This window comes from Chlorocebus sabaeus, chromosome 25 (genome assembly GCF_047675955.1).
Source record: "Chlorocebus sabaeus isolate Y175 chromosome 25, mChlSab1.0.hap1, whole genome shotgun sequence".
NCBI lineage: Eukaryota > Metazoa > Chordata > Mammalia > Primates > Cercopithecidae > Chlorocebus > Chlorocebus sabaeus.
The window spans coordinates 1641244-1783691 of NC_132928.1; the positions used below are offsets into that span (position 1 = coordinate 1641244).

The 142448-nt window shown below is 47.6% G+C and overlaps 3 protein-coding genes across 20 annotated transcripts; 2 read left to right on the forward strand and 1 right to left on the reverse strand.

The window, feature by feature from the left end:
- Window positions 1-35486: 35486 nt before the first annotated feature.
- On the reverse strand, window positions 35487-80253 carry SNAP47 (synaptosome associated protein 47). 3 transcript variants are annotated; one of them, XM_037985480.2, is made up of 6 exons: window positions 80146-80170; window positions 77687-77752; window positions 68126-68667; window positions 57087-57577; window positions 49547-49671; window positions 35487-36194 (listed from the first exon to the last, which is right to left on the reverse strand). In XM_037985480.2, the coding sequence occupies exons 2-6, from the start codon at window positions 77741-77743 to the stop codon at window positions 36048-36050; spliced, it is 1362 nt and encodes a 453-aa protein (XP_037841408.1). In that variant the 5' UTR covers window positions 77744-77752; window positions 80146-80170; the 3' UTR covers window positions 35487-36047. The 3 variants fall into 3 exon arrangements, with proteins under 3 accessions (XP_037841408.1, XP_007986412.2, XP_037841409.1); XM_007988221.3 differs by lacking the exon at window positions 77687-77752 and having other exon boundaries at window positions 80146-80253; XM_037985481.2 differs by lacking the exon at window positions 77687-77752 and having other exon boundaries at window positions 68126-68425; window positions 80146-80242.
- Window positions 80213-84510, forward strand: JMJD4 (jumonji domain containing 4). Of its 5 annotated transcripts, none has more exons than XM_037985475.2 (6): window positions 80213-80633; window positions 80833-80998; window positions 81621-81746; window positions 82001-82232; window positions 82614-82850; window positions 83066-84510. In XM_037985475.2, exons 1-6 carry the CDS (start codon window positions 80234-80236, stop codon window positions 83348-83350), a joined length of 1446 nt encoding a protein of 481 aa, XP_037841403.1. In that variant the 5' UTR covers window positions 80213-80233; the 3' UTR covers window positions 83351-84510. The 5 variants fall into 5 exon arrangements, with proteins under 5 accessions (XP_037841403.1, XP_037841401.1, XP_037841407.1 ...); XM_037985473.2 differs by having other exon boundaries at window positions 80219-80633; window positions 81965-82232; XM_037985479.2 differs by having other exon boundaries at window positions 80223-80633; window positions 81965-82232; window positions 82614-82795; window positions 83066-83178.
- Window positions 84511-97226: 12716 nt separating this feature from the next.
- On the forward strand, window positions 97227-128157 carry LOC103229976 (zinc finger protein 717-like). Of its 12 annotated transcripts, XM_073011459.1 has the most exons (6): window positions 97416-104842; window positions 112034-112147; window positions 116604-116683; window positions 118759-118919; window positions 119370-119452; window positions 125382-128157. In XM_073011459.1, the coding sequence occupies exons 3-6, from the start codon at window positions 116631-116633 to the stop codon at window positions 125391-125393; spliced, it is 309 nt and encodes a 102-aa protein (XP_072867560.1). In that variant the 5' UTR covers window positions 97416-104842; window positions 112034-112147; window positions 116604-116630; the 3' UTR covers window positions 125394-128157. The 12 variants fall into 12 exon arrangements, 2 of the variants coding, with proteins under 2 accessions (XP_072867561.1, XP_072867560.1); XR_012091164.1 differs by lacking the exons at window positions 112034-112147; window positions 116604-116683 and adding an exon at window positions 97227-97370 and having other exon boundaries at window positions 98833-104842; XR_005236049.2 differs by lacking the exons at window positions 112034-112147; window positions 116604-116683 and adding an exon at window positions 97275-97370 and having other exon boundaries at window positions 104459-104842.
- The last annotated feature ends 14291 nt before the right edge of the window (window positions 128158-142448 follow it).

Here is a 142448-nt window from a genome sequence, read left to right on the forward strand (position 1 = left end):
CTTTGGAACTGAGTAACAGGCAGAGGTTGCAACAGTTTGGAGGGCTCAGAAGAAGACAGGAAAATGTGGGAAAGTTTGGAACTTCCTAGAGACTTGTTGAATGGCTTTGACCAAAATGCTGATAATGATTTAGACAATGAAATCCAGGCTGAGGTGGTCTCAGGTGGAGATGAGGACTGGAGTAAAGGTAATGCTTGCCATGTTTTATCAAAGAGGCTGGCAGCATTTTGCCCTTGCCCTAGAGATTTGTGGAACTTTGAACTTGAGGGAGATGATTTAGGGTATCTGGTGGAAACAATTTTTAAGCAGCAAAGCATTCAAGAGGTAACTTGGGTGCTGTTGAAAGCATTCAGGTTTAAAAGGGAAACAGAGCATAAAAGTTTGGAAAATTTGTAGCCTGATGATGTGATAGAAAAAGAAAACCCCATTTTCTGAGGAGAAATTCAAGCTGGCTGCAGAAATTTGCATAAGTAATGAACAACCAAAATTTAATGGCCAAGACAACAGGGAAAATGTCTCTCCAGGGCATGTCAAAGAGATTTCTCACAGCCCCTCTTACCACAGGCCTGGAGGCCTAGGAGGAAAAAATGGTTTCATGGGCCAGTCCTAGGGTCCCCATGTTGTGTGCAGCCTAGAGACTTGGTGCCCTGCATTCCAGCTGCTCTAGTCATGGCTAAAAGGGACCAAGGTACAGCTCAGGCCATGGCTTCAGAGGGTGCAAGCCCCAAGCCTTGGCAGCTTGTACATGATGTTGAGCCTGTGGGTGCACACAAGTCAAGAATTGAGGTTTGGGGACTTCTGCCTAGATTTCACAGTATGTATGGAAATGCTTGGATGTTCAGGCAAAGTTTGCTGCAGGGGTGCGGCCCTCATTGAGAGCCTCTGCTAGGGCAGTGCAGAAGGGAAATGTGGGGTTGAAGCCCCCACACAGAGTCCCCACTAGGGCACTGCCTAGTGGAGCTGTGAGAAGAGGGCCACTGTCCTCCAGACCCCAGAATGGCACTGACACCTTGCACTGTTCACCTGGAAAAGCTGCAGACACTCAAGTTCAGCCTGTGAAAGCAGCCAGGAGGGAGGCTGTACCCTGCAAATCCACAGGGCAACGCTGCCCAAGACCATGGGAACCCACCTCTTGCATCAGCATGACCTAAATATGAGACATGAAGTCAAAGGAGATTATTTTGGAGCTTTAAGATTTGACTGCCCCACTGAATTTCTGACTTGCATGGGGCCTTTAGTCCCTTCATTTTGGCCCATTTCTCCCATTTGGAATGGGTGTATTTATTCAGTGCCTCTACCCCCATTGTATCTAGGAAGTAACTAACTTGCTTTTGATTTTACAGGTTCATAGGCAGAAGGGACTTGCCTTGTCTTGGATGAGATTTTGGGCTGTGGACTTTTTAGTTAATGCTGAAACGAGTTAAGACTTTAGGGGACTGTTGGGAAGGCATGATTGGCTTTGAAATGTGAGAACATGAGATTTGGGAGGGGCCAGGGGTGGAATGATATGGCTTGGCTGTGTCCCCACTCAAATTTCATCTTGAATTGTAGCTCCTATAATTCCCACATGTTGTGGGAGGGACCCCAGCGAGAGATAATTGAGTCATGGGGGCAGTTTCCCCCATACTGTTCTCATCGTAGTGAATACGTCTCATGAAATCTGATGGTTTTATAAAGGGAAACGCCTTTCACTTGGTTCTCATTCTCTCTTGCTTGACACCATGTAAGACTTGCTCCCCCTTTCCTTTCTCCATGATTGTGAGGCTCCCCAGCCACGTGAACTGTGAGACCATTAAACCTCTTTTTCTTTATAAATTATCCAGTCTCAGGTATGTCTTTATCAGCAGCGTAAAAATGGACTAATACAATGCAATTCCATTTGTCTATTTTTATTTTGTTGCCTGAGCCTTTGGGATCATATCCAAAGTTTCCTTGCCTAAGCCAATGTTGTGAAGTTTTTCCCTGTATTTTCTTCTGGTAGTTTTATAGTTTCAGGTCTAAGTCTTTAACCCATTTTTAGTTGAGTTTTGTGCAGGGTGTAAGATGAGGGTCTAATTTTATTCTTCTGCATGAGGATAACCAGTGTTCCCAGCATCATTTATTGAATAGTCTGTTCTTTCTCCAATGTATGTTCTAAGCGTTTTTGTCAAAAATCAATTGACTATAAATACATAGGTTTATTTCTTGGCTTTCTATGAGATTCCATTGGTCAGTGAGTCTGTTTTTGTTTGGTTGGTTGATTTTGTTTTGTTTTGGCCAGGATAATTCTATTTTGATTGCTTCATAATATATTTTGAAGTTAGGTAGTGTGATGCCTCTAGCTTTATTCTTTTTGCTCAAGATTGTTTTGACAATTTGAGGTCTTCTGTGGTTCCATATGAATTTAAGGATTATTTTTTCTTGACATTTTCTAGGAAAAATGACATTGGAATGTTGATATGAATTGCATTGAATCTGTAGATTGCTTTGGGTAGTACAGACATTTTAACAATGTTAATTCTTTTACTCCATTAACATGGGATATCTTTACATTTATTTGTATTTTTTTCTATTTCTTTCACAAGGGTTTTATAGTTTTTAGTATACAAGTCTTATAAAGAAGTATTTGATAATAAAATATGAATATAAATAGACAATAAAATAAGTATTTTGTTATTGTTGTTGCTATTGTCAATGGAATTGTGTTCTTAATTTCTTTTTCAGATAGCTTGTTATTAGTGTATAAAAATGTCACTAATTTTTATTATTGATTTTGTTTCCTACAACTTTACTGAATTTATCAGTTCTAACAGCTTTTTGGTGTATTCTTTAGGATTTTCTTTGTATAATATCATGTCATCAACAGAGACAATTTCACTTTTTCCTTTCCAGTTAGGATATCTTTTATTTTCTCGTCTTGCCTAATTGCTCTGGCTAGGATTTCCAGAACTATGTTGAAAAAAAGTAATTAGAGTGGGCATCCTTGTCTTGTCCCTGATTTTACAGGAAAAGCTTTCAACTTTCACTGTTGAGTATAATGTTAGCTATGCATTTGTCGTATATGACTTTTATTATGTTCAGGTATATTGCATGTATACCTATTATGTTAACAATGTTTATCATAAAAGGTATTGAATTTTAGGCTGGGCATGGTGGCTTACACCTGTAATCCCAGCACTTTGAGAGGCTGAGGTGGGTGGATCACCTGAAGTCAGGAGTTCAAGACCAGCCTGGCCAACATGGTGAAACCCCATCTCTACTAAAACTACAAAAATCAGCCAGGTGTGGTGGAACATTCCTGTAATCCCAGCTACTTGGGAGGCTGAGGCAGGAGAACCTCTTGAGTCCAGGAGGCAGAGGATACAGTGAGCCAATGTCACACCACTGCACTCCAGCCTGGGAAACTCCATCTCAAAAATAAAAATTTTGAGATGGAACAAGACTCCATCTCAAAAATAAAAAAGGTATTGAATTTTTTGAAATGCTTTTTCTGCATCTATTGAGATAATCATATGGTTTTATCCTTCATTTTGTTACTGTGATGAATCATATTTATTGATTTGCATATGTTAAACCATCCTTGCATTCCAGAGATAAATCCTACTTGATCATAGTGAATGATCTTTTTAATGTGCTGTTGAATTTGGTTTGCTAGAATTTTAAGGACTTTTGTATCTATGTTCACCAGGGATATTTAAATTTGTATCTGTTCAACTGTAATTTCCTTTTCTTGTAATACCTTTGTCTGGCTTTAGTAATATAGTAATACTGGCCTTATAAAATGAGTTTGGAAGTGTTGCCTCTTCTTCAATTTTTTGGAAGAGTTTCAGGGATTGATGTTGGCTTTTCTTTAAATTTTTGATAAAACTTAGCCGTGAAGTCATTAAATCCTGGGCTGTTCTTTGATGGAAGAACTTTTGTTATTGATTCAATCACTTTAGTTGTTATTGGCTTGTTCAGGTTTTCTATTTCTTCATGATTCAGTCTTGAAAGGTTTTATGTGTCTAAGAATGTATTCATTTCTTCTAGATATCCAATTTTTGGTGTACAATTGTTTATAGTAGTTTCTTGCAATCCCTTTTACTTCTGTGATACCAGTTGTTATGCCACCACTTTCATTGCTGATATTTGAGTCTTTTCTTTTTTTTCTAGTCTAGTAAGAGTTTGTCAATTTTGTTCATCTTTTCAAAAAACTAGCTATTAGTTTTATTTATTTTTTCTATTGTTTTTCTAGTCACAATTTTATTTATTCTGCTCTAATATTTGTTATATCCTTCCTTCTGCCAGCTTTGGGCTTAGTTTGTTCTTTTTCTAGTTCCTTGATGTGTAGCATTAGTGTGTTAGGCCATTTTTGCATCACTATAAAGAAATACTGGAGGCTGGGTAATTTATAAGGAAAAGAAGTTTTTTTGAATTGGCTTACTATTATTCAGGCTGTATAGGAACCATAGCACCAGCATCTGCTTTTAGTGCGGGCCTCAGGAAGTTTCCAGTCACGGTGGAAGGTGAAGGGGAGCAAGCATGTCACATGGTGAGAGCAGGGGAGAGAAGAAGGAATCCTAGGCTTTTGAAAAAACAGATTTCATGTGAACTAACTGAGCACAAACTCACTTATTATCAAGGGAATGTTGCCAAACCATTCATGAGGGATCTGCCCACGTGATCCAATCACCTCCCACTAATCCCCACCTCCAACACTGAGGATCACATTTCAACATGAGATTTGGAAGGGACAGATATGCAAACCATTTCAATTAGAATATTTATTTAAGGTCTTTTCTCTTTTTTGCCATAAGCATTTCTTGCTATAAGTTTCCCTTTTAGGACTTCTTTTGGTGCATCCCATAAGTTTTGGTATGCTGTGTTTTCATTTTTTGTCTCAATGTCTCTTTTATTTCCTTTGTAATTTCTTCTGTGATTTATTGGTTGTTTAGGAACATGTTTTTTAATTTCCACATATGTGTGAATTTTCCAAGATTTCTCATGATTTCTAGTTTCATGCCTTTGTGATCCAAAAAGATACTTGATATAATTTCAGTTCTTAAGTTTGTTAAGACTTGTTGTGTGGCCTAGACCTAACATAGGATCTATCCAGAAGAATGTTTTATGTGCACTTGAGAAGAAAGTGTATTCTGTTGCTGTTGAGTGAAATGTTCTGCATAAGTCTGCTAGGTCCAAGTGGTCTAAAGTGTAATTCAAGTCCAGTGTTTCCTTATTAATGTTCCATCTATATGATCTGTTCATTGTTGAAAGTGGGGTAGTGTATTATTGTAAAATGCTATTATTATATCAAGTCTATCTTTCCCTTCAGATCACTTAATAATCACGTTGTGTATTTAGATGCCCCAATGTTGGATGTGTGTATATTTACAATTATTATTTCCTCTTAATGAATTGAGCCCTTTACCGTTATATAATGACCTTCTTTGTCTCTTTTTATAGCTTTTGACTTAAAGTTGATCTTATCTTATATTAGTATAACTACCCCTGCTCTCTTTTAGTTTCCATCTGTGTTGAATAATTTTTTCCATCCCTTCACTTTCACTCTATGTGTCCTTACTAGTAAAGTGAGTCTCTTGTAGGCAGTATATAGTTGTTTCTTGTTTTTTAAAAAAATCCATTCACCCACACAATGTCTTTTGATTGAATAACTTGATTCATTTACATTCCAGTCAAATATTATAGGTAAGGACTTACTGCTGCCATTTTGTAATTTGTTTTCTGGTTGTTTCATAGATTATTTGTTTCTTCTTCTCTTGGTGTCTTCTTTTGTGATTTGGTGGTTTCCTGTGTTGGTCTGCTTTTAATCCCTTCTTTTTATATTTCTTGCATCTACTGTAGGTTCATGCTTTGTGGTTACCATGAGACCTATTGGCTTAGTCCCTTTTCTGTTTTTATACCAGAATACCACAAACTGGGTAATTTATAAACAATAAAAGTTTATTTATCTCACAGTTCTGGTGGCTAGGAAGTCCAAGAGCATGGTATTAGCATCTGATGAGAGCCTTCTTGCTGAGTTATGACATAATGGAGGGCATCACATAGCAAGACACCAAAATCAAGAAAGCCAGAGAGAGCTGCTTTTGTAGTAAAGCCAGTCTCATGACAGTGACATTACTCCGTTCATGAGGGCAGAGGGATTGCATTTCCAACACATGAACTTTTGGGTGGCACATTCAAATCCTAGCATTTACATAAAAATCTTATAATTAAAACAGGCTATTTTATGCTGATAACAACTTTGATTGCAAATGAAAACTCTACACTCTCACTCCCCCCAACACCTTTTTGTGATTTTTTTATGTTAAAATTTACCTTTTTTTCTAATTTGTGTCCCTTAGCAATTTATTATAGCTACAGTTGTTTTCAATCGTTCTGTCTTTTAATCTTCATAATAGAGGTACAATTGCTTTTTACACCACACTTACGGTATTTTGAGTATAACTATGTATTATTTATACCATTGAGCTTTTACTTTCATATGTTTTATGTTATTAGGTAGTAGCCTTTCATTTTAGGTTAAATAACTTCCTTTAGCAATTCCAAGCCTAGTGCAAGGTTAGTAGTGATCAAATCCCTTAGTTTTGTTTGTCTGGGAAAGTTATTTCTGTCTTACTTCTGAAGGAAAATATTCTTGGATAGCAGGGTCTTTTTCCCTTTAGCACTTTGAATGTATCATTCTACCCTCTCCTGGCCTGCAGGGTTTCTGCCAAGAAATCCACTGACAGCTGTACTGGGACTCTCTTGACTGTGATGTGTTTTTTAGGTCTTATTGCTTTCAGTATTCTTTGTCTGTTTTTGATTTTTGATAATTTGATTATGATGTATTTTGGTGAACTGTTGGATTGGATTTAGTTGACAGCCTCTTAGCTTTCAGTACCTGGATGTTGTCATCTTTCCTTAGATTTGAAAACTTTTCAGCCATTAGTTCATTAAATATACTTTCTGAGCCTTTTTGTCTCTCCTTCAAGGACTCCTATTTTGCATAGATTAGTCTCTTGATGTTGTCCCCTAATTCCCATAGACCTTTATTTTTCTTTTCCTTTTGCTCGTCTGACTGGATAATTTCAAAATTCCTATCTTTGAGTTCACTGATTCTTTCTTCTACTTGATCAAGTCTACTATTGTAGCTTTCTGTCAAACATTTTGATTCAGTTATTATATTCTTTATCTCTAGGGTTTCTATTTGATTTTTATTGTTACTATTTCTTTGCCCAACATAGCTTTTAAATGCACACTAAAAATTTATTTTAAAAGTTATAATTAATGTGGAAGAGTAATAGTTCAAGAAGAATAAGGCAGACAAAATTTCCCTATAAGATACTAAATCCTATTATGATGCTACAGTAATTAAAACCTCAGTGGTGCATATGCAGTGACGAAAAAATATTGATTGAGAATGCAGTTGTCTTAGTCAGTCAGGCTGCTATAACAAAATACCATAAACCGCATGGTTTATAGACAACAGACATTTATTTCTCACAGTTCTGGAGGCTGGAAGCTTGGGATCAGGGTGCCAGTATGGTTAGGTTCTGATGAGAGCTCTCTTCTGAGGTGAAGACTGCCATTTTCTCACCGTGACTTCACATAGTAGAAGGAGGATAAAAGAGTACTCAGGGGCCGGGTGCGGTAGCTCATGCCTGTAATCCCAGCACTTTGGGAGGCCAAGGCAGGCGGATCACCTGAGTTCGGGAGTTCAAGACCAGCCTGACCAGTATGGAGAAACCCTGTCTCTACTAAAGATACAAAATATTAGCTGGGCATGGTGGCTCATGCCTGTAATCTCAGCTACTCAGGAGGCTGAGGCAGGAGAATCGCTTGAACCTGGGAGGCGGAGGTTGTGGTGAGCCGAGATCGTACCATTACACACTCCAACCTGGGCAACAAGAGTGAAACTCTAAAAAAAAAAAATGTACTCAGGGGCCCCTTTTATAAGGGAACTAATGCCATTAATGAAGATGTCACTCTCAACCTAACTCCCAAAGGCCCCACCTCCTAATACCATTACACTGGGGGTTAGGATTTCAACATCTAAATTTGGGAGGAGCACAAACATTCAGTCCATTACAGGAACCAAGCTCAGAATTAAATCCTTATAGACATGGAATTTCAATACATGACTGAGGTGGCATGGGAGATCAGTGGGGAAAAGAGAAACTATTCAATGAATGGTTCTTGGAAAAGTGGTTATCCACATGGGGAAAAATGAAATAAGAACACTACCTAAATTTTTTTTTTAAAAAAGCAAACCCTTAAATGACAAAGAGAACAGTTTACGACTTTAGATTGAAATATAGACATGTTTTCAATAATGGTGAACAATGTAATAAGGGCCAGCCCTCCCAATGAACACGACTTTTTTTTTTTTTTGAGACAGAGTCTCGCTCTGTTACCCAGGCTGGAGTGCAGTGGCACAATCTTGTCTCAATGCAACCTCTGCCTCTGGGTTCAAGCAATTCTTGTGCCTCAGCCTCCCAAGTAGCTGAGATTACAGGCGTGTGCCACCATGCTGGGCTAGTTTTTTTGTGTTTTAGTAGAGACAGGGTTTCACCATGTTGGCCAGGCTAGGTCTTGAATTCCTGGCCTCAAGCGATCCACCCGCCTCAGCCTCCCAAAGTGCTAGGATTACAGAAATGAGCCACCATGCTCGGCCACAACTAACAATTTATGACAAAACGTAAAAGCCATCTCCGTAGAAGCAGAAATATCAAAAACATGGCAATGAATCACCAGAATAATATCTAGAGGAGTGAGGAGATCTAAGCATTCAAGGCTGTTTCTGCCCTTTAAGAAAGGGCAGACAAGTGACTTTGTGTCATTTTTTGGCAGTCTTTTTAGGCTAAGGAAACACATGTGAGAGTCTAGGATTCACCAACGGTGTGAACCATGCTAAAACACACCTGCTTTGGGTTGAAAACAAGAATGGATGCACCTTAGGAGTAAGGGTGAATCAGAAGTAAACCAACCCTCTGATGGACTGAAGCCCAGCTTTGAGTCATCTTGGTGGCTTGGAAAATCTCAAACCCTGAACTTGGTATAAGGTAAATCCAGATTGCTAGTGCCCCCATGTGCTTAGCAGAAGCAAATAATAATCCTCTTAAGGTGATGATAATATCACCCCTAGCTTTAAATTATTTCTAAAAGTAAAATTTAAATAGCTTTCAGCACACAAAGATGACCAGAAATGTGAGATATCATACCATGACCAAGAAACAATAAAACATCAGATCTGAAGAAATGCATATACTTGAATTATCAGCCAAAACTGTAAAATGAATGTGCTTATTATGCTCTAGGGGATAAAACGAAGCTTGTGAATTTTTTGCAACAACTGGAAACTATAAATTTGATGGAGATTATTTTTAAGAACCAAAAAGAAACTTCAATAAATGAAAGGCACAAACTCTAAATTCAGAACTCCCTGAATGGCTTTAACAAGAGTTTAGACCCAGATAAAGAGAGAATTCATGATTGAGAAGATAAGTCAGAAGAAAGTACCCAGAATGGGAAGGAAAAAAAAGGATGCTCAAAAAGAAAAAGTATGAATGTACTTCAGTGCTGTATTCATGTACTGTTTTTAAAGCACTATTTTTGTTTTAATTTTGTTTGAATCAAATAATAAAAATAATTTATATTTCTGGCCGCCAAGATACAGTAACAAGAGCCAAATTTACCTTTCATCTGAAACAACAACAACAAAGAATAAATATAGAAAAATGAGTTTTCAGGACCTGAACATCAAGCAATGAATGACTGCCACCCCTGAGAGACAGGAAAGAAAAGGAGTTAGCCCTGTGATTGTCTCAGCTTCCAGGCCATAGCACAAGAAGAAGAAACCCATATTGAGCCTAGCAGAGTACCTGAATTGATGAGACAGGTGAGAGTCCAGGAGACCAAGATGACTAGACTTCTCAGTACAGAGTACAAGAGATGTAAGATATGGAGACAGAGAGAACCTTAGAGAACTGAAGAAAGTTTACTTTACATACTTAGCTGAGTGCTGATCAGCACGAGCATATGAGAAACATACCCTAGGCTGGATAAAGAATTTCCCAAAAGAAAGAAAATACTACTCAGTGCTTATATCCAGGGCTGGGAATAGTGCCTGTTTCTACTAGCCAGATATGAAAAGTTCATAATTCTTTGTTTGTATGATGTTCCTGCCTGAGCAATAAGGAATAATTCACACTAGACTGAGCAGTACTCAAATGTCTACTCAAAGAATACCAGGCATACAAAGAATCAAGAAAACACAACCCATAATGAGTAGAATAATTGGTCAACTGAAACTGACCAGTGGCTGACTCAAATGTCAGAATGAGTAACAAGGACATTAAAACGGATATTATAACTGCATTCCATGAAATAAAAAATTTACATGGAAACCTGAAAGGTGTAAAAAAGACAAACAATTTATAGAAATGAAAGAATAATGTCTGAAATTAAAAGTACACTGGATAGCATTAATGGTAGATTACATATTATAGATAAAAAGATTAGTAAACTTAAAGCCAGCATTAGAAACTATACAAAAAGAAACACAAAGAAAAAAAAGTGACAAAGCATGAGACATATAGAACACAGAAAGCAAAATGGCAGATATACATCCAACATCATCAATAATAACATTAAATATAAATGAATTAAAATATCCAATCAAAATGTTGAGATTGTCAGACAGACAAAAACAAGCAAAACAAAACAAGATCCTACCACGTGTCCACAGGTGACACATTGTAGATTCAAAGATACACAGATTGAAAATAAAAGGATGGAAAAACATATATTATGAAAACAGAAAGCATAAAAGAACTAGGGTAGTTATAATACTACCAGACAATATTGTCTTTAAAACAAAAATTATTGCTAGAGAATAAAAGTAGACACTTATACAAAGGGTTGATTCATTACAAAGATATAATAACTCTAAACATATATGCATCTAACAACAGAACCCCAAAATCCAGGCAGCAAAAAATTGGCAATTGAAGAGAGAATAGACAGTTAAACAATAACAAGCTAACTACTCTAATAGCCCACTTTTAAGAATGAATAAGACAACTAGAATACAGATCAAACAGGGTGTGTAAGAATGGAACAACACCACTAACCAGCTAGCACTAACAGAGATCTATAGAATACTTCATGCAACAACAGCAGAATATACATTTTTCTCTAAACACATGAAATATTCCTCAGAATAGACCATATGCTAGACGAAAAAAAAAAAAACTCAATGAATTTAAAGGATTGAAATCATACAAATAAAATCCTCTAGCCAAATGGAAATAAATCTGAAATAACAACAACAACAACAAAAAAAAAACTGGGAAATTCACAAATACATAGAAATCAACACATTCAAATGACCAGTGGGTCAAATATATCACAAGATAAGTTAGAAAATATTTTGAGATAAATGAAAATGAAAGCACAACATAAGAGATGTAGCTAAAGCAAGTCGTGGACGTAAACTCATAGCTTTAAATGCCCACATGAAAAAAAAGAGAAAGTTTTAAAATCAAGAACCTGATCTTCCACTTTATGCAACAGAGAGAAGAGCAAACCAAACCCAAAGCAAACAGCAGAAAGGCATAATAAAGATCAGAGTAGAAATCAATGAAATAGAAAATAGAAAAACATATAGAAAAATCAACAAAACCAAAAGTTTGTTATTTGAAAAGATCAATTAATAAACTCTTAGCTAGAGTGACAGTAAAAACAGAAAGGCTCAAATTACTAAAATTAGGGATGATTTACAGAAAAAAAGGCTTATAAGGGAATATTATGAAGCACTTTATGCCAACAAATGAGATAGATGAAATGAACACCTTCCAAAAAAGACACAAACTACCCAAACTGACTCAAGTAGAAATAAAGCAGCTGAATAGGCTATTACAAGAATAATTTTAAGACTTCCCACAAAGAAAAGTCCAGGTCTAGATGGCTCCAATGATTAATTCTACCACATAAAGAATTATTAATATAATTCCTTCATATACTCTTCCAAAAATAGAAGAAGAAGGAACATTTTATTTATTTATTTTAGAAATAGGGTATCACTATGTTGCCCATGCTGATCTCAAAGTCCTGGGCTCAAGTGATCTTCCTGCCTCAGCCTCCTGAGCAGCTGGGACTACAGGTGCATGCCACTGAGTCAGGCTTTCAACTCTTTTTTTGAGGCATTTCCCTGATGCCAGAACTAGATACAGTCATCACAAGAAAATAAAACTACAGACCAATATCTCTTATGATAGGTACACAAATTTCTCAACAAAATACTAAGGAACTGAATCCAACAATATATTAAAAGTATTATACACCATGGCCAAGTGAGATTTATCCCAGGAATGCAAAGTTGGACTAACATTCAAAAATCAATTAAGATCATCTGTCATGGTTGCAGTGTAAAAAAATAAAAATAAAACAAGCAAAAAACCACAAAAGTCAATTAAGAACACAATCCACATGATCATCTCAATAGGTGCAGAAAAAGCATTTGAAAGAAGTCAGGCCAAGTGTGGTGGCTCATGCCTGTAATCCCAGCACTTTGGGAGGCCAAGGCGGGTGGATAACCTGAGGTCAGGAGTTCAAGACCAGCCTGGCCAACATGGTGAAACCCCATCTCTACTAAAAGTACCAAAAAAAGTTAGCTGGGCGTGGCAGTGGGTGCCTATAATACCAGCTACTTAGGTGGCTGAGATAGGAGAATTGCTTGAACCTGAGAGATAGAGGTTGCAGTGAGCCGAGATCATACCACCGCACTGCAGCCTGGGTGACAGAGCGAGACCCTGTCTGAAAAAAGAAAAAGAAAGAAAGAAAGAAGTCAATACCCTTTCATGATAAAGTACCCAACAATCTAGATACAGAAGGGAACTTCCTCAACCTAATAAGAGACAGCTACAAAAACCCCACAGTTAATATCATACTTAATGGTAAAAGATTAAATGCTTTCTCCATAAGATGTGGAACAAGACAAAAGTATCTCCTCTCACCACCTGTATTAAACATTGTACTGGAGGCTCCAGCCAGGAAAAGTTGGCAGGAAAAGAAATAAAAGATATCTAGATTGGAAAGGAAGAATTAAAATGATCTCTATTTGCAAACATAATCCTGCATATAGAAAACTCTCAGGAATCCACTTAAAAAAACTGTTAGAACTAACAATAGTTGCTGGATACAGGATCAATATATGGGGATTGATTTATTAATTTATTAATTGATGGAAAAACCCTGTCTCTGCTAAATATACACTAGCAATGAACAATTCAAACATGAAATAAAACAATTTCATGTACAATATCATCAAAAGGAATAAAATACATAAAAATAAATTAAACAAAAGAAGTATGAGATTTACACAATACAAAACATTGAAAGAAATTAAAGGGTATCTAAATAAATTCAAGGACATTTAATGTTCATAAATCAGAAGATTTAATATTAAGATGGCAATACTCTCCCAAATTATCTACAGCTAATGAAATTCCTATCAAAATCCTAGTTGCCTTTTAATTTCTTTCAGAAATCAATAAACTGATCCTAAAATTCATATGAAAATTCAAGAGATCCAGAATTGCCATAACAGTCTTTTTTGTTTGTTTGTTTGTTTGTTTGTTTGTTTTTTGAGACGGAGTCTCGCTCTGCCACCCAGGCTGGAGTGCAGTGGCCGGATCTCAGCTCACTGCAAGCTCCGCCTCCCGGGTTCACGCCATTCTCCTGCCTCAGCCTCCCGAGTAGCTGGGACTACAGGCGCCCGCCACCTCGCCCGGCTAGTTTTTTCGTATTTTTTAGTAGAGACGGGGTTTCACCGTGTCAGCCAGGATGGTCTCGATCTCCTGACCTCGTGATCCGCCCGTCTCGGCCTCCTAAAGTGCTGGGATTACAGGCTTGAGCCACCGCGCCCGGCCCATAACAGTCTTTATAAAGAACAAAGTCGGAAGACTCACACTTCCTGATTTCAAGTTATGCAAAGACGGCATTGGCTGTCTGTTGGTGTTGGCATAAGGATACATATAGAGGTCAATGGAATACAATTAAGGATCCAGAAATAAACCTTCAAATTTACAGTCAAGACAATTCAATGAGGAAAGAATAGCCATTTAAATAAATGTTGTTAGGGATGACCGGATGCTTAGCTGCAAACTAATGAAGTTGAACACCACCTCACACCACACAGAAAAATCAACTCAAAGGGGATCATAGGCCAGGCACAGTGGCTCACACCTGCAATCCCAGCACTTTGGGAGGCTGAAGTGGGAGGATTATTTGATCCCAGGAGTTCAAGGTCAATCTGGACAACATAGCGAGACCCCATCTCAAAATTTTATATATATATATATCTATCTCCAGGTGTGGGGGCATGTGACTGTGGTCCCAGTTACTCAGGAAGCTGAGGTGGGAGTGTTGTGTAAGCCTGGGAGTTCAAGGCTCTAGTGAGCCATGATCATACCACTGCACTCCAGCCTGGGTGACAGAGGAAGAAGAAGAAAGAAGAAAGAAGAGAGAAGAAGGAGAGGGAGAGGAAGGGGGAGGGGGAAGGGAAGAGGAAGCAGGGAGTGGGGAGGAAAATGAAAGATAGAAAGAGCTGGGCATGGTGGCTCATGCCTGTAATCCCAGCACTTTAGGAGGCCAAGGTGAGCAGATCGCCTCAGGTCAGGAGTTTGAAACCAGCCTGGCCAACATGGTGAAACTCTGTCTCTACTAAATATACAAAAATTAGCTGGTCATGGTGGCACACACCTGTAATCCCAGCTACTCAGGAGGCTGAGGCATGAGAATTACTTGAACCTGAGAGGTGGAAGCTTCAGTGAGATGAGATTGTGCCATTACACTCCAGATTGGGCAACACAGTGAGACTCTGTGTCAAAAACAAACAGAGAAAGAAAGAAAGAAAGAAGGAAGGAAGGAAGGAAGGAAGGAAGGAAGGAAGGAAGGAAGGAAGGAAGGAAGGAAGGAAGGAAAGAAGGAAGGAAGGAAGGGAAGAAAAAGAAAGAAGGAAGGAAGGAAAGAGAAAGAAAGAAAGAAGAGAGAGAGAGGGAGGGAGGGAGGGAAGGAAGGAAGGAAGGAAGGAAAGAAGGAAGGAAGAAAGGAAAGAAGGAAGGAAGGAAGGAAGGAAGGAAGGAAGGAGAAAAAGTCATAAATCTACATGTAAGAGCTAAAACTGTAGAACTCTTAGAAGAAAACATGAATAAATCTTCATGATTTTGGAGTAGGCAATATTTTTTAATATGCTGTAAATTCTACTTCATTATGGTACATAATCCTTTTTATGTTTTTCTTTACTAAATACTCCTTGGGTTTTGGCAAACTTTTGATTAATTTCCAGAGTTCTGAAAAAGTTGGTTTTGACAGTATTTGTTATTATTTTATGGAGAAGTGGATTTTTGGGACAGCATGACTCTACACAGTGGTGTTAAGAGCTCCTTGGAGGTGACAGAGCTGTTCTGTATCCTGGTGGCAGTGGTGGTTCCAAGAATCTCCACACAGGATCTGGTGGCATAGAACTAGAAAGTTTTAAAAAAAGGCTGAAAACCGAATAAGGTCTGCAGTAAAGTTGTCTGCATTGTACTCTACAGTTAGATAAGATGTCATGATTAGGGAGGTTGAAGAGCAATGGGTACTCTGAGTACTACAGCCGCAGCTCCCTGCAGGTACCGAATCATTTCAAAACAAAGACACTGAATAGTTGGACAAGCATACATCTTGGACAGGTTACAGGAGGAGCTATGAAGATTCACAAATTCTTGCGGTGGGGGGGGGACACACACATGCATACTGATCAAACATGCATGTAACATACAGTGCATGTTCACTTTGGGGTCGAGACTTAACATTTAAATGTACTACAGTTAGGCTCTAGACATCAAAAGGTGAAGCAGAGACATGATGGCGTGGAAGTGCACAGCCTCTGTAAACCAGCCAGAACCAGTTCGTAGTCGTCATCTCTTATCAGGAGAAAGCTCCCGAAGTCAGTGTCGCATCCAGTGAACGCTGCAGTCATGGCTGGTGGTGCAGGGAGTCAGAGAGTCAGCCTCTGTGAGCTGGATGAGCTGCAGTTGTCTTAACGTTGCTTAGCTGGAGGCCAGTGCTTGTTTAGCTGCTGGAGAAAAAGAAAATCCTTATAGCAAGGTTAGAACACAGTTTATTCTTTAAGTGTAGGGCTGTGTGACTTAACTCCTTGCCTGGCATGGTCTTAGGTTCTGTTTACAATTTGGCACCTTCTGCCACAAAAGGTTTGTTCTGTCAGTCTATGGCCTCTGTTTTAATAGCACCACAGAGACAAATCCGTCTCCAAGGTCCTTATCTTGACAATGGCCACGTCATTTCCAGAGTCTTCCAGAGAGTTTGGTGCAAGCCACCTGCTTTTGTCTGTAATCTTTGAAGACCTGGTGCAATCTCCCATGGTGTGGTGTCTACCTAGATTCAGTAAAATTCGCCCAGCTGGACCTGCAGCAGACGCCATGTGTTGTGCATCTTCTACATGACCAGCAGGCACACGGCAAGAGAGCTGCCTACACGGACCCCACACGGTGTTAGTACAGATGCCTTGTGATCTCTATGTCTCCTGTGACCCTCTATCACACAAACTGGATCTAATCTCAGAATCTGGGGTCTGGGAGAGTCGCACAGCCTTCCCATTAGAAGTGAATGGGATCCACAGAGCCTGCTGCAAGAAACGGAAGACGCCTTGCTGCCCAGGTGCACAGCTGCCCAGCAAGGCCCCACTCAGAGACATGAAGCTCCTGTGGCATCTTAGATGCCTCCCAAGCTTCAAAGCCGGACAGGCCTAGAGCATCATGCATGGCTCCACTGAAGCCAGAGCTCCCAGGACCCAGTTCCCTCTGAGGGATGACCCAGGGAGAAAGCAATGCAGCCAGATGGCCGTGGTCCCACCACAGCAAACACAGAGGTCCAAAAGGGGCATTTCTCTTCTCTTCGTGCCTTCATGTTCCATTCCTTTGGATTTTGTTAGTGATTACAAGAATCCAGTTGTGTTGGGTCACAGAAGTTGCTAAGGAATCTGGATCATGGTCACTTTCTGGATCTGCTGGGTGCTGTAGTCTGGCTCTTCCCCTCATGTCACTGGCCAGGTAACTAGACTCAAATATGTCGGTGAATTTATGGCCTCCCTCCTGCCTCCCGCTTTTTTTTTTTTTTTTTTTTTTTTTTTTGAGACAGGGTCTTGTTCTGTCACCCAGGCTGGAGTGCAGTGGTGTGATCACATCTCACTGCATCCTCCCACTCCCAGGTTCAAGCCATCCTCCCACCTCACTTCCCAAAGCGACTATAGGAATGACTGCAGGAATGGGCCACCATACCCGGCCCAGATTTACCCTTTTAATTGATTTGTTTTCTACTGCCTTTTTGCATGGACATACTTTGAAATGCATACATTCTTTGGGTACAGTTTAATGATATACTACAAATTTACTCATGCCTGTGTTTATCTCCCCAACAGACACAGAATGTTTGCATCTCCTTGGAAATTTCCAACAGTCATCTGTCATTTTCAGCCCACCCCTACCCTCACAGGGACATGTGCTTCTTTCTTGTGGGTGGGTGAGGAGGCTCCTGTGTAAACTTACCTGGGCAGGTGAGCATTCAGGAGCAAAGCAGCCCCAGTCCTATAGCAGGGCCACTGCCCCACAGACCCCGCCATTATCCAGGCCAACTGGAGCTGCAGATGGTCCCTGAGCCATCACTGCACCCACTTTCCTCCTGTGCCCTCTCAAGAGGCTCTCACAGCCCCCACCTGTGTGGAAGAGTGGAGTGGGGTCAGTGGTCCTGGGGCCCCCAGGCCACAGCAGCAACTCGGGCTGCCCAGGTCTTCCTGTCTGTGGACGGAGGATGCTGGAGAAGTGAGGCTGTGGTCCTGGCACCACCCCTGCTGTGTCTGGAGTCACCTGACCCGTCCTGGGTGTCTGTTGGCCACTCACCACGTGTCACCCCATTTTCAGCTGGGCAGAAAGAAGCTTGTAAGGCCATCATAGACAGAGAAACTGAGGCAGAGGAGAGGCTGGTCTAAGCTGGGACAGCCTGAAGCCTGATGCTCGACAGAGCCAAGGGGGAATGGGGACTGCAGCAGGCAAGGCCTCGAGGTGGGGTGAGAAGGTACATTCCCAACCCCAGGACAGTGGGGGCAGCTGCATGCTGCAGGGTTTCATGGTCCCTTTGTAGGAAGGATTATGGGAGTCGCTCTTGGGTCTCTCTTGGGATGATGGGGTTTGCTACAGAGACATCCTGGGCTAGGCCCCCTGGTCACTGAGCAAAACTCCAGACTTTTTGAGTTAGGTGCACCTGACCTCTCCACCCAGCCCCTTACACAGAACATGCTTCATCAGGTCTCCTACCACCAGCCCCTACCCCCAGCCACCCCTAGGGTTGTCCAAGCACTCCTTAGGGACCCACCTCCTGCTCTGCAGCCCATCAGGGCTTCCCCTTGACAGATGAGGCTGGAGAGGGCTGTGTCCAGGAGGGGATGGGACTGTGGGTGGGGCTGGCAGTAGCCCTAAGGGGAGTTTGGGCAGCTGCTGTGAGTAACCAGCCCACCACGCTCCATGCAGGGCACGTCACAGGTACAGAGAGGGCCTGGTGGGACAGGGAGTTCTTGAGCAGGCCTGGGGGTATGGGGAGTTCTAGAGAGGGCCCTGGGGGGCGCAGGGAGTTCCAGAGAGGGCCTGGAGGTGCAGGGAGTTCCAGAGCGGGCCTAGGGGGCGCAGGGAGTTCCAGAGCGGGCCTGGGGGGCGCAGGGAGTTCCAGAGCGGGCCTGGAGGTGCAGGGAGTTCCAGAGCGGGCCTCGGGGTGCAGGGAGTTCCAGAGCAGGCCTCGGGGTGCAGGGAGTTCCAGAGCGGGCCTGGGGGTTAGCAGGGAGTTCTAGATCAGGCCCTGTGGGTGACAGTGGCTTCTGTTTGGAAGGACTTTGAGAGAGGAATGGGGATACTGAGGGGTTTGGCCACCCACCACTGCAGCCCTGTGGCACCTGTGCCCTGTATGTGAGACCATTGATAAACCCCTGCGTTGGGTGGGTAGATGGTGCGTGGATAGGATGTGAAGGTCTTTGGTATTTGACCTCTAGGCCAGAATATCTGTCCCTGAGCCGTGCAGGCTCTGAGAGCCCAGAATGTCTTAGCAGTCACTGGCCTCCCTCAGAATGGGTTAGAAGCTCTGAGGGCCACACACAGTACCCACGGTCCAAGTCCCAGCAGAGCTGAGTCCCTGTGTCCAGCTGAGCTACAGTCCCTGGGAAGCAGCTCTACTACACCAGGGGCCCTGCTGAGGCACTGGAGCACATGTTCCTGTGTGCAAGGAACTCCCAGAGTGTCCCCAGGTCCCAGGCCACCACTGCCCTCCCCGTCAGACCAGAGCCCCAGGTCTGCTCTGCACCAGAGGCCAGGAGGTGGTAGGGGAGCTCCTGAGGAAGGAGGGAGTGGGGGGAGCTCCCGAGGGAAGGAGGGGGTGGGGGGAGCTCCCGAGGGAAGAAGGGGGTGGGGGGAGCTCCCGAGGGAAGGAGGGGGTTGGGGGAGCTCCCGAGGGAAGGAGGGCGTTAGGGGAGCTCCTGAGGGAAGCAGCAAGTGGTGAGGGAAGCTCCTGTGGGAAGGAGGGACTAGTGTGGGGAGCTCCTGAGGGAAGGAGGGGTGGGGGCAGCTCCTGAGGGAAGGAAGGAGTGGTGGAGGGTTCTCCTGTGGGAAGGAGGGATTAGTGCGGGGAGTTCCTGAGGGAAGGAGGGGGTGGGGGACACCTCCTGAGGGAAGCAGGGGGTGGTGGGGGGAGCTCCTGAGGGAAGGAGGGGCTGTGGGGGGCTTCTGTGGGAAGGAGGGGCTGGGGGCACCTCCTAAGGGAATGGGGAGTTCAGGAGGTCGTGGGAGGACACCTGCTGTGGCCCTGGCGAGGCTGGGGTGACTGCTGCCCACTGGGCTTGCAAGGCAGCCTGGTCTATCGAGAGGCCCCGCCCCGCCTATGTGTTGCTGCCCCTCCCCACAGCTGGGCCTGTCCCAAGGTGTCTTCCTCCAACCCTCTTTGCCCCTCATCGGACAACAGCAGTGTGAGGCCTGGTGCGGGGCAGATGGGTGGCCTGGAGGCTCACCACCTAGAGAAGCCCCTGGGGTCTGGAGCGCAGGTGTCTGAGCACACTGCTTCCTTTTGAGCTGGGCCCTTCAGCCCCTGCCCCAATGCCTGACCTTCCCAGCTGCCCTCTGTGTCCTGCCAGGGACCCTCCTGTCAGGCCCACACCACCCCTCAGCCGCTAGCCAGCTACAGTGCCCTTCTTACCTTCTATGATCCCCCAGTCCAGGGCCCAGCCTCTCTGTAAGTCTCAGCCAAAGTGGAACTGATCTCTGTCTCCTCCCCAGCACCCAGTGGGCCCACCCACCTCGGCTCCCCGACTGGAGGCCAGCCTGACTTCCAGCTCCTGCAGAGCCATGGCCGCCCACGGCATTGGTCCTGTGCCCAAGCTGGTGTGGTGGAATTTGGCCCAGCAGCCCAGACATGGCTAGATCCTCCCTCTGCAATGGCTGGGATGCCAGGGGGCTCCCAGTATGAAATTCCCTTCGCCACAACTGTGGTGTTCCTGGGACAGCCCTCTGCAGCTGGCCTGAGGAGCATCTCAGTGGGAAATGTCCCTGCCCCCCGCTGCCAAGAGGCGCAGAGCCAGCTCTGATGGCACTGAGTGCTGCAGAAGCTGGGAGCCTATGTGGGCAGCCAGTGTCTCTCAGGGCAGTGCCCTGTGTGGCTGGACAGGGGTGTGCTGCAGCTCCGTACCCTAGGCCTCAGTTTCTCCCACCATAAGAGCTTCCTGGGGATTTCCTGGGAGCCAGGAGGGAGTGCATGGTCCTGCTCTCCCCGCAGGCACATCCCCCACTGCCCCAGCCAGCACAGCTGGTCCTGATTAGAGAGGACCCAGCTCCCCTCCTAAAGTGAGCAAGTCAGGCAGGGGAGGAAACGTGATCCCAGTCCCTCATCCCACATTCCAGCCCAGCAGCCGCAGGCAGCATGGCTCCTAACTCCTCCTGGCCCCAGAGGGCTAGGGGAGCTCCTGGGAAGTGCAGCTGAGATGTGGCTTCCAGCAGGAGACGTATTTGGAGAGAGGTCTCCTCCCATGGCCTGGCTTCCCAGGGATGCTGGCTTTTGGCTCAGGCCTCCTCAGAGGGCATGAGGCCTGTTCTCCTCCCAGGGCCAAGCACTGGCTGATCGCAGCACAGCAGGCTCCGCGCTCTGGGGCATGCAAGAAGATAGCCCCGCAGGCCACCTCCCATCCCCTAGCACCACAGGGCCTGCCCAGCAAAATGGAAGGGCAGAAGCCCCCAGGACCCTGGGGCAGCCCAGCCCTGACTTAAGCAGCCCCAGCTTTCCTCTCCCAATCCCTCTTCCATGCAGCTGGCTGGAGGCTGGGCTGCCCTGGCTCAGCATCGGGAGAGCAGTGGGTGGCACACTCGGTCACTTGTGCAGGAGGTCGTGCTGGAGTGACCAGGACTTCCCAGGACACTTTGAGGGGCCCAGACCCTGATTCCCAACCTCTTTGGAAGAGGCTCCTGCTGGTATGGGATCTACCCCTGGGAGGTTTATGGGACCCTGCACCGCCTTGAGCACAGACCCCTGGGGCAGGGAGACAGCCCTTGCAGGGGTATCACCCACATCAGGCTGTGCCTCTGTCTCTAGCATAGCGTTTGCCATGGGTTGGGCTGAGCTGTGCCTGCCAGAGATGCCACAGAGGCCCTTGATCCCCGAGAGGCCTGGCACAGCCCTGAGGTGGAGGGCTTCGGCCCCCAGACCCATGCTCTAGAGCAGAGGCCCCTGGAGCACCCATGATTGGCCAAGGCCCTGGCTGAGGAGCCTGTGGTCAACCTCTGGGGCCTGTGTGTCCCTGAGTTGCCCCTAGCTGGGGCAGCAACCCAGGAGCCCGTCCCCAGGCTAGGTTTCTGTGGGCTGAGGTTGGCTGGGCAGCTTGAAGGCTCCAGGCTGCCCCGAACACAGCCAGCAGACACCCAGCCTCAGCTGCGGGGTCCATGTGGCTCTCAGCATTCACAGTGGGAGAGGTGGACGACACAGCCCTGGGAGCCTCCGGAGCCCTGCTCAGACCCTCGGCCCTGCCACTCCACCGGATCTCATGAACACTCACGCACAAGGGCCTTGGCAGCAGCAGCTCCCTCTGCTGGGCTGCTGAGATCCCCACTGTACAGATGGGGAAATGGAGGCCTGTGGAGGGAGAGACATGCCAAAGAGCACATGGTGACCCAGGCGGGACAGGCCTCTGGGCCATGAAGGCTTCCTCTGTCCTGACAGAGGGAGGAGATTGGACACGGTGTGTTGCGGGGGGTTTCCAAATGGGAACACTGCCCTTCTTCAAAGTACCTTCTGTGATCCCCACATCACATTTGGCCCCGAGAGGACAGTGCCTGACGGCCCAGACACTGAGGATTACAAAGCATGGAGATCTGGGCCACTGGAGCCTGGATGCAGGGTAGGCACCACAGGACTTCCGAGACCTCTGAAGGGAGCCTGCTGGGGCCAGGGCCCATCCTGGACTACTCACAACTGAGATCCCAGAGCCCCTGCAGGGGAGTTCTGTGCTTCACCTGAGGAAGCAGCCTGACCTTCTGGTAACTCCATATTTACTTTCTGAGATGTTCTGTGCATCACGATGCTCTGTGCACATGCTGTGTGTGTGTGTTTCCCCATGTGTCTGTGTGTGCATCCCAGGTGCCTGAGACTGTCTCTCAGCGTCTGCCTGCTGTTGTGTGTCTGTGTCTATGTGTTTCTGGATTTCAAACTTACTTTTGGCAATGAATCAAATGAAATCAGTATTTTGAATTATGCATTTTTATGTACGTCAAGCAGAATACTTCTAAAGGCAGTAAAGATAACAAGACTGTTTTGATATACACAAAAATGCAAAATCTGAGACTCTGAATGGCCATGTGGTCTCAGCTACAACATATTGTGTTTTGTCCAATAAATTCAATGGCTTTTTAAAAATCTTGACTTGCAACAGCAAAGCACATTTTAATTAAACTCACCCAGAAGTCAAGAGAAGGAAAACATTTGCTGCAAAGCTCAATCATAGCTGCTTGTGTTTGTAATTATAAGTAATGCAAGTCAGCAAGATGCATCCAAAACTTTCAAGAACCTTAAAACATCCCTAATACGTGAAGACATGTAGTTCAAACATAGGGTTAGGGTCCTGGTCATGGCTGGGGTCGGGTGGGCAGGGTCAAGGTTAGGGTTAGCATTAGGATCAGAATTATGGTCAGGACTAGAGTCAGTGTCATAGTTAGGGTCAGGATTAGAGTTAGGATCAAGGTCATAAGGTCAGGGTTAGGGTTGGGGCCATGGTTAGGCTTATGGTCAGGGTCAGCATTAGGGTATCAGTATCATAGGGTCAGGTTCTGGGTTAGGGTTAGAGCCTGGGTTAGAGTTAGGGTCAAGCTCATGGTCACTGTTAGTGTAAGGATCAGGTTTAGGGCTAGACTTAGGGTCAGGGTCAGGGTCTTGGTCACAGTGCCACAGTGAGAGTCAGTGATACAGTGAGGGTTAGGGTCAGGGTTCATGTCAGGATCACTGGTGGGGTCAGTATTAAAGTCAGTGTTAGGGTCAGGGTTAGTGTCAGAGTTATTGGTAGGGTCAGTATTAGGTAGAGGATCAGGGTTAGTGTTAGGGTCATAGGATGAGTGTTGTGGAGTGTTATGGAGCTCCTAGACACTGGGGCAGGTTACAAAGAGCACTGGGTTGAGGTGATCTGCATCTCCTGCAAATCTCATTGCAGCTGTGGGTATCTGGAACCCCACCCACCCAGCATGCTTTGGCAGGAGACCCTGCCTTGACCTCAGAGAAGCCCTCTGAGAACAGCTCTTTGTAGAAATCAGTGCCTGGATTAAGCCTGCTTCTCCCAGGAAGCATCACCTATCTAGGTTCATGCTGTGAGGCACAGAAACACAGATCTATCCCCCTTGGCTTCGGCCCCAGGTATCTCAGAGGCCAGAGCCGTGTTCCACGGCCACCTGTCTACCCAGTTTCATTGTCTGCCTTCTCTTCCAAACAGTGAGCACTCCCTGATTTCTATTCAATGTTGCTAGAGATGTTCTATCTCAAGCATAAGAATACATGCCTCGGCCAGACATGGTGGCTCATGCCTGTAATCCCAACACTCTGGGAGGCTGAGGTAGGTAGATCACCTGAGGTCCGGAGATCAAGACCAGCCTGGCCAACATGGTGAAACCCAGTCTCTACTAAAAATACAAAAATTAGTCGTGTGCAGGTGTCTGTAATCCCAGCTACTTGGGAGGCTGAGGCAGGAGAATCACTTGAACCTGGGAGGTGGAGGTTGCAATGAGCCAAGATAGTGTCATTGCACTGCAGCCTGGGCGACAGAGTGAGATTCCATCTCAAAATAAAAAAGCAAAAACAAACAAACAAACAAACAAAAAACAAAACAAAAAAAAAAAACAGGCCTTGGATAAAGGGATTGGCCCAACAATTATGGTGGACCCTCATTATTCCATGATTCCGTATTTGTGGCTTTATTTTTCTCCTCCTCTGTTTGATTTTCTTAAACTTTCTAAATCTTGTTTGGCCTCTTTCAGGGAAGGCCTGGAAAGGCAAAAATTGAGTTAAGGAAGCCTTCCTTGGGCAGGGATGGTTTTGCCCAGTGGGGCCACTCAGGGGTTGACCACTCGAGGTCCTGAGTGGAGTCAAGCTGTCTGTTTTGGCTTATAAGAGGGCACCTTGCTGCAGTGCTCCTAGAGCGGAAGAACTTTGTGGGGCCTGCTGGGCAGGTGGCGCTGGGCAGGTGGCCTCGGGCAGCCTGAGCTCCCTTAGTGGGTCTCCACTTCCTGTCTGTCACAAGATCAGGCTTAAACCAAGGGCCTCTGCTTCTCATCAACTGGGTTCCCAATCCACCTGGCTCTGTGCTCTGTGCAGGCATTGGCGGCTCAGGAAGGAGGTGAGCTGGGTTTTGAAAAAAATGAGAGCCACAGTGGGGTGCAACCCTGGCCAGAGCCTCCTGTGGCAGCCACAGAAAACACCACGAACTTCACAGGGATGCTCTGACCCATGAGGCACAGCAGACCCGAGTGGTGCCTCCACACAGGGCCTGTCCAGCAGTCCACAGTGAGGCTGCTGAGGGCCTTCTGCCCCTAAGAGCGGAGCCAGGGGAAGCAGGGGCATAGCCTGTGAGAGCTATGGCCACCAGGTTGGTGCTCAAGGCTGCTCAAGGAGACACCCAGACCTGGTCAGTGCCATGCCCAGAGCCCAACCCAAAGTCCCGGCATGGGGTCTGAAGGGCAGCGGCCAGGAACTGACCAGCTCATGCCCACCCGGACAAGCAAGAGACAGCCTGGAGGGGACGAGGCTCAGGTCTGTGGCTGTAGGAGCCAGCACCTGAGGTCAGGCAGGTGTGGGTGTGAAGTCCACTTCTCTGTGTGTGCTGGGGCCTGAAGATGGGCAGTGGGTGTCAGAGTCTTTGTGATGAATTAGGGAGAGTGCCCAGACCCCCGATCAAGAGGAGCAGGAGGACAGAAGACCGGGCCTCAGACACATAGCACCCCCAGAAGGCCGCAGGAGGGCACAGGGCAGCTGGGGCGGGTGGGCCTGCAGAGTCTGGGACGCAGGAAGGGAGACTGAGCAGGGGCCACTCCCTGGCTCGTTTGAGGAGCGCCAGGGGAAGGTGGGCTGCCCTGAAGTCACTGGGGTGGTGAGCTGTGAGCTGATTCTCTGTGGACCATGTGGATCCCATATCCACCAGGGCTCCTTCTCCCTGAGGTTTGGGAAGCTCAGTCCTGGTCTGCTCAGGGCTGCCTGGTTCAGCACGGAAACCCCACAAGCAGGGAAATCCCTCCTGCCATGGGAAGACGCCGGTGTTCAGGCAGGAATATGTCAGACTGGAAGAAATGTGAAAAATCCAGAATGGTCCCCAAATGGGGGCTTGAAAGCAACAGAGTTCTTAGTGTTCAGTGGATACGGCCCCGCCCCCACTCACACACACAAGCAAACCCGAGCACACACACACCACACAGTGCACACACACACACACCTGAGTGTACACACACCACGCAGTGCACGCACACTCGAGCACACACGACTCACCTTCCCTAGGCAGGGTCCCTCCATCCCTGGGGGACGCCCCACCTGCCCCAAGCCACCTTTGGAGCGGCGGGGAGGACGCCCGCTCTGGTGGCGCTCCCGGGCGGACTCCTGCAAAGCCCTAGGTGCCGGGCGCTGGGCAGGCTGCGGAAGACTCCCAGGCCCGGGACTCAGCAGCGGGGGCGAAGGACGGGGATCCCTTGGTCTTTCCTGCCCCACCCTGACACTCCAAGGCAACGCAGCATCCCTTCCGCTCCTCCGCCGCCCCGGCTCCCATCCTCCACTCGCGCCCTCGCTGGGCTCGGGCAGCCAGACGCGCTCCTGCGCTACCTGGAGGAGCCCGCATCTCCCCTCCTCTGCCTTCTCCGCTGGACGCCCTGCTCCCACCCCCGGGCCAGGGCCAGACACCCTTTCCGCGCCAAACGCCCAGCCCAGATCCCAACGTGGGTGTCTACAGACCCCAGTCCCAGGCCGACCACTTCGTCTGGCCACGCCCTCCGTCCCCACTCCACGCCTTCTGCGCCCACCCACGGCCCGCCCACTTCGTCCCAGCCCCGCTACCACGCCCACACCTAGGACCCAACCATCGCTTCCCACGCCCTTCGCCCGCCCCTACCCACCCAGGACCTCGCCCACCCTGCCACCCATACCATGGTCCCGCCCTCCTTCCCACCCACTCCCTCCCCTCCCACCCACGCCTTCTGCGCCCACTCAGGGCCAGCCCCTGTGTCTTGCTCACCCTTAGGCCATGCCTATCTCCCCACGCATACCCCAGCTCACGCTCACCGTCACGGCCCACCCAGGTCGCGCCCTAACCCCCGTCCCCGCCCTGCCACACCCACAGCCCCCCCCTCGCCCACTGCGGCCTGCAAGCTCTGCCCTGGCTAGTCCCGGCGCCTGCACGTGCGGTGCACACTCCTCCCTAACGCACTTCGGAACTAGCCGGAAGGCGCCTCCCCAGCGCGCATCTGGAACCTTGTCCACGCAGCGTAGCCTGCGGGGCTGTTGTCCCAACAGCCCTGGTCTCCACCCGTCTCCAAATGTAAGCTCTGGAGAGATCGCTTCCAAATCTAGGCCAAGCCCTTGGTTTTGGAAGCGTCTCCTTTGAAATCACTGAAGTCTATGCCTACAGGCTTTCTTCTGAAAATGCTGAGCCATTGGTTCACTGGGGCTGCGGTTGGCCGGGACGGCCGCTGGGCGTGTGCTTTCGATGAAGCCCGGCTCTGCCGTGCACACTCTGGGCCTTGGATGGGAACCCGGGGACCTCAGGACCGCGCTTCTGCTGGGCTTGCCCTGCCTGTCCCGGCCCCGCCCTGCGGGACCCCGCTCCTCCCTCCTGCACTCGGATTCCTTCCCACTCATGGTGCAAAATGGAAAGAAAGCAAAGAAGACCGGTATCGTGGGTGCTGGACAGTGAATCGCTCCGGCCACACGGAGACCCCTACCTTCTCCACCTCCCAGAGACCCTGTGGAGGTCAGGCACCCTGACTTTCTGGGGACACGCCGGTGTCAGCGTCGCTCTGTGCCTGTTAACAGCGCCCACCTCTCCGCAGCTGCAAAGCTGCAGTGTCTTGCTCTGTCTAATGCATCTCAGTCAGAGGCACTGCGGCCCGCCAGGCTAGCCCTGCTCCACACCCTGGTTCCCGCCGACTAGCTGTGCCCTGCGCCCTCCTGAGACACACACCACACACACCCACCTCTGACCCTGGGCCCCTGCTCGGAGTCAGTGGAGGCTGACTCCCGGTCCTCCCCACCAGCGACCTTGCCTCTCCCTGATACCACCGCGGACCACGACCGCTCCCTCCTCCGCAGGGAGGCCCGTGTGCCAGTTCCTTCCTCCAGGGACTCCGAGTCACCTCGGTCCAGGGCGGCCTTGCCTCCTTCCCAGGGGGTGAGTGTAGCACGATCTCAGGGCCGCGCTCTGGAGCCTCCCAGAGTGGGGTGCGGGAGGGTGGCCTTGGCCCCGAGCCTCAGGCCATGCGGCATGCACAACCGACCCAACTCCCCCAGCGCCAGAGGGCCGCGAAACCCCGAGTGTGCGGAGCAAGCCGCTGAAGGCCAGGCCCCTGGTCCCGCCGCCTCTCCTACTGTCTCCTCCCTGGGACTGAGGTGCCCATCAAGCGTTCCGTATTCGAGACCAGTGGGCAAACTGTGACATCCCCTCTCGGCCTGACCGGTAGCAGTGCCCCCTGTACTGGACAGGACTCCTGACTTCACTGCTGTAAATACTCCACCGACAGAGACCACCGAATTGAAACATGTGGAGCAAATTCTAGCATCTCCGTGGCGGAGGCTTGTATCCAGTTGACCTTTTTCACAGCAAGTCAACAGAACAGAAGAAGCCCTCCTTTTCCTGGGGCTTGCAGTTGCTGTGGGCCGCTACACCTCCCTGGCCCATCCTGGCTTTCCGGGCTGGCTGCCACCCTGTAGCTGCCATGCCCAGGAACTTGTAGCAGCCAGAGGTGCCTATGACAGGTGCCACACCCTTCTCAGCAGCAGGGTCTCTCCACAGTGCACTGTGTGCCTTCCATCTACCTCAAAGACACCAAGGGAGAAGAAGGGGATGTCTCCCAGGCTAACCACCTCTGTGGGACTTCTGAACACCAGTGACCTTCAGGAGGGGCATCAGCACATCTCCATCAGCCCCTGAGCTGAGGGAGGAAGCAGCAGTGGCAGGTGGTGACATGTGCTGTGAGTGGGACAAGAAATTGCAGAGAGGTGGCAATGCCCACTCACTGGGACCTGTATGCTGGGTTGGGGTGAGGTTCCCAGTGGGTGGGACACTGTGTCTTCAGAGCTGTGCATGGGATGTGTGGACATCCCCTCGTTACTGATTCAGAGACAGACATTCAGAGACGGCAGGTACCTTCCTGAGGCCTGGCACACAGTACATGGAGGGATGAAGCGTCCACCCCGACCAGGTAAGTGAGAGGCGAGGGCTGGCCCATGGCCTCCTGGATGGAGGAAACGCTGGGTGGTGGATCCCAAGATACCTATGACTCCTGGCCCTAGTGCACTGGCAGCTTCTCTCAACCCCTCAGCCAAACACTAAGGGCTGGAAAGGATTCTGCAGGTGTCATTAAGGCCCAGTGATATGGGTTGGCTGTGTCCCCACCCAAATCTCATCTTGAATTGTAATCTCTGTAATCCCCATGTCATTGGGAGGGACCCGGTGGGAAGTGATTGGATCATGGGGACCATTTCTGCCATGCTGTTCTTGTGACAGTGAGTTCTTACGAGATCTGGTGGTTTTATAAGCATCTGGAAATTCCCCTGCTTGCACTCACTTACTTCTTCCTGCTGCCCTGTGAAGGTGCCTGCTTCTGCTTCACCTTCCGCCATGATTGTAAGTTACTTAAGGCCTCCACAGCCATGCGGAACTGTGAGTCAATTAAACCTTTTTTCTTTATAAATCACCTAGTCTCAGGTGTTTCTTAGACTGGGCGCAGTGGCTTTTGCCGTAATCCCAGCACTTTGGGAGGCCTGAGCCAAGTGTTGGAAGTGTGGGCCTGTTTTCTCCTTGAGGCTTGTAGTAAAATGCAAAAGGAAAGAAGCACTGAGGATGGAACTGCAGAAATAAAAAACAACAACCAGCACTTGATGATTTGAGAAATTCTCAGCCTGTCCAGATAGCAAAAGATGATATAGAATGAGGAGCGCCATTGTTGGGAAAGTGTGATCTGCAGAGAAGTCTGGGCAGTAACTGGACAGTGACTCGCTGTGGGACTCATGGTGCATTCTGCCCTCTCAGCAGAGGCCAGCAGTCAACATGGGGCTGGGCAGCAAAGCTCTGTGGAGGACCCACTTATCTAAAGGCATTGATCCCTGTGACATGCACAGGAGACTCACAAGGATTTTGAGATTGTTAGATCAACAGAAACATTTCCAGCTTGGATGAAAGGTGCAGAGCTGGGGCAATGTGAAAAAGGGCTGTTGGAATCCCAAAATCTTACAGGCAGGAAACAGGCTGATGGAGCTACTGGACTGCAGACCAGGTTCTACCCTTAAAGAAAAAGGATGACCCCACAGGTGGAGCTTTGGCTTAAGAGGCCAAAACCTTGAATCCCAGAAAATTATTTTCAGGTCCTGAAACCTAATGAAATTTGTTCTGCTGGATTTCAATATTGCTTGGGAATGGTGACTCCGTTCTTTTTCTTTTTTAATAATAGTTTTAGGCTGGGTCCGGTGGCTTACGCCTGTAATCCCAGCACTTTGGGAGGCTGGGGTGGGAGGACTACATAAGGGCAGGAGATTGAGACTAGCCTAGCCAACATGGTGAGACCCCGTCTCTACAAAAAACACGAAAATTAGCCAGGTGTGGTAGCACATGCCTGTGATCCCAGCTACTCAAGAGGCTGAGGTGGGAGGATCACTTGAGCCCAGGAGGTCAAGGCTGTGGTGAGCTGTGATTGCACCACTGCACTCCAGCCTGGGCAACAGAGTGAGACATTGTCTCAAAAATGGTAATAATAATTAAAAATAATAATATAAAGAGGCCAGGTGCGGTGGCTCACACCTGTAATCGTAGCACTTTGGGAGCCTGAGGCAGTCAGATCACCTGAGGTAAGGAGTTCAAGACCAGCCTGGCCAACACGGTGAAATCCCACCTCTATTAAAAATACAAAAATTAGCTGTGCATGGTGATGCATGCCTGTAATCCCAGCTATTTGGGAGGCTGAACCAGGAGAATTGCTTGAACCCGGGAGGCGGATGTTGCAGTGAGCCAAGATCACGCCACTGCACTCCAGCTTGGGCGACAGAGTGAGAATCCATCTCAAAAAACAAAAAGAGGAATAGTTTTAGGTTTACGGAATAGTTGAGTGGAAGATAGTTCCCATATACCCCAGCTTACACCTTCAGCCTCCCTTAATATAAAAATCCCCCACCACAGTGGTACATTTATTACAATCAGTGAGCCTAGCTTGACACAGTATCACCCAAAGTTTACATGAAGATTCACTCCTGATGTTGTACATTCTAGGGGTTTTGACAAACGTATGACAGCATGCATCCATCATTAGAGCATCAAACAGAGCAGTGTCACTGCCCTAAAACTCCTCTGCACTCTGCCTGTTTATCCCTCTCCCACTCCAATGCCTGACAACCACTGATCTTTTCACTGTCTCCATAGTTCAGCCTTTTCCGGTGTGTCCCCTAGTTCTCACATTGGCTTCTTTCACTTAGCAATATGCATTCATGTTTCTTCCATTTCCTTTCATGACCTGATGGCTCATTTATTTTGAGCACTGAATAATACCATTGTCTGGATGGGCCACAGCTGATTCATTCACCTGCTGAAGCCCATCTTGGCTGCTTCCATGTTTGGACAATTATGAATAAAACTGCTATAAACATTCATGTGCAGGTTTCTGTGTGAACATGTTTTTAATTTATGTGGGTAAATACCAGGGAGCATGATTGCTGAATCATATGGTAAACTGCCAAACTGTCTTCCAAAGTGGCTGCACCATTTTGCATTTCCACCAGCAATGGATGAGAGTTCCTGTTGCTCCACGTCCTCCCCAGCAACTGCTGGTGTTAGTGTTTTGGATTCTGGCCATTCTAGCAGGTGTGTAGTTGCACCTCCTTGTTTTAATTTGCAGTTCCCTAATGGCATGCAATGTGAAACATCTCTTCAGATGCTTATTTGCTTATATCTTTTTGGTGAGGTGTTTGTTCTGGTCTTTGGTACCATTTTTACTTGGGTTTTTTTTGCTAAGTTTTAAGAGTTCAAAAAAGTTTTTTTTTTAGATTTTAGCATTGTTATTAGAGATGGGGTCTGGCTTGGTTGCCCAGGTTGGTCTCAAACTTACGGTCTCAAAGGATCCCCCCCTGTCTCAGCCCCCTGAGTTATTGGGAGTCATGCCTGGCTTCAAGAGTTCTTTTTCTATTTTGGATGAAGTCCTGTGTGAGACGTCTTTTGCAAATATTTCTCCCAGTCTGTGGTTTGTCATTTCATTCTCTTGACAGTGTCATTTGCAGAGCATTAAGTTTTACATTTTAATAAAGTCTAGCTTGTCAATTTATTGTTTCATGGATCATGGCTTTGGTATTATGCTATATCTGAAAAGCTATCACCACGGAAATGTAAATTAGCCATCAATTAACCACTAGGGAAAACAGTTTAACAATAAATGAGTGAAAAAAAATTTATAAGCCATCATCGTACCCAAGATAACCTACATTTTCTCCTATGATATATTCCAGGACATTTCTAGTTTGCATTTTACTTTTAGGTCTATGATCCCTTTTAGTATTTTTTTTTTTTTTTTTTTTTTTTTGGAGACGGAATCTCACTCTGTCACCGACTGGAGTGCAGTGATGCGATCTTGGCTCACTGCAACCTCCGCCTCCCAGGTTCAAGCAATTCTCCTGCCTCAGCCTCCTGAGTAGCTGGGATCACAGGTGCTTGCCAGCAAATTTTGTATCTTTAGTACAGACAGAGTTTCACCCTGTTGGCCAGGCTGGTCTTGAACTCCTGACCTCAACTGATCCACCTGCCTTGGCTTCCCAAAATTCTGGGATTACAGGCATGAGCCACAGCGCCCAGCTCCTTTTCATTAATTTCTGTTTAGGGTGTAGGGTCTGTGTTTGATTTCTTTTGCACATGTGTATGTCTAGTTGTCCCAGCACCATTGTTGAAAAGACTGTCTTTTCTGCATTGTGCATCTTAGAAAATGAGTTGACTATATTTATATGGGTCTATTTCTGGGTCCTCTAATCTGTTCTATTATTTGTCTCTCTTTTTACCAGTAACACACTGGTTTGGTAACTGCAGTTTTCTAAGTCTTCTAGTCAGGTAGTGTCAGTCCTCCAACTCTGCTCCTCTCCTTCAGTATTGAATTGATTATTCTGGGTCTTTTGCCTCTCCACATATACTTTAGAATCATTTGTTAATATCCACAAAATAACTTGCAGGGATTTTGATTGCAATTGCATTGAATCTATAGATCAAGCTGGAAAGAACATGTTGAAAATACTGAGTCTTCTTATCCATAAATGTGGAATTTTTCTCTATTTGGTTCTTTTCTCATCAGGGTTTTGTAGTTTTTCTCATATATATAGAAAGAGTACACATTTTTTTAGACTTGTATGTAAGTATTTTATTGTTTGGGGATGCTAATGTAGAAGTACTTTGTTTTTAACTTCAAATCCACTCATCCATTGTCGGTATACAGGGAAGTGATTAACTTTTGTATATTTTGAAATCTTGAATAGTTGTTCATTATTCTAGGGGGTTTTCTTGATCCCTTTTTACACTTTCTACCTGAAAAATGTCATTTGTGAACAAAGAGAGTTTGTTTCTTCTTTCAGTATCATTAAACTTTAACTTCCTTTTCTTGCCTTGTTCCATCTGTTAGAGCTTAAAGTGCTGAAAGGAGGTGGTGAGAGCGGACGTACGGACCTTGGTCGTGATTTTAGTGGGAAAGTTTCTACATTTTTACTACAGTATATCATGTTAGTTTTGAGGTTCAGTGGACAAGGAATGGCCAAGTGACACAAAAGGCCTCAACTGATATTGCAAGGACTTGCTGACAGTGAGAGGTTAGAAACACAGAAGACCCCACCCACATTGTGAGGTCCTGAGAACAGCGAGGGGTCAGGGACAGGGGAGAACCCACCCACACTGTGAGGTCCTGATGAGTGTGAGGGATCAGGGACAGGGGAGACCCCACCCACACTGTGAGGTCCTGAGAACAGCGAGGGGTCAGGGACAGGGGAGACCCCACCCACACTGTGAGGTCCTGAGAACAGCGAGGGGTCAGGGACAGGGGAGAACCTACCCACACTGTGAGGTCCTGATGAGAGTGAGGGGTCAGGGACAGGGGAGACCCCACCCACACTGTGAGGTCCTGAGAACAGCGAGGGGTCAGGGACAGGGGAGACCCCACCCACACTGTGAGGTCCTGAGAACAGCGAGGGGTCAGGGACAGGGGAGAACCCACCCACACTGTGAGGTCCTGATGAGAGCGAGGGGTCAGGGACAGGGGAGACCCCACCTATATTGTGAGGTCCTGATGAGAGCGAGGGGTCAGGGACAGGGGAGACCCCACGTACACTGTGAGGTCCTGAGGACAGGGCACAGCCTCCTCCAGGCTTGATGGGGGTGCACACGGTGGCTGCAGGCATGGTGAGCTCTTGCTGCCGGCTCTCAGCACTGAGAGGAGGGAAGGGCCATGGTGTCCGCATGCCTTGGGCTGGGCTTGGGGGCCAACACTGGCCTCCTTGGGGTGCCCAGGCTGGGAGCACTCACTCACCTGTGGCCTTAGTGTAAAAACCCCAGAGGGCAAGGTCTCCTTTTGCAGGCTGCTAAGTATAAATCAAATAAGAAAAAGAGAGCAGAAAACAATTTCCCAAATCAAAAAAGAATATCAGAGTGCTGGGCACAGTGGCTCACGCCTGTAATCCCAACACTTTGGGAGGCCGAGGTGGGCGGATCACCTGAGGTCGAGAGGTTGAGACCAGCCTGACCAACATGGAGAAACCCCATCTCTACTAAAAATACAAAATTAGCCGGGTGTGGTGGCGCATGCCTGTAATCCCAGCTACTCGGGAGACTGAGACAGGAGAATCACTTGAACCTGGGAGGTGGAGGTTGTGGTGAGCCAAGATCGAGCCATTGCATGCCAGCCTGGACAACAAGAGGGAAACTCCGTCTCAAAAAAACAGAAACAAACAAAAAAGATCAGAGCTCCCTGGGCTGTGGCTTTCTAGAGAGGCTGCTTCCCAGTTTTCCTGCCAGGTACCTGCACTGGCTCTGGCAGCTGGCACTGCAGCCCCTAGTCCAGCCAGAGCCTCAGAGAAAGACCTCCTGTGGAACTGGGGTCTTGGCAGACATCCTCAGTGAGTGACATCAAGACCAGGCCATCCTGGATTAGGGTGGGCCCTGGCCCTGTGGCAGGTGGCCCTCTAAGAGAAAGGGGAGGGGGACTTGAGGTGCACACATCGGGAACTGGCCGTAAGAGGATGGGCAGAGACTGGAGTGTGCAGCCACGCGCCCAAGGCGCCTGAGCCACCAGGAGCTGAAGGAGGCCGTGCGGGGTGCAGGGTCCTCCCCAGAACCTTTGGAGGGAGCACACCTGGGATACTTCAATGTGGGGCTTCTGGCTGCAGAGCTGCGAGGGTGTGTGAGGCTCACTCAGCAGCCTGGGAAGGCAGCACCACTGGGCACTGGGTGCACCAGCAGGGAGGCCCCACAGGCTGGGCCGTGGCACCATCCTGGGCCTCACCTCCCATGTGCCCACACCCTTCCTTGCAGCCCTGCATGAGGCATCTGGAAGCAGCATGGCGAAGGGGCACCACCCGTAATGTGACGCGCAGTCCCGCCAGAGGCCATACTCACCTCCCCCAGGGCCTCTGAGGGAGTGGCCGCTGACCCAGACACAAGGCATCAGGTAGAAAACACTGGCACCCACTTTCAAAAACCACTCTAAAGCCAGCATTTCCCTTTATTTCTGGATGGAAATGGGGCCATAAAAGCAGAAATCAATATTTCTGTTTGAAAGGTGCAGTCATGCTAATTTCACTTTTGGCTAAAACCGAGACAATAAAAGAACAGTTGGGTGTTTATAGGATGCCCTCAAAGTGAGCTGGCTCAGTGAGCTGGGTTCTAACTTCACTCACAAATTCATAGTACAGCTAAGAAGGCCAGTCTGTCCATGAAAGGGAGCCAAGACAAGACGAGGGTGGCGCATTGGCTTCTTCCAGGCCTGTGCCAAGTGTCCTTGGGGTCCCGCCATGGTCCACACTTCTGCGGCATCTGCAGAACATGTGGCTGGGTCCTGTCCGGCAACAGGGAGAGCCGAGTGGGGGGCAGGCATAGCGCACACCTGTGGAGGCCCCTAGTGTGGAGGTGGCCCCATAGTAGCAGCCCCATCCAGAGGAAGACCACGCCGGAGGGCCACAGGCCTCTGCAGCCCTGGCACCGACTCTCAGTCCTCCATCTCAGGGGGATGTGCAGGCAGAGACAGGAATGCAGGGGCACTCTGCCCCTAGGTCAGCCTCTTCATCCGCCTGTTGTGCTTGTCGATGGTCAAGGTTGCCCTGTCCACAGCTGCTGCGACGCCATCCAGGGCTTCGTCTTGTCTCTCTAGCTCACTCTCGGCCTCCAGGGCCAGCCCCTTCATCCTCCTCAGGATCTGGGGAGAAGCACAAAATCACAGCAGAGGCTGCCATCTCTGCAAACCCTAGCAGAGACAACATCCCCGTCTCACACATCCAAGAGCCTTTGCGTGACCACCTGGGTGATGCCATCTGAGAGCCAGCGGGAGGGAGCCAGCAGCCCAGCACCAGGGTCAGGTCATGGCTCTGCCTCTGCCAGTACAGGCCTGGTGAGATGAGATGCCCGCCCCACCTCCTGCCTGGTGCAGCAGCCACACTCTGGCCTGCCATCTCCAGGCTGCAGAGTGCTCTGTTTGGCTGACCCTGTGGGAGCGTTGCATGTGGGTGTGGAATTCCTGCCCACAGCAGGGCAGCTGGGGACCTGGGTAGGCAGCTCAGATTTGAGTCCCAGCTCTCGCCTGGCCACTGTGCTCACGACCTGTCTGCACGTGGGTCCCTAACTGCAGATGGAGTGGGAAAGCAGGATTAAAAAGAAACACAAACCCTTTCTCTTGTCTCTAAGTGTGAGATGTTTCATGCACACTGCAAATGATAGAATGAAACTCTCCACACGGTGGAGGGCAGCCAGCACCGGGGGGGTGTGGAAGACACTCCCCAGCCCAGCAGGTGCAGACGCTGGAGGCACGCAGGGCCAGGCAGGTGTCGATGGGGAAGGCTGGATGGGTGGGCCACCCCAGGAACGACAGCACAGAGATGTGTCCCCTGGGTGCAGCGGGGGCGATAAGCTGAGGGCTGAGCTGGTCCTGTGTCTGTGGCTTAACCGACTATGTTCTATGAGGAATCTAGGAAGGTGAACCACACTGTAAAGCACTGCTTTACGCACTCAGCCTAGCTCTAGAAGCCTCATACCACCACCTGACAACGGAGAAGAATACACTGGAAAGGAAACTTGAGTGACCCACCACTTGCAATAAATGTCCATGTCCTCTTTCAGGGAAAGTTCTGGATCACTGTTTAAGACAGGAGAAGGAACCTTCAGTGTTCTGTGTCCCCACCAGTTGGACGGCAGTGACCGTCCAGGGTCCAGGGGGTGGTGATTTTGAGGGGAGTCCCTACAGCTCCTCTGGTTGCCTCTAGGAACAGCACACCTGAGCCCTTGGGGAGCGCCTTTCCCATGCCCTGCCCAGTGACATGGCGGAAGGCTCAGTGTCCTGCAGGGTTGGGTGACCAGGGCAGGGGATTCAGTGCTCCCCAGCAGCAGGGCGGCCAGCGGTGGAACACATGCAGCTCGGGATTCAGGGTCACAAGCAATGCCCCCGCCCATGGTCCGGCCTTCATCTGACCCATGAGAAACAGTATGGAGGCGGCCAGGACAGAGGGCCAGTCAGTCAGATCCAGCTCCTTCCACTGAACAGTGTGGCTCACATGAGATCACAAATGCGAACAAGCTGTGAAAACCGGAAAGGGCCCAGCCAGGGTCGCTGCTGCGCTGCAGAAGGAGCCCTTTCCCGGCCGGGTGCCCAGCCCCTCTCTGCGGACGGCACAGGGAGTTGGGGGCTGAGGTCACTCACAGGCACACAGCAGAGGTGAAATGAGCCACATGTCCCTTTCCAAACGCAGCCTTCCTGCTGAGATCTTTGTCATAAGACAGATGAATAAATGCCTGACTAGAGCCCCAGCTCCAGACAGCAGGGCTTCTGCACCCTCAGGAGCTGGCAGAAACTCCATCTGTTGAGTCATGACTTAGATCGCTGGATGGGGCTCTGGAAAGTATATGGTGGGGTCAGTGGCTCCAGGAGGACGGGCAGATGACCTCACACAGGAGGTCTTTTCCACCGCCTGGCCCATGATCTCACATGGCCCACGCCCAAATTGTGCCATGAGAGGGAAGAAAGCTTCAGCCCACCCCTCGCTGGCTCTGCTAACCCGCTCCCTTCTCACCTGCCACTGCTCTCAGTGTGATCCTGAGGACATTGCTGGAACTAGCAGGCACAGTCCTTGGAAAGGATGGCCGGGCTACACACTCACACCATCCCTGTGCCTACATCCCGTGAGGAGGCCTCCCGGAAGCCAGGGATATGGATCCGCTCGGGCTCTGGTCTCAGTCCCTATGTCCCTCGTCAACCATGCTAAAATGTGATTTAAGCGTATTTAGAATTTAAATGTCCTTCAGGGCCACAGGGCTCCTGTAAGCTGACAGCTGGGGAGACGGCCCAAGCCCCTGCCAGGACCCGCAGCTCTAAGGCCTCCCACCAGCCCCTGCGTCAGCCCTGCCCTCTCCACAACCACGGCGTGGAGTGCTATCAGGAGACACCACTATTTGTCTTTTCTGTTAATAACTGCATGTAGAAAACCAGGAAACAAGAGAGAAGTTAAGGAAGAAAACAAAATCTGTCCATAATCCAGACCACTGTTAGGCTGGCATCATCAGTGACATGAGCACACTCCCATCTGGCTTTTTCCCCCATTGCTATGTCCATACACGCTTGCGAATAACTCAAATTTGAGATTAAAGTACACACACAACTTTGTCTTCTGTTTTTACCATCCCATAGCTATCCTGAATGAAAGCTGAGTTATTGGATATGCAATGAAAGCTGACATTGTTCTAAAAACGTGGCACATTTTACCTCTGTTTCACAGACAGGGTGACCTGCCCCTGGTCCTGAGGATACACTCATTGTACACAGAGATGCTGTGCGGCATGACCCAGGTCACTGCCAGAAGTCCCATAGCCCTTACAGGTGGTGGCAGGGCCCTGGGACATCCAAGGGAGGCTGGGCCAGGACCTGCTGTGGCTCTCAGACTGGAGCGTCTTCGGCAGGATGACACTAAGGGTAGCGGAATAAGCCATATTAATCTGTCTAACCCTGACCCAGATGTTCGAAGGTAAAAATGATAGGGAAAACAAACAAAATCCTGTACTGAACCCAACAGACACAGAGTACCATTTGACATACATCAATGCCAATAATTATTAAACATACATCATATTCTTCTTTTAAACATAATCCTAGTAAGCCGCCATGAAGGTTATACTACCCACGGCAAGGCCCAGCAGAGACCCGCAACAACTCAGGGATCAGGAGCCACATGGAGACCAGGACCACAGGGAGGCGTGAAGCCCATCCACCTGGGGCCACCTCCACACAGACCCCGAGAGCCCCACACTCCCGTTCACTATCTTCCCCACATGACGCCTGTCCCCCCGGGTCATCTCCAACAGACCCAGGCAGGCCAGCACTCATGTCTGCCACCTTCCCTGCAAGGCTGAGTGGTGTATGCCCAAGATGCTGGCTGTGCTAGTGACCCTGGTGTGATGTGATCACTTTGTGTTCCATGTATGGAAAATCACTACATAACCCATGAGTAGGTACAATTATTCTCAACCTAAAAATATTGTCTATGGCATCTCCCCAGAATATAAAGAAGAAAATAACCTTTTTTAAAAAAAGACACCAAATTCATGCCTTTTTCTAGTACATAAGAAAGCAGTGGAAATAGCAAAAATTTCTATTGTTTAGGTTTTTGCCTAATAAGCACAGTAATAATATGCACATTTAATTTGTGACCAAGACCAGCTGATCTGCCTACAGAAGTGGAATATTTTATTGTGTACACAGACAAAATAAAGGCTGGCTCCTACTGTACTATTTGATTTGAAAATGTCTCACCACGTTAAAGGCCTTAAAAGAGAACTCATTCCAAATAGCCTGTTGAGACCCTTGGCCTGCCTGCCAAAACTGCACTTGAAGTTAATTAATAATGCAAAAACACAAGAGCGATCTGTACAGTTGCTAGGTCTGCAGACAAAGAACATTCCTGAGCGAACCTTCAAACTGCCAGTGTCCTGGAGTGCGGGTCCAGATTCTTTTTCCTTTAAGAAGGGACTGAAGTAATTACATGGCATCGTGTGCATTCCACATAACAGGGATGGAAAGAATGGAGAATGTGAAGTCTGGCCAAACCCTAGAAACAGTTGTTCCTCTGCGGCCTGGGGTGACAAGCCATCTAGCCATTGTGTAGGATGCTGTCAGCTCCAGGGCAGCCAGTGGCCTCACGGAGGAACCCTCATGGGCTCTGAGTCAGAGGCCAGGTGCAAATCAGACTTCCTTGAGTCCCTGCTACATAAGTAAAGAAACTCAGGAACCGGCCTTCCTTCCAGCCAGTTCGACCTCCATAAAAACCACCTGATTAAAAGTGCTTTGGGTTTTGGGGGAAACAAACTTTTATAAACTTCAAAGAAATAGAGCAGAGAGTGCTTGAAGGACAGTATAATCCAGGCAGGCCCTGGGGCATGCCTGCGAGCCGGACCTGAGAGAAGTGTTTCTAAGAGAAGCTGCGGCTTAGAGCGTCAGTGGATGCCTGGCCAGACCTAGGCCCAGACTCTGTGGTCCTGAGCGGCTTGTGGGACCCGCTGAGGGCATCAGAGCCAGGAAGGGGAGCAGCCCTAGGTGACTTAGGCAGGCAGCAGGAGGCACAACCTGAACAAAGAAACACAACTGAGTGTGGCCGACACTGCCAGCTTATGGCCTAGGATAGCACCAAAGCCACTTTCCTCCAACACGTCTGTGAGGAGGATGCCCTGGGTGCTGCGGGCCTGGCCGGCTCCCTCGTGCCCTTAAGCAAAGGCTGTTCTGGAAGAAAAGCTTCTGCTCGCTGCCCTGCTAGGAAAGCCTCTGTCTCCATGAAGCTCCTGCAGACTCAGAGCAAAGCATCACCAACACTGTCTGGGTTGACAGTGACATAGGCCAGAAGCCCTGCACAACAAAGACAAGAGCGTTTAGCATTCTCACCATTTCCATTTTGTTTATAAAGACAAAAAATAAATATGGAAAAATAGCCTAATGAAGTAGGGTGGGCCCACCTACCAAGCAGCTGTGTGTCCATGCGCGCACCATTAGGGCAAGGCTGAGTGCCGGGGGCCTGAAGACATCCCGGGCTTGTGCTTTCACTGCCACCAGCAGTCCGGGAAGACGCTGCTCCAGAGGCATGCAGGGCCTTGAGCCTCCAAACTCTGTGGGACATCAGCTCTTGTGTCTCACGCGACATGTCTGCTCTGGCTCGCCTTGCAATGCCAGAGTGGTGGCACATCACCGCACAAAGCCAAGCATCGAGAGCAGTCTGCTGTTAGCTGTGCTGCCCTGGCCGTGTCATTAAGCTGACTCACTGAGGAACTGTGAATTTTCTTGCAGTGAGAAATTAGCAACCATTTAAGAACAGAGCTGGGATAAATCAAGCTGTCTACAACTCAAAATAGTTCTACCAGTTGGGGCCATTAATATGCTGCAGAGAATGTAAAGGGGGAAAATTGGCTCTCACCACAGCCAAGCTCTGGAGGCTGTAAAGAACACTCTCTGCTGCGATCTGTCACACTCGGCACTCGCAGACCACCCTGAGGCCTGCCCGAGTCCCCTCTGCTGCATTCCTGGAGGCAAGGTGGTCTGTGCACTAGCAGGGGGGCAGGCGCAGGGCCCCCCTCCTCAGGATGCCCCCGTGGCGGTGGGTTGAGGCAATGAGCACGGAGGCCTTGCTGCTCAGAGGGGACTTTGAGTCAGCCGGGCCAGCTGAGCTCATTCCAGGCGCGCACAGGAAACGCTGTGCAGAGCAAGGAGCCGGGCCTGGACTAAATTGTCCTGCCCAAGAGCGCTCCCTGCTCCTAGACCACAGATGGAGATTCCCATTAAGAGAGCCAAGTGCTTGAGGGACGATGAATCCTCACTAAAGTGTTCAGTGAATGTGAACTGAGTGCCACTGAAGGTGCACCTCACACGTGGAAGAACCTCAGTGGTACCTTCAAAATAGGAAACAAACTGAAAACGCACTAAAATGTGGCTCTTCCAAGGGGTCGGCCACAGCCCCACAAATCCCACTTCCCAGCCTGAACCAAAACGGCCAGAGCTGTGGCCAATGAATCTGCTCCCAACTTGCCAGGCACCTCATGCTCTGCCCTGTGCGCTGCGGCCCTGTCCCCCTTGCCTCTCATCTACACCTTGAGGTGGGATGCTGCTGTGCAGAGGGGACAGGAACAGGGCCCAACACTCAGGGCTGTGACACACAGCTCAGAAGCAGCCACAGTGCTGACCCCTGCCATCCAGGGCCACTCTGCAGCCTCACTCTCCCAGTGGGTGATGCCTGGCCCAGTGAACTGCCTCTGGCATTGCTCTCTCATCCTTCAACACATGGTGTCAACAGCTGCACAAACCTACTTCCCAGCCTGAACCAAGACTGCGTAATACCTGCTGACCACATTTAAAGGCTAGCAAATGTATCAAAATGAACAGAACAGATAGGCAGAGGATCCACACAGAAACAGGCAGCCTGCACAGCACTATAAACCCATGGCCCAGGAGACCTGTGCAGAGCGCTCCACCCACAACCGCAGGAGCCTATTCTCCTCTGCACCAGATGCCTCCATGGGCCACAGGCTGGGAGGTGGGCCACGGACTGGGAGGCAGCCCTCAACAAGCCTAGAGAGACGGATCCACAGGAGGTGTCTCCTCCAACCACAGCAGAGGGAAGCTAGCAACACGGCAAACTGAAGTGTTCACAAATTAAACAACCAACAGGTGATGGAAGGGAAATCAGTAAATTCTTTGAGATGAATGAAAACAAAAGCATGATATACTAAAATAGTCATGTGCTGCGTAATGATGTGGATGCATCCTGAGGAACCATGGCTCAGGGTCTCATCGTGGGACAATGCTAGAGCACACATACACACACCAAGGGAGCAGGGCCTGTGGTCCCCGGCTGCATAGTGGGGCACATCCCCGCAGGCTGCAGGCCTGCACGGCACACCACAGCACCAAGCAGCACAAGTAGCTGGAGCACCACGGTAACCATGTGCACATCTAAATGTGAAGAAGGTACAGTAAACGTGCAGCATAAAGATACGAAATGGCACGCAGTATAGGGTGCTTCCCGTGAGCAGGGCTGGCAGGACTGGACGCAGCCCTGGGTGTGTGGTGAGTGACCGTGAAGGCTTAGGTTTAACTGAACACTACTGTGGACTTTATCAACACTGTGCACTAAGGCTCCACTAAATTTATTTTAAAAAGTCTTTCTTTAGTAATAAGTGAGCCTTAGCTTCCTATAACTTTTGTGTATTACAAACTACGATTTTTTTTAACTCTGACTCTTCTGTAATAAAACTTCATACACCAACACTATATAGCCATGCCAGAATAATTTTTCTTTATATTGTTATCCTATATGCTGTTTTCTCTTTTTAATTTATTTTATTTTTTACTTTTAAAACTTTTTTTTGGCCAGCGCAGTGGCTCATGCCCATAATCTCAGCACTTTGGGAGGCTGAGGATGGAAGGTTGTTTGAGCCCAAGAGTTCAAGACCAGCCTGGGCAACATAGGGAGACTCCATGTCTACAAAAAAACAAAAAAACAACTTAGGTGGACATGGTGGTACACACCTATAGTCCCAACTACTTGGGAGGCGGAGGTGGGAGAATCATCTGAGCCCGGGAGGCGGAGGTTGCAGTGAACAGAGATCATGCCACTGCACTCCAGCCTGGGAGATAGAGTGAGACCCTGTCTCAAAATAAAAAGTACAAAAAACCTTACTACAAACCTACAGTAATCAAAACAGCGACACTAGACCACAGAATGGAATTAAGTGAGAAACCAGAGATAAACTCATATTATCTATGGCTAACGGATTTTCAACAAGGGTGTCAAGACCATTCAATGGGGAAAGAATGGCTGGCTTACCAAATGGTATCGGGAAAACTTGATCTGGACACACAGAATAAATCTGGGTCCTCACCTCACTCTGCACACAAACATTAACTCAGAATGGGTTCACAACCTAAAGAGGAAACCAAAACCACATAACTCCTAAGAAAACATGGGGGTAAAGCTTTATGACCTGGGGGTCTTAGAGCATTTTCCTTAATAAGGGGGATCACTGTGTACCCTAAAGACTTGAGAGCAGGACCTCAAACAGACGCTCACATGTGAACACTTACAGCAGCATTCTCCATAGCAGCCTAAAGGAGGAAAGAGCTCGCACATCCACCAACAGAGGGGTTTTCAGGGCATAGGTCCTGAAAACCACATGCCAAGTGAAATAAACCAGGCACAAAAGGACAAGGGCTGCGTTACTCCCCTGCTGTAAGGAACCCAGAGTGGCAGGCTAGCAGACATGGAAGGCAGAGTGGTGGGTGGGGAGCTGGGGCAGAAACGTGGGTTTGTGTCTCAAGAGAAAGTTTCTGTGCAGGACGATGGTGGTGAATTTCATTAACCCCACTGAATCGTACACTTAAAAATGGTTAAAATGGCAAAATTTGTGTTTATGTATTTCACCAATTTTTAAAAAGTGAATAATGAGAAACTCCCCACTGCTATAACACATATTACCTTCCACAGCCAGGGCCTCCACGACACCCAGCACTTGCCCCACACACCTGGCCTTCATTAACGCGACAACTGGGAGGACAGGAAAGGCTCCGGGTGGGGCGAGTCCTCCAAGACTGAAGTCCCACTCAGCACTCAGTCTCTGCTTGACCTGTTCAGCTGGTACAGCCTGGGAGTGGCCTTGGGAGGGCTTGTCAGGTGCTGGCCTCCAGCCTTCAGCACGGGTCCTGCACTCTATCCTGCCAGGCCCCTTGCACCGGCAGTTTCCCAGGTTGGTGTGAGTATCTGGGACCCCAAGGGCTGTGCCTGGTATGGCCTCTTGCCCCCATCGCTCTGAAGCCATGGGCCCTGCTCAGCCCAGGGTCCTGGGTCCTCCACAGTCATGCCCAGTGCAATGGGAGTTTGGGGGACATAGGCACAGGAGTGGCTCACCTGCAAAAGCAGAGGGTGTGGGTGGGGGTGGACAGGGTGTACAGAGGTGGGTGAGCAGGCGCTCACTGTCATGAACCCACTAGCCAAAGAGCATACAGGTTAAAAGGGAAGGCGTGGTGTTTCCCTGTGATGCCGCCTCCACCTAGCTGCCATAGGTCTGAGTTACAGGGCGCCCTCAAGCCACATGCAGGCAGGGCCTCCACACCTGGTCCAGGGTGCCCGTGGGACATGGCCTCCTGCTGTGTGGATGTCGGGCTGTAGGGCACACTGTCCCCATTCCCAGCCTCTTCTTACGGATCAGCATTTAGAAAGTGCATGCAATGTGGTATCAGGAGCATGATTAATAGGAACTCACAGTGAACGCACAGATCCCCAAACATGCGGCTCAGCTCAGCTCTCCTATCTGACTGGTATCAAGGCCATAAATAAAAACAGCATCACAAAACCTCACAGCCCTGCAAAATCAACCTCCTACCTACGTTGTGGTTAACACATGACATGAACAGCCTGGAAAAGCAGGAAGGCATGGGACGCTGAGAGCCTGAGTGGAGGAGGAGCCTGGCCTCCCCACCCCTCCTCACTCACAAGCAAGGCCCACTTCTGCCTGGCTAGTCTTGGAGGGTGGGTGATGCATCCAGTGCCCCTGCAGAGCCCAGTCACCTTGGGGGTGGCCAGTCTCATCATCCCCTCTGCCCATAACCTGCTCTCCAACTCGCCTGCTTCACACACTCCCACTGGGGCCAGGCAGGAGAGCGACACTTGTGTTAGGTGCGCTCAGGGCAGAGCACGGTGTCCATGCAGCTTCTCCTGCCACCAGGTACTGCGGAGCCCCAAAGTCACATGGGGCTTTTGGCCCCCGACGTGGTCGATGAGCTCAAAGAAGCCACGGCGGTCATGCACTGATCAATAGCCTTACTCCAAGTAGTAGGGAGACACTCTGTGAAGATCATTATCTTACGTTCATTAGGTATGCAGGAAACCATTGATTTTTTTCCCCCGACTAGGAGAGGACACAGATTAATTGAGGGAAGTTTAGATTAGAGACATCAGGGACAGGGAAGTGAGGGAAGCCAGACCAGGAACGGGGGTCCTGAGGAAGATGCAATGCGTTCTCCAGTTCCTAAAAAAGAGAAACATAAAAGGAAAGAAAGGGATGTTACCTTCTGAAGATAGTTTCATAGAAGGCAAGGAGCCCCAGAATGACTTCGGAATGTTCCAGCAAATCACCAGAACTGGTCCACATGGGACATGACGCTGTGGAGTGGGCAGAGGGTTTCTGCCAGACAAAGATGCGAGGACAGAAACACCTGGGTCCCCATATGCCCAGATGCTGCCATCCCACACCCCCACGTGAGCCCTACCTGAGCCCCATGTGAGCCTGGCCACACCCTCAGACTCACCCCCATCCCAGCACTAGGCTTGGCTTCCTGGGAACCCTTTGACTTTGAACGGAATGAGTTGCATGGCTTTCCTGTTACCACGTGTGTTTGCATTTGCTGTTTACGGAGACGTCACAGGCAGTGGCACGCTGGTCGCCCCATGCCATTAGGCAGGAGGCTGAGGTGTCACCCAAGCATCCCCTGGGACCTGTGCCCATTGGGACCAGCCATGGCACATCTGTTCCTATCAGGAACCACGGCAGCAGTGCAGCAGGCTTCTTTCCCACTATCAGGCGCCAGCGAGGCTCCCACCCACTCTCCCGCCAGACCCAGTGTCTGTCTACACTGAGTGTACACCTGGTCTTCCCTGGGGACAGAGGGAAGTGGACACAGCAACCGCAAAGCAGGACAAGACAGATGCATGAAATGGAGTGTCCCAGGGAACTGCCCGACACCACCTCCAATTCTACTGTGTCCAGGCCCCATGTCCATGGCATGGGCTGCAGTGGGTTCCACAGCCACAAAGAGGAGTAGACAACAGAAGCAAGTCGGGGGCTCTGCCAAATCCACCTCCTACAGCCCCCGGCCCTCCACCCTCCACAGCCACAGTGACACAGTGGCCAGGGCTCCACAGACAGCAGGGCTCGTTGTGCCACCCGTGCCTGTCCTGTGTGATCCCAGTCACCCTCTCCTGAGCAACCCCATTTGCAACCCACACTACTGGAACACGTTTCAGCGTGATGGCTTTAATAGCATCTGCAACAAAAACCACAGCTAAATGAAGGCGGGTTTCGTGCATTTTTATTTTCCCCAGAAATGTAACTCACTCTGGCTTCTGCTTGAGCTTCAACTGTGCACTAGGAATTCTCTAAATAGGAAACACATGTATTGCCTCAAAAAGACAGTCTCCTGTGAAACTAGGCTCCTCCTGCAAGGAAGGGAGCCCACATCTGACCAACGTGCTGCCCGTGCCCCCCAGGCACGCCAGGCCTTCCTAGGCCCTCCCAACCCCATACCTCAGGTGACTGCTTCCTCCCACTCTGCCACTGGCCTTGATGCCAGAGTCCTGAATGTGGAGACTGTTCCTCCCGGTGTTGAGCCACTGGGCTTGCTGGATCTCTAATGATGGCAGCACCCACGCAGCCCCAGGGCAGATGCAGCCTGGAAGGCTGGTGGGGAGTGCCACTCACCCTCAGCTCTCTGCAGTCACCTGACCACCTCCCCATCGCTCCCAGGCTTTGAGGCAAAGAACACGCCACACATGGCAGGAGAGTCTAATGTGTGGACACTTGAGGGCCTCTCCAACTACATGACCACCATTGCAATTAACAGGTAAAATTCCTACTTTTTCATCTTAAAGCTTTGTTCCTACTTCAGTTTAAACACAACGGTGGGTTACAGCGAGCGTCTCGGACGTGGACACCTTTGCAGGGTGTGGGAGTGGGGTGTGCTCAGATCCTGCCAGTCTCAGCCACGTGCCCTGAGGCACTCAGGAGGATGGCTAGGGAAGCATCAGGTAAGTCTGTCTTTATAGTATTGGGCTTTCTCAAAAACCCTGAGCAAACGAGACCCAGGCCAAGAATGTTCTGGAGGCAGTGAGTATATCTGAAGATGACTAGGAACCTGCAGAGTGAGCTGGTTACACCTACCAGGCAGTGCTGTGTGTGCCATTACCAGACATGACTAAGTGAGGCCGAGAGGAAAAAGTGACAAGTCGTGTCCACTTGAATTACCCCAGAGCAAAGATGAACACCTTTTTCCCCAAACAAGCTGGCCTCAAAAGAGTTTATGCCTACACAGACACATAAAGTAAGAATTGGTTTTTAAAAACAGGCTTAAGAGACAGAGCATCTTTATCCACCTCCTTTTTTTTGTGGGAGCCACCCACAAAACACTCCCTACAAAAACAGGGCCAGGCCTGACAGAGCCCTAGACCCACCTGCCAACTCAGAGGCTTAGGGACGGGGAGCCCACGCCCTGCGTGGACACAGAACTGCAAGATCCAAAGTGCACAGTCTCAGCCCAACAGACAGCTTCGCTTTTTCAAGGAATCAACTGCAAGGGAAGATGAGACGGAAGCTGCACCTGGAGATGAGCTGTGTGTGCACCACACACCCTGTGGCACACGCTCTTCAGTAAGGGCTCAACAGGCTGGAGCACTGCCTGGATACTGGATGGTGCTGAGGAATGACTTCCTGTTTCCTAAGGCAATAGTGGCAGTATGGTTCTTTCTGAATGGCTCTTATCCTTTAATGATACATATGGAGATATTTACAAACGAAGGGATATGATGACTGGGTACAGCTTCAAAAATTGCTTGGAAAGCCAGCATATTAGCCAGCAACCTCGGGACAAGACAGGAGTATTTACACTGAACATTAAAATTCCAGCCTCCCAGGCACAAAGTGCTGAGCCTTCTTAAGAACCAGTGCTCAGCACAGGAGGGTTGAGTGAGCCATGCACCTGACTGTGCATGCACTCATACAGTGCACACACATAACACGTAACACACAGCAGGCATGTACCTGCATGCACACACAGTATACAGAGTACACATGCATGCACATGCACAGCACACACAGACACAGAGTACACATGCATATACAGGTATAGTGCCTGCACGCTCCACACACAAGACATACACATACGCACATGCCCACGCACAGTACACACAAGGTACACATACAGCACATATACATGCACAGTACACGCAACGCATACACCACATGCACAGCACACACACGTGCATACACATACAACAAACAAGGCACACAGGTACTCACAGTGCAAGTATACACACATGCACGTGGACATATACACAGTACAAGTACATGCATAACATATGTACACATAGCACACATAGTACACATAAATGCACAATATGTGTACAGTACATGCAGACTACATGCAGCATGCACATGTACATGCCCAGTAAACATACACACCTGTGCACACACACACACACATACAATGGGTGCAGGTGGTAGCCAAGGCAGCTATGTGTGCATACAAATACAAATGTGTCTGAATGTGGTGCATGTTGTGTTCCAGGAAGTGTGTGGACCTGGGACAGACACTGCTCTTCCTCCCTCCCTGCAGCTGCCGAGTGGAGGCCAGCAGCTCCTCCCGGGTGCAAGGCCACTATGGATGACCCAGAGCTTGTTTGTGGTCAGGAGGGTGAGGGGAGCAGCCTGTGGGAAGACTGGGACACAGCGCTGGCTGGCATGGCATTGGGGACATCTTACCTGGGTTAGTTCCTGGGTATCCGCCTCGGAAAGGGCTGGCAGGCTTGTCTGCAGGTGCAGTGCTGTGCCCTCCTGGTCTACTATGGGTGGCTCACGGTGCAGGGTACGGCCCATCAGCCCAGATGCTGCAAGGAGAGCAGATGGTCAGCGGTGACATCTCTTGGAGGTGCCACAACCCTTGTGTGCTCTGGATGGCGGAGCGTGGTCTTTGAGGCGGTGTTCCTCCCGCCACCACACGCAGGACTGCTTCCTCTCTCGACCTCTGCAAGCCTTGCCTTGCCACCCGGCCCCAAAGGATCAGGATCTGCAACACTGCAAACACATGGTGGCCACTCTGTACCTCTCAGAGTAAAAGCCCTACATCCCAAGTGGGTTTGTTTTGTTTTGGTTTTGTTTTGATAAAGGCTTAAGATTTGTAGTATAAAACACAAGAATCATTGAACTCTGGTGAAATGCACGTCACACACGACTGGGGAACTGCAGTGATATCTGAGCTACTCTGCAGAAGGCTGTGGTTCCAGAGAGCACAGGAAGTGGCCCACAGCCCTGGCCAAGCACAGCCACACGTCTGTGCCACCGAGGTGGGAGGTGAGTCAGAGCTGCCCGTGGTCAGGCTCAGAGAGGACCTGGGTGTTTCCGCCCTGCAGTGAGCCTCAGGGCTCCAGGCTACCTGCCAGAGGCAGTCTCGCTCCACAGAAGGTGACCCAGTGTGCCTCCTGCAGAGGCCACCTGCCCTTTATTTACAGAGCAGCTTCAACGGCAGCCTTGACACCCTGGGGCCCAGATAAGGGCGCAATGTTGTTTGCTCTTCTGCAGCACAGGCAGCTCCCCCACATCTGGTGTAGCCGTCATTTAGGAGGATGCCAGGAAACAGGCAGGGAGAGTGCAGTTGCAGTACCAGCTCCCGATGGGGCAGGAAGGCAGGTGGGTGGCCTCAGCATCCCTCCCAGGGTCCTACCTCAGCCAGCAGAGCCTATGCCCTCCTCACTCCTGATGAATGTGGCAGCCCGGGAGCAGTGGCCGAGCACGCCCTCAGAAAAGGAGAGGAAAGGGGGAATATCTGGGAGTGCACTCTTGCTGGGGCTGAGGGCACATCCCCTCTAGTCTATCACCCCCTAAATGATCCTTAAAAGCTCACCTTCCAACTCCACCCTCCACAGGAGAGATGCCACTTCCAACACGCCACCCCCGCCAGCCTATCACCCCCCAAATGATCCTGACAAGCTCACCACCCCTGATAGCACCCCGCTGAGCAGAGAAGGAACAGCCTTGCCCAGGGCCACAAGGGACTGAGCACAGAAATGGCCCTAAAGAGGGAGCGGTTCCAGGCCCAGCAGACGGGTGCAGGAGCGAGTGGGGAAGTTGGGTAAGACTCAGGTGGGAAGTGAGGGGCTCCCTTCACAGACAGTACCAGCGGGACAGATCGCCCAGAAGGCTGTTTTCCTGTCCCACTCTTCAGAAACAGAATCTGGTTGCAACCAACCACAACAATTTTACAATGTAGGTTTGCAACACCCAAGCTGTATATGGGTGCTCTCTGGGGAGCTGTGGCCCACTACTGTGCTTCTCTAAATTTGTACATTACCCGTGGGAGCCCGCAGGCCCTCACATGAAGCTGCTCACTGAGGAGCCCTTCTCTGAAATGCTGAGCCATAGTGCACAGGCCAAGCTAGGCTGGAAGACACAGCCACAAACTCAGAGGATGCGTGCCCCTGGTGACCTGAGATCACAAGGTGGCCCCCATCCACCTCGCAGCACCAGCACAGCCTAGGCCACAGGAATGGAGGAGCATAAACTGCCCAGCCTGTGCTGCACCAGTGCCCCCTTCCTCCAAGAGTCCCACACCCCACCCCACCCTGCCCAAGGCTCTCGTAGTCTGGTCTGCAGTGTGCTGCCTGCAGTGTGCTGTGTGATGGTCTACAAGACTGCTACGTGCTGGTGCCCCAGATCTGACTTGCTGGGTATTGGGAGCTGAAGGACCATGTGCTTTCCTCAGCATCTTCTTGAGCTGCAATTCCCCGGCTACGACGTCGACTTTAAAAAAACAAAACAAAACAAAACAAAAACTATTTATTTTGTAGAGATAGCATGTCCCTAGGTTGGTATCAAACTCCTGGCTCAAGTGATCCTCTTGCCTCCGCCTCCCAAGTAGCTGAGACCACAGGCATGCAGCACTACAACCTGCTAACTTTTGTGTTTCTGTTTGTTTTGAGATGGAGTCTTGCTCTGTCGCCCAGGCTGGAGTGCAGTGGCTCGATCTCAGCTCACCACAACCTCCGCCTCCCAGGTTCAAGGGATTCTCCTGCCTCAGCCTCCCGAGTAGCTGGGACTACAGGCGCACACCACCACACCCGGCTAATTTTTTTATTTTTAGTAGACACGGGGTTTCACCATATTGGTCAGGCCGGTCTTGAATTCCTGACCTCGTGATTCCGCCTCTGTCTCCCCAACTGCTGGGATTACAGGTATGAGCCACGGCGCCTGGTCTAATTTTTGTATTTTTTTTATAGAGACGGGGGCTTGCTATGTTACCCAGGTGATCCTCTGTCTTCTGCACCCAAGTGATCCTCCCACACTGGCTTCCCAAAATGCTGGGCTGCAGGCATGAACCACCGTGCCCAGCCCACACAGGCTCTTAAGGGCAGAGCCCCTAGGCCTCCCTACGTAGGACATGGCTTTCATTTCAGCACCTGAGGCTGCGTGACAGGGACACTCAGGCCGTTCTGGAATTTTAACAAAAAGGGCTTTGCCTAAACACTCAGAAGGCTGGACAAAGCGCTTAAGCCTCAAGCCACAATGTTTCTGTTGGGTGTGGCGGCTGGGGTCCTGGTGAGGCTGCATCCCGCCATCTCCAGAGCCACAGTGCTCATGGAGCTGCTGAGTCACACTTTTAACATTTCTTCCAGGAAAGCTTAATGTGGTTCTGTAAGGATGGTATCTGTCTTGGGGTCATGAGTGACTGCAATTAAACAAAAGCATCACAGGTGGTTCACAGCAAGAGGGGTGGGGTGACTCGACCCTCTGGGAGTCACCTTGCTGGCCTGGGGGTGCAGGAAGCCAGCCCAGGAAGAGCCCAGGGCACACTGCGGGCTGCAGAATGCCTGAGTCAGCTGGAAAGAGGGTGCCCTGAGGCCAGAGGCCCCTGTGCAAAACACAGCTCCGTCTTCACTGCCAGTGCTGATGAGGGGCTGCCTGCACCTGCCTGGGAGCAGGGATCTGGGCTGCCAGCCTGTCTTTCCCCAGCAAGCCCCTTCCCTCAGTCCTGGCCTCCAACACTCACCTGTCACCCAGGAAAGGCCTCTGCTAGGCCTGGTGGGCCTGTGAAGCTAGCACACAGGTAAGGACAGCATAGGGAGCTGAATGAAGGAGACAGCAGCTTGTGTGCTCCATCGCCCACTCGACCGATACGTGCACACAGGTGGGGGCCGAGCAGCTTCCTCTGATAGGCTCTAGGCCAGCTGACGCAGTAACCCCAGGCTCCCCAGTCAGCCCATCCTGGGCCCGCGGTGCCACAGCAGGCTCCTGGGTGCTTCAGCTCCAGTGGGAACTTCCCTGCCTCAAAAGACACCTGGCACTAACGAGCTGCAGTCAACCTCAGCCACCCCGATGCTCTGGTCCTTTACTAACTGCCCACTCCACATGCCGGCCTCCTGCCCTGTCCTGCTGCTGGTGCTGCTGTGCAGACAGACACATGGACCAGGGAAGCAGAGGTACAGGAAAGGCGGTCATCAGAGAGCTGCAAGCCCAGGCAGGCCTTAGCCCCAAGACAGGCAGTGAGTGACAAAGAAAAAACTCAGTGAACAAACAGCCTTCAAATATGCTGTGCACAGCAGGGTGGAGGCTCCCGCCTGAAATTCCAGCACTCTGGGAGGCTGAGGTGAGAGAATCACTCGAGCCCAGGAGTTCAAGACCAGCCTAGGCAACACAGCAAGACCCCCATCTCAAAAAAAAAAAAAAAAAATTAGCTGGGCATGGTGGTATGTGCCTATAGTCCCAGCTACTTGAGAGGCCGAAGTTACAGTGAGCTATGACTGCACCACTGCACTCCAGCCTGGGTGACAGAGTTAAGGCCCTGTCTCTAAAAGAAAAAAATAAATAAAAATAAAAAGAAAATACTGTGCATGTCCCTTGGTAGGATGTGTGGGAAGGAAACCTCACCCTGTGGCCTTCCTCCCAAACCACAGCCCAGGCTGACTGCAAGAAAATTTGAGACGGAGGCTGCTGTGCAAGCCCTGGCCCGGCCTCCAGAAGGCCCAGAGACACGTGAGGAGGGTGATCGTGCGGCCCTGGGTGCTCCTCGAGGCAAGGACGAGTGTCTAGAATAAAATAAAATTTGCGTTCGGCACACAGCCCTGCAGAGGTCTCTGGAAAGGCTCCCTGCCCTGGGCGTCCCTCCCTGACAAGCGCCCATCCAGCGTCGTGAGGCTGCCACCCTGTGGCCACACGTGCACCGGCGCTCATCCCAGAGGCAGATTTCTAAGACATCCGTCATGGTTTCCACCTCCAGGGAGCCCACAGTTTCCAGCTGAAAGCAGTAAACACAAGGAAGCTGGCACAGAGTCCCTGTGCCGACACATGGACAACAGCAGCAGGCAGCAGGCAGAGGCAAGACCTCAGAGCTGTGAGTGCCCCACACACTACTGAGCTCCCACCAAACGGGGCGCCGCCTTCTTGCTACCACAGCACCAGGCAGGGCACTGCACGCTCCAACGCCTGCACGGAGCCTCTCCAAGAACACCCTCTGGAGGCACAGCTGCCCCATGAGACCAGCACCTACCTGGACAGGCCAGGTTGCCCATGAGGGTGAAAGTGAGCATGGAGAGGGGGCACAACAGTCCCCCACAGGAGGCATAGTCCATCTCACACATGCGGCAGGTCCCTGTGGGACGATGTGCTGCGTGTGCCACATGGCAAGATGGCTGCCCCAGGTACTCGAAACACCACGGGCCAGGTGCAGCCGTGCAAGTGAAAAGATGGTGCTCGCTGTGGCTACAACCCACGCTCAGGTGACCTAAACTAAGGGGGCCCTCCTAGCCGAGCAGGAAGGGTGATGCCATCAGTCCTGAATCCTGAATGCACACTGAGGCCCCCAGAAAAGGTCATGATTCCCCTCTGACCTCAAACAGCACAGGTTGCAGGAACCCACTTACAAACACCAGCCCGCAGAACACAGGAGTGCAGCCAGGTTGGTGACATGGCAGGGCCACTAAACACACTGAGTGCTTCTCTACTGGGACCCTGGAGAGTAGTCCTGAACTCCACAGAATGTCACAAACTTCCCGCCTGAAGCCATACCCAGGGATCCCTCTTCAGTCCCCACACCACCAGGACAGTCCTCAACTCCACAGCACGTCACACACCTCCTCCCTGAAGCCATGTGCAGCAGTGCACCTGTGCCATTCACCTTGAATGTGGGTGAAGACCTCTACTTCCTATGCTTCTGTAGCCTGTCTCCCACTAGGACACTCGGGTTCGGGCCTGCACTTCAGTGACAGCAGCTCATGGTGACCTTTGATCTCCCCATGTTGATCAATGGATTTCGTTACATGTCACACCATGTGCTCCATTCCATAGGGGTCATTGCCTGTCTTTGCAACCCCTGACTTTAAGGCATACACAGGAAGGTGATAGGTTCTCTGTGATTCAACCACATGCTGCATATCTAAGGTGTGCACCTTTCGTTTTTAGGGTGTGTGTTCAGCCCTGAGGCTCATGGGACTCAATCTATAATTATGTGTATTTCTTTCTGAAACTTGAAGCCATTTGGAATAGAAAGCAAAACATTTTCGTATTAGAGAAACAGGTGATGGGAACTGAAATCTTTCTCTCAAGAGAAAAATTAGAGAAATCGAAAGGGTAGCAAATATCTCTTCCTTTTAACAGACATCTGGCAATCAAAATCCCTAAGAGCACAGCTTTACATGCTTTACATATAGACACATATTAGAGTGTGGATGTCCATGTCACATATATGCACAATACATATGCACTGGTACACGTGTACATCATATGCATACATGCATCCGTATTAGCTATAATGCTAATATTAGAAAATAGAGTCTTTTATGACATTGAGATTTCTTAATCAGAGCTTGAAGACAAACTGCAGGGGAAAATTGGTGGATTTTACCATAGCAAGATAAAAGATTCCTGTAAGGGAGGAAGAGAGTCTAGAGGAAGTGGCTGCAGCTTCTAAGCCAGCCAAGGCTGACGGTCCAGGATAGTAGGAAAGTCTTGCACATCTGTTGGGGAAGAAAGCATATGAGGAAAGAAGAAAACACAACAGGCCATTCATAGAGCAAAACCTGCAGGGCCAAAACAAATACAATGCATCAGAGGCCCCACCTCCTAACCAAAGAAAGGGTAAAGGCAAGAATAACACCAAGGGGCCACCAGCCTCCCATCAGACAGGCAGAACCATGGTGGCTCCTAGCACATAAGCCTCGGTCCTGTGCCAGGGAGGAGGTGGGCCAAACGTGGGGGACATGCCAAGACGCAGGGTGTCTGCTCCTCAGTCCGGCCCCGAGGACAGGCCAGCTGAGCGTTCACAATCTACAACGGAGTCTGCAAGAAGGCACCGTGGCCACTCCACACACATCTGAGAATGCCACAAACACACAGAACCACGCTGCACAGTTCTCAAACACACATATCCCTAATAGCATGTCTGGGCGCCAGGCTGGGAAAACCTAGATTAAACGTCCAGGGAAGCAGGAGAAGGCAAAGTAGGGGTGATGGGAATGGCCCCACCAGGGGAAGTGAGATGGTACCAGTCACAATCCTGAGGTGCTGGTTCCCACATCAAAACGAGGGGAGATGAGAGAGACAACAGCAGGAGCTTCCTTTTGCTCTGATGCACTAATTCTGAAAGCCCTTACTGTGTCGTAGAAGGTTCTGCATCACCATAACTGAGCACCTGAGACTGGGTAATTTACAAAGAACACAGCTTTAGTCAGCTGACAGTTCTGTGGGCTGGGAAGTCCAAGGGCATGCCCTGGCTTCCACCAAGGACTCTCGTGTTGTGGCAGAGACACTCAAGAGTGGAAGCGGACATAGGCAAAGAGAATCAGAGGGGCACCCTGCCTCCTAACAACTCACTCTTGGGAACTAATGCATTCTCAGAACTCATCCAGGTTTCCCAGAGGAAGCACTCACTACCACGAGAACATCACTGAGCCACCCAGAGGGCAGAGCCCTTGTGACCAAACACCTCCTAGCCCTGCCACACTAGGGACCAAATTTCCACATGAGCTTCGGTGAGGACAAACTGTATCCAAAGCATGGTACCGACCTGCTTTGGAATCCATGCACCTATCAAGTGTATAGTTAACTCTCAGTGATTTCAGATTCACAGATGTCAAGTACAAGGAAAATGGTCTGGAATTGTTTTCATGTATAAACAAACGAGCTGTCTCTAGCAAGCTGGAGGCCAGCAGCTGCTCTAGGTGACGCATCTGTTAGGCATTTCCCACAGGCGTGCTGAGTCTGGCTGTAATTTTAGAAGTCTGTGCACGCGCTCACTGCCTTGTCGGTCACTAACCTGCATGCCAGACTGAGGAGCTCTTCTCTGCGGGGGAAGAGGTTCTTGTGCTTCTGAGCACCAACGCATCTTCTGACAGCTCCATCTTCTTGCTGAATTGCACTTCTAAAATGGGGATAACCTCTGGCATCTTGGCAGATATCAAACGATAGGCCATGTCTGGCTTTCCAATAAACCGCTGGCGGATGCTAATTTCATAAGGTGAGTAGACCTTGATGTCATCCACGTCCTCTCTTTCAAACCTGTGCATGAGCAAAGAACTGGAGTCATGTATTTCCAACCCAGACACAAGGACAGTGAGCCTCCCTGGCTTAACGTGAGACTCTGTTCTGTGAGAAATAATGGCAGGAATTTTTATCAGTATACTTTCTTTCCCAAAGGGTTCACAACTGGTCACAGAGACACCTTCCCTAGGCTTTGTTTCCGGTGGCGTCTTCCAAAGCTTGGAGCTAAAGGGCCACCAAGCAGGAGATTCCAGTTCTGTCAGCAATCTGAAAAAGCAAACAAAACATGGAAAACTGGATCAATTCATGTTTAAGGAGTAATACCCCCCTTTTTTTTTTTTTTTAACTGTTTTAACCTTTGTAAAGCATGTTGCCATTTTACTGTACTTCATTTCCACATGCACTTCATGAAGCAGGAGGCACAAGGACTTTTATCTCCAGTGTGAGAAGAGAAAGCTGGGGGCCAGGGCAGTGAGAACATTCATCCACAGATGCAAAGCCAACCAGCAAAAAAAAACAGCAAAAATGCACACCTTCTGCCTAGAATATCGCTCTGCCCACACCATGCTGCCTTGACGGGTCATCTTGATTCAAAATAAAACCTGTACTTACTGTCTAGGGAGCTATCTAACAGACCTTTCTGCTGTGATGGAATGTACTACATCTGCGCTGTCCATACCGTAGGAGGCACATGTGACAACTGAAGCTCTGCCTAACAGGCTCCTTCCCCCAGGCTCGGCCAGACCCAGCATTAGAGTGCTTCCCCACCACCCACACTCTCAACACCCACTCTCATCCGCATGCTCCAGATTCCTGTTGGTGCCGACTGCACCTTCTTCTCAGAGTACACTTTGTACCCTGTCTTTCAGCCTCTGCTGGAATTGGAGTCTAGTTGAACATCTACAGGTGTGGGGACAGGAGCTGAGGAGAACCCAGCACGTCTTGCAGGATGAATCTACTTAGACTGGGAGGAAGGGCTGCCTCTACTGGCCAGGAAGTTTCTGCAGCCTTCAGGGACTCAGCGTCCCCAGCTTCTGCAGGCTGCAGTCACATGTCTGCATTGGGGTTCTCAGGGTCCCGTTCCATCTCGGTCACGCCCTCAATGTCACAACAGATGCCATGCACAGTTAGAATTCAGCCACCTGCAGCAGGAGACTCCAGATTCTGTTTTCAGAAAGCTCTGTCCTGCAACTACAGGAGCTAAGGGCTTCCCTTGGGGCAGATCCAGAAATGTCCAGGCTGTTCCTGAAGCACTCTGAGCTCATTTGTTTCTTTCCCCATGCTGCCCAGAGGGGTGACTGCGTCAGTCAGGGTTCTCCAGATAACAGAATCAGTGGGTATGTTGGGGGGAGGGAAGGATGGGCTTATTTGAAGGAATGGCTCCCATGGTTGTGACACTGCACCTAAGCTAACTGCCATGGGCCAGCCTATTAGAATTATTAGCAAGATTACAGGGGGAGAATCACGGCTACTTTCACTAACTTCCGGTTGAACGTGGCATTTCCTTCCATCCTGAATGTAGACAGCTTGAGTATTAGTCGAACCTTTGTCTGTCACCAACAGAAATCTCATCACATTAGTTATTGCAGATCTCAATATATCACATCAACCCCGGCTTTAAAATAACTGCAGTTACTAGACCTGCCGTTGGCTTCAGTATCTCATACATCAATAGGAAGGCATCATATGACCTCAGCCTGCATTTATTATAGGCCGTTCTTAGTCAAGATTATGTATTATTATCCAAATTAAAACAAAAGGTGCACAGTCAGTTTGCTCACTGGCATTTGGGATTTTGATGAAGGTAGATGAGTGAGCACTCCGTGGCTTTCTTGCCCTGACTTACCTCTAAGTGACTGTAATATTTGTGGTGCAGTAGATGGGTGTGAAATGTCAAAGTGGTAGTTGCACCCAAGATGGTCTGTTTTAGTTGCCAAGAGCAACACTCACACGTTTTCTTTTACAGGGATGACTCCTAGCACTATAGTGAAGGTCTAGGGATGAACACGGAGATTTCTGGTTTCAAAATCATACCACAGACACCAGCTGGCTCCACTCCTCCCACTGAAAACCAGAAACAAAGGCACAGCACCAGCAATATCCCAGAACTCAAATGTGAGAATGGGATGGCCTCTGGGGCCACAGAGAAAGGAACAATTCCGAACAGAGGACTAAGGGAACTGACCTTCCACATCCGAGACACTCCTCACCTGGATAAAGTTCCCCTGACTGACAGTCTCTAATCTGGAAAAAAAGAGATCGAGGTGAACAACCTGCTTCCCTGCCTTCTTGAGCTCCCTGGCAGGAGGCATGCTCCTACCTCAACCCACAGGAAGCACTGCCAAGGAAGAAACGGCCCTAAGCACAGCCAGAAAGAGTGGGGCACGGCAGGACCAGGACGCTCAGCCCTGGGTGCTGTGCACAGTAACTGGGCGTAGGGAGACACCTAGAGCAGCTGTTGGGCAGTACTACACCATGGGAGGTGTAATCCCCAGGACCCCAGGCAAAGCCCCTCGCCAGCCTCTCCACACGATTGGGACATCCCCTCCTAAACCTATCCCATTTCAGACAGGCAGCGCCCTGTTTGCTGGAAATACATGTGGGCAGAGGCACCACCATCAGGGCACTGCCAAGGATGGTCGGAGGCTTCTGAGCAGACAGAAGGACAGGCAGGAGCCTGATCTAAATGGCTGGGGCCGGGTCCAGAAATATTCTGTGTATCAAAGTGGCACCTGGTCACACACAGGGGATTTTCTTTTCTTTTTTTTTTTTTTTTTGAGATGGAGTCTTGCTCTGTCACCCAGGCTCCAGTGCAGTGGCACGCTCTCAGCTCACTGCAAGCTCCGCCTCCCGAGTTCACGTCATTCTCCTGCATCAGCCTCCCGAGTAGCTGGGACTACGGGCACCCACCACCATGCCTGGCTAATTTTTTTGTATTTTTAGTAGAGATGGGGTTTCACCATGTTAGCCAGGATGGTCTCGATCTCCTGACTTCGTGATCTGCCCACCTCGGCCTCCCAAAGTGCTGGGATTACAGGCGTGAGCCACTGCGCCCAGCTGGGATTTTCTTAAAGGTGACTAATTTGCAAATTACATCTTAAAGGAAACTGATATTGAAAAAGAAGAAGAAAAATCATACTCATACCTAGGAATCTCAAAACTGAAAGGGGACTGAAGGTCCTCTGGGCCAGTGTCCAATGTGAGTCACGTTACACAATCCAACAGAGATGAGAGACGCACTACTCATGTGATAATTTACTAGGCTTTCAACAACTGTATATAGTCAGAAATGTTGCTTTTATTAAGCCAAATTTTCTTTCCTATTATTTTGCCACTGTTGATAAAAAAAAAAAAACAAACCCACACTCCGTAATATATTTCAAGAGATTTATTCTGAGCCAAATGTGAGGACCATGACCAGTGACACAGCCTCAGGAGGTCCTGTGAACATGTGCCCAAGGTAGTTGGGTTACATCTTGGGTTTATATGTTTTAGTGGGACATAAGACATCAATCAATGCATTGGTTCAGTCTGGAAAGACGGGACAACTCAAAACAGAGGCTTACAAGTCACAGGTAGATTCAAAGATTTTCTGATTGGCAATTGGTTAAAAGATGGTTTTCCCCTGGTGTTGGGCCACTCAGTGGCCCAGGTTCTCCTCCAATTGTCCTAGACAAACTCCATGTCGTTCTGCCAGTTGGTGGCCTGCAGGTGAGCTGGTGGCCTGCAGGTGAGCCGGTGCCTGTCGGTGCATTCCTGTCACCTTTAGTTAAGAGTTATTATCTAAAAATCTGGAATCCCAGCATGGGCACAAAGTGAGACTCCATCTCTACAAAAAAATTTAAAAACTAGGCTGGGTACGGTGGCTCACACCTGTAATCCCAGCACTTCAGGAGGCTGAGGTGGATTACTTGAGGCCCAGGAGTTTGAGACCAGCCCGGCCAACAAGGCAAAACCCTGTCTCTATCAAAAATTCAAAAATTAGCTGGGCATGGTGGTGTGTGTCTGTTATCCCAGCTACTTAGGAGGCTGAGGTGGGAGAATTGCTTGAACCTGGAAGGTAGATGTTGCAGAGAACCGAGATCACGCCACTGCACTCCTGACTGGGTGACAGAGCGAGACTCCGTCTCAAATTAAAAGAAAAAAGAAAAGAAAGAAAAGAAAACTGGCCAGACGTGGTAATGCATGTCTGTGGTCCAGCTACATGGGAGGCTGAGGTGGGAGGCTCACTTACGCCCAGGAGTTGGAGGCTGGAGTGAGCTGTGATCGCGCCACTGCACTCCAGTCCAAGTGACAGAGTAAGACCCTGTCTCAAAAAGTAAAATAAATAAAAACCTGGAATCAACTGAAAGGAGTGTCTGGGCTGGAGATAGGGGGAGGCCAAGGTTGTTACGGAGATTAGGTCTTATAGGTGGCTGCACTGAGAGATGACTGATGGCAAGTGTTTCCTATTCCAACCTGCAGGAGGAGGAGGGCATAATGAGGCATGTCTGACCCCCTCCTTCTTTTCATGGTCTGAATTAGTTTTTCAGAATTACTTTGGAATCCCCTTGGACAAGAGGGGATCCATTCAGTCAGCTGGGGTGCTTAGGATTTTACTTTTAGTTTATACAACTAAAGGACCTAGTTTAGCTTTCTAAAGAAAAAGGTCTCAAGTGACAGCCATTAGTTATTTTAGGCAGTCTTGGTCAGCTTTCCTCTCCAGGCAAAATACTTTTGATTCCCTCTCACAGGTTCTGGTTTTAGTCCTCTCAATTTCCTGTGACCCCCTCATTTCCTCAGTGTTCCCCTCAAAGGCCTACAATGCTCCTGTGCCTCCTGAAGGAGCAGGGCAGGCCACCAGCTCTGATCACAGTGCTGTGAGGTGACCTGCCAAGCACACAATGACATGGGTGCACACACTTTAAAAATCTCTATATCCAGCCACTTCGGAAAAAAGCATGGAGGCTCCTCAAAAAATTAACAAGGAACAGTTTTGGAAGTGCTGGAAAGGGGAGGGCGTGGTCCCTTTAAATGATACGGAAGAGGGGAAGGGAAATGCTGGGTAGAGGAGGGCATGGTCTCTGACTAGGGCTCCATCCTCACGGACAGACAGGCAGGCATTTTTGTTTTCCTGCCCAAATGCATTTCCCAAGACCACCCTGGCCTGCCACACCCCTATCCTGTGCCTATAAACACCCTGAGACCCTAGCAGGCAGACACACAGGTGGCCAGACATCAAGAGGAGCACATTAGCAGAGGGACACAAGGGTGGCTGGATGTTGACAGGAATGCACCAACAGGCATCAACACAGCTGCAGGCCACCAACGGGCAGAATGATGTAGAGTTTGGCTGGGGCAGTTGGAGGAGAGCCCAGGCCACTGAGTGGCCCATCTCCAGGGGAAAACCATCTCCCTTTGGGCTTCCTCATCTGCTGAGAGCTACTTCCACTCAAGAAAACCTTGCACTTATTTTCCAAGCCGACGTGCAATCTCATTCTTCTGGTACACCAAGGCAAGAATCCCAGGATACAGAAAGCCCTTTATCCTTGCAACAGGATAGAGGGTCTAATTGAGCTGGTTAACACAAGCCACCTACAGATGGCTAAACTAAAAAAGCACATGGTGGCACACATCCACTGGGGCTCCAGGAGCTGTAAACATCCACCCCTAGATGCTATCGTGGGGTTGGAGACCCACAGCCTGCCCGTCTGTATGCTCCCCTAGACGTTTGGGCAGCAGGGCACTGAAGAAGCCAGCCACTCCCCCTGTCGAATGCCCTGTGACAGGGACAAGGGAACCTTTCCTTTTCAGAACCACCATGATTCCACAATCCTGCTTGTGGGTTTACACCTGTTCCACGGTGGGCAGGCCTATGTAAAACTGCCTGCAACGTGAGGAAGCTGAAAGGCTGCAGAAAGAAGATGACAGACCCCGTTTCTCAGAAGGAAGCATCTAACAGCGACTTATGGACAGGAAGGCAGGTCTGTGTCTTGGGCAGCGGTGAGATGAGGCAGTGGATCCCACACCATGGCCCCCAGACCCAGGGCTTCTGCACCACAGGGGACATATGTGTAGGACAGACCCCACAGGAAAAGATAAGAATCCCATATGAACCTGCCCAAGGGCAGGGTATGTGGTAAGTACCTGCCCTTACACAAGGAACAATAAGTGAGGTAGAAATCTTAAGAGGCATCCCCAGAATTGGGGTTAATCAGATGTTAACAAAGCCGATTAGCATCCAAGATAGAGTTGCTTTAGCCTCCACAATAGCCAAAGGAAATAAAACCAGTATCTCAAAGCGACACCGGCACTCCCATGTTCACTGCATCGTGCTTCACTATAGCCAAGGGATGGAAACCACATGTCCATCCACAGACGAATGGATTGAGAAAATGGAACAGTACTGACTCCAACTTAAGAGAAAAGCTTGTTTACTTGAATTTAATTATTGCTTTGCTTGAGTCTGTAGATTATTAAAAATGCCTTGGGAAAAACAGGACCTTCAACAGAAATAAAAGAAAATACACCAACCAACAACTCTGGGAACCAACAACTCACTCTGGGACTCAACAGCTCTGGGAACCAACAGCTCTGGGAACAGGCTGATCAGCCAGTAAGAACAGGCTGATGGTGCCTGCAGAAGGCCACAAAGCATTGACCAAGAAAGCAAGGATTGACTGCCCATCTGAGACTTTGCAGGTTTCACAAGGGTGCTTTAATCATTTCCCCTAATTTCCCTTAAAAACCCCTGATCTGTAGTCACAACTCAGGGAGGTGGTCTTTGAAAATGAGTCTACCACCCAGAGGTTGCTGGCTTCCTTAAGAAAGCTAACTTTCCTTTCACCAAAGCTCATCTCTTGGGTTTTGCTTTCAAGCAATGAGTGGCCGAGACCTGAGTTCGGGTACAAAAATATAGTGTCTATAGCCATGGAATTTTATTCAGCCATAAAAAAGAAGGAAATCCTGCCATTTCACCAAGATGGACAGACATGGAGCACATCATGCTGAGTGAAAGGCACCAGACACAGAGACAAACCCTGCATGACGCATGTGGGACCTCAAGAAGCCAAACTCACAGAAGCAGAGAGACGGGCAGATGTGGGGCGGGTGGAGAAGCTGGAAGAGGGTGGCCAAGGGCCACCTTTGGTAACAGGATGAACAAGCTCTGGGCAGTAATGACATGGTAGCTGCAGCTCTCCATACTAATAAGTACACTTGAAATCTGCCAAGAACACAGATCTTTGGTGTTCTCAACACTCTCAAGGAAAAAAAGAAAAAGGGAACAAAATGACAGGCATGTGAGGTGAGAGCTGTGCTCATGGGCATGACTGTGGTGGCGACTTCACAGTGGGTACAAACATCGCATCACCAAGCCACATGCCTGAAACATACAGAGGTTTTCTCAGCAATACTTCAATAAAGCTGCAAAAAATAATTATACTTAAAAACAAAGTCTTTATATAATTGGCCCCAATCTTTCACATTGTTTCTGACCTGCTTTTCAAAATCCTGTGTCAGATTTGTCTTGCTTGTGTCTGTTCTGTTTCTTGCATGTCCTGGAGGCTGGGAGCCCTGCCTGTGGGCCTGGGGAAATGAGCCGGGCACCAAGCGATGGGCCTGTCCCTTCTGGAAATGTAGTGGGTTACCCAAAGACGGGCTGAGCCAGAGAAACAAGAGTTCCACCCACAGCACCAGCATCTGACCCAGCACCTGGGCCCCTTTAGTGCTCCCTGACCACTGTGGCCTTGATTGTGAGGTGAAGAGCCTGCCCCGTGTCTCCCACTCTCATGGGACAGGCCGTCCTATGTTCACCTGCGTCGGCCTGCACCACCACGTCTCTCTCCTGCTCAGCAGCTGTCTCCCAGGAGTAGCTCGCCACCCTGCGTCAGCCCCACCACCTGTCCCACCACTCATTCTGGCCACCACAGGCCCCGCTGCCAGCCAGGCGCGCTCTCAGCTGGTCCTCGGCACCCCCATTCTCATGTGCCGAGGAGCACGTCAGAGTGAGGCCCTGTGCCTGCCTGCATTCGTGTCTGGTTCGTTCTTAGCGCTGGTGCTCAGAGCTCTTTCCCGCCAGGCAGGAGGACTGAGGTCGTCAGCCTGGCAGGACTGCAGGTCGCTTGCCTTGGCAGCCTCCTCCCAGTCTCCCTCTACACAGTCTCTGGGCGCACACAACGCTAGCACCGATGCCAGGTGGCCACGTGGAAACTCGGCTGGGCACAGAAAAAGATGCTCCTTCTCCATGGCATTTATTTTGTCTGTGACTGGGAGGAGGACAACACCCCAGGAAGCAGGGAAAGCCACACTGTGCACCCACAGCCTCCGCTCCAGGACCGCAGCACCCTCACCTATGGCCAGGGCTCAGTCTTCTGCGAATATCCCCGGACCTCCCCCTGCAGACACTCTCAGGGTCCAGCCCTGGGACACCCCTCAGCAGCGAGTCAGGGCAGGGAGGAGCCAGAGTAGAGGCACCATAGGGAGGGCTCCAGAATCCCACGGGCTGGAGGGCAGAGGGCTGGTCCCAGCTCACCAGGGCAGGGACCACACCAGGAGGCCGGGATGGTCACATTAGTGTCCACATAGCAGGGCCACGAGGCCCAGTCGTCAAGCACTACTCTGCACGTGTCTGTGATGGTGTGTGTGTCTATGAGATTAAATAGAAATTGGTGGACTCCCAGGAAAGCAGCTGGGCCTGTAATGTGGGCAGGCCCCGTGCAACCTGCTGAAGACCTTAAAAGAACAAGAACTGATCCGAGCAACAGAGTCATGGCCTTGGGCCTATGACTGTCCCTGGGGCTCTAGCTGCTGGCCCCCTGCAGACTCTGGCCAGGGCAGAACACACACCTGCCAGCTACACAGAGGAGCTGGGACTGTCGGGGGCTCTGTCATCTTCCGGCTCCAGTCTTGTGCCAGCAAAGCTTTGACTGAAAGGATCTCCTCTTAGTCAAGTAGAAGATGTGACCTCAGTCCAACTAACCCGCATGCTATACTGATGCACCAATACAACCCTACCTTAGGGCTGAAGGACAGTGGCCAATGCTGAGGCGGGGTTCCAGGGACGCAGAGGTTCTGCCCACTGCAGCTGTGGGTGCTGGGAGGAAGTTCTCACTTTCCTCCAAATAATCACAAAACGAGAAACAACACGCTTCAAAATGACTTTTCAAGAAATAATAAAAATAATTGAAAACATTTAAAAACCTGAGCTATGTGTACTGAAACACACACACACAGATGACACACACAGACACAAACACACAGACAACACACAGACACACACAGATGATACACACACAGACGCGCGCGCGCGCGCACATACACACGTGCTCTCAAAGACGTGTCCTTAAAAAAGGGGCAGAGAGCAACAGAGGACGGCAAACTCAACACACACTTCTCCAAAGACAAAGGAAACAGACAAACACAGTGGCACCCTGACACTGAAAAGGGGGCAGACTGGCAAATCCAGGAAAGCGGACAGTATGCCAGCAGTGGGATGCTAAGAGATGACGCAATTAGGATGCCAGAGCCCCATGGGGTGACAAGGAAGGAGTACCAGCACCCTCCCAGCACGGGCAGGAAGAACCGGGAACACGCAGGCAGAAGTCCATGTGGCACTGCACTGGGAGACCCTCGGCTCCCAGATGGACCCACCCAAGTGGGCACCCCTGGATCCTAGAAGAGGGACTGGACGGAACCTGAGGGCAGAGGGAGTGAACCTTCTACCTGAGCCAGAAAGCAGCCCTCCAAGACTCATGCTCCAGACAGGAGACCCCAGGACGAGGAACTGAGGGTCCCAGTAAAGGGGCCGGGGCTGATACCTCAGCCCCACACACACCATCTCAGGAAAAATGACCGTGACAAAAAAGACAGGCAATAAACAAGCACCTTGAAAACCCAGAAACCATAAGCAAAACAAGACTATTAATAATATCCAAACAGAGAAGATGCTCAGGCCATGATGTAAGACCCAAAGGTTTTTCCAGGAAACTGGAGGAACACGAAAGAGTTCTAAGAAATTACAAGTACAAATGAAAAATGGTAGGAAGATAAAAACCAGAAACATACACTAGAATAGCAACACTAAAAGAAAGCCAAATAAGAAATGAGTACCCAAACAGAAGACAGCAGGACTCAGAAAGCAAAAATGGGACTTGGAAAAAGAAAGGCATTCTTAAACAAACTGAAAAAATTTTCTGGACATACACTAGGATTTTCATACTAAGAAACATAACAGGAGAACATAGCTCATGAACAAATGGCAGATGCTGACAGGAGACACCTCACTCACAGAGACTGTCACCAAGACAGACCTCAATCCACCCTCTGTGACCTCAGAGGCCAGGGCCCATCCCCATTACCACATAGGAGCCACAGACACTGACAGGGGACACCTCACTAACAGAGGCCATCATCAAGATAGACCTCACTCCACCCTCTGTGACCTCAGAGGCCAGGGCCTATCCCCATCACCACATAGAAGCCAGAAACAGGAGTGTACACAGGAGGTCACAGCACAGTCTCTGCTTGCTGGGTGTGGACTCAGCATGGTGCGGTGGAGAGCAGTGGTGCCAGGCACCCAGTGAGCCAGCACTCACTCGGATCTCACTGTGTGTTTCCAGCAGAGCACACAGTGTATTCACAGCCTCGGTCTCCGAGTGCTGGATCTTACTGTGTGTACCCACTAAGCATGTACAGCAGGTGCACAGCCATGATCTCAGAATGCTGGATGTGGGCAAATATGGTGCAGTGGCCTGGAACGGTGCCTGGCACAATGAGCCTCCGCACACGTGCATCTTACTCTGTGTGTGCCCTGCAAAGTGTACACAGCAAGCCCACCTGTCCGCCACCTCTAGGTCTGACTCCATCTTGTCCAGGCCTCTCATGACGCTGTCCAGCTGCTGGCCCTGGTGGTGCAGGACCCTCGCCGTGTCCTCCAGGCGTTTCTGGGATCCAGCCATGAGTCCCGTCAGCTCCTTGCCCCGGGTCCTGGGGCCAGACACGTCTGCCACAGCTCCAGGCTGAGACAGCAGCAGCTCCCTCCAGAAATGCTCAATGATGCTGAAGACCACATTTCGACTTGGCCGCAGGGAGCTGAACCAGTGCTTGGCATGGCCCTTCTCCAGGATGGTGATGGAGCTGAAGATAAAATGAGAAGTCTCCTTCTTGATCTCAACTATGCTGGAGAGGGGGAAGCTGACTAGAATCTCTCCAGTGCTGTCAGTCATGAACCTGAGCGACAGCAAGGTTAAGGACAGTTGTCCAGCAACCCATCGCCTCTCGGGCTCCAGGTAGTAGGTGCATGGCCAGGCGTGGATGCAGATGTCCCTGCTCATCTGTTCCTGGGTCTGTCTGCGCCAAGGTCCAGGCCTCTTCTGCCTCTGAAGGAGAAGAGACAGTAACACTGTGCCATCACCCGTGGACTGGAGACACAAGCAACCATGAAAGGATGCCACCTCCCCTGCAGCTCTGGGCTCACACAGGCTCCAGCACATGGCTGACTCTCTATCCACCTATGGCTGCAGGACAAAGCCCTTGTACCCTCTCAGCAGGTGAAGGAGGAGCAGCCAGAGCAGGAGGGCTGGTTTGGAACCAGGACCCCTGAGTCCCAGACTCATGCCCATCCCCCAGGCAGAGGGTTCATACTGTCATCTCCCTCACCACACTCTATGCCCCTGCACCCAGCAAAGCCACACTGCTTGGATCAGTGTCCACTGCTGGACGAGACCTGAGGAGGACATTACTGGAGACTTCGCCAGGGCCCTGGGCCTTAGACCTCAGTCCCAGGATGCACTCTCAGACCGTTCTAAGGAGCACCGTCTTTTGGCCGTGATGTTCCCTTTAGATGCACATTCCCCTTCAGAAACTTCCATTCATCAACTTCATTGCATAGAGAAAACAATCCTGCAGACAAGTGTTTTCCCTTCTCATAACCCCAGCTAACCTTACAGCGTTCTACAGAACTGAGTAGTAACACATACGTGTACTAACTTATTGTATGTATATAGTTTTACATAGCTGCAAGCAATGAAGGTGTCCTACCATGTTTTCACATCTACATTTATCAGTACAGTTTGGAAAGTCTTGGATGATAGATGTGAACGAACCCTCATGGAACATGCAGCCCAACTCTCTCATCGTACAGATAATGTAAGGTTAAGGACCTTGTGCAAGTTCATACGAGGGCCTTGTGCGAGATCCAGGCACTAGTGCAGGACTCTGCCAGGGTCAGAGCCAGGCTGGGGATGCCTAGCCAAGGTTCTGACAGCAGAGAGGGGTCCAAGGGTAGAGTGGCATTTCTCCCACTTCTCTCACAGAATTTCACTGTAACATGACTTTACTTATACAAACGGGACAGCTAGCCAGTGTAATTCCCCCAGACATCAAAAAGTGTGGGCTTTCCACAGCACGGCTGGAGGCTGTGGGGTCCTCCACTTTCTGGCAGCATGTTCATGAGTCCCACTGTGTGCCAAATGCCCTGCTGGGCACCACCAACCCTGATCTGGTCCCTGGTTCCTGCAGCTCATGCAGTTTACACTCTCAAGAGCCAGGTCTTTCAAGCAACTGCTGCCCTAGACACCATGTCCCCAACACAAGACTAGATAAGACACACTGAAAAGCCACACCTGCATTTGAAGAGACTGCATCAAATCGGACCCTAACTATAGGATATATGAGGACGCAGCCATCTGAGAACACACAATATGCTGTCACACGCAGACCACAGGGTGCGCAACCACTGCAGGGAAGGAGGTGTGGCTGGACTGTGGTGGCTGCCTGGCTAGTCTCCCCAGTCCACAGCTTGCCCATGTGGCCACAGGCAGAGCCCCCACCCAGCTTCTCCCACATCCACCCTCCCTCCAGGGCATGGCACTCAGCACATGGAGAGTGCTGCCTGCTCATCTGGTTGGAAGTTGTGAGGGAGAAGGGCCCCACTTCATTCATTACCCTCCTCAGCAACAGCCCGTCACTGAGTGAATGGGATGGATGTTTGGGGCTTTAAGATGTCTGTGCAGCTGGGCCCCTGGGACATGGCTGAGGGGGTGGCCTTGACTGAATGCCCTGTGACCAGACAGATTCGGTCCCAATCAGGCTAATCAATGAGAAATCCTGCTGGAAGCCTAGACAGGATGAGACTGGGTGGATGTGGATGGGATGCAGCTCTCCTTACATCCCTGTGTGTCCATGGCAGCCTCGGCCCAGATTGTTTTCCAGAATGCCTGCGTGGCAAGCAGCCTGGGGCCGTGACTGGTTTCTCCCTCTTGGCCAGAGAGAGGATGCGACTTGGGTACTAAAGATGCCGTCTCCTCTCGGGGCAGAGGTAAGCAGGCTTGCCTTGCGGACATGCCCATTACAGCATGAGGGATTTCCTGAACCCGGGGCTCTCCAGCTGGGACGCAGATCTACCACGTGTGTAGCATCCACCTGGGATCCAGGCAGACAGGAAGCCCACTGTGCTGAGATGGCCGAGACCATGAAGGCTGGGGCCCCCTACAGGAAGGTGGAAGCCATCTCAGACCCACTGCAGCCCCTGGGTGATGTGTATGACATCTGCAAGGCCACTCTGCTCCAGGGTGTGGGTCCTTCACACCAGACTGCTCTCTGATGCCACTAAATATTTAGGCAGCAAATGCCACACACCCACTCTCAGCTCACAACACCCTAAGATGTTTCTATTCGGGGACATCAAGACTTTGTACAAATTTTATTTCATTTGGAAAGTAAGCATATGAAAAGTTCAACATTAGGAGGTCAGGAAGATGGCTGCACCTGGGGAGAAGGGAAGGCCCTGCAGGGGCCTCTATGGGGCTGCTTCTGTCCACCCCGTGCCCTGGGTGCACTTGTGATTTTGCAGGCTCTGTTTTGATTCGTTGGTATTTCTGTACATAATGGTTCAATAAAAGGCTTATTGGATGTTTATAACAAACAACAGAAAATCACATTAAAATTAATAAACGCATGCATGACGGGGGTACCAGAACTAATTTCAGCTGGGTGCTACAATTCCAAGAGCATCTGAAACCACTGCCTCACGCAAAAGCCCAGGGAGAAGAGCACAGGCCACACAGATCCTGGCACGCTTCCTCTCACCAGCAACACAGGTGCAGTCAGGGCAACCAGCTCCACCCGAGTCTGCGGGCTCAGGCAAGTGAGTGAGCCCCTCCCTCCTGCCCCTATCCCTGAGCAGGGCTGACAGTTGTGTGGCCCCACAGCCTCATGAGGTCAGGCAGGGCACTCTCAGGTGCTCGGCACAGCATAGCCACTCCCTGAGGCAGGACTATTCCTGTGAGCACCCAGGAGCACCCACAAGCACTGGCTTGGCCTGGCAGGCAGGAGTGCCTAGAGCCTGCCATTGTCTTGAATCCACCCGTTTCATGACTGCCAGGGCGTTGCCACACCCAGGATCTGCCATTGGTCTCTCTGTTTTTAGTATCTGAACAGAGCTGGCCACAGACAACACCTAACCACAAAAACTCACACACAGAAGGATGAGGAGGAAGGAGAAGAGGGGGAGAGAGGGAGAAGGGGAAGAGAGGAGGAAGAAACTTCACTCACAGTGTGCTCAATATATACAAAAGTAAGGTGTCACATTAAAGTGAAATGACCCAACTCCTTCACAGCACAATGAATCTAACTTCTACACTGATGTGGCTCAAGTGTTCCACAAATACCTCCCAGTACTCCTCTTATATCTCTGTAGAAAGGTCAGGATTGAATTTCCCAGACACGCATACATGCCAATCAGCTGTCGGTGTCCACTCTGTACATTAGTACAGATTGCCAGCTCTCATCGGTCGTGTGAACTAATCACTAATCACCAGTATAGCCAGCCCGCCACATCCTTGGGCTCCACATCCGTGTATTCAGCAACCCACAGGTCAAAAAATACTCAGAAAAAGAGCTGTCCCTGCACTGAACATGCACGGACTGTTTTTCCTATCTTTATTCCCTAAGCAACACAGCACCAACTACCCCCACAGTATGCCACCATGGCAGGCTTGTAAGTGACAGAGATGACATAAGGCTGACGGCAGGATGTGCAGAGGGGACACGTGATACCACACCACTTCACCCCAGGGACTTGGGCATCTGCAGGAGGTCCTGGGACCAAACCACAGGTACTGAGGGTTGACTATATCTGAAATTAGGAGAAGCCAAAAAGGAAGCTGCTATATTAAGTAACAGAATTCTATCATCAACACAAAATAAGATACGAGACTTAGAAATAACAAAAATGTCAGGGTTTGAGTGACCCTGTAGGCAGCTTATCATAATGAAAGCTCGAGGAACCCAGGGCACCTTGGCTGACCATGTCTCCCAGCTCCAAGAAAGCAGCTCTTAAGGAGGCACAGGACACAGTCCAGGCACCAAGGGAGGTCCAGGGGAGCAGACAGATAGAGACATTCAAAGGCCCGCAATGATGACACGGCCTCTGACTGCCACTGAGCAGTGAAGGGAGCAGGTGCCAGAGAACCTTCTGGAAGACGCTGCAAGGCCTGGGACTGCTGGGAAGGGGAGGCTTCTGCAGTCTCGAGGAACACGCAACGCAGGGATAGCAACGGGCCAAGGCTAGCAGTGACCACAGCACCCAGTCACAGAGGAGAGCCGGGGCTCAGGGAGGCTGGAGCCCACGGGAGGTCGAGGCCCACGGGAGACCTTGTGAGAACCTGTCTCAGCCAGACTGCAGGGAATCCCAACATCAACACACACAAAGCACCTCGAACTCTCCCTGCCCAGGAAGGCTCTGGGAGATTTAAGACTGGCCTCTTCCTCTGGGGAGGGCCTGACAGGTGGGCTTACAGCACACACCAAGGGCCTGGCACACCAGTGTCTGGCACATACCAAGGCCAAGCAGATCCACAGGTGGGCCAGAGCTGCTCTTCCTAGGTGATACCATCTGTCACCACCAGGTGGAGGCCAGAGGGAGCCCTAGGCAGCAGGTATCTCACTGCACCTTCTTCTGCAACAGGGGAACACTAACCTGAGCACCCCACATGGCCCCTCAGGAGACACAGAAGAAGGCGCCAAGACCTTCAGTACCATGGCCAACCTAGCTACACCCCAGCACCCCCCGGGTCACAGCAAGGGCCCAATGGGCCATACACAGCACCCACTCCCTCCAGGGCCACCTGTTCCCCAACAGGGCCATGGCAAGGGCCCGGCAGGCCACACACAGGACCCATGATGCTGTTCTGCCACAGCAGCTGCAGGGTCACCCAGCAGGTTCTGGACTATGGGTACACAAAGATGTCTGCTTCTCAGAATTCGGAGGAGGATAAACTATACCAACTCAGTCATGGTCCTCAAAGTCAGGCAAGCCAGTACCCACAGGAGGGGCCGTGGCCCTCCCTGCTCAGCCCTGGAGTTGCTGTGCCTGTGCTCCTGGCTGAAGAGACTGCCCAGACCTCAGCCATACCTGGCCTTTGAGGGGAGGGACCACACCTCACCACCACCACCTCCATACAAAGAGCTAGACACGGCATGGACAGCGAACGTGTGCTAACCATTGCTAAGCAGGCATGGTTGGGAGGTATTCCAGGAGTGTGGAGGGAAATTATGCACAAACTTCCTGGAGAAATCCTGTTACTGGTATTGCAGCACAGTTTACAGCTCTGGAAACATCACCTCACCTTCTGGACCTGTTTACCCACTGTTAAAATAACCAGAAGACCTAAGGTCACCAGCTCTAAAATGTTTCAAATTCAAAAAGAAAGCTGGGCATGCTGGTGTGCACCTGTGGTCCCAGCTACTCAGGAGGCTGAGGTAGGAGGATCACTTGAGCCTGGGAGGTCCAGGCTGTGGTGAGTCGGTGAGTCGTGATTGCACCACTGCACTCCAGCCTGGGCAATAGAGTGAAATTCCGTCTCTTTAAAAAAAGAAAAAAAAGAAAGAAGGGAAAAAAGACCAAACAACTAGGACATGAACAACCAAGGCTCTTCTCATTATCACATTTTAAACAATAAATACAAGGAAAGTATTCAAGTTTGACAACAACCCAGGAAGAAGCCAGAAGAGAAACTTGTAGCCATGCTTTTCCAATTGCAGGTTTCCAGGGCTTCATTCCCAGAAAACCTTAGCCAACGGAGATGCAGTGCAAGGACAGAAGTGAGGACACCCCACGGAACATGAGAAACAGCCCAATCTTGGACACGACCCCCACGCTGGCCAGCCATTCCCCTACCCGACGACACGCCTGGCCCCACACAGAGGCCATGGGAGAACATGGTCCCTGTTCACCTCCAAGGCCAGACCCTCCTCCTGGGGCCCTGATCCCACCCTCTCTCTTTCAGCCCCAAGACCTCTCCAGCCCTCCCATGCCAGGCACTGCACTCTCCGTGAAGGACCATGCATGGTCTCCGTTACAACTACACAGCTCTGCTAGGGTGGAATGAAAGTGGCCACACACAAGACACCAACACAGAGTGTGCTGCCCCACGGGACCTCACTTACAAAAATGTGGTAGCTGGACCTGGTCCCTGAGCTGAGGGGCCTTGCTGAGAGTCACTGAACCCTGGCTCCCTGGCCACTACCCTCTCCAGGTCTCCAACCCTACTTCCATGAGCGCCTGCATCCACTCTCCTTGGCCTTGGCCTCCTCATGTACCTGACTGCACAGGGCACAACCTCTCCTCCTTGCACCCTCTTTTTCCAGGTGAGACAACACAGGCCAGAAACTCAACATCACCCACAAGCCGCTACCTCCCAAACACCCACTCCAGCCAGACTCCCTCACGCTTCAAACTTGGACCTCTGATCACTCGCTGATCTGCCCCAACCCCAACGGGCAATCCAACTTCACAGGCCCTCCCCTATCACCCACTGGGCATTTGCCCCCACCCCTAATGGGTACCCCAACTTCACAGCCCCTCCTTCAGCTCCTCCCGTATCACCTGCTGGGCATCTCCTCCCACCCCTAATGGGCACCCCAGTGTAGCAGCACCAGAGTCGGTTCCTCTTTCAGTAAAGGCACCACGGGCCCAGGACTTCTGACTCCTCTCTTCCTCCCCCTCACAAACATACCATGAGCATGTCCTGGCAGCTGTGTCCCCGCCTTCCACCCCAAGACCACACCACTGACCTGGCACAGGTATTGTCTGGGCCAACCAGCACAAGCAACACACTTGGGGAAGGAGTCGTAGTCACACGGACTCACTCATCACACACTGCAATCTGTACAATGGGTCTCTTTCAGTCTTTCCATCATATGTGTGACCCCTGAGTGATACTCAATATCCAGGAAACAATCTACTTTTAGTTACTTTCCATAGTTCTACCATCCAAGGCAGTCCTCCCTCTCTCCACACCTGGACAACCTCTCAAGCAACCTCCTGACCTCATGCTGTCCCCATCACCCACTCCCCCTCCAGCAGTCAATGAGACAGTCATTGAACAGAATTAGAATATGTCACTTCTCTGCCCAAAGCCCTTCCCTGTGTACTTGGAATGGGATCCAAGCTCCTCACCGCAGCCTCCTGGGCTCTGCGGGACGTGTGGCCTCCCCGCCCTGGCCTTCCCCTGCCCTCAGCAGCCTTTCCATGCCAGGAAGTCTCATTGGTGGCTCCACTCCTCAGGTCTCTGTTCAGAGGGCTTCCTCACCCTCCTAAGGCACTGTCACCAACCACGGCCCAAGCAAAACTCGAGAGCTGGTGCTTTCATGACTGTCACACTAGAGAAGGCAACTGTCATGGGAGGGCCGCAAGGCCCGCTGTACACCATAGGCACCCAGTGAATTTGTGCTGAGTTGACCACAACCACACCACATGGAAACAGGGCTGTGCCAATGCCCTCCTGTACCACACAGTTCTGCAATTAGTCTAAGTCCTGGAGCCCTCACGGTGTCCCCGCCTGCTGCAATCTGCAACCTGCCTCCTCCAGTGCAGGTATGGGCCTGGGGACCCATGCTGACCCTGAGAACACACAGCTGAATCCTTGAGGGAGGTCATGGCCAGGGGCCCAAAGGTGTCTGCAGCCAAGCCACACAAGTGACGCTCTGGAGGAGGAAGTCTGCAGCACAGGGATGGCTCAGCACGCAGGACAATCTGTACAATGGGTCTCTTTCAGCATTTCCATCACTCAAGGATCCCCTGAGTGAGGCTCAGTACCCAGTAAACAACCTATTTTTAGTTAATTTCCACAGTCACAGAACAAACATCTTGCACACTTTCCACTAACTCGCGACCAAGAAGCTCAGTGAGAACAGTGGTGGCTGTGTGTGCCCACAGGGGCGGTAGGGTGCAGCCAATCTTTCCAGGCTCCCCTCCCCTGCTCCCCAGACCCTCTTTCCACTCCCTCAGAGGTTCCCAACCCTAGCCATAAGGTGCAGATACGCTCACTGGAGCTGTTTGCATTCAACACAGTGACAGAGGAGCACACATTCGGCACAAAGCGTACTGCATTTTCTCCAAAGTGCTGACTTAAAACCCGTCCTGGCCAGGCACAGTGGCTCACACCTGTAATTTCAGCACTCTGGGAGGCTGAGGTGGGAGGATCACTTCCGCCCAGAAGGCAGAAGTTGCAGTGAGCCAAGACTGTACTACTGCACTCCAGCCTGAGTGACAACGGAAGACCCTGTCTTAAAACAAAAACAATAAAAACATCCTAATGGAGTACTGTGTGGGGCCCAAGAATGTGGATTTCTTGCCATTCCCAAGCGATCCCAGGGCTGACCTAGGGGGCTCTGGGTGACACAAGCCTGTGTTCCAGTTCCATGAGAGCTGATAACACTCCAGGCCTCCTGTGTATACAGCAGTGACACTGACCTCATGGGGCACCCTGCGGACCAGGGACCAAGGTCGATTAAGGTCAGTTTAATTGTCAATATTGAGGTCAATATGTGGCAAGATGCTACAGCATATTGTCAAGTAAAAAACAAAAGGCTAAAAGCAGCAAAAGTTTACATATGTATATTATACACAATGGAGAAAGAGACTCTGTGTATGTGTGTGTGTGTGTGTGCACATGTGCGTGAACGTATAGGCAAGGACCGGGGGGACAGAAGAGCAGAGAGCGAGAATGAAGGAATGAATGAATGTGAAGGAATGTGGAAAAGCTGGCTCTGCACCAGGAAATAAAAACCAGTCATCTCAGTCAGGCGTGGTGGCTCATGCCTGTAATGCCAGCACTTTGGGAGGCCAAGTCGGGCAGATCACGAGGTCAGGAGTTTGAGACCAGCCTGACCAACATGGTGAAACCTGTCTCTACTAAAAATACAAAAACTAGCCAGGCGTGGTGGTACGCGCCTGTAATCCCTGCTACTCAGGAGGCTGAGGCAGGAGAATCACTTGAACCTGGGAGGCGGAGGTTGCAGTGAGCCAAAATCGTGCCATTGCACTCCAGCCTGGGCGACAGAGTAAGACGCCGTCTCAAAATACAAACAAACAAACAAAGCGAAAAAACCCACTGTCTCTGGATGGAACTGGAGGTGATTCTTTCTCCGCACTGTAACTTCTCCAGACATTCTGATTCTCTAGTGTAAAAAAAAAAAACCAATAAACGATTGCATACCGTGACCACACAAGTCACAGTGGGGCTGACCAGGAAGGGACCATAGCACACATTGAATCACACAATAACCAAAACAACTCTCCACCTCCTGTCCCTGCCCCCATATCCCACCTTTACCTGGACTCAGACTCCCAAAACTCACTTTCCTCCTAGTCCTCCCTCCAACTCCTCAGACCTTGATCCTCCCTCTTCTGCTCCTCCCTGTTCTCCTGGGTAAACCTCACACCCCTTGGAAAGAGTCTTCCAGCAAGGCTCAAAGCCCCAGCACTCCTAGAACCTCCCGTATCCCCGCTCATAAGGGTAAATAAAACATTTCCATTGCTTCATAAAGGGAAGGCAGGTGCCCCCTCTCCCTTAGGATGCCTCTGTTTGGTCTGGAATGAGACAGCCCAGTGTCCACATTTTACAAGACACAGTCATGGTCTGATGGCCCCTAGACTGTCATCAGACCTCCAAACCTAACTCAAAGGCCTCTCACTGTGTGCAAACCAGCACAAGCTGCCTCTCATTTCTCTGCGAGAGATGAGCGGTTCTAACTGCTCCTCCTTCCGTCTCCCTGTCAAGATGCCTGGGAAATGCTGCCCAGACTCTGCACTCTCTCACAGAGCGCCTATGCGCACACAGCCTGCCAGGCTTCGCGGGCAATAAATCTGCTATCTTCCCTTCTGCACCCATGTGGGTAGGTCTGAGCTGATTTCTCCAGCACACCAAGACATACATCACATAGGGTCCCCCTTGGCCCCCACTTCTGTGTCCTGGCTGAAAATCACAGAGTACCCTGACCCCTCTGTGCCCCAACCACAGGTTTTCCCCACCAGGCTTCAACCCAATCCAGGGCCTTGAACATTTCCAGGCATGGAAGAAAGTATCTAGGTTTACTACAAAGAAAATGACCTTGGCCCTGAGCCAAATTCCTGAAACCTTCCTATAAACTGCATAACCCAACCCTCTTCCAAGAGACATACCTAGGCAGGACATCCCTTTTCCCTTACTGCCCATCTCGAGGACTGCTGCAGCCCACTCTATATGAAAGTTCCCCAAACAAAAGTTCTAGGCAGGGCCTGGCGCAGTGGCTCACACCTGTAATCCCAGCACTAAGGGAGGCCAAGGCAGGAGGATCGCTTGAGCCCAAAAGTTCGACACTGGTTTGGGCAACACAGAGACCCTGTCTCTACAAAAAAACAAAAAACAAAAAACAAAAACAAAAACAAACCCCAGAAAACTAAGCTGGGCATAGTGGCTCATGCCTGTAGTCCCAGCTACTTGGGAGGCTGAAGCAGGAGAATTAGTCAAGCCCAGGAGGTGGAGGCTGCCGTAAGCTGTGATGGCGCCACTGCACACCCTGTCTCCCCACCCTCCCCCACAAAAAAACCACCCTGGGCTCACCATGCATTTAGCACTTCTTTCTTTGGTATCCCAACTGGTCCTACCTGAGGACAGTGTGGGAAACTCCCTTGCCGCCACTTTTGGGGTAACTCCAGTTGTAAGTTCTGCAAAACACTACTCATGTCACTACTCCAACGTCCTCCCATTTCAGCCCTGCTCATGTGTACACAGCCCCAAATGCCTACCCACACTCCCACCACACCTTCATTTCACACCCTCCCTCATTCCCCACCATCTTCTCCAGACACCCGTCATCCCCTGGGGACCCTTGCCATGCCCTCCAGGTCCTCTGTGGGCCCCATTCTCCCATCTAGGTTACCCTGCCCCCTCCAGCCCCCCCCCCCATTTTCCTCCAGGTCCCCACCATCCTCTCTAGATCCCACTGTCTCCTCCAGGTGCCACTGATCCCTCCAGGTCCCCACTGTCTCTATCCCCTCCAAGTGCTACCGTCCCCTCCAGATCCCCACTGTCCCCTCCAGGTCCCCAATGTCCCCATCTCCTCCAAGTGCCACCGTCCTCTCCAGGTCCCCACCGTCCTCACCAGGTCCCCACTTGTCCCCATCCCCTCCAGATCCCACCATCCCCTCCAGGTCCCAACTCTTCCCATCCCCTACAGGTCCCACCGTCCCCTCTAGATCCCCACCGTCTCCATCCCCTCCAAGTGCCACCGTCCTCTCCAGGTCCCCACCGTCCTCTCCAGGACCCTACCATGTCCGCTAGATCCCACCATCCCAGGGCCCCCCAGCTCTCCTTCTGGATCCCACCATCCCTGGGCGCCCCCGCACCGCCGCACTCCCACCCCTGGAACCGCCTCTATCTCCGCCCCTCTTCCAGCGCAGCCCGCATACTCCCCACCCCCCGGGGATGTGGGAAGGAGGACTCGGGGTGTTAGCCACAGCGCGCGGACTGAGCCGAGGGCGTACGCTACGGCTTGGGCCGGGCCCCCAACAGACCACCGTTGTCGCTCACCTGGGGAAAACCAGACGTGACCCACAGGCGTTCGCGGCGCCTCTACCCCTCGGCGCCTGCGCAGAGAAGACCGCGGCGAGCCGCGCGCATGCGTGTAGGGCCGAAGCCCCAGGGGCTGATCGGGCGGAAACGCGGCGCTCTCAGTCTTCTGGTTTCGAGGCTGGTCCTTACCGTTTCCGCTCCGGCGGAAGTGAGAGGGAGGGTCCTTCGACCAGTGCCGAGCTGGATGGACCGCGAGACGCTCTCCCTCGCTGACCGCCACTTCCGAGGCCTGGGGGGTGGTGTCCCCGGCGTCGGCCAGGCTCCGGGCCGGGTAGCCTTCATCTCGGAGCCGGGCGCCTTCTCCTACGCCGACTTTGTGCGGGGCTTCCTCCTGCCCAACCTGCCCTGCGTGTTCTCCAGCGCCTTCACGCAGGGCTGGGGCAGCCGGCGGCGCTGGGTGACGCCCGCGGGGAGGCCCGACTTCGACTACCTGCTACGGACCTACGGTGGGGCGGCGGGCGCAGACCCCGGGCGGGGAGGACAGGCCGGCGGGACCCAGGCCCAGGAGGCCTCTGCCTAGAGAGGGGCACCAGGGAGGGTGAGGGGGGCCAGGCGCGTGACCCCTGGAGAGTTCCTCTGCAGACGGTTTGGAGTGAGGACGGGGCCCAGGGAGATGGCATGGACCGTCCCTGACTTTCATTTCAGGAGACGTGGTTGTACCAGTTGCAAACTGTGGGGTCCAAGAATACAACTCGAATCCCAAAGAGCACATGCCTCTCAGAGACTACATCACCTACTGGAAAGAGTACATCGAGGGGGGCTACTCCTCTCCCAGGGGCTGTCTCTACCTCAAAGACTGGCACCTGTGCAGGTAATGGGGCTTGGGACGCACCGAGGCGCTGCGTTCCCTAGCGCTGCGGGAACCCAGAGGCCTTTCTGATGAAGGTGGCCCCTGGCTGCACAAAGAGGAGCTATTTTTCCCCATGAGGCACTTTAATCTGTTTAAAAGAAACTGGATTGTCTTCCACATGGCTGCAAGTGTTCTTCTTTGGGAGATCAGTATTTTTTTTTCCTTTTTTTTTTTTTTTTGAGATAGATCCCCTCAGCCTCCCTAGTAGCCGGGATTACAGGCATGCACCCCCACGCCCGGCTAATTTTTTTTTTTTTTTTTTTTTTTAAGAGACTACGTTTCACCATATTGCCCAGGCTGTTCTTGAACTCCTGAGCTCAAGTGATGCATCCACTTCAGCATCTCAAAGCACTGGGATTTTAGGCATGATCAGTACTTTTTCATAAGCAGAACCATTGTGGTCAGACTGCCCCCACCCCACTCCCCCACCAGCAGCTGGCTCAGAGTAGGTGCTGGGGCTCTTTGGGGGCTGCAGCCATCTGAAAGCTCCACTGAAGCCAAGTGATCTCAGTTGCCCCACTCGTGCTGCCCTAGTCCTCATGCCTCACGTGCTGTCGGTGGTGCCCTTGCGCCCTCCTCACAGGGACTTCCCGGTGGAGGACGTTTTCACCCTGCCTGTGTATTTCTCATCCGACTGGCTGAATGAGTTCTGGGATGCACTGGATGTGGATGACTACCGCTTTGTCTACGCAGGGCCTGCAGGCAGCTGGTGAGGCCACGGATGTGGAACCCAAAGGGACCCGGTAACGGAGCGGACCGGGAGGCTCAGGGTGGCAGGAGGGGTCTGCTTGGCACAGGCTTCACAGTGGGTGCCATTCCTCGAGACCAAGGGGCCACCCCTCCTTCAGTTGGACCAGGCCTCTGAGGTGCCAAACAAGGCCCATACCAGCCCCTATAGGCACGAACCAGGCGCTCTTGCTGCTGCAGGTCCCCTTTCCATGCTGACATCTTCCGCTCCTTCAGCTGGTCTGTCAATGTCTGTGGGAGGAAGAAGTGGCTCCTCTTCCCCCCAGGGCAGGAAGAGGCCCTGCGGGACCGCCATGGCAACCTGCCCTATGACGTGACCTCCCCGGCACTCTGCGATACGCACCTGCACCCGCGGAGCCAGCTTGCGGGCCCACCCTTGGAGATCACGCAGGAGGCGGGCGAGATGGTGTTTGTGCCCAGTGGCTGGCACCACCAGGTGCACAACCTGGTAATGTGCTGCTCTCCTGCCCCCTATCAGGGGCTTTCCTGCAGGAAGACGGCAGCACCACCTACCCACTCTCCCAGCCAGAGTGGGGCCGGAATGGGGTGGCTCATGGGTGAGGGTGACCCCTTCACAAGGTGGTATCACTGAGGCCTAACCTCTGTTTCACCCCCTGCCGGTCCCTGGGTCTACTTGCTCTGGGTTCACTGGCTGAGGTGGTCCGAGCCCACCACCCACTTCCCTGCTGAGCAAGCCCTGCTGGGAGACAGGAAGGCCTTCTTGGCTGCAGAGGGCTGGACCCCACAGTGGGTTCCTGGTACAGGAGATGTGGGCTGGTTGGGGGCACCTGCCATGGGCTCAGGCCTGCCTGTACTGTGCCCCTTCCAGGACGACACCATCTCCATCAACCACAACTGGGTCAATGGCTTCAACCTGGCTAACATGTGGCGCTTCCTGCAGCAGGAGCTATGTGCCGTGCAGGAAGAGGTCAGCGAGTGGAGGGACTCCATGCCCGACTGGCACCACCACTGCCAGGTGGAGCAGCTGCGTGTGGAGGCTATCAGTGCCAGGTCCCTGGGAGGCCTGCAGGCTCAGGGCGGGTGTGGCTGTCAGGCCGAGCTGTGGGTAGGTGCCGGCTGTGACTGTGGGACAGCCTGGGCTGAGCCCTGGGGGAGGCTTTCAGGCTGCATGGCTCAGATTCCCTTGGTCACTGACCAGCTTCTCAGTGCCTCTGTCTTATTGGTCCCCTCTTCGTCCTTGGGGACTGGGCGCATGTCAGATCCTTTGCAACTTGGACTGTGTCCATGGTGTCAGCTCACTGGCCTCTTCCCTCTGCCCAGGTCATCATGAGGTCCTGCTCGGGCATCAACTTTGAAGAGTTTTACCACTTCCTCAAGGTCATCGCTGAGAAGAGGCTCCTGGTCCTGAGGGAGGCGGCCGCTGAGGACGGTGCTGGGTTGGGCTTCGAACAGGCAGCCTTTGATGCTGGGCGCATCACAGAGGTGCTGGCCTCCTTGGTTGCACACCCCAACTTCCAGAGAGTGGACACCAGCGCGTTCTCACTGCGGCCCAAAGAGCTGCTGCAGCAGCTGAGGGAGGCTGTTGATGCCGCTGTGGCCCCATAGCACCTGTCTTGAGGACAGAAGGACGGGTGGATGAGAAGTAGCCTCCTGCTCCAGGGCCCTTCCAGAAATAAAGACTGCCCTCCCTGTGACCTGGGGCCCATCCCTGTCGAGGCTCGTGGCCTGCCTGTCCATGGCCACTGCCTGGGTGCCTGTTTTCAGGTGAGGCCCAATGAGGTCAGGGACCCAAGAATGGATGTGGCCCTTCTGACCTGCAGCAGGCCTGCTGGGAGCTTGGAGATGGCGCCATGACCTGGCTCTTTTGGGGGTCCTGCCTCCTTAGGCCAGGATGCCTGAGCTGACAGGAGTCTGTGTCTGATGTGCCTTCTCTGGAGGCTCCTCTCAGCCCGGTCCCCTCGTCTCAGGCCATTGGGCCACCCCTGGCTCTGCCCTGTGGGCTCAGGAAGAGGTTGGAGCAGCACTGGGCAAGCTCACCAGGGCCTCCAGGCAGAACTGGGTTGGCCTCTATCACCTCCAGGTGATGGGCTATGGAGCCAGTGGCCAGGGCCTTCCTCTGGGTACCCAGAGGGGAGGGCTGGGCTGGGCTCTGCCACCTCCCTGCCTTTGCAGTAGCCTTCGCAGGGCCTGTGGGCACCTGGAGAGGCCACGGGTGTGGGGGTGGAATCCCATCTGCTGCTGAATCCTCACTTGGGCCTGAGGGGCTGTGCCTGCTGTGCACTCACAGCTGGGTCTTCGCAAGGATGCTGTTCTCTGGAGTGGTGGGTCTCCAGCCCCTCTTCACACTGGGCATGATGGAGGCGTGGGCGGACTCGTCCAGGCCGATCAAGGCACAGCAGTGAGCAGTGGAGGCCTGTTGTGGGGAATGGACTCTCGTGGGATCCTCCTGCAGAGGATGCCCCAGGCCTGAACTCCCTAGTGGATCCACAGTTTGTGGAGACTGGCACTCTGCCAGCCCTGTCCTTGACCCAGAGTGCAGTACTTTTTCAGTTGGCCCCTGGTTGGCTGCCCCACCCCAGGAGGGGAGGAAGCATCTGAATCCGTAGGGATGGCATGCCACGGCTGTGTGCATTGCCTGCCCATGGCATCCACTGGGGCCGCTGGCACTTGTATAGGATGGAAGCCCCTAAGAAGGGCCGGGGTTTCTGTCTGTTCTGTTCAATGAATCATGTGAAGTGCCTGCAAAAGCAGCTTTAGGTGCTTCATATGTGTCTGTCCAATGAATGAGCTCCAGCCACCAATTTTCCAGGGACCTGTATGCTGGGCCCCCCTGCTAGCTCCCAGGGACCCCTGGTCTGAACGGAAATGCCCTGAGACATCATCCGGCCTCCTACCGATGGAGCTGGCACTGCCCAAACCATGGGCAGCAAAGGTGCTTTGTGGGGGTGGAGGGGCAGGTAGCAAATATGCGTGACTGCAGACTTGCCAGGACCAGGCCCAGGCTGAGTGTGGGCGTAGCACACCCTTTTAGCCCTTCCAGTAGCCTCTGAGCTTGGGCCTCTTGCCACCTACCACACAGGCTGAGGCCAAGGGTTGGGGTATGTGCCCTGGGCACTGCCAGGAGGCAGCTGAGGTGCCTCTGCCTGAGCTGGGGCTCCCCTTTGAGCAGCAGGTCCAGCACCTGCAGGGGAGGGGCACCACCAGGTGGTGGGCACCAGGTGTCCTTCAGCTTCTCTCATGATGAGGGCAGCACTGAGGACCCCAGGGCAGCCAGGGCCCAATGCAAGCTGGCAGCTCAAGGTAGCACAGGTCACAGCCCATTACCATCCAGGCTGTGTGCGTGGTCCTGCGCTCCTGAACTGTGTGTGAAGACCCTCGTGTTTCCGCAGTCAGGAGGCAGTGCACAGACACTCCCGAGAGCCATGCTAGCCTCAGTCACTTTCTTAAAGCAAGCATTGAGAATCTCAGGCTGGAGTGGTTACAGATGCAGCAAAGCAGCAAATGCCAGAAGCTCTGTGGGGGAGATAGAGCCCTCCACAGGGCAACGGCTGAACTGCAGCTGGCATCGATGACTCCATACTCAAAGACCATGACTCCTTTTGCCTGCCTCACTCCAGGTTGGCAAAACAAAACAAAACAAAAATGCTGACAACAGGGCCAGGTGGGTTCTGGGGCAGCCGCTGTGCAGAGTGTGGCTAGACAGCAGTTTGAAGTGTCAGGCTGGATGCCCCTTTCCCAAGTATGCTGCCCTGGGATCCTGTCCAGGATTGGGGAGGCATGTTGTCAGCACATGTGAGGGTCTTCGCAGAGTGAATCGCACCTCTGCAAGAAGCCTGAAAGGCTGCATCGCCCTGAGAACCAGCCTCCTGGAGTGCGAGGTGAGGAGCTGCAGATGTGTGGCAGTTCGGCCCTGCCCTTTGCGTGTCATCCCTATCAAGTGTGAGAAAGGACAGGCAGGCTGCAGCTAACTGGTGCTCCAGAAGAAAGGGGTCAGATAAACAATGCAGATGCTCAACCTAAGGCTACGTGTTTGCTGCACAAAGATGGATATACTTGCAAGTGTGGGGACAATGGCTGTGTACCCCACCATGCCTGGGTGAGGGCGTGCAGTGGCCAAGATTCCTTGGGGAGTGGGACCTGTGAGCCCCCACAGGAAGGCTGGAAAAGTCAGGCCCTGCTGTGTCTGCACAGACTCTAGCTTGGGAGGACACAGAGCAAGGAAGCATGATGGGGCCTATGGGTACCTGCCCTGCCCTGAGCTTGCAATTGTGATTGGCTGGAATCCGTGCAGGCAGAGACAGGAGCCCCAAGTCAAGTAGTTGCTGGCTGTGGCGAAGCCAGGTTCTCTGCATCCAGAGGGCTGTGGCCTCCAGAGAAGGTGTCTACCCCAGGGACCAAGACCATCCTCGTGCTTGTGCCCTTCTGCCTGCTGAGCCAGCGGAAGGGGCGACTCCTTGGCCAGCTACCCTGAAACCCACATCCCAGGTCTAGGGCATCCCTGATAGCCACATCCAAGGCCACGTCCTACCCTTTGTTCATCCATGTTCCAGAGTGTCAGCCTCAGCCCTGTCCCCCATCCACCACTGTGGGTGGTTGTGGCAGGTAATGGTGCCAGCGTCCCACCTAACTGCAACTACCAGCTGCATCTTGGATCCCCAGGCAGACAGAAGGCAGGCCTTGGCTTCCAAGTCAGTGACTCCTTCCACTGGTGTAGAAGGCTTCGTTTCCAAGCCCTGGCTTCACAGGCTTCCCTCCCACCTGTCCAGGGAAGGGGAGAGGGGATGTGGGGTGGGGAAAGACATCATCCTCAGAGTTGCAGGGCTGATCCAGGAGACCCTGGCCTAGCCCAGGTGGTCAGTCATGTGGTCAATGCCAATGGCTGCAACCTTGGGCCACTAGAGGAGCATGGACAGTCCTTTTCCCTAAGCCCTGGGCCTGAGCTTGGCCAAGGGTAGGGAGCAAGATGTCCAGTGTCCTGTGGTCTGTACCCCCAAACTCAGCAGCCCTGGAGGCAGGAACTCCAGGGACCTGGGCCTCTCTCTGCTGCCTGGGGGCTGACCCCAGAAGTCCCCTTCCACAGGCCCCAGTTACCCTCCCACTGCAGGCTCTGACCTACAGGAAAACAGCTGGAGCTGGGCTCCTACCCTGTTCCTCTGGGAGAGCCAGACCCTGTCCTGAAGCTAGAGGAAAATCCACGGGTAGAATCCTGCATAAGCACACCCCAAATAGACCCTGCCTGGACCTCTGGCCCCGCCTAGGGAGCCTGGCCTTCCTCCCCTGCAGGAAGGCACCAGAGTGTCCAACCCCGCGGCCCCACTCAGAGATGCGTGCTTGCTCCCATCGGAGGCCTTCGGCCCCAAGGCAGGGCCTGCCTGCTCCCTAGACCGTTTCCCTGGCCTCTGCCCCGTGTCAGGAATTGGGGTCTTGGGTATTACCTTCAAATCCGGCCAGCTTCCCGCCACAGCGAAGGAGAATCGGACGCCCGGTGCCAGGGACTTGCTTCAGGGACGTGGGCCAGGTCCTCACTGCCTTTGCTTCTGGGACCCTGTGAGGACAGGAACCGGAGTCTTGCCCTCATGACTTTGGTTGGGGGCAGTACCAGGTGGGAAGTTTCCTGTCGGGCACTGTGTTGGGGCGGGAGGGACAGGCGGGGAGGAGGCGGGATAGGGAGGGGAGGGGCGGGAGGGCCAGGTGGGGCGGGGATGGGAGGGGCAGGCAGGGCGGGCCGCGGGGGCCAGGATGACCCTGGGGCTTCCCTGGCTTCAGGTGCCTTCTGAGCAGAGCTGGGCCCGCTGTCCCCTGGTGGCAAGCACAGGCCCTGCGGCCCCAGCTAAGAAACCCAGTAACAAAACCCTTCCCTACCCTTGTGTCCCCGGGGTCCAGGTGTCTGAGGAAGGGGGGTTAGGGATTCCAAGTTTGAGGTGTAAATAAAAAAAAAATGACCACGGCAAGTCTCAATCATTTTAAGAGGTTTATTTTCCAAGGTTAAGGGTGTGCCCAGAAAAGAATACAGAACCACAGGGAAAATTGTGGTCCATGGTTTTTCCAAGGAGAATCTCGGGACCTCAACATTTAAAGGGAAACGGGTGGGTATTGGGGATTGAGGAAGAAATTTTGAAAAGGGTGTGAGTAAATAAGAGGCAAGTGGTTGCATCCATTTGAGTCTTTGATCAGCCATTCAATGAATACACAATTTACATGTGGGGGGCGGGTAGAGAAATAGTCACTTACACATTTGTCTAGCTTGGTGAATCTGCATTTTTACATAAGATAAAATAAACATAGGGCAGAGGAAGCAATCAGATATGCATATATTTCAGGCAGAGAGATGACTTTGAGTTCTGTCCTTTGTTGCATACCTGTGAATATAAGCTATCAATGTACATTGTCAGGGTGAAATGAAACAACTGTTTTTGGGTAAAAATCTTGGGGCCCACAATTTGTAGGCAAATTGTGAGAGAGGTGCGATGCTTTTTTTTTTTTTTTTTTTTTTAATCTTTGTACCTATCTTATTTAGACACAAAATGGGAGGCAGGTTTATGTGATCCAGTTTCCAGATTGACTTTTCACTTTGGCTTATTTAGTTTAGGGTCTTGAGATTTACTTTCCTTTCACAGGGGCAAGAGGGCCCTGGGAAGATCAAGGCTAGCTTCCAGGTTCCACAGAATGGAGTCACTGAGGGTCAATTGTAGGATAAGAGAGTGTGGAAAGTAGATAAGTTCCTCTTCAGAGCTCATCTTAGTTTAAAAATAAAATAACAGACAGTAGAAATAATAGCTTCTTAGTCTAAAGCCCCCTATCAACTATTAGTTCTTACACTTTAGCCCAGTTAGTTGCTTTGCCTTAAGCAAAGCATGTCCGGCACGTCCGGACAGGCCCTTGCAAGTCTTAGTTCATAGCTTATTCCCCTTCCTTATTTGGAAATGTTATTGCTTCTTTAAACCTTTCATAAGCAATTTTCTCTCCTTTGTTCTCCCTTGCACTTACCTATTTATGAAAGTTTCAGGTTGTTAGCAAATCAGGTTCAGTTTAAGATTGTGAAGTCCAGCTTCAGCCAATGGATGCAGGACACAGCAGAAAGACGACCCAAATGTGTAAGGGATAAATATGTCTGCTTTTCCTTTGTTCAAGTGTGCTCTCATCATTGTTCCATCTGCAAGGAGCAACCTTACTGAGAGAAAGTAAAAATGGCCTTGCTGAGAGAATTAAGTTTATGTTCGAGTGCTATTTGTTTGTGGCACTGGGGAACAAGCATTTCTAACAGGATACTGGAATCTGAACAAGGCAGGGCATGCACCAGGAAAATAGAAAACCAGAAGGAGGTCTTGGGCAAGAGTGAAACCTCTCACACTCCTACCCACCACCCCCCAAACTTTACCCCCACTTTGCTCCACCTTCCATGTCACCACTCAAGGTCAGACCAAGTCAATGACTCAAACTCCACATTTTGTTGTTTGAAGAGGAAGCGCAGTGATGGCAGGGGCTCCAAGAAAACCCTGTGCAGGATCTCCTGCCTAGTTCAGATCCACCTCACACACACACTTGTCAATGAAAAGAGTCAAATTCTGTAAAATATTTGAAGAGATTTGTTCTGAGCCAAATATGAGTGTCCATGGCCTATGGCACACCCCTCAGGAGACCCTGAGGACATGTGCCCAAAATGGCTGAAGCACAGCTTGGTTTTATACATTTGGGGAGATATGAGACATCAATCAAATGCATTTAACATATGCATTAGTTTGGTCCAGAATGGCAGGACAACTTGAAGTGGGGCTTCCAGGCTCTAGGTAGATTTAGAAGTTTTCTGATTGGCAATTGGTTGAAAGAGTTATTATCAATAGAAAGGAATGTCTGGGTTATGATAAGAGGTTGAGGAGACCAAAGTTTGATCATGCAGATGAAGCCTCTAGGTAGCAGGCTTTGGAGAGAATGGATTGTAAATATTTCCTGTCAGGCATAAGGTCTGTGCTAATGTTAATGTTGGAAGGTATAATGAGGCATGTCTGACCCTCACTTCCCATCATTGCCAGAACCAGTCTTTCTGGTTAACTTTGGAATGCCCTGGCACAGAAGTCCATTCAGATGGTTGGGGGAGGGTTGGGGACTTAGAGTTGTTAGATATGAGTTCTAAATTTCTTTTCAAAGAATATGTCAGTATGTTCAATTCTTTGCCTTCTACTTTTAAACTTAACTTTCTTGTAAAGCAACCTTTTTCAATTACCTATTCCACCCTGACTCATTCTGATCACCTGCTCCATCCTACATTCCAATCACCACTCCACCCCAACTCATTCCGATTACCTGCTACCTACTCTGCCCTGACTCCTGCCAAAGCACTCACCCCGTCATTCTCTTTAAATTAACCAATCGGAATTAGTTTAGCCTGTGTGGTCTAACCCTAGCCAATAGGGGAAAGACACAGCAGCAGGGCCCACGTGCATTAGGGATAAGAACCCCTTCCCCTCCCTTGTCCACGTGTGCACTCACCATTGTTCCATCTGTAAGGGCACACCCTTCTATATAGAAGTAACTTGCCTTGCTGAGAATTAAAAAGAAAATTTTATATTTGAGTGCTATTTCTTTTGCTGCACTGAAACTTTATATATAACAATTTGGGGGCTTATCTAGGATTACATCCCCCTTTGGGGACAGTCTCTGTTTCTCTCTCATGAGGAAGTGCACCCTGCCCTATTGTAGCGGCCTCGGGGGTGAGAAATCAAGACCCACCCAGTGCAAGGAATAACTTGAGCTCTCAGCAGCATGAAGAAGAAGAAGAACAAAGAAGAAGAAGAAGAAAGAAGGAAAAAAAAACCGGCCAGAAACCTAGCTTAAAGGATCCTCACTCTGTGCACTGACCAAGGAAAGAGAAGCTGCGGGAGCTGGTGAAGTTCTTCCCTGGTGGTCAAATTCTGGTGGGCTAAATGTGTGTGTGCGTGAATGATCACAAACAATACTGCTTGTGGTGGTGTTCATGTGGATGGTGACAAGTCCTGCTGGACAGAGTGAGTGGGTCCTCTCTGTGGTTCCATAGCTACATGGCTTAGGTGGATCCTGCCGTAGGATTTACACTGGTATGCCAACACTAAAAAGGGCCTGATTCATACCTTGGGGGAGCAGCCAGAGAGGACAGCGTGAGTGGGAAGTGTGCAAAGGACCTTCAGAGGGGGAAAGGGGAGAAACAGGTCAACCTTCCAGGACAAGCAAGACACTCCCTGGTTTGAGGGATTCAGCCTTCTAGGACAGGCAAGACACCCCCTGGTTTGAGGGGTTGAGCCTTCCAGGACAAGCAAGGCAAGATGCCCCCTGTTTGAGTGGTTGAGTCTTCCAGGACAGGCAAGACACCCCATGGTATGAGGGGTTGAGCCTTCCGGGACAGGCAAGGTGAGACAACCCCTGGTTTGAGGGGTTGAGCCTTCCGGGACAGGCAAGGTGAGACATCCCTGGTGTTGAGAGGTTGGGCCTTCAGCTAATTTCAAGGGTTGAACCTGAAACACACCCCCTCCCCCAGCCTTTCCTTCTGGGGAAGAAAGAGTAGCTCCACTCTTGTAGGTCCCTACCCTATGGGAAGAGAGAAAGAGAGAGAGAGAGATGGAGAGACGGAGAGACAGAGACAGAGGAGAGAAAAACAGAGAAAAGAAAGAGATGGAGAGAAAGACAGGAGAGAGGAGGAGAGAGGAGAGAAGAAGAGAGACAGAGGGGAGAGAGAGAGAGACAGGAGAGAAGAGAGAGAGACAGGAGAGAAGAGAGAGACAGAGAGGGAGTCAGAAAGAGAAAGTCATAGAGAAAAAGAGACAAAAAGAGAAAAATAGTAGTAAAGAAAAAAACAGTGTATCCTATTCCTTTGAAAGCCAGGGTAAATTTAAAACCTATAGTTGATAATTGGAGGTCTTCTTCATGACCCTGTAACATTCCAATACCACCTTATTGTCAGTGCAAACAAGGGCGTAGCCCGAAAGCACTAAAGCCACTGACAGCCTGTAGATTTCCTATAAAAAATCCTTAACCCAGTAACCTGCAGATGGCCCAAATGCATTCAATCTGTAGCAGCAACTGCTTTGCTAACAGAAAAAATTAGAAAAATAACTTTTTGAGGAAACCTCATTGTGAGCACACCTCACCACTTCAGAACTATCCTAAGTCAAAAAAAAAAAAAAAAAGCAAAAAAACTAGCTTACTAACTCAAAAATCTTAGAGTATTGGGGCTATTCTGTTAGGAAAAGATGATTTATCATTAACCACTGAAAATTCCCTTAACCCAAGAGGTTTCCTAACAGGGGATTTAAATCCTAATTACCATACAAAGGTCTGACCAGACCATAGATGGTTCCTCCCAGGTGATTGAAGGAAAAAGACACAATAGGCATTCAGTAAGTGATAGGGAAACTCTTTTAAGAGCAGAGTTAGGAAAACTGCCTAATAATTGAGCTGTTTGAACTCAGTCAAGCCTTAAAGTACTTACAAAACCAGAACCATCTATACCAATTCTAAGTTAATTTGGACTAAACAGGGTCTTATTAATAGCAAAGAATAATTGAAATTCCAAACTTAGAAGGTTTTCAACAAAGGTAAAGTTTGCTAAAAGTTAACAGTTTAACATATATCATCCTAACTTCTAATCTTGCGGCCTTAGACAGTCCAGTACACAGACGTGAAGGAAGTTCACTTTGAAAAAGAATGGTTATCATCTTTAGGGGGAAAAAAAAGGGCAAGGGGGAGAATTTATGTAAAAAGAATGTTATATGGTAAATTCTTGTCCTAAAATAACTGGTTGTTTGAAAAAAAAAAAAAAAGGATGTTTGTGACAAGTCAGAAAATTGAGGCATGTCAAATAATTATCTGTGAAAGTTGTGGGGAAAGAAAAAGGTTGTAAAAGGAAATTTATGCAAGAAATGTTGTATAATTTAAAAGTAATTAGGCCTCCTAAATGTAAAACCATTGAAGAAAGAGTTTATGTGCAAGGTGTGTAAGGAAAGTAAAATATACTTTTGGTAAAAAGATTATAAGGAGGCATAAGAATGTGAATTTTTACCTACACTAAAAGGTCTAAATATATATATATATTGTTTTAAAGGTTTAAGCAAGTTTTAAAACATTAATTGTAAGGAAATTCTGTGTGTAAACATATTGGCTAAAGTTAAACAGGTATCCAGTTTTTCTGTAAACTGGACATTAAAATAATAGCACAATAGGTTTTTCTTAAAGCACTAAACTGCTCTTTAACAACAATTATAAAAGGTTAAAAAGAGTCTATAAAAATCTTACCTTGTGGTCAGACATTAAAAATTGGATCAATATGTCTACAAGGTTTTATTAAAATTAAGTTTAACATTAATAATAAGCTAAATTTCACCTTTATATTAGTGTACCTGGTATAAAAATCATACAGGAAGCATTGTTAAATATAAAATGGTGTTTGACTTTTTGGTCTATAAACTAATAAAAGTAGGTGCTAAAGGAAATTTCTCAGAAGACACCAAAGACTGTAAGATCCACTGTTGATGTCCCCACATTTAAAACAAAAGGTCAATTTCTTAGAAATTATATACATGGTTTATCTTCCACTTTCCTTTCCCTCAAAAACTAAAAGTCTTTTAGCACAGGTACCACCCCTAGAATTTCCGGTAAACCACCACCAGCCTGAAGATCATGTACTCATCAAAGAGTGGAAAGAAGGAAAACTCTAGACAGCCTGGGAAGGACCTTGTGCTGCTAACCACCAAGACTGCTATTCATTCAGAAAAAAGGAATGGACTCATCACACCCTGAGTCAAGAAAGCACCACCCTCTCCAGAATTGTGGGCCATAGTCCCAGAAGAAAACCTTACCAAGCTAAAGCTAAGAAAAATTTAGCTCTTTCATCTATTCTATTACTCTTTCTTCTTTCCTCATTCTATTGCTGGCCATCTAGTTATTAACATAACCAAGTCAATTTCACCTCAAACTACGGCATTTAAAGCTTGCCTTGTACCCTGTGGGGACTTGCCAAGTCAAAAACAGCTCTCTACCTCAAAAAAGTACCTCTGTCCCTCCTGACTGTCCTCAGACTGGACATTAGTAAATTGGGACCATTTAATCCAGGGAGATTTCAATAAAGACCCCAGTGTCAACCAGGAGTCTTGCCCCCGATGTAGAGCTTTTATGCCGTAGTTGGTCCAACATTCTGTAAATCACTAAAAGAGCAAGGATAGACTGTCCCAACCAGTTTTTGTAATTTCCTAAAACCATACATTCATTTTACTAAAGGGATAGCCCCCTCCTGTCAGCTAAACCAGTGCAATCCTATACAGGTTATTATTTTGAGCCCCAAAGTTCTCCCCCTTTTCTAAGCAGGTTCCTTCTTTTTTTTTTTTTTTTTTCTGAGATAGAGTTTCACTCTTGTTGCCCAGGCTGGAGTGCAGTGGCTCGAACTTGACTCATTGCAACCTCCGCCTCCTGGGTTGAAGCAATTCTCCTGCCTCAGCCTCCCAAGTAGCTGGGATTACAGGCATGTGCCACCACACCCAGCTAATTTTGTATTTTTCATAGAGGCAGAGTCTCACCATGTTGGCCAGGCTGGTTTTGAACTCCTGACCTCAGATGATCTGCCCACCTCAGCCCAAAATGTTGGGATTACAGGCGTGAGCCACTGTGCCTGGCCTCAGGTTCCCTTCTTTAAGCCAGTTTTATAGTATGGGGGCTGAGGTTTCAGGGACAGACCCTAATGGATTCTTTGAAATGCATTTCTTTGATCCCCCACCTCCTGAACCTGCCTCTAAACCTTTTTCCAAAACCTCTCACAACGGAACCATTGTTCCTTCTCCATATAACGACAAGACCAAGATAGCGATGGTAGAAGTTAAAGACTTGAAACAAACTTTGGCAATTGAGACAGGATACCAAAATGTAAATGCCACTGAATCAAATATTCTGTCCACATGTTAAACAAAAGCAATTGTTATGCTTGTGTGCACAGCAGGCCAGGGGCCCAAATTGTCACCTTTCCACTAGGATGGCCCTCCAGTAAACCAGGCATGGGCTGCATGGTAGCTCTTTTCCAAGATTCTACAGCCTAGGGTAACAAGTCGTGCCAAGCTCTCCCTCTGCTATATCTCGAAATCTGGCCCACTGTGGGTCAGCTCCTGAGGGCCATCCAGCTTTCATCTCCCAACACTAAGTTCACTTCGTGTCTCTCATGACAGAGAGGAAAATTAGCATTCCTTGGAGACCTGAAAGGATGCAGTGAGCTTAATAATTTTCAAGAGCTTATCAGTCAGCCCTTGTTCATCCCTGAGTGGGTGTGTGGTGGTGTTGTGGTGGACCTTTACTGGATACTCTGCCAAATAATTGGAGTGGCAGTTGTGCTTTAGTCCAATTGGGTATCCCTTTCGCCCTGGCATTTCATCAACCAGAGGAAAGAAAAATAAGACATCTTAAAGAGAGAAAAGCCCCTTCTAAGTCTTTTGGCTCTCACATCTAGACACAATTAAAGACCCACGAGGAATAATGGATCCATTTGAAGCCCAAAATCAAATAGCTGCAGGATTTGAGTCAATATTTTGGTAGGTGACAGTTAATAAAAATGTAGATTGGATAAACTACATCTATTACAACCAACAGTGATTTATTAACTACACTAGAGCTGCTGTTAAAGGAACAGCTGAAGAATTAGGGGCTACTAGCCAGATGGCTTGGGAAAATAGGATAGCCTTAGACATATTAGCAAAAACGGGAGTTTGTGTCATAATTATAACTCAATGTTACACCTTCATCCCAAACAACCCTGCCCCTAATAGAAGTATAACAAAGGCATTACAAGGTCTGACTGCTCTGTCCAGTGAGTTAGCCAGCAACTCAGGGGTAAATGACCCCTTTACAGGATGGCTAGAATAAATTAAAAAAAAAAAAAAGTAGTTCGGTAAATGGAAAGGAATTACAGCCCCAATTCTTACTTCCCTCGCAGCCATACTAGGTGTACTTATTCTTGTCGGGTGCTGTCATACCACGCATCCATAGGTAGATGCAGAGGCTCATAAAAACAGCACTTACTAAAACCTCCCTTAACTATCCTCCACCTTATCCAGAGAAGCTTTTTCTTTTAAAAAATCAAGCAAAACAACCAAGCCAAGACATGTTAAAAAAAAGTTTAAAAACAAAGCTGTAAGGAAGTACAAGGGGAGGGATTGTTAGATATGAGCTCAAAATTTCTTTTCAAAGAATGTCAGTATGTTCAATTCTTTGTCTTCTACTTTTAAACTTAACTTCCTCGTAAAGCAACCTTTTCCCAATTACCTGCTCCACCCTAACTCATTCCAATTATCTGCTACCTGCTCTGCCCTGACTCCTGCCAACGCACTCACCCCATCCTTCTCTTTAAATTCGCCAGTTGGAATTAGTTTAGCCTGTGCGGTCTAATCCTAGCCAATAGGGGAAGGACACAGCAGCAGGTGCCACGTGCGTCAGGGTTAAGAACCCCTTCCCCTCCCTTGTCCAAGTGTGCGCTCACCATTGTTCCATATGTAAGGGCACACTCTTCTATATAGAAGTAACTTGCCTTGCTGAGAAAAAGTAAATTTTATATTCGAGTGCTATTTCTTTTGCGGCACTGAAACTTTATATATAATAGTTTTATTTACACACTCAAACCAAATAACTAAAGATTTGATAGCTGGAATGATGAAACTTTGGAGTTCATGGGCAAATAATTACCAGATGCTGGAGTGTAAACTGGCATAAGGATTATGGAGTGCACCCATCCTATGAACCTGCTCTTTTATTGTAGTCTATATACTAGAGCAGTGTTTCCAACTGTGTAATACGACCCGTTGAAGATTCACAAATTAGTTTACTGGGTGAGAACAAACATCTTTTAATAGGTTCGAACAGTGTTAACATTAATTTTCTGTCTGTCAACAAATTTAAAGTACAAGACAGACACAATTCTAATGCTTTGGGATGCACCTGCAAAAAGCAGATGTGGGTTCCATAACCGCAGTACCTTTCGCTAACAAAAAGAACTGTAGCTAAAGGTGGATATCACCCACTGCTGCGCCCACATGGCGCTTCTCCATCCTCCCCACAGCGTCCCAGTCTGGGTTTGATAAAGACGCGGAATTCGGCTGGAAGCAGTGGCTCACTTCTGTAACCCCAGAACTTTGGGAAGCTGAGGCAGGTGGATCACAAGGTCAAGAGTTCAAGACCAGCCTGGCCAACGCAGTGAAATCCTATCTCTACTAAAAATACAAAAATTTGCCGGGCGTGGTGGTGGGCGCCTGTAGTCCCAGCACCACAGAGGTTGAGGCCCGAGAATCGCTTGAACCCCGGAGGCGGAGGTTGCAGTGAACCGAGATTGCGCCACTGCCCTCCAGCCTAGGGGACTAAGCGAGACTCCGTCTTCAAAACAAACAAAAACATGCGGAATCCACCCTGCTGTCCCATGGAGAGCGCAATCCTCACCCTCAGGCCACAGGACACTGCAGCAGAACTGACTCCCTGAAGTTAACACAGTTCCTCCCTGGGTGGGCCGGACACCGCAGGGGCGGGTGGGAAATGTAGTCTCTCTCCAATGACGCCACTAGCACAGGACCAAGGGAAAAGAGCGTCCGGGTTCCTTCCGCGCATGCCCTGCCCCACTCTGCCATCGCTCCTGGTAAATTTGAACCCTGCAGCTCTCTGGACTACTCCGCAGGTCTGGGGTGGGGTTGGGCGTCCCTGAAGTTGGCTGCGAAGGCGGAAGGGGAGACCACCGGCCTTGGGGGTTCCTGGGTGGGCGTACTGGGCTCCCTTGGTTGGAGCAGGCAAAGGGGCGGATTTGAGGCCGGGGGGCCTAAAGCATAGATGTGGGGCTGGAGTGCCGGGCGACTGGGGTTGTGCTGTCCCCCGCTGCGTCCGAAGCTGTGCTCCCCCGGTGGGCAGATGTGGCCTCTGGTCTCAGAAGAGGGTTCCAAGAGGGCGCGGCCAGGGTCCACCGGAGATGGAAGGGATATTGAGGGCTGGGAGCTGGCGGGTCTCCCTAGGAAGGAAGGAAATCCTCCAGAGTGAAACTGTTTACACTGAAAATCTGCTGTTCAGTGTAGTCACCTAAATGGATGATTTTAGCTAGATCTGGTTCACTTGCTAAAACTTTTCCATCAGCATTTGCTGCTTCACCTTGCATTTTTATGTTATGGAGACGGTTTCTTTCCTTGAACCTCACGAACCAACTTCTTGCTGGTATCTTCTGCAATTTCTTCATCTCTCTTGGTCTTTATAGAGCTGAAGAGACTTGTATCCAGACCACTCACTCTTTACCTGTATCAGCAATAAAACTGATTCACTTTCCTATACTCATTTGTTCACTGGAATAGCGTATTTCCTTTCTCATTGCACTCACAACTTGGCTAAGTGGTGCAAGAGGCCTAACTTTTGGCCTTTTTTTTGACATGCATCCCTCAGTAAACTTAATTATCTCTGGTTTTTGATGTAAAGTGAGAGATGTGCGACTCTTCTTTTTACTTGAACACTTAGAGACCATTATACGATCATTAATTGGCCTAATTTTAATGTTTTTGTGACTCAGGTGAGGAGACCACCCCCTCATATCGTCTTATGCCCAATTTCTGCCTCCAAAGAAAGAACAAGTAAAAACTAAAAGGCAGAAATGAAATCCACAGGCAGACAGCCTGCCACCACACCCTGGGCCTGGTAGTTAAATATTGACTCCTGACCTAAGGGTTATGTTATCTATAGATTACAGACATTATATAGAAATGCACTGTGAAAATCCCATCCTGTTTTGTTCCGATCTAATTACTGGTGCATGCAGCCCCCAGTCACATACCCCCTGCTTGCTCAATCAATCACAACCCCCTCACATGTACCCCCTTAGAGTTGTAAGCCCTTGAAAGGGACAGGAATTGCTCACTCCGGGAGCTCGGCTCTTGAGACAGGAGTCTTGCTGATGCCCCCGGCCAGATAAACCCCTTCCTTCTTTAACTCTGTGTCTGAGGAGTTTTGTCTGTTGCTCGTCCTGCTACATTTCTTGGTTCCCTGACCGGGAAACAAGGTGATTGGCGGATGGTTGAGGCAGCTCCTTGGGCGGCTTAAGCCTGCCCTGTGGAACATCCCTGCAGGGGACTCTGATCAGCCTGAGTGACACGGATCCTGAGCACTCCTGGGTAGGCGTTTGCCCCAGTGGGACACCTTGCCAGAGCAATGTGTGGCAGGCCCCCATGGAGGATCAACGCAGTGGCTGAACACCAGGGAGGAACTAGAACTTGGAGTCTGGACATCTGAAACTTGGTAAGACTAGTCTTGAGAACTTGCCCACTCCATTTGAGTGGAAGTATGGCCTGATCACCCATGGCGTGCCTTTATTGGCACTTAGGTTTGGTTTTGGTTTTGGTTTTGGTTTTGACTTGGTTTGAATTGCTTGACAGGACTGGTCTTAGGAGCTTGCCCACTCTATCTAGTGGAAACATGGCCTGATCACCCACGGTGTGCCTTTATCGGCACTTTCATTTTGGTTTTGACTTGGTTTAAATTGCTTGACAGGACTGGTCTTGGGAACTTGTCTACTCCATTTGAGTGGAAGCGTGACCTGATCACCCACAGTGTGCATGTACCGGCACTTTGGTTTTTGTTTTTGACTTGACTTGGATTGCTTGATACTTTGGTTTTGGTTTTGACCTGGCTTAGATTTCCTGATACTCTGATTTTGGTTTTGGTTCTGGTTTGGTGTAAACTGTAAAAGTGTGTGTGTGTGCCCTTTTTACCCTTTGTTTTGTGGTGTGCGTGTGGTGTGAGTGTGGTGTTTTGTCTCGAGGAAACATGGGTCAGGCACAAAGTAAGCCCACCCCACTAGGAACTATGTTGAAAAATTTCAAAAAAGGATTTAAGGGAGACTATGGAGTCACCATGACACCAGGAAAACTTAGAACTTTGTGTGAGATAGACTGGCCAGCATTAGAGGTGGCTTGGTCATCAGAAGGATGCCTGGACAGATCCCTTGTCTTGAAGATATGGCACAGGGTAGCCTGTAAGCCAGGGTACCCAGATCAGTTCCCACATATAGATTCTTGGTTACAGCTAGTTTTAGACCCCCCCACAGTGGTTAAGAGGACAGGCAGCAGCAGTACTAGTAGCAAAGGGACAGTTAGTTAAGGAAGGTTCTTGCTCCACCCGCTGAGGGAAGTTGGCCCCAAAAGTCCTGTCCAACCCAATACCAGAAGAATCGTGGCAGGAATTGGTACCAGCAATACCCCCGCCTTGTTGGGAGGAAGGGCTCCCCCATCCCTGAGCCCACAGCACTTACACCTCCACCAGATAACCACACCCCTAGACCACCCAGAGTAGACAAGAGAGGAAGTGAAGCCGTGGGAGAAACTCATCCCTTGGCAGCTTGCTTATGGCCCAAGACAGCAACCCAAATACCCCTGAGAGGGCAGTGATATACTGGGGTAGATGAGGATGGTCACATGGTGGAAAAGCGTGCCTTTGTGTATCAACCTTTCATCTCTGCTGACCTTCTCAATTGGAAAAACAATACTCCATCTTACACTGAAAAGCTTCAAGCTTTAATTGACTTGCTCCAAACTATTACACAGACTCATAATCCTGCTTGGGCTGATTGCCACCAGCTGCTCACGTATCTCTTTAATGCAGATGAAAGGCGAAGGGTGCTCCAGGTGGCAACTAAGTGGCTAGAGGAGCACATGCCAGTCGATTACCAAAACCCCCAAGAATATATAAGAATTCAACTGCCAGGAATAGACCCCCAATGGGACCCGAACGAGGGACCAGACATGGAGAGGCTAAGGTGGTACCATGAGGCATTAATAGAAGGTCTAAAGAAAGGGGCTGAAAAGGCTACAAATGTAATGGTCTCTGAGGTCATCCAAGGAAAAGAGGAGAGTCTAGTGCAATTCTATGAAAGACTGTGAGGCTTACCATATATACACTCCTTTTGATCCAGATAGCCCTGAAAATCAGCACATGATTAACATGGCCTTAGTTAGTCAAAGTGTGGAAGGTATCAGGAGAAAATTGCAGAAACAGGCTGGGTTTGCAGGTATGAATACCTCACAGTTACTGGAAATAGCCAATCAAGTGTTTGTGAATAGACATGCAACAAGCCGCAGAGAAAGCCGTAAGGAAGGCTAATACCAGGCTAGGTGAAACGCCAACTTACTGGCCGCGGCCATTAAGGGAATTCCCCTGAAAGGAGAGGGAAAGGGGGGTTCTGGGAGGAATACCCAGTCTAATCACCCATGCTTGCAACATAACCAATGCGCCTATTGTAAGGAAATAGGACACTGGAAAAGTAAGTGTCCCCAACTGAAGGAAAAGCAAGGTGGTTCAGAACAAAAGACCTCAGATAAAGACGACGGAGCTTTGTTCAGTGTGGCTGAAGGGTTATTGGACTGAAGGGGACCGGGCTGAAGTGCCCCCAAGGAGCCCGCATTCAGGATTACAGTTGGGGGAAAGGACATTAAGTTTTTGGTTGATAGTGGTGCTGAACATTCAGTAGTGACCACCCCAGTTGCCACCTTATCCAAGAAAACCATTGATATAATCAGAACAACAGGAGTTTCCACTAAGCAGGCTTTCTGTTTACCAAGGACCGGCTTGGTTGGGGGACATGAGATAGTTCACCAGTTCTTGTACATGTCTGACTGTCCCTTGCCCTTGCTGGGAAGAGATTTGCTTAGCAAGCTGAGAGTCACCATCTCCTTTACAAAACAGGGCTCTTTACAGCTAAAGTTACCGGGAACAGGAGTTATCATGGCCCTTACGGTCCCCCAGGAAGAAGAATGGAGACTTTTTCTAACTGAGCCAGGCCAAGAGATAAAACCAGCTCTAGCTAAGCGATGGCCCCGAGTATGGGCAGAGGATAATCCTCCGGGACTGGCGGTCAACCAAACCCCTGTACTCATAGAAGTTAAGCCTGGGGCCCAACCAATTAGACAAAAGCAGTATCCAGTTCCCAGAGAAACTCTCAAAGGAATCCAGGTTCATCTCAGGTGCTTGAAAGCCTATGGAATTATAGTTCCTTGCCAGTTTCCATGGGACACCCTCTTCCTGCCTGTCCCTAAGCCAGGGACCAAGGACTACAGATCAGTACAGGACTTGCTCTTGGTCAACCAAGCTACAGTGACTCTGCACCCAACAGTTCCTAACCCTTACACATTGTTAAGACTGCTGCTGGCTGAGGACAGCTGGTTTACCTGTCTGGACTTAATAGATGCCTTCTTTAGCATCAAAATAGCTCCTGAGAACCAGAAGTCGTTTGCCTTTCAGTGGGAAGATCCAGAGTCAGGTGTCACTACTCAGTGCACTGGGACCTGACTTCCCCAAGGGTTCAAGAACTCCCCTACTATTTTTGGGGAGGCCCTGGCCCAAGACCTGCAAAAGTTTCCTGCTAAAGACCTAGGCTGTGTCTTGCTTCTGTACGTGGACGACCTTCTCCCGGGACACTCCACGGCAGTCGGGTGCACAAAAGGGACTGAAGCCCTGCTTCAGCACCTGGAGGATTGTGGGTATAAGGTGTCCAAGAAGAAAGCTCAGATCTGCAAACAGCAGGTACGCTACCTGAGATTCACTCTTCAGAAAGGGGAGCACAGCCTGGGGTCTGAAAGAAAGCAGGTCATCTGCAACCTACCGGAACCTAAAAACAGAAGGCAAGTAAAGGAATTCCTAGGAGCTGTGGTTTTGCAGATTATGGATTCCAAACTTTGCAGTACTAGCCAAACCTTCATACTGGGTTACAAAGGGGGGCGACCGGGAGCCTTTTGAATAGGGGCCTCTACAACAGCAAGTCTTTTGTAAGTTAAAGGAAAAACTTATGTCGGCCCCAGCCCTAGGACTACCAGATTTGACAAAGCCCTTTACACTCTATGTGTCAGAAAGATAACAAATGGCAGTTGGAGTTTTAACCCAGACTGTGGGGCCCTGGCCAAGGCCAGTGGTCTATCTCTCAAAACAACTAGATGGGGTTTCCAAAGGCTGGCCCCCATCTCTAAGGGCCCTGGCAGCAACAGCCCTGTTAGCACAAGAAGCAGATGAACTAACCCTTGGGCAAAACCTGAATATAAAGGCCCCCCATGCTGTGGCAACTTTGATGAATACCAGAGGACATCATTGGCTAACAAATGCTAGATTAACCAAGTACCAAAGCTTGCTGTGTGAAAATTCCCGCGTAACTATTGAAGTCTGTAACACCCTAAATCCTGCCACCCTGCTCCCAGTATCAGAGGGCCCTGTTGAGCATAACAGTATAGAGGTGTTGGACTCAGTCTATTCTAGCAGACCTGACCTTCAGGACCAGCCATGGGCATCAGTAGACTGAGAGTTATACGTGGATGGGAGCAGCTTCATTAACGCACAAGGGGAAAGATGTGCAGGATATGCAGTGGTAACTTTGGATGTTGTCATTGAAGCCAAACCCTTGCCACAGGGCACTTCAGCCCAGAAAGCTGAGTCTTTAACTCAGGCTCTAGAACTCAGTGAAGGTAAGACTGTAAACATCTACACTGACTCTTGAGATGCCTTTCTAACCCTCCAAGTGCAAGGAGTATTGTATAAGGAAAAGGGTCTGTTAAACTCTGGGAGAAAGGACATAAAATATCAACAAGAAATTCTACAATTATTAGAGGCAGTGTGGAAACCTCAGAAGGTGGCAGTCATGCACTGCAGGGGACACCAGCAAGCCTCCACCTCAGTGACCTTAGGAAACTCTCGAGCTGATTCAGAAGCTCGAAAAGCAGCATCTACCCCTTACCAGGTATCGGTAGTAGCCCCCTTACTCCCTCAAACACCTGACCTGGTACCTACCTATTCTAAGGAAGAAAAAGGCTTCTTCCAAGCAGAAGGGGGGCAAGTAATAAAAGGAGGATGGATCAGACTGCCAGATGCTGGGGTAGCTGTGCTGCAGTTGCTAGGAGCACCAGTCGTATTGGCTGTGCATGAAACCACTTATCTAGGTCAAGAGTCACTTGAAAAATTGTTAGACCGGTACTTCTATGTCTCACACTTGCCAGCCCTTGCCAAAGCAGTAGCACAACTGTGTGTTACTTGCCAACAGCACAATGTGAGGCAAGGCCCCAGCATTCCACCTAGTATATAAGCTTATGGAGCGGCTCCTTTTGAAGATCTTCAGTTGGATTTCACAGAAATGTCGAAATGTGGAGGTCACAAGTATTTGCTGGTTCTTGTGTGTACTTACTCTGGGTGGGTGGAGGCTTATCCCACACGAACTGAAAAGGCCTATGAGGTAACCTGTGTGCTTCTCTGAGATCTTATTCCTAGGTTTGGACTGCCCTTATGAATCAGCTCAGATAACAGGCCGGCGTTTGTGGCTGACTTGGTACAGAAGACAGCAAAGGCATTAGGAATCACTTGGAAGCTATATGCCTACTGACCTCAGAGTTCTGGAAAGGTGGAGTGAATGAATCGGACCATCAAAAATAGTTTAGGGAAAGTATGTCAGGAAACAGGATTAAAGTGGATACAGGTCCTTCCTATGGTATTGTTTAAAATTAGATGCACTCTTTCTAAGAAAACAGGATACTCCCCCTTATGAAATACTGTATCATAGGCCTCCTCCTATACTATGGGAGCTTCCAGGCACTTCCCGAGTTAGGTGAAGTTGAATTACAGCGACAGCTATAGGCTTTAGGAAAAATTACACAAACAATCCCAACTTAGGTAAATGAGAGGTGTCCATCAACTTATTCTCCCCAGTTCACCCTTTCTCTCCAGGTGATCATGTGTGGATCAAGGACTGGAATGTAGCCCCTTTGTGGCCATGGTGGAAAAGACCTCAGACTGTCATCCTGACCACCCCCATGGCTGTAAAGGTAGAAGGAATCCCAGCCTGGATCCACCACAGCCATGTGAGACCTGCAGCCGATGAAACCTAGGAGGCAAAACCGAGCCCGGACAACTCCTGCAAAGTGACTCTGAGGAGGACGGCAAACCCTGCTCCAGTCACACCTGGAAACTGACTGGTCTACACACAGCAGAAGCATGAGGAGAATCAATGTAGGACTCATTTTCCTTATAATTTGGACTTGTATAGTAAAAACTTCCACTGATTTTCCCTACACGGAGGACTGCTCTCAGTGTATACATCAGGTTACCGAGGTAAGGCAACAAGTTAAAACAATCTTTCTGTTCTATAGTTACTATGAATGCCTAGGAACTTTAAAAGGAACATGTTTATATAATGACACTCAGTACAAGGTATGTAGCCCAGGAAACGACTGACTGGATGTGTGTTATGACCCTTCTGAGCTTCCCATGTCCACAGTTTTTGAAATAAGATTAAGGGCTGAAGACTGGTGAGGACTTATAAATGATACAAGTAAAGTATTAGCCAGAACAGAAAAAAAGGGGTGCCCAAACTCATATTCTTGAAATTTGATTTCTATGCTGTCATTAATAGCAGTAAGTTAGGAAGGGAATGTGGCTCTTTTAGTTGGGAAAAAGGCTGTATGGCTGACAATCAGTACATTTGTCATGAATTAGGACTGTGTGGAAATGAATGTGGATACTGGTCTTGTGTCATTTAGTCCACTTGGATAAAAAGTGAAAAGGATCTAGTCCACCTTCAGAAAGGAAAAAATGGCCCTTCTTTACTAAAGGACAATGTAACCCCTTAGAGCTAGTAATAACCAATCCCCTTGATCCTTACTGGAAAAAAGGATAGTGTGTGACCTTAGGAATCAATGGGGCTGGACTGGATCCTCGAGTAAATAGCTTGGTTCGAGGAGAAGTTTACAAACGCTCTCCGTTTACAAACGCTCTCCTGAACCAGTGTTTCAAACTTTCTATGATGAACTAAAAGTACCAATACCAGAAATTCCAGGAAAAACAAGAAATTTGTTTTTGCAATTAGCTGAGCATGTAGCACAGTCGCTCAGTGTCACTTCACGTTACATATGTGGAGGAACTATAATGGGAGATCAATGGCCATAGGAAGCCCAAGAATTAGTACCTACAGATCCAGTTCCTGATGAATTCCCAGCTCAAAAGAATCACCCTGATAATGTCTAGGTCCTAAAAGCCTCAGTTATTGCACAGTATTGCATAGCTAGATAAGGAGAAGAATTCACTGACCCCATAGGATGACTTAGTTGTCTGAGACAGAAACTGTATAGTGATACCACAAAAACAGTCACTTGGTGGAGTTCAAATCAAACAGAGAGGAATTCATTTAGCAAATTCCCAAATTCTAAACCGTGTGGACCCACCTGGAGTCCTACCAGGACTGGACAGCCCCCACTGGATTATATTGGATATGTGGGCATAAAGCTTATGCCAAATTACCTGACCAGTGGGCAGGCAGTTGTGTTATTGGCACTATTAAACCATCTTTCATCTTACTGCCCATGAAAACAGGTGAACTCCTAGGTTTCCCTGTCTATGTTTCCCACAAAAAGAGAAGCATAGCTATAGGAAATTGGAAACGCGATGAATGGCCCCCTGAGAGAATCATACAGTATTATAGGCCTACTACTTAGGCACAAGATGGCTCATGAAGATACTGGACCCCCATTTACATGATCAACCAAATCATATGGTTACAAGCTGTCTTAGAAATAATCACTAATAAAACTGGCAGAGCCTTGACTATTCTGGCCCGTCAAGAAACTCAGATGAGAAATGCTGTCAAAATAGATTGGCTCTTGACTACTTGCTAGCAGCTGAAGGAGGGGTCTGTGGGGAATTTAGCCTTACTAATTGCTGTCTACAAATAGATGATTGAGGGCAAGTAGTTGAAGACATAATTAGAGATATGATAAAATTGGCACATGTGCCCATGCAAATGTGGCATGGATTTGATCCTGGGGCCATGTTCCCAGCGCTAGGAGGATTTAAAACTCTTATAGTAGGAGTTATAATAATAATAGGAGTCTGCCTACTGCTCCCTTGTTTGTTACCTGTACTTCTTCAAATGGTAAAAAGCTTCATCGCTACCTTAGTTCACCAAAATGCTTCAGTACAAGTGTACTGTATGAATCACTATTGATCTGTCTTGCAAGAAGACATAGGTAGTAAAAATGAAAGTGAGAACTCCCACTAATAAAATGAGTGAGAGTCTCACAAAAGGGGAATAAGGGAGGAGACCACCCCTCATATCATCTTATGCCCAATTTCTGCCTCCAAAAAAAGAAGAAGTAAAAACTAAAAGGCAGAAATGAAATCCACAGGCAGACAGCCCGGCGCTGCACCCTGGGCCTGGTAGTTAAAGATCAACCCCTGACGTAACTATAGATTACAGACATTGTATAGAAATGCACTGTGAAAATCCCTGTCCTGTTTTGTTCCAATCTAATTACCAGTGCATGCAGCCCCCAGTCATGTACCCCCATGTACCCCCTGCTTGCTCAATCATGACCCCCTCACATGCACCCCCTTAGAGTTGTGAGCCCTTAAAAGGGACAGGAACTGCTCACTCAGAGAGCTCAGCTCTTGAGACAGGAGTCTTGCTGATGCCCCTGGCCGAATAAATCCCTTCCTTCTTTTACTTGGTGTCTCAGGAGTTTTGTCTGTGGCTCGTCCTGCTACACAGGGAATCAGGGAGTTGAAGGGAGAGAGAGGCAGGGGAATGGCCAGTCCATGGAGCAGTCAGAACATGGACAACATTCATCACTTAGGTTTGTTGTTTTATATGAGAGTGATTTGTAGCACCCTCCACTCAAACAATTATAATAGTGACATCAAAAAGCACTCATCACATTGGCTGGACACGGTGGCTCACGCCTCTAATCCCAGCACTTTGGGAGGTCGAGGTGGGTGGATCACCTGAGGTCAGGGGTTCGAGACCAGCCTGGGCAACATGGTACAACCCCATCTCTACATACAAAAATTAGCTGAGCGTGGTGGTGGGTGCCCATAGTCCTAGCTACTTGGGGGGCTGAGGCAGGAGAATAGCTTGAACCCGCAGGCAGAGGTTGCAGTGAGCCGAGATTGTGCCACTGCACACTGGCTTGGACTCAATCTCAAAAAAAAAAAAAAAGAAAAGAAAAGAAAAGAAAAAAAGAAAAGAAAACAGTACTGATCACAGATCACCATAAGGGATATAATAACAGTAAAAAATCTTTAAATATTGTGAGATGAAATGAGTACATGCTGTTAGAAAATGGTGCTGATAGACTTCCCCACATGGTTGCTAAAAACCTTCAATTTGTGGAAAACTCAGTATCTGTCAATCCTAGTAAAGTGAAGCACAGTAAAACAAGGTTGTATTGCTTTGATTCCATTTGAAATTCAAAGTCTTTTTTTCTAATTATGTGAAGAATACCCATGGTAGTTTGATGGGAATAGCATTGAATCTATAAATTACTTTGGGCAGTATGGCCATTTTTGTGATACTGATTCTTCCTATTCATGAGGATGGAATGTTTGTCCATTTGTTTGTGTCCTCTGTGATTTCCTTGAGCAGTGATTTGTAGTTTTCCTTGAAGAGGTCTTTCATGTCCCTTTTTAGCTGTATTCCTAGGTATTTTATTCTCCTTGTAGTATTTGTGAATGGGAAATCATTCATGATTTGGCTCTCTGCTTGTCTATTGTTGGCATATAGGAATGCTTGTGAGTTCTGCACATTCCTTTTGTATCCTGAGACCTTAAGTTGCTTATCAGCTTAAGAAGCTTTAAGAAGCTTTTGAGTTTTCTAAAAATAGGTTTTCTAAATACAACCCATGAATAGACAATTTTACTTTCTCTATTCCTATTTGAATACCCTTTATTTCTTTCTCTTGTCTGATTGCCCTGGCCAGAACTCCCAATATTGTGTTGAATGGGAGTAGTGAGAGAGGGCATCCGTGTCTTGTGCCAGTTTGAACGCTTCCAGCTTTTGCCCATTCAGTATGATATTGGGTGTGGGTCTGTCATAAATAGTTCTTATTATTTTGAGATATATTCCATCAATTTGTAGTTTATTGAGAGTTTTTAACATGAAGGGATGTTGAATTTTATTGAAGGCCTTTTCTGCATCTTTTGAGATAATCGTGTGGTTTTTGTCACTGGTTATGTTTATGTGATGGATTACATTAATTGATTTGCATGTGTTGAACCAGCCTTGCATCCCAGGGATGAACCCGACTTGATCGTGGTGGATAAGCTTTTTGATGTGCTGCTGTATTCAGTTTGCCAGGATTTTATTGAGGATTTTTGCATTGATGTTCATCAGGGATATTGGCCTGAAATTTTCTTTTTTTGTTGTGTCTCTGCCAGGTTTTAGCATCAGGATGATGCTAGCCTCATAAAATGAGTTAGGGAAGAGTCCCTCTTTTTCAATTGTTTGAAACAGTTTCTGAAGGAACGTTACCGATTTTTTGTACCTGTGGTAGAATTCAGCTGTGAATCCACCTGGTCCTGGGCTTTTTTTGCTTGGTAGGCGATTTGTTACTGTCTCAATTTCAGAACTTGCTATTGGTCTATTCAGGGATTCAACTTCTTCCTGGTTTAGTGTTGGGAGGGTGTATGTGTCCAGGAATTTACCAATTTCTTCCAGATTTTCTAGTTGATTTGTATAGAAGTGTTTACAGTATTCTCTGACGGTGGTTTGTATTTCTGTGGGATCAGTGGTGATATCCCCTTTATCTTTTTTTATTGTGTCTATTTGATTCTTCTCTCTTTTCTTCTATGTTAGTTTAACTAGTGGTCTATCTATTTTGTTAATCTTTTCAAAAAACCAGCTCCTGGATTCATTGATTTTTTTGAAGGGTTTTTCATGTCTCTCTCTCCTTCAGTTGTACTCTGATCTTAGTTATTTCTTGTCTTCTGCTAGCTTTTGGGTTTGTTTGCTCTTGCTTCTCTAGTTCTTTTAAGTGGGATGTTAGGGTGTTGATTTGAGATCTTTCTAGCTTTCTGATGTGGGCATTTAGGGCTATAAATTTCCCTCTTAACACTGCTTTAGCTGTGTCCCAGAGATTCTGGTATGTTGTCTCTTTGTTCTCACTGGTTTCAAATAACTTCTTGATTTCTGCCTTAATTTCATTATTTGTCCAGGAATCTTTCAGGAGCAGATTGTTCAATTTCCATGTAGTTGTGTGGTTTTGAGTTTCTTAATCCTGAGTTCTAATTTGATTACACTGTGGTCTGACACACTGTTGTAATTTCAGTTCTTTTGCATTTGCTGAGGAGTGTTTTACTTCTAATTATGTGGCCAATTTTAGAGTAAGTGCCGTGTGACACTGAGAATAATATATATTCTGTTGTTTTGGGGTGGGGAGTTCTGTAGATATCTATTCAGTCCACTTGATCCAGAGTTGAGTTCAAGTCCTGAATATCCTTTTAATTTTCTTTTCCTTTTTTTTTTTTTTTTTTTTTAGACAGAGTTTCACTCTGTTGTCCAGGCTGGAGTGCAGTGGCACCACCTTGGCCCACTGCAGCCTCCATTTCCCAGGTTAAAGTGATTCTCCTGCCTCAGCCTCCTGAGTAGCTGGGATTACAGGCACCCACCACCTGCCTGCTAATTGTTGTATTTTTAGTAGAGACAGTGTTTCACCATGTTGGTCAAGCTGGTCTCGAGCTCCTGACCTCATGATCTGCCTGCCTCATCCTCCCAAAGTGCTGGGATTACAGGCATAAACCACTGCACCTTGCCATATCCTTTTAATTTTGTCTCATTGATCTGTCTAATAGTGACAGTGGGATGTTAAAGTCTCCCAGTATTATTGTGTGAGAGTCTAAATCTCTTTGTAGGTTTGTAAGAACTCATTTTATGAATCTGGGTACTCCCATATTGGTTACATGTATATTTAGGATAGTTAGCTTTTCTTCTTGTTGAATTTATCTCTTTGCCATTATATAATGTCCTTCTTTGTCTTTTTTGGTCTTTGTTAGTTTAAAGTCTGTTTTGTCAGAGACTGGGATTGCAACCCCTGCTTTTTTCTGCTTTCCATTAGCTTTGTAAATTTTCCTCCATCCCTTTGTTTTGAACCTATGTGTGTCTTTGCACATGAGCTGGGTCTCTTGAATACAGCACACTGATGGGTCTTGACTTTATCCAATTTGCCAGTTTTTGTCTTTTAATTGGGGCATTTAGTCTATTTACATTTAGGGGTAATGTTGTTATGTGTGAATTTGATCCTGTCATCATGATGCTAGCTGGTTATTTATTTTTTCACACTAGTTGATGTTGTTTCTTCGTAGTGTCATTGGTCTTTACATTTTTGTGTGTTTTGCCATGGCTGGTACCGGTTTTTCTTTTCCATATTAAGTGTTTCCTTTAGGAGCTCTTGCAAGGCATACCTGGTGGTGAGGAAGTCCCTCAGCATTTGCTTATCTGAAAAAGATTCTATTTCTCCTTCCCTTATTAAGCATAGTTTGGCTGGACATGAAATTCTTGGTTGAAAAAAGTCTTTTCATTAAGAATGTTGAATATTGGCCTTCACTCTCTTCTGGCTTGTAAGGGTTTCTGCTGAGGGATCCCCTGTTAGTCTGATGGGCTTCCCTTTGTAGGTAACCTGAACTTTCTCTCTGGCTGCCCATAACATTTTTTCCTTCATTTTGACCTTGGAGAATCTAATGATTATGTGTCTTGGGGTTGATCTTGTGGAGTATCTTAGTGGAGTTCTCTGTAATTCCTAAATTTGAATGTTGGCCTGTTTTGCTCGGTTGGGGAAGTTCTCCCAGATAATATCCTGAAGTGTGTTTTCCAACTTGGTTCCATTATCCTTTTTTTTTTCAGGTACTCCAATCAGTTTTAGGTTCGTTTTTTTTTTTTTTTTTTTTTTTTTTTTTTTACATAATTCCATATTTCTTGGAGGTTTTGTTCATTCCTTTTTATTCTTTTTTCTCTAATCTTGTCTGCCTGCCTTATTTCAGCAAGATAGTCTTCCATCTCTGATATTCTTTCTTCTACTTGATTGATTGGGCTATTGATACTTGTATATGCTTCACAAAGTTCTCTTGTTGTGTTTTTCAGCTCCATCAGGTCATTTATGTACATCTCTAAACTGGTTATTCTAGCTAGCAACTCCTCTAACTTTTTTTTAAGGTTTGTAATTTCTTTGCCTTCTTTACTTCAGCGAAGTTTTGTTATTACCCTCTTTCTGAAGCCTACTTCTGTGAATTCATCCATCTCATCCTCTGTCCAGTTCTGTGCCCTTGCTGGAGAGATGTTGCAATCATCTAGAGAAGAGGCACTGTGTTCTCTTCTCTAATGCTGAGTTAGATTGTTTTTATGTTGACTCTTTCTCATCTTCATGAGTTTGTCTAGTTTCGATCTTTGAGGCTGCTGACCCTTGGATGAGGTTTTTGTGGTTCTTGTTTTGTTGATGCTATTGTTCCTTTTTTTTTTTTTTTTTTTTTTTCTTTCAATAGTCAGGTTCCTCTTCTGTAGGGCTACTGCAGTTTGCTGGGGGTTCACTTCAGCTCCTATTCATCTGGTTTGCTCTCACACCTGGAGATGTCACTCGAGCCTGCAGAACAGCCAAGGTGGGTGCATGCTCCTTTATCTGGAATCTCTGACCTTGAGGGGCACCAACATGATGCCAGTAGGAAGGCTCCTGTATAGGATATCTGATAGCTCCTGTTGGGGGGTCTGACCCAGTTGGGGTCACATTTAACATAGCACTTTGGCTGTCCCTTGGTGGAGGAGGTTTGCTGCACTTGGGGGAAACCCACTCATCTGGGCTGCCTGGATTCCTCAGAGCTAGCAGGAGGAAAGACTAAGTCCACTGGTCAGCGGAGACTATGGGCACCCCTCCCCCTAGGGGCTCAGGTCCAGGGAGATCAGAATTCTGTACCTAAGCCCCTGGGTGGAGTTGGAGTTCCTGCAGGGGGGCCCTGCAGCTACAGTGTTGGCAGCTGCCCCTCCCCCAAGGGTTGCAGATGGCTTAGATGGCAGACAGTGGTGATAGCTGCCCCTCTCCCTGGGAACTCAGCAGGCTTAGGCCAAGTGGCTGTTGAGAATCTGCGCAGCTCCCTGATTGAGACCCAAGGCCCCAGTGGCGTGGGCTCCCAAGTGGGATCTTCCGATCGGTGGGTTGCACAGTTTTGTGGAAGAAGCACTGTTTCCCAGGGAGGGTAGCACTCTCACTCACCACCTCCCTTGGCTGGGAGTGGGGGCTCCCCTGCCCCTTGTCACTTTCAGGTGGGCTGCCACACCACACTGCTCTTCTTTTCTCTGATTGGGTCATGCCAGCCACCTAGCCAGTCCTAATGACAGAATCTGGATATTTCGGTTGCCCGTGCAGGATTTGCATGCTACTTTGGATCTTTTTAGTGGGAGCCTCCAATTGCGACTGCTTCTAGTTGGCCATCTTGGCACCCCTCCCCGCTGCACTTTTAAGTTTTTTATGTTATAAAATCTGACTGGACATGGTGGTTTACACCTGTAATCCCAGCACTTTGGGAGGTCGAGGTGGGTGGATCACTTGAGGCCAGGAGTTTGAGACCAGCCTGACCAACATGGTGAAACCCGTTTCTACCAAAAAATACAAAAATTAGCCAGGTGTGGTGGTGCATGCCTGTAGTTCCAGCTACTCAAGAGGTTGAGGCAGGAGAAACGCTTGAACCTGGGAGGTGGAGATTGCAGTGAGCCAAGATAGCACCACTGTACTCCAGCCTGGGCAACAGAGTGAGACCCTGTCTTAAAAAAAAAAAAAGTCTATTGTCTCTATTTAATTTATTCTATCTGTGTCACACGTACATTTTCTGTACTCTAGACTTTGCTTTAGATTGTCCATCTCATTCTCTCTCTCTCTCTCTCTCTCTCTCTCTTTTTAACTACACCAAGTCAAGTCTTTCTTCCACAGGAGCAATTCATACAGAATAGAAATATGCAAATTATGGCTACCATGCCAGATTTAGCCCACTTTCTCTTTTTATATGACCTATGAGTGCCTTTCTTGGATTATTGGTTGTAAATTTTTTGAATTTTTTTTTTTGTTTCGATTTTTAAATTTTTATGTGGAGACAGGATCTCACTATGTTGCTCAGGCTTGTCTCCAACTCCTGGCCTCAAGTGATCCTCCCTCCTTGGCCTACCAAAGTGCTGGGATTACAGGCATGAGCCATTGCGCCTGGCCTGATGGTTGTTTTATGGTTCATCATATTCATGTTTGACTTATAGGCTACCTTCAAGTAGTATTATGCCATTTCATATATACTATACAAACTTTATAAGATGCTTCCCTTTAGCTCTTCCCAGCTTCCATGCTTATACTTTTTACTCTTACATGTTATAAACTCCACAATACATTATTTTCTTGCTTCAAAAGGTCAGTGACTTTTTAACGAGGTCCGAAATAAGATCAATGTATATGTTTACTCAAATATCTACCATTTCCATTGTTTTCTTTATTTGTATTTACCCAGATTTCTGTTATCTTTTTGTGTGTGTGTGTGACAATTTTATCACTGTACACCCTTGGTATGCTTATCTCTACGTTGTTCTTTTCTGTAAGAGGTTTAGATGTCCCCAAGGCTATGATTCTTCTGATAACAGCTGCAAATTTGGGGGTCCCCAGAAAACCCACAGGTTCGGTAATCCTAGAAGGAATTAAGAACTTAGAAAAGGCTTTGCACTCATAGTTATGATTTATTACTATGAAAAGATCAACTAAAATTAACCAAGGAACAGGGTGCATAGGGCAGGATCTATGAACCACTTGGCACAAATTTCAATTGTTTGCTCTTAGTGGAACCTCTTGGTCATTGTCTGTTTCTGCCAACAATACATATCAGCACCCACAAGACATTGACAACACAAGGATCTCATTTGAGTCTGTGTTCAAAGTTTTTATTATGGTTTGGTTATGTAGACTTGCTGACTACATGTCTACATGTTGGTTATGTTGACTTCCAGTGTGGCTGCCCTTTTATGAAGGTACCCTTTAGGAGGGCACCCATGTGACCTCTTGTGAGGTCATAAGAGTTGAGACCTTTAAGCCAGTAGGATTGATGGTCTTATAAGAAGAGGAAGAGAGAGATCTATCTATCTCTGCTATGTGAGGACATATCAAGAAGGCTATGTCATCTGTAAACCAGGAGGAGAGACCTCATTAGGAAGTGATTTGCCTGGCACCTTGATCTTGGACTTTTCAGCCTCCAGAATTGTGAGCAACAAAATTTCTGTTAAGGCCAGGCGCAGTGGCTCAAACCTGTAATCCCAGCACTTTGGGAGGCTGAGACCGGCAGATCACGAGGTCAGGAGATTGAGACCATCCTGGCTAACACGGTGAAACCCTGTCTCTACTGAAAAAAAAAAAAAAAAAAAAAAAAACTAGCCAGGCAAGGTGGCGGGTGCCTGTAGTCCCAGCTACTCGGGAGGCTGAGGCAGGAGAATGGCGTAAACCCGGGAGGCGGAGCTTGCAGTGAGCTGAGATCCTGCCACTGCACTCCAGCCTGGGCAACAGAGTGACACTCTGTCTCAAAAAAAAAAAAAAAAAAAAAAAATTCTGTTAAGTCACCCAGTCTGTGGAATGTGTTATGGCAGACACAGCTGACTAATACAGGGAGGAAGGACCAGGTTTTAGGTGAACAGAAATATAACCTACCACACACTGTCTATTCTTGTTTAATTTTCCACATAAGTGTTCTTCTGGCTTATCAATATCTGAGAATGTGTTGCTTTCATAGGATGATATTAAAGCACTTCACTGACTTAGGGAGAATTGGCATCTTTATGATGTAGACTCTTCCTGTTCATAAACATAATATATCTTTTTACTTGGTTAATTAGCTTTTGTATCCCTCACTTTTCCCCCTGCCACCATTTAGTTCTACACTAATTTTGTTAAATGTACTGCTAGGTGTGTTGTCTTGTGGTTGTAGTATGAATGTTATTACATGTATGAAGACTTTTGTAGTCTGTTTATACATTGAGCTTTCTTTTCTTTTCTTTTCTTTTCTTTTCTTTTCTTTTCTTTTCTTTTCTTTTCTTTTCTTTTCTTTTTTATTTTATTGAGACAACCTTTCACTCTTGTTTCCTAGACTGGAGTGCAATGGCGTGATCTCAGCTCACCGCAACCTCTGCCTCCTGGGTTCAAGCAATTCTCCTGCCTCAGCCTCCCTAGTAGCTGGGATTACAGGCATGTGCCACCATGCCCGGTTAATTTTTGTTTAGTAGAGACAGGGATTTTCCATGTTGGTCAGGCTGATCTCAAACTTCCGACCTCAGGTGATTTGCCTGCCTTGACCTCCCAAAGTGCTGGGATTACAGGGGTGAGCCACTGCACCCAGCATATTGAGCTTTCTTATTTGGAATAGTTTTCGGAAGATTCTCTTCCGAATAGTTTTCTAGGTTTAAATTATATGCAAATCATAGTCTTTCTCATTTTTGTTTCTCTTCATTTGAGTTGAACATTACCTCTTGTACAATGGTAAATATTTGTAGAGATGGAACGTATGTGTCTTCCAGTATTTCCTCATTAACTATGAAGCTGCTCTTTGGGTCAAGATATGTCCATTTTAACATGTTGAAGAATGTCATGTGTCCTTTTTTATTGACTTTTTATTACAAATGGGATGATATATTTAAATATATCTTCTCGATGTCTGTGTGATCATAGGACTTTTTTTCATAAGCCTGTGAATATTATGAAATATGTTTATAGATTTTATTTCTTCTCAGTTGTCATGGTCTATTTCTCTTCCTCTGTTGATAAATATCAGTGTTTCCTCAGGTTCTGTACTTGCTCTTTTTGTCCTTTCAATCTCTTAGGTTCTCTTTGAGCTATTTTATTCAAGCTGCTGGCTTCAGCTACCACTGAAATGCTGTTGCTTTTCAAATCTTTACCTTGAGCTTAGATCTCTCTCCTGAGCTCTAGATCGTGAATCATTTCCAGATGAACATCCCCACATATCTGACTGCAGAAACTTCAGATTGTGTATCCAAGATTATTTTTGCTTTTCCTTATCATATTCTTTGTTCTTTTCTCAATTTCAGTTTACATCAGTATCTACCTAGCTGGTCATGAGACAGCATGGAATTGAACTCCACTTTTCACTCTCAGCACAACAAATTAGGTCAGAATTCACCGTTTGCTTTTGCTTTTGTTTTCTTTTTTTCAAGATTAGTTTCCTATTCTGCACTTTTATTGGCCTGTGTCCTGGTATAGATGGCCATGTCTCACCCTGGTTTCTTCCCCTCTGACTCTCTCTTTAGTCCTTGCCCTATCTTCTGGCAGGGAATGACTGTGGAAATGCAAATCTGACCAAGTACCTTACCACATTTTATTTACCTTTATTACTTGTATCCTGTGTTTTAGGAAGTGGGTGATTACTTTTATGTGAACACTTAGCAGTTTTTGTTTTGTTTTTTTTTTAATGTAGTAGGGAAACATAAGGATGCCTGTGAACATAAAAAATACTTTATAAGTAATTTTTTTTTTTTTTTTTTCTTGAGACGGAGTCTCGCTCTGTCGCCCAGGCTGGAGTGCAATGGCCAGATCTCAGCTCACTGCAAGCTCCGCCTCCCGGGTTCAGGCCATTCTCCTGCCTCAGCCTCCTGAGTAGCTGGGACTACAGGCACCCGCCACCTCGCCCAGCTAGTTTTTTGTATTTTTTTAGTAGAGACGGAGTTTCACCGTGTTAGCCAGGACAGTCTCGATCTCCTGACCTCGTGATCCACCCGTCTCGGCCTCCCAAAGTGCTGGGATTGCAGGCTTGAGCACCGCGCCCGGCCTTTTATAAGTAATTTTTAAAAATCAGTGAGCACATGAAGTTTCTTTTGTTGGAATTAGGTCAAGTATTGAAATGCAGAATCACCTGATAATCATGCCTTGCATACCTTTGTCTCTCATCACAGCTGAGAAACACTCACTCAGGCATGGTACTCTTTGTAGTTCCGTTTATACTTATGACTTTTTTTTTTCTTTTTCTTTTTTTTTTTTTTTGAGACGGAGTCTCGCTCTGTCACCAGGCTGGAGTGCAGTGGCGTGATCTCGGCTCACTGCGACCTCTACCTCCCGGGTTCCAATGATTCTCCTGCCTCAGCCTCCTGAGTAGCTGGAATTACAGGTGCCTGCCACTATGCTCGGCTAATTTTTGTATTTTTGGTAGAGACAGGGTTTCACTAAGTTGGCCAGGATTGTCTCAATCTCTTGACCTTGTGATGCACCTACCTTGGCCTCCCAAAGTGCTGGGATTATAGGCATGAGCCACTGTGCCAGGCCCTATACGTATGTCTTTGTAACAGATCTTAAGCACCTTGGAGGAGCAGAATTATTATTATTATTTTTTTTTTGAGAGAGAGTCTCACTCTGTCACCCAGGCTGGAGTGCAGTGGCACAATCTCGGCTCACTGCAAGCTCCACCTCCCAGATTCACACCATTCTGCTGCCTCAGTCTCCCAAGTAACTGGGACTACAGGCGCCCACCACCATGCCCAGCTAATTCTTTAATATTTTTGGTAGAGATGGGGTTTCACTGTGTTAGCCAGGATGGTCTTGATCTCCTGACCTCGTGATCTGCCTGCCTCAGCCTTCCAAAGTGCTGGGATTATAGGTGTGAGCCACCGTGCCTGGCAGGAGGAGCAGAATTTTTATCTTGACTTTATCCCTAGCAGCAGGGACAATTCCAGATCTGTAAGGGAAAGTGTTTAGTAGAACTTTTCATAATTAGTAAATTAGTAGCAGTATGCTTCTACTGTCAGTTTTCTTTTTCCCATCATAGAGTAAAAAGCAGGCTATATCTCATGTAAGACACATGCACACACACGAGTGAACAACACCAAGACTTTGTGTTCTCATGATGCAACAGTGATGTGAGGATAAGTATGCCACGTATTCTTAAAATAATCTAGAGGAAAGAAAGTGTTATCAAGAAAATTATGAGAGAACATATGTTCATTGGAGATACTGGTCTTTCTGACTCTGGGGTGGCAGAGACAGAAGAAAATCTGCATGTGTGTGGACCCATGTAGTTCAAATCTGTGTTGTTCAAGAGTCAGCTGTAATTAAATGATTACACTCGAGGCTATTTCTACCATGATTTTTCTTTCTCACACCTTATAGACTACAAAGCAGGCTACATCTTATATGACATATATATGAGACACACAGAGAAGAGTGATCTCCATGATTCTTGTTCTTGTGACCCAGGGCTGGTGACTTGAGGAGAAATATGCCATTACAGGAGTTGGTGTCCTTTGAGGATGTGGCTGTGGGCTTCACCTGGAAAGAGTGGCAGGACTTGGATGATGCTCAAAGGACTCTGTACAGGGACATGATGCTGGAGACCTACAGCAGCTTGGTGTCCTTGGGTGAGTGAATATCACGGTAACTCCCAGGAGCAAGTGCTTTCTTCTCTGCTAGTAAGTATATGGACATGTATACAGTTTAATGTTATTTAATTATAATATTCCAGTCCATGAGTAACGTGTCAGCCCCCTCTAATGAAAGGTTCAAACTGGCCCCTTCACTGCACGGCTCCTGAATCCAAGCTGTTGTCATTCTTCAAACGACCTGATTTCGCAGTTCCCAGGTTCACGCCATTCTCCTACCTCAGCCTACCGAGTAGCTGGGACTACAGGTGCCCACCACCATGCCCGGCTAATTTTTTGTATTTTTAGTAGAGACAGGGTTTCACTGTGTCAGCCAAGATGGTCTCAATTTCCTGACCTTGTGATCTGCCCACGTGGGCCTCCCAAAGTGCTGGGATTACAGGCATGAGCCACTGCGCCTGGCCTAGTCTCTATATTTTTTATTAACAGGGTACCACATTACCAAACCTGAAGTGATCTTCAAGCTGGAGCAAGGAGAACCTTGGATGGTAGAGGACACCAGAGCCTTCCAGGTTAGTGATAACATATAGTGCAGGGAGATGGAGAAGAGCAAAACCCAGCAGATGTTGACTTTTTAAAGGTTTTTTTTTTTTTTTTTTTTTTTTTCCCAGACAGGGCCTTGCTCTGTCACCCAGGCTGGAGTGCAGTGACACAATCTCGGCTCACTGCAACCCCCACCTCCTGTACTCAAACAATTCTCCTGCCTCAGCCTCCTGAGTAGCTGGGATTACAGATGCCCGCCACCATGCCTGGCTAAATTTCTTTCTTTTTTGGAGAATTTTTTTTTTTTTTTAATACTTTAAGTTCTGGGATTCCATGTGCAGAACGTGCAGCTTTGTTACATAGGTATACATGTGCCATGGTAGTTTACTGCACCCATCAACCCGTCATCTATATTAGGTATATCTCCTAATGCTATCCCTCCCCTTGGCCCCCACCCCCTGACAGGCCCCGGTGTGTGATGTTCCCCTCCCTGTGCCCATATGTTCTCATTGTTCAGTTCCCACTTATGAGTGAGAAACATGCAGTGTTTGGTTTTCTGTTTCTGTGTTACTTTGCTGAGAATGATGGTTTCCAGCTTCATCCATGTCCCTACAAAGAACATGAACTCATTTTTATGGCTGCATAGTTTTCCATGGTGTATATGTGCCACATTTTCTTTATCCAGTCTAACACTGATGGACATTTGGGTTGGTTCCAAGTCTTTGCCATTGTGAATAGTGCCACAATAAACATACATGTGCATGTGTCTTTATAGTAGAATGCTTTATAATCCTTTGGGTATTATACCCAGTAATGGGATTGCTGAGTCAAATGGTATTTCTAGTTCTAGATCCTTGAGGAATCACCACATGGTCTTCCACAATGGTTGAACTAATTTATACTCTCACCAACAGTGTAAAAGCATTTCTATTTCTCCACATCCTCTCCAGCATCTGTTGTTTCCTGACTTTTTAATGATCACCATTCTAACTGGCGTGAGATGGTATCTCATTGTGGTTTTGATTTACATTTCTTTAATGACCAATGATGATAAGCTTTTTTTCATATGTTTGTTGACTGCACAAATATCTTCTTTTGAAAAGCGTCTGTTCATATCCTTCGCCCACTTTTTGGTGGGGTTTTTTGTTTTTTTCTTGTAAATTTGTCTTAAGTTCTTATAAATTTGTTTTAAGTTCTGGATATTAGCCCTTTGTCAGATGGATAGATTGGAAAAATCTTCCCCCATTCTGTGGGTTGCCTGTTCACTCTGATGATAGTTTGTTTTGCTGTGAAGAAGCTCTTTAGTTTAATTAGATCCCATTTGTCAATTTTGGCTTTTGTTGCCATTGCTTTTGGTGTTTTAGTCATGAAGTCTTTGCTCATGCCTGTGTCCTGAATGGTATTCCCTAGGTTTTATTCTAGGGTTTTTATGGTTTTAGGTCTTACATTTAAATCTTTAATCCATCTTGAGTTAATTTTTGTATAAGGTTTAAGGAAGGGGTCCAGTTGCAGTTTTCTGCATATGGCTAGCCAGTTTTCCCAACACCATTTATTAAGTAGGGAATCCTTTCCTCATTGCTTGTTTTTGTCAGGTTTGTGAAAGATCAGATCGTTGCAGATGTGTGGTGTTATTTCTGAGGATTGTGTTCTGTTCCATTGGTCTATATATCTGTTTTGGTACCAGTACCATACTGTTTTGGTTACTGTAGCCTTGTAGTATAGTTTGAAGTCAGGTCGTGTGATGCCTCCGGCTTTGTTCTTTTTGCTTAAGACCTTTGTCTTGGCTCTATGGGCTCTTTCCTGGTTTCATATGATATTTAAAGTAGGTTTTTCTAATTCTGTGAAGAAAGTCAATGATAGCTTAATGGGAATAGCATTGAATTTATAAATTACTTTGGGCACTATGGCTATTTTCACAATATTGATTCTTCCTATCCATGAGCATGGAATGTTTTTCCATTTGTTTGTGTCCTCTCTTATTTCCTTGAGCAGTGGTTAGTAGTTCTCCTTGAAGAGGTCCTTCATATCCCTTGTAAGTTGTATTCCTAGGTATTTTATTATTTTTGTAGCAGTTATGAATGGGAATTTGCTCTTGATTTGACTCTCTATTTTTGGTGTATAGGAATGCTTGTGATTTTTGCACATTGATTTTGCATCCTGAGACTTTGCTGAAGTTGCTTAAGGAGTTTTGGGCTTAAGGAGTTTAAGGAGTTTTTGGGCTGAGATGATGGGGTTTTCTAAATATACAGTCATGTCATCTGCAAATAGAGATAATTTGACTTCCTCTCTTCCTGTTTGAATATGCTTTCGTTCTCTTTTTGCTGATTGCCCTGGGGAGAACTTCCAATACTATGTTGAATAGGAGTGGTGAGAGAGGCCACCTTTGTCTTGTGCCAATTTTCAAAGGGAATGCTTCCAGCTTTTAGCCATTCAGTATGATATTGGCTGTGGGTTTGTCGTAAATAGCTCTTATTTTGAGATGTGTTTCATCAATACCTAGTTTATTGAGTGTTTTTAGCATGAAGGAGTGTTGAATTTTATCAAAGGCTTTTTCTGCATCTGTTGAGATAGTCATGTGATTTTTGTCGTTGGTTCTGTTTATGTGATGGATTATGTTTATTGATTTGCATATGTTGAACCAGCCTTGCATCCCGTGGATGAACTGACTTGATCGTGGTGGATAAGCTTTTTGATGTGCTGCTGGATTTGGTTTGCCAGTATTTTATTGAGGATATTCACACCGATGCTCGTCAGGGATATTGGCTTGAAAGTTTCTTTTTTGTTGTTGTTGTCTCTCTGCCAGGTTTTGGTATCAGGGTGATGCTGGCCTCATAAAATGAGTTTGGGGGAGTCCCTCTTTTTCTATTGTTTGGAATAGTTTCAGAAGTAATAGTACCAGCTCCTCTTGGTAGAATTCAGCTGTGAATCCATCTGGTCCTGGGCTTTTTTGGGTGGTAGGCTATAAATTACTGCCTCAATTTCAGAACTTATTATTGATCTATTCAGGGATTTGACTTCTTCCTGGTTTAGTCTTGGGAGGGTGTTTGTGTCTAGGAATTAATCCGTTTTCTAGATTTTCTAGTTTATTTGCATGGAGGTGTTTATAGTATTCTCTGATGGTTTGTATTTCTGTGGGATCAGTGGTGATCTCCCTTTTATCATTTTTTATTGTGTCTATTTGATTCTTCTCTCTTTTCTTCTTTATTAGTCTGACTAGCAGTCTATTTTGTTAATCTTTTCAAAACCCAGCTCCTGGATTCATTGATTTTTTTTTTAAGGGTTTTTTTGTGTCTCTATCTCCTTCAATTTTGCTCTGATATTAGTGATTTCAGTCTTCTGTTAGCTTTTGAATTTGTTTGCCCTTGCTTCTCTAGTTCTTTTAATTGTGATGTTAGGGTTTCAATTTCAGATCTTTCCTGCTTTCTCCTGTGGTCATTTAGTGGTATAAATTTCTCTCTAAACACTGCATTAGCTGTGTCCTAGAGATTCTGGTACGTTGTGTCTTTGTTCTCATTGTTTTCTAGTAACTTATTTATTTCTGCCTTAATTTCTTTATTTACCCAGTAGTCATTCAGGAGTAGGTTGTTCAGTTTCCATGTAGTTGTGTGGTTTTGAGTGAGTTTCTTAATCCTGAGTTCTAATTTGATTGCACTGTGGTCTGAGAGACTGTTTGTTATGATTTCCATTATTTTGCATTTGCTGAGGAGCGTTTTACTTATAATTATGTGGTCGATTTTAGAATAAGTGCTGTGTGGGGCTGAGAAGAATATCTATTCTTTTGATTTGGGGTAGAGAGTTCTGTAGATGTCTATTAGGTTTTTTTGGTCCAGAGCTGAATTCAAGTCCTGAATATCCTTGTTAATTTTCTGTCTCATTGATCTGTCTAATATTGACAGTGGGGTATTAAAATCTCCCACTGTTTTTGTGTGGGAGTCTAAATCTCTTTGTGGGTCTCTAAGAACTTGCTTTATGAATCTGGGTGCTCCTTTATTGGGGGCATATATATTTAGGATAGTTAGCTTTCCTTATTGCATTAGTCCCTTTACCATGATGTAATTCCCTTTGTCTTTTTTGATTTTTGTTGGTTTAAAGTCTGTTTTATCAGAGACTAGTATTGTAACCGCTACATTTTTTGCTTTTCATTTGCTTGGTAAATCTTCCTTCATTCTTTTATTTTGAGCCTATGAGTGCCTTTGCACGTGAGATGGGTCTCCTGAATACAGCACACTGATGGATCTTGACTCTTTATCCAATTTGCCAGTCTGTGCCTTTTAATTGGTGCATTTAGCCCATTTACATTTAAGGTTAACATTGTTATGTGTGAATTTGATCCTGTCATTATGATGCTAGCTGGTTATTTTGCCCATTAGTTGATGCAGTTTCTTCATAGTGTCGATGGTGTTTACATTTTGGTTTGTTTTTGCAGTGGCTGGTACCAGTTTTTCGTTTTTATATTTAGTGCTTCCTTCAGGAGCTCTTGTAAGGCAGACCCAGTGGTGACAGAATCCCTTAGCATTTGCTTGTCTGTAAAGGATTTTATTTCTCCTTCACTTGTGAAGCTTAGTTTGGCTGGATATTAAATTCTGGGTTGAAAATTCTTTTCTTTAAGAATGTTGAGTATTGGCTTCCACTGTCTTCTGGCTTGTAGGCTTTCTGCAGAGAGCTCCACTGTTAGTCTGATGGGCTTCCCTTTGTGGGTAACCTGACCTTTGTCTCTGCCTGCCCTTAACATTTTTTCCTTCATTTCAACCTTGGTGAATCTGATGATTATGTGTGTAGGGGTGTTCTTCTCAAGGAGTATCTTTGTGGTCTCTGTATTTCCTGAAATTGAATGTTGGCCTGTCTTGGTTGGTTGGGGAAGTTCTCCTGGATAATATCTTGAAGTGTGTTTTCCAACTTGATTTCATTCTCTGCGTCCCTTTCGGGTACACCAGTCAAACATAGGTTTGGCCATTTCACATAGTCCCATATTTCTTGGAGGTTTTATTCATTTCTTTTCCTTCTTTTTTCTCTAATTTTGTCTTCACTCTTTATTTTATTAAGTTGATCCTCAATCTCTGATATTTTTTCTTCTGCTTCATTGATTCGGCTATTGATACTTGTGTATGTGAAAGAATTTAAAAGGCCGGGCTCAGTGGCTCATGACTGTAATCCCAGCACTTTAGGGGATGGAGTCAGAAAGATCATTTGAGGCCAGGAGTTTGAGATCAGCCTAGTAAGATAGCAAGACCCCATCTCTACAAAAAATCCAGCACCAAAAACCAAGTGTCATAGTGTATGCCTGTAGGCGCATCTATTTGGGAGGCTAAGGTGTGAGGATTGCTTGAGCCCAGGAGATTGAGGTTGTAGTGAATTATGATGTCACCACTGCACTCCAGTTTCGGCAACACAGCAAGACCCTATCTCTCTCTCTGTCTTTTTTTTTTTTTTAATTTTATTTTTTAAAAAGCAAGAAAAACAATTTAGCATTAGATAATCTATTAGTGTAATTAACTCAATAGGAAAAGAATCGACATACTTATAAAAACAGTACCCATTGATTTTTATAAAATCTTATGGCACTCGGATAGAAAGTTATTTACTTTAGCTGGGCACGGTGGCTCACACCTGTAATCCCAGCACTTTGGGAGGCTGAGGCGGGCGGATCACAAGGTCAAGAGATCGAGACTATCCTGGCCAACATGGTGAAACCCCGTCTCTACTAAAAATATAAAAATTAGCTGGGTGTGGTGGCGGGTGCCTGTAGTCCCAGCTACTCAGGAGGCTGAGGCAGGAGAAATGCTTGAACCTGGGAGGCGAAGGTTGCAGTGAGCTGAGATCACGCCATTACACTCCAACCTGGGTGGCAGAGTGAGATGCTGTCTCAAAAAAAAAAAAAGTTATTTACCTTTAAATGATCATCTCATAGGAAATACTTATGTGTGGTTCATATGTACGATATTTTTTTACTTATTTCAGCTGTCCACATAGTTGATGACATAATTGAGAGGAGCCAAGAAAGTCACAGTAGACATTTGTGGCAAGTTGTAATTACCAAAAGCAAATCATCAGTTGAGAAGGGAGTGGAATCAGGAAAAACATGTAGTTTGACTTCAAACCATGTACCGGAACTGATTAGAAATAATGGAAACTATTCAGGAATGAGACCTGAGGAGTTGAATGTATTTCAGAACATGCTTCTTTCTGGTGATCCTGATGAAATGCAAGCTGGAGTGAGACCTGATGCTTACGATTTAACTGGAACATTTCTCGGAGGTCATGAGCATCTTAGGATCACAAGATTCAAATTGGACTACAGTGTTTTGAATACAGTGGACTGAGGAATGCCTTCAACGTGGAGGCTATATTAACACATAAGAGTGTTTCTATAGGAGAGACCTCTTGTAAATGTAATAAATGTGGGAAAGCCTGTAATGAGTCAGCTCCTATTGCTCAAGAGCTAACTCAGGTAGGGAGGAAAACTTTTGAACGTCATGTATGTGAGAAAATATTCTGTAAGAAGCATAAACTCACTGAACATCAGAAAATACAATCAGGAAAGAAACCTTATAAATATAGTGAATGTGAGAAAGCCTTCATTATCAAATCATGTCTTACAAAACATCAGAGAACACATACAGAAGAGAAACCCTATGCGTGTGCCATATGTGAGAAATTCTTCTGTCAGATCAAATCCAAGTGTTTATCAGCAAATTCACACACAGGGAAAATCCTGTGAATATAATGAATGTGGAAAAACATTTTGGCAGCAGTCAGCACTCGGTGCATCAGAGAACTCACACAGGAGAAAAACCCTATGAATGTAATGGATGTGGGTTGACCTTCTACCATAAGTCAACCCTCACTATCCATCAAAGAACTCACACAGGTGAGAAGCCATTTGAATGTAAATAATGTAGGAAAAGATTCTGCCGGAAGTCAACCCTCCTGGTACCTCAAAGAACTCACAGAGGTGAACAACCGTATGAATGTAAAGAATGTAGGAAAACTTTCTATGAGAAGGCAAATCTCAATGTACCTCAGAGAACTCACACAGGGAAAAAACCCTATGAATGTAATGAACGTGGATAAACGTTTCATCACAAGTCATACCTCAGAGTGCATCAGGGTTTTCATACAGGCAAGAAACCCTATGAATGTAACGAATGCGGGAAAACCTTCTATGAGAAAGGAATCCTCACTAGTCATCAGAGAAGTCACACGGGGGAAAAGCCTTATGAATGTAATCAATGTGGAAAACCCTTTGGCTGGAAGTCAAGCCTTAGGTCGCATCAGAGTATTCACAGAGGGCAGAAAACCTATGGATGTAATATATGGGGTAAAAGCTTCTACCAGAAGTCAGACCTCACTTGATGTGAAATAATTCACACTGGGGAAAAACCCTATGAATGTAATGAGTGTGGAAAATCCTTTGGCTGGAAGTCAAGGCTCAGCCAACATCAGAGATCTCACATAGGATAGTAAAACCTATGAAAGTAATGAACGTGGGAAAATATTTTGCCTGAGGTCAGTCATCACTGGACACACAGAACTCACATAGAGAAAACCCTGTGTAATAAATATAGAAAAAACCGTTTGCTTGAAGTCACAGCTTAGCAGACATTAGAGAAGTCACAGAGGAAAGAAATCAGATATTGTTCTTCAAAAAGCATTCCCTTTTATCTAGGACACAGACTTTGTGTACATTTCTGAGCATTCCAGTGTTGTGGTTGGGACCATGTAAAACAGAGTTGTATAGGATAATATGGATAGAAGGGATGAATGTTATTTACAGGCTTCACAACAATAGTCTTGATGGTCCTTCCTGATTTATTATGCCTTGTAGGACTGAAGTTCAGCTGACCCCCAGAGTGACCAGGGAGCCGTTAGTTTGGACCTCGTCACTGATTTAAGAAAGGAGGAATTAAATAGTGTAGAGATCTTTCCACCTCCACTCCCAAGAAATTCCCCTTTGTGCTTGAGAGATCAGGTATTTAAAGCACATGTGTGATTTGTTTGCTTTACACTACAGCCCACCCTAGTAATTTGGAAGTTTCTGAGAAAAGTTACTGTCTTCTGGCAAAGCAGTCATTATAGCACCGATGGCATCACCCTTTCCTCAGCTGTGGCCCTGGTCTATGATTCGCACCTGCTAATCAGGCCATATCTTGTCTGAGATCCACCTGTGTTTCTACTCCCACCAAGTGGTGGCACACCTGTTCCAATATCCAGGCTCCCCTGAAGCCCCAGTGGCTCCTCTTCCACCTATGCATAGCGACCTTCAGGGACACAGAATCCAACCCTAGACCTGCAGAGAAGCAGTGGGAGAGGACAGTTTTCTGAACTTCCAAAGGAAAGATGGTGGAATTTGAACTGAACCAGAGAGTCTGTCTTGCTCCCTGTGGATCAGGACCTGATGGATCAAGACTTCTCTTTGTCCATATGACAGTGCTGTGGAATTTTGTTTATTTATTAAATCCTGGATTGAGAACCTGCGATATTATGGCAAAAATTAGGAGATTTGAATGTAGACCAAGTGGTTGATATTACTATTAACAACTAACTTTAATATATTAAAGGTATATGGTTATAGACCAGATGTCTGTTTATAACAGGTGCACCCTAATGCATGAAGAATTGTCTGTATTTTTGCAAGTTTATTGAAGCAGAAATTAATGTGTTAACTGCCTTTGGATCCATTAAAAAGGTGTTTGTTCTTACCCAGTAAACTAATTTGGGTGTCTTCAATGGATTATCTTAGTTGGAAAAACTGCTCTAGTGTATATGATGGGATAAAATAGCAGAGGCAGAGTCATGGGGGTAAACCTACCCCATAATTCTTGAGCCAGTTCATATTCCATGTATCTGATAAATTTTTACCCATACTTTGAAATTCCATTGGTCCCATTTCACCCAAGCTTTACTTAGTTCTTTTATGAGATAGACTTGAACTTTGCTTTTCCTTCCCTGCTTTAGACAAGGCATTCCACACGAGTTTCTCATAGTTTCCACCACCACTTTTCCTGTTCAAAGGGAAATGCTGGCTGGGTGTGGTGACTTACTCCTGTAATTTCAGCACTTTGGGAGGCTAAGTTGGGAGGATCCCTTGAGGTTGGGAGTTTGAGACCCATCTAACAACATAGTGACTCTGTCTCTACAAAACAAACAAACAATTAGGCATGATGGTGCCTGCCTGTAGTCCTAGCTACTCTGGAGGCTGAGGTAGGAGAATCGCTTGAACCCGGGAATTGGAGACTGCAGTGAGCTATGATCACACCAGTATACTCCAGTCTGGACAACAGAGTAAGAACCTAGCTTAAAAAAAAAAAAAAAAAAAAAAAAAAAAGAGGGATAGGGAGGGAGGGAGGGAGGGAGGGAAGGAACTAAAGGAAGGAAGGAAAAATGCTGAGGTGGAGTCATCCAGGTTTATGTGATCTTGACTTTGGTGCAGGTTAGGTTGAGGCTGAGAGGCTTTGTATTTTGTCCTCTTTGATAAGGATTGCTAAAATCTCTCTTGATGGGTCTTAGTGTTCTTTCCACAAAAAGGGAGAGTCTAATACACATTTGGAAGTGTTAAGTCCACCTCGAACATAAAGGAAAAAAGTGCAATTACTTTTCTTCCCCTAAGAAGGTAAAGTGGTCAGAGCCAAGAGGAGGAGGCTCAGAGATGACTGTTAGGTGTTTACAACACTAGCCTTGAATTGTAATGTTCAGTGTTCCAGTTTTCACTTTTTTGTTAAAATTATTTTTATTTGACTTTTGATACTATTGCAACTAAAATTGTTTCTTTTATGTATTGTTCATTTTTTATGTCAAGAAATACAATTAAATTTGTATACTGATCTTGTATCCTGTTGCCATACTGAACTTTATTCTAAGGTGGTGAATTCCTTATGATTTTCTAAATACAAGATCAGGTCAAGTGCAAATAAAAATAAGTGTACATAATACTGGCCAGGCACAGTGGCTCACACCTGTAATCCCAGCACTTTAGGAGGCCGAGGCAGGTGTATCACTTGAGGCTAGATGTTCAAGACCAGCCTGGCCAACTTCATCTCTACTAAAAATACAAAAATTAGCTGGGCATGGTGGTGTGCACCTGTAGTCCCAGCTACTCAGGAGGCTGAGGCACAAGAATCGCTTGAACCCAGGAGGTTGCAGTGAGCCGAGATCATGCCATTGCATTCCAGCCTGGGTGACAGAGTAAGACTCCGTCTCAAAAAAAAGGATAATAATCCTTTCCAAAATAGATGCATTTTGATTTTGCTTGTTGCCAAATTGTCCTGAGTAGCACCTCGATTTTGTACAATGATAACTAGATGTGACAGTGGATATATTGTTTTTTATCTTAGGAAATACTTATATAGGCTTTCACTATTAAGGATGATGTTAGATGTGGGTTTTTCATGTACTCTTTACCAATTTGACTGTATCCTTTTCTATATCTACTTAGCTGAAAGTTTTTATCGTGAAAGAATGTTGAATATTTTCCAACCACAGCTGTGATCCCCAGCTAGTGATCAGGTCCTTGCAAGTCAGAAAGGGAAGGACAGGACCCCAAGCTTGCAACCCTACCACAATCACACAGCACAAGAGATTATAGAAATACCAGTTAGTAAGAGGTGTATTTCACCCAGTAGAAGACAAACTACAAAGAAATCAGCCAGTCTTCAAAACTAAGATCAAGATTGATCACAGGATTTCTGAGTGACTTTCTCAGCCAGGAGACTGCCCCTGTTAAAGATTCAGTGGTAGAAGGGAGCAATTAGGAAGTAACAGGTACTGACCATCTATTGGACCCCCAGGGAGCTGTTCCAAGAGGATAAAAAAGCTGAGCACCTGTCAGCCGCCACCCAGCACCAACTGCAGCTGCAGCAGAGGTGAGTGGGGAACCCTTACATGCCATCCCTCCACAGGAATGTGCCCCAAAGAGGTCTCTTCCTCCTACTCCACATTCTGTGTGTCTGCTCACCACTGATGCTTCTCCATTTCTTCCCACTCTTCATTTCCCCATCCCACCCTTCTACCCCATCCCTTCCTACACAGACTGAAGCAGGAACTAGAAAAGTGTAGGTCAAGCCCCTGCCCAAGTCCAGAGCCTGCAAGAGGTAAGGATGGCCCAGTAGGAGTGAGCAGAGAACTGAGCTCCTGAAGGGGACGAGGCAAGAGGGCAAGGAGGGTCCTCAGAGAATGGTCTGCACAGAGGTATGGTTCTACAGAGACGCAGCCAAGAAAAAGGTGTTGAGGCAGGCTGATGGAGCAGAAGGGTATGGCGAGGGTAGGGAAATACGTGGAGACCCTCAACCCTGATGCTGATCTAATGAAAGTTAGTCCCCAGCCCCTAAGAATTTCTGAGGAGAAACCTAGTGTTGCCCATTGAGCAGGGCCTGATTCCCTCCTAAGCTGGGAAGACACACCGTGCCTTGCCCTTATTCCATGGAGCTGCAGGGAAAAAAGGCAGTGTTTTGCCACAACCTACCTCAGCTGAGTCTGTTTGTGGTGGCGTAGGTGTTAAGCACAGTTCCTACATGCAGGCCTCTGAACAGAATGAAATGGCCTGACTGCCTCTTGCCCTGGACAAAGTTATTGCTGCAAGTGCTCAATAAATGCTTACCTATACTCCAGGTCTCTACACTACTCATTTCTGGGACCCAACAGGCTGTTCTGGGCCCCCAAGCATAAGGATGCAGTCCTGAGACCCTCTAACAATGGGCCTAGGATGTTTGGATCAGTGATGATTTCTTCCATTCCTGCACAGACTCCCAGTATTATTACTTTTAAAAATAAAATTAGGGAGCTGGGATTCAAAGCCAATCAGGTTTCATGCTGTGGTCCCTTCTGGTTCACTGAGAACATGTAATTTGAGACTGCATGTATTGTGTGTTCTGATGGACACACATGATGTAACAGACACTTGTTAAATGTAGTATGTTAGAAATCCTCAGTGTGCAGGGAGTCATTCAACTAGCTTAGTCATTCAACTAGCTTAAATTTGTGTACATTTGAGGCATATTATAAATCCATGGAAATGCATTGACACAATTAAGGTCATGATGTACTCCAAATTCTGTGTTTATGTATCTTGATACATTAAATTAACATCTAAGAGGTATCTTCCCTTGATAGGCTTCCACAGTAGATAGTTACAGTAGGTAGCTGGTTACACTATGGAATTGGGGACAGGGTCCCTGGAGATAGTAACTTTTTCCACAAAAAAGTAAGAATGTGGCAAGGATGGAAACTCCTTCAGTCACTCTGGGATATTAGGCAACAAACCTAAAACTTGACCTTTCAGCTTTCTAACTATGATGTGGTGTTAATCATTTCTGTGTTATAAATGAACTGGCAATACGCTACAAAAATATAAGTGGAGATTAGAAAATACATAAATGTAATGGCTACTAAGATATATTTAAAAACAATTTCAGCTAACCCATGATTACAAGTAATTTATAGCCTTGGTTTATTCGTTATGATACAAGAAAAACATAAATGATTAGTTCAATTGATGAATAAGATGCCTTCATAAAAATTCCAACTACTCATAATTGTAGGAACTCATGAAAACTAGAAATAGAAGGTAGCTTCCCTCATACATATTGGTGAAATGTTTAAAGCATATTTGGCTGGAAACAATTCAAGTATGCCTAGTATATTCAGGTATAATAGACCATCATACTTTAAGTTTTAGACTGTGAAATAGATAAAGGTATAAAATTTATGATTATGCAGTTAAAAGAATCTACAGATAATTTGTAGAATGGCTAAATGAGTATAAAAGCTTGCTAAATGTATGTCGGTATTTTAAAAATGAACTTTTTGTCTTGATATCAGGGCAGAGGACCCAAAATAAATACATTGAGGAATCTACAGTATATTGAAAAAAGAATACAATATAGCCATGACATTAAAGACAGGTACCTGGTGAGGATAAGCATCTCAGTCAAAGCCTGCCTCACAGGGAAGGGTCACAAGAGGTTGGGCATGGGCTCTATTTTTTCTTTCTTCAGGGTTGTGCTGGCTTGTACTTCCTCTCTCAGATCTGGAACTACCAGTGTGTGCACAGAACACCTCAGATTCAGGGGTGTGTATCCTGTATTGTAGACCTAACACTGAAATGAATAAATAGACCTGTGGAGTTAAGGAGACAACAGTTATTTAAAAGACCCTTGTCTTTTAGATACTTATAAGTGACAGAAATTGCATTTATTATTGCTGTTGTTGCCTGTGCTTTTGAGGTCATATTCAGAAAATTATTGCCCCGGCCATTGTGTTGCAGCTTTCTGTGCCACCACCCCCTGCCATTTTTTTTTTTTTCTTTTTCTTTTTCTTTTTTTTTTTTTTTTTTGCTTAGTCATTTTATAGTTTCATGTCTTATTTTTAAGTTTTTAATCCATTTTGAGTTGATTCTTTTTTAAAAAAAGATGGAGTACAGTGGCATAATCTGAGCTCACTGCAACCTCTGCCTCCTGGGCTCAAGAGATTCTGTCATTTCAGCCTCCAGAGTAGCTGGGACTATAGGTGGACACCACCATGCCCAGCCAGAGTTGATTCTTGTGTAAGCATTGACTTAAGGATAGAATTTCTTCTGCATGTGAATGGCCAGTTTTTGTAAGTTGGTTTATTGAAGAAACCGGCTCCCCCCAAACTTATTTTGTGTTCTTTGTAACCTTGTTAAAAATCAGTTGGTTGCAGACATGTTGATTTCTTTCTCTCTCTCTCTCTTTTTTTTTTTTTTTTTTTTTTTTTTGGAGACAGGATTTCATTCTGTCACCCAGGCTGGAGTGCAGCGGCATGATCTTGGGTCACTGCAACCTCTGCCTCGTGGTCTCAAATGATCCTCTTTCCTCAGCCTCCCAAGTAGCTGGGCCTACAGGCATTTACCACCATGCCTGGTTAATTTTTGTATTTTTTTTTGTAGAGACAGGATTTCTCCATGTTGCCCAGGCTGGACTCCACCTGCCTTGGCCTGTCAAAGTTCTGGGATTATAGGCCTGAGCTATCATGCCTGGCCTATGTGGATTTATTTCTATGTAATCTTTTTGTTGTGTTGGACATTATGTTTGTTTTTATTCCAGTACCATGCCATTTTGATCACAATAGCTTTTTTTTTTTGAGACAGAATCTCGCTCTATCGCCCAGGCTGGAGTGCAGTGGCGCGATTTCGGCTCACTGCAAGCTCCGCCTCCTGGGTTCATGCCATTCTCCTGCCTCAGCCTCCCGAGTAGCTGGGACTACAGGCGCCCGCCACCGTGACCAGCTAATTTTTTTGTATTTTTAGTAGAGACGGGGTTTCACCGTGTTAGCCAGGATGGTCTCTATCTCCTGACCTCGGGATCCGCCTGCCTCGGCCTTACAAAGTGCTGGGATTACAAGGCTTGGGCCACTGCGCCTGGCCTTGATAGCTTTTTAATATATTTTGAAACATATAGGATGATGCCTCCAGCTTTGTTCTTTTTGCTTAATGTTGCTTTGGTTATTTTTTATTTGTTTTGGTTTTCTACAAATTTTAGGGCTTTGTTTCTATTTTTTCTACTTTTTCTATTTCTATAAGGAGTGGCATTGGAATTTTCATTGGAATTGCATAAAATCTATATATTGTTTTGGGTAGTATGGATATTTTAACAATGCTAATTCTTGCAACCCATGAACATGGGATGTCATTCCATTATTTGTGTCATCTTTAATTTTTAAAATTTATGTTTTATAGAGTTCAACAAGGACATTGTTCATTTTCTTGTTTAAATTTACATGAGTGTTTTTTAATGCTATTGTAAATGGAGTTGTTTTCTTAATTTCCTTTTTAGGTAGCTTGTTGTTAATGTATAGACATGATTAGTTTTGTATTTTGATTTTATGTCATTCATTTTTACTGAATTTGTTTTGTCTTTTAACTCTTGTATAAGAGGAATAATTGTGATACTCACCACTATGAAAGCACTAATATTGTGTAATGGTAGAATTTTAATTTTGACCATTTACTTCCTTTTCCAGTGAGTTGTATGCTTTCATATATTTTCATGTTACTAACTATTGTCCTCTTTCTTCAGCTTGAAGAATCCCTTCAGCATTTTTTGCCAGACAGGTCTAGTGGCAATACACTCCCTAACCTTTTATTTTGCTGAGAAAGTTTCTCTCCCCTTCATTTTTGAAAGACAAGATTGCGGAAAATATTATTCTTGGTCGGCTTTTTTTTTTTTTTTTTTTTTTTTTTTTTTTTAATTATATCATCCCACTCCCACTGATCTTCAAGATTTTTGCAGAAAAATATGCTGTAGCCTTCTAGGAGTTCACTTAAACAACAAGCCACCTTTCTCAATGCTTTCAAATTTTCACTTTGTCTTCATTTTTAACAATTTGACTATGATACGTCTTGGTTGGGTTGGTCTCTGTGGATTCATCTTATTTGATGTCCTTCAGGCTTCCTGGATGTGGATTTCTATTTACTTTCCCAAGGCTGAGAAGTTTTCTGCCATTATTTCTTTGAATATCTTTACTATCTTTTTCTCTCTCTTCTTTCTATCATATGAATAATGTGTAAGTTTTTCAACTTGATAGCATGCCAAGAGTCCCTTAACCTACCTTTACTCTTTCATTTTAAAAAGTGTTTGCTCTTCAGATTGGATGATTTCCAGTGACCAGTCTTTGAGTTCACTCATCCTCTTTGAATTAGTCTGCTGTAAAACATGTCTATTAAATTTTTCAGTTTAGTTATAATATTCTTCAACTCTGTAATTTCTCTTTGTACTATTTTTATACTTTCTATCTTTTTTTGTAAAATTCTCAGTTTCTTCTTGCATTGCTCTCCTGATCTTGTTGAACACCTTTGAGACCATTATTTTAATTCCTTGTTGTGTAAATTGCATAGTTTCCTTTCACTAGGGTTGGTTATGGGACATTTTTGTCTTGTTCCTTTTTTGGAACATATTTTCTTGTTCCTTTATTTTCTTTGACTCTCTGTGTTAGTTTCTGCACATTATATAGGGAAACTTCTCCACCTCTCTTGTCACACTGACATGAGAGAAAACTTTCAGCAGTTTATGTGGTCAGAGATTCTAAGGTTCCTTTCATATTTGTACTTGTCTCTATGTTTGTTGGCTGCCAGGAGAGTAAGATGTATCACATTCTATCATTACCCCCAAGACAGTAATGTTTCTACAATTTCTACAGTTAAATTCACATGATACCTTGTGATCCTGGGGAGACAGCTGTGGAAAATGAACCTGTTGTGTGGCTACCTCTGCTTTCTTCTGCATAGGGAAACTCAAGAATGTGAAGCCAATTCACTGCCAGTGATAGGTGATTAAGGCTACAGTCTCTTGGGGGAGCCAAAGAAGTTGTGGCACTTGGTGTGTGGACAAACTACAGAAAGAATAAGTAGAACTAGGTTTATCACTGTAGTGAGCTATGAGGGAAGACTCAGAAAGATTTCAGGGGCTGCTCAGGCTGCTAACGGTCTGCTATTTGCCCCTTTCACCCTGTGATGCAAATTAATTAGAAGCCAGGCCATCAAGTTGCCACTGGAAGAGTTTGTTGTTAATCTCTTCCCAGGAGAAACAGGGAGCTGTGCCTGCTAGCCCCTTCTCTGCACTACCTATGAGGGTTGTAGCCCTTGGAAGTGCTTGCATACCAATTTGATTCCACCCCTTTTTGTGAGACTCACACTTGCCCTGTCTCCTGCACTTTCAGAGTTTGGAGGTTTAGGATATAGTTTCTGAAATGGAAAATGTAAATATTGAAGCACTTAGCACATGTAAAGTACCATCCGGGAGGAACTGGGAGATCTCGAGTTATTAGTGGGGCAAGATGGGGAGCAGGGCTCAAGAAATGGTGAGCTCCTACTCAGGCTGCCAGAGGTTACTATTTGTTGGCCCCATTATCTTCCTAATGCAGAACAGGTAGAAGCTCATTTGTCAGCATCAGCAAGCTTGAACATCCCTTCTAGGGAGACACTGATACCTATGAGTTTTAAGCCCTTCATTGCCCATATCTTGGGAGATAAAGCCTTTCAAGTACTAGTGTGATCATAGAAAACTGCCATTTTGTTTTGTTTTCTATATAGACTCATGGATCTTAGTCTCTTATACTCCCAGAGCTAGATAAATTAAGAGCCGAACCATGGAGAATTTTACAGGTTGGCTCCCATATATATGGTCCATACCCTACATTTCTCAGTGTGTTGCAAGAGTGTTGGGGGTTCCTTTCCAACTGTATGTTGTAGTGGCTAGGGCAGGCACTACAGTGCCCAATTGTGTTTTGGTATTTTCTACTCATGTATGTTTTTTTTCCAGATTTCCACTGCTTGGGAGTCTTAACTTATTTATGACTTTCTCTCAGAGGGAATTGAGCCTGAATAGATGTGTATTCGTTGTATTCGTGGGTAGAAGGAGAGTTGGGAGCTTTGTCTTTGGCCATGTGACTGTTGCCTCCTTTTAACATTGGCCTTTGAATTTGGTTAACTCATTTGCATTTAGCGTTATTATGATGTGGTTGGATATATATCTGTCTATTGCTCTTAAAGGCCACTTGCAACATACAATTTATTTTTACATTTATTTGGATCCATCTGGATTTTGTGTATATTCTGGTTCTTGATCTTTGTCAATTATTATAATATTAGAGTTTCATAATATACATTAGTGCCAGGTAATGATAGTTATTCCTGTTGCTTTTATAATTCACAAATGTCTTGGCTGATTTTATATGTATATTTAACCTTTCAGATGCATTATAGTGTTTTTTGTTTTGATCTCTTCTTCCATAAACAAAGCATGTTGACGTTTTGATGTCGTAACAATATATTTATAGATTAATTTTAGGGAAAATGATTATCTTTGAAATGGTGAGTTTTGTTTACCTACACACATAATATCAAGTCTTTTATGTCCCTCTGTAAATTTTTATCTCCTTATTCTATGTATTTCTTTTTAAAATATGCACATATGAAATACCACCTGCATATTACCTCCAGGGGCAACTGGAGATTCTTAATCTCACACCTGTAGGCAGTCAAAAGTTGAAATTGTGAATCTTATACTTGTTTCCAGTTCACAGGTAAAATAGTGACATATAACTTTGTCCTTTTCTATTTTTTCTATTTACTATTAACTCTTTTATTTTTTGTTAACTCTTTTCTATTTACTTCCTTTGGTCTCATTTTCATTTAAGCCCTTTTTGTCCTTGGCTCTAGAAGTCATTTACTTTTTTTTTTCCATAGGAGAGTGAGTTTAATTCAGTTTCTAATAGTAGTAGGTTATTTTGTTGGTAAGTTATGGGCATTTGTTTATTAATAGCTGTTTTAATTAATCTTTGTGCTAGTCCCCTCACACAAGGGGTAATACAACATCCCACTGCTGTTAAGACTCCTGCCACAATTATGAGAGATTAAGTATTGAAGCTACCATGCCTTTCCATTTTTCAAACCAAACTTCTAGCCAGCCTTTTAATTCCAGCATTTTCTGTCAGGTCATTGGCTAGAGTTTTTAGTTCTGGTAAAGCTTTTGTGATGGTCCCATCAGGGGCAGTATTGTTGGGAATGAAAGTACAACATTTTCCACCCAGAATAACACATAAGACCCCTTTTTTCTGATAGTATTATGTATAGTGCAAGCCTGTTTTTCCAGGCCATTCAGCTGTGGCATCTAACTGGCTAGCCACCCCTTTGAGGGCATCCTGAGTACATCTGAGAATCTCTGTTGATTATAATAGATATAGTTAATCCAATCCACATTCTCATTAATAGTTGAGCACAGAAGAGTGCTGACTCAAACCCAGCAGCTATTTGGTTTTAGGCCTAAATTCATTAGGTATGCCTCTAGGGACTCCAGTTGAGTTAACATATATATTGGGTTTAAAAGAATTTGTCAAATCTCTCTGGTTTCAGTGTCCATGTGTATTTTTGGGTATCCAGGATGAAGGGAATGGCCAGTTGGACTAAAGCAGAAGTCCTAGTCCAGTTGGATGGTAACAGGTTATGGAGGTTCCTTTTCCCACAATACCACCAGACATCAGCCTGGGGTGTATGGAGAGCTGAGTAATTGCCATTGCTTGGCTCACCAGTGATGTTTAGGTAGAAGTAGGTAGGTAGAAGTTGAGAGTTCTCCCACAGGCTTATTGAACTCTTCCCCCTGCCTGGAGAGGCAAGAGGAGTAGTTCTGAGAGAGAGAGACCCTCTCATATTGTTTTATACTCAGTACCTGTTTTAAGAAAAAAACGAGGAAGTAAAATCAAAGACAGGCAGCTCGGTGCCAGGCCCAAAACCAGGCCTGGGCCTGCCTGGCCTAAACCCAGTAGTTAAAAATCAACTCATAACTTAGAAACCGATATTATTCATAGATTCCCGGCATTGTATAAAAGAACGTAGTGAAACTCTCAGCCTTGTTTTATTTCTCTCTGACCACCAGTGCATGCAGCCCCTGTCACATACCCCTTGCTTGCTCAAATCAATCGTGACGCTTTTATGTGAAATCTTTAGTGTTGTGAGCCCTTAAAAGGGACAGAAATTATGCACTCGGGGAGCTCGGATTTTAAGGCGGTAGCTTGCTGATGCTCCCAGCTGAATAAAGCCCTTCCTTCTACAACTTGGTGTCTGAGAGGTTTTGTCTGCGGCTCGTCCTGCTACAGTTCATATTCCCTATAGAGAACAAGGAGATTGCTCTGGAATCTGAGCTCTGGAATGCGGGAAAGAGCAATGACAGACTCTTAAAAGTCTTACTTCCCCGTGCATCCTTGTTCTGGTATAGAGCCAACATACAGTGCAGTCCTTTAGGATGGGTATTACATCCTAGGGGAAATGGAACCACCTGTGCCCGAGGTCATCCCACAGCAGTTACTCTTGTTGAGGGCTTGTATCGAAAATTTGACCCATTTGACCCAGGCATTTACATCCCCATACCCTGTCTCAATTTCTAAGGTTTGCCTTAGATCCTTTACCTTAGTATTTTTCCCTTTTAGGGTCATTATCTGGTGAACTAAAGTGTTTATTAGGGTCTGGGTTTGGAGTAGTCCCAGGAAAATGGGAGGTTGAGTTCTTGATTAGTTTGAGAACAAACAGCCCTAGGGGGTCTTTCCCTGTGATTTCTGCCCCTCACCCATATATCCGAGATGCTACTTTTGGTTCTTGGTCTACAATGACTGGATTGTCAATGGTGATAAGTATAGAATTACATTTTAAATTCTGGCAGTTATTTGGCAGGGAACCTTTGGAAAGATGTAGTTTATTCTTTAAGAGTCTCCAGCTCTGAGTTACTTATTCCATGTTTACTGTTCCACCCTGAAATTGGGTAGTCCACTATACATCATCCCAGCTGGGGCAGGGTGATGCCCTACTGTAACATGTATTTGGTTCAGGGAAAAGATATTTATCTGCCTGTGAGAACTGTCTCTGATTTTCTAAATTCCCACAAGTTAAAACCTGGCAGGTATCAAATCTTATAGTCTGAGGTGCACATTATTCACCAACCTGGTTGGGTAGGGAAGAGTCCCCTGCCAGTTTCCATTTTGACCTTCTGCTCTTGTATGTAGCCCTTTCCAGCCATATTAACTTCCAGAAATGGGGCCAGCCCATGTTTTCCTTTTAGATTTTTCCTAGAGTTAACTTTAAGGGGTCCTCAGGTGACCCATGTACTTTCCACTGGTCTTTTTCCTTGCCTTCTAGGGTCGCTTTTACCAGTGCCTTGACTTGAGTATAGTGAGTCCACCTTTGTTCAGCTGTTTGCACATCCAGCCATCTTAGTGGTCAGGAGCCCTTGATAAGGAGCTTCCCAGCTTGGGTGGAGCTTATCTTCTTTCCAAGTTTTAATCAGCACCAAGTCACCAGGCTGAAAGTGGTGAACCGTGAACTCAAGAGGCAGAGTTTGAGTCAGAAGTCCTTTTCACCTAAGGAATGTCAGGGTGGAGGATATGGCCAGTATATAATTTCTTCAGAATTGATTCTTGGTTTCCATAGTAGGGAGATCTGTAGCTCTGCCCAAATACTGGAGCCCATATAATAACTCATGGGGGACAATCCCAAGGTTTTTCTTGGGGCTTCCTAATCCTAAGGAGTGCTGTTGGGAGATATATGGTTCAAGGTACTTTAGTTTTTAAGATTAGTTTGGTGATAGGCTTTTTGAGAGTTTGATTTATTCTTTTTACCTTTCCAGATGAATGGGGATGCCAAGGGGTGTGATAATCCCATTTAATTTGTAAACCTTCCATAACTCCCCTTAATACCCTTGAAATAAAGTGACTCCCATTGTCTGAATCAATATTTTCCACCAGGCCAAATCTAGGTACAATCTGTTTTGATATTATTTTGATCACATTCCCAGCAGTGGCTGTTGGAAGGGGAAAGGTTTCCACCCAGCTGGAAATTACCAGATTGTATATTACCAGTAAATACTTTAGTCTTCCTACTTTGAACATTTCTGTGAAATCTACTTGAATGCTTTGAAATGACCTTAGTCTGAAGGTCTTCCTCCCATGGCCCGTTTTTAAATTACCTTTTTGTTTATTCTTTGACAAGTTACACAACTTCCCCATACTTGTTTAGCAAGAGTATAAATCCCTATATTCCCATAATTCCTAATGTTATAGGAGGCAGAAAAAAATTATTTAGGTAGACAGGATAAAGTGAGACCCTGGCAGGAAACTTTCCTTCTAACAAAAAAGCAGCTTAGAAATTGCTTCCTTTCTAACCTCATGCAGTTCAAAGAAATCACTTCTCTTCTAACAAATGGCAGCCTGAAAGTTCAGGCTGTAAATCACAGATAAACAGCTCAAGCACAGAAGGGGGTGGGGGGTGGGGTTGGGGATGAAGTCTCCTGGGTAATCAACAAACTTCACACTTATACAATGGGCCCCAGTAAAAACAGTGGGTCTTAATAAGCACATTCCTTTCCCTTTAGGCACACAAAGATAGGGAAGCTCAAAGCAGACTGTAGCAGGGAATGCCTGCAGCTGCAAGATGTCTGGGAACTGACACAGAAACTCTCCCTCCCAGATAAGAACAACAGAGACTAAAAGCCTGCCCACATAATCAAGGAATTGGGTAAAGGCTGATAGAAATTTTGCTTTATACAGATAGCACACCTGGTCCCAACTAAATCGTTGGGCCCTAGGAGGACAAGACATTCCCTCCTCATGAGCCCCCTCCTCACTAGCCCGTTTATAAAAACCCTGATATTTTTACTAAAACTTGGCAACCCACTTGGGACTCCCCCGCTGCAATGGAGAGATGTTCCCCTGCCCACCAAACTCCTGATCCAAACCCATTCCATGTGCACGCGCATCTGTGACGCTGATCTCCCTGGCCGTGAGACCAAGAACCCTTGCAACCACCCCAGACAACAAGGCTGCCTCAGTAAGTATTGCATCACACAGAGCCTGGGGTCCTCAGTGACTCCCTTTATGTAGTATAGACATTCATTCTTTTATTAGGACTTTACACACACTAGCTCTCTCACACTGTCCCCCTTTATCTTTGCTGTCTGCTTGGGCTCTGCAGCTTATGTCACCTCCATGCCTGCAGCTGCACTCTCTCACCTGCAATGTCAGCTTTTAGTTACAAAGTTAACCTTTAAAAGGCCTTGCCCTGCTGGGTCCTCCGGATTTAATCCGGAGTTGTTGTTTTTTTTTTTTTTTTTTCATCTGATCTCTGAGCCTCTGCGGGAATGCAGAGAGTTTTTTCTTTTTCCTTGTTAAATCTTGAATGCGTTTGACACATTTTGGGTTCTAAGAGTTGACTCTTTGATCTGTTTTTTTTTTTTTTTTTCTGAGATGGAGTCTCACTCTGTTGCCCAGGCTGGAGTGCAGTGGCAAGATCTCTGCTCACTGCAAGCTCTGCCTCCCAGGGTCACACCATTCTCCTGCTTCAGACTCCCAAGTAGCTGGGACTACAGGCATCCACCACCACGCCCGACTAATTTTTTTTGTATTTTTAATAGAGACGGGGTTTCACTGTGTTGGCCAGGACAGTCTCGATCTCCTGACCTCGTGATCCACCAGCCTCGGCCTCCCTAAGTGCTGGGATTACAGGTGTGAGCCACCACGCCCGGCCTGATCCCT

What these genes read in the sequence shown, in the direction of transcription:
- SNAP47 (XM_037985480.2), bottom strand. Translation starts at nt 77,743, where the DNA reads ATGTCTGGAGAAGTTACAGTGCGGAGAAAGAATCACCTCCAGTTCCAT. An exon ending in TCCAGTTCCATCCAGAGACA is followed by an intron (nt 68,668 to 77,686) that starts GTGGGTTTTTTC and finishes CTTCTCCTTCAG; the next exon opens with AGGCAGAAGAGGCCTGGACC. An exon ending in ATACCCAGGAACTAACCCAG is followed by an intron (nt 36,195 to 49,546) that starts GTAAGATGTCCC and finishes GCTTCTCCCCAG; the next exon opens with ATCCTGAGGAGGATGAAGGG.
- JMJD4 (XM_037985473.2), top strand. Translation starts at nt 80,234, where the DNA reads ATGCGTGTAGGGCCGAAGCCCCAGGGGCTGATCGGGCGGAAACGCGGC. An exon ending in AAAGACTGGCACCTGTGCAG is followed by an intron (nt 80,999 to 81,620) that starts GTAATGGGGCTT and finishes CCCTCCTCACAG; the next exon opens with GGACTTCCCGGTGGAGGACG. An exon ending in GCTGTCAGGCCGAGCTGTGG is followed by an intron (nt 82,851 to 83,065) that starts GTAGGTGCCGGC and finishes CCCTCTGCCCAG; the next exon opens with GTCATCATGAGGTCCTGCTC.
- LOC103229976 (XM_073011459.1), top strand. Translation starts at nt 116,631, where the DNA reads ATGAGACAGCATGGAATTGAACTCCACTTTTCACTCTCAGCACAACAA. An exon ending in CTCTCAGCACAACAAATTAG is followed by an intron (nt 116,684 to 118,758) that starts GTCAGAATTCAC and finishes CTTGTGACCCAG; the next exon opens with GGCTGGTGACTTGAGGAGAA. An exon ending in CAGCAGCTTGGTGTCCTTGG is followed by an intron (nt 118,920 to 119,369) that starts GTGAGTGAATAT and finishes TTTTATTAACAG; the next exon opens with GGTACCACATTACCAAACCT.